The sequence below is a fragment of the Protomyctophum parallelum genome (assembly GCF_964188405.1).
Source record: "Protomyctophum parallelum genome assembly, chromosome: 2".
Taxonomy (NCBI): domain Eukaryota; kingdom Metazoa; phylum Chordata; class Actinopteri; order Myctophiformes; family Myctophidae; genus Protomyctophum; species Protomyctophum parallelum.
This window is the reverse complement of record NC_139699.1, coordinates 53,181,202-53,325,380: the sequence shown is the minus strand read 5'-3', so window position 1 is coordinate 53,325,380 and position 144,179 is coordinate 53,181,202. Positions and strand designations below refer to the sequence as shown.

The following is a 144,179-nucleotide window of genomic DNA, read 5'->3' as shown; positions in this document are numbered from 1 at the left end:
AGTTGGACGGCGTCACAGCTCAGACCCTGTGGGGTCCCGCCCTGGCGGCTAGTTAAGTACATGACCAAACACTGTTGTATTATGTCACTATGTGTACATGTAAATAGGCTGGTATTTTATAGAGTGGTTTTATCATTAAGTGCTGTGCATATATGAAATGTCCTGTTATAGTTTATTACCTTTTTGCCTCATTCTATTATTGTTGTGCTATAACCCACTGAGTATTACCTTTAATAAAGATTGCTCTGTTATATATTTAAATCCCTTGTCTGTGGTCCATCCAGGTTCTGACATAGCTACAATTTATAGCAAACATAGGAAACCCACTTTTATTACAAGCACACATGTGCACACATGTGTGCTATATATGTTATAGCTGTGCTGTGATATAAATCAGTCGGCAAATGATGATTGAGTAACGTTAGCTCTGACTCGCACATTATGTGAGATCACATATAAAAGGCCTTTAATATAGCCACAGATCATATAGGAATACGAATAGGCTTGGGCACTACCCTACCATCTCTCTATAGTGGGGCACCGACGATCTGCAAGCTCACAACGCGCTGCATGTGGACGCAACACTTGGAGCTTGTAGATGCGCACCACAGATCATACAGGGCGTGTGTTCCAGCTAACCCTATAGCATAACACACACACACAAGCAACAGTATAGACATCTATTCATCATTATTTATTTCAAATCAAAATACAATGTAATGCTGCACCACTGTCATGAAGTTCGCACACACACACACACACACACACACACACACACACACACACACACACACCCCCACACACACACCCCCCCCCACACACACACACACACACACACACACACACACACACACACACACACACACATGTTTGCTTTCATTCGCTGTATGATACATTAGGCGATATAGACCCGCTGCGGCCCAGCGATAATCAACCGCTGTCCGCTGCGATGCGTGAGCTTGTAGATCAGATGCCGACAGACAGACAGACAGACAGACAGACAGACAGACAGACAGACAGACAGACATGAAATGGTTCAATAATAACACACACGAGATTCTGACAGAATGCGGCGGCATGCTTAAAATAAACAGATCTACAAGCTTATAGTGTACCATAGCGTACATACCAGCGTACTTACCGTTCAATAATAATTATCATGTATTATTATTAACGAAAAACATAAATACTAGCCTACTATTTTATTGGTAGTTCAGTTGATTGAAACAAAAGTATAATGGAATTCAATTGCCTACATTCAGTATAGGCCTGGTTTTGATATAATGATGCAGGGAGATTTTCTGAGCCAGTCCGTGCCATGTCATTTTTTCAGATTAATATTTAAATCTTTAGTTGGAAGAATGCAATAGCATATCATAAGTGTTGACCATAATGGGACGGTTGGAACCAAATGAACCCCCGACGGCCGGCGCTATTCAGCTATAAGGCCTATAAATGATATGGCCATACACATATGGTTATGTGGTGGTCTGTGACATGTCTGCGTGCGTGCGTGCGTGAAAGACAGACAGAATACGACGCAATGACTTGTCAAATTGTCAATTGTAGATCAGCTGCTTGTTATTAAAGTAGGCTAATATGAAGGCAGCGTCTCCGCAAACGTGGACACCCGTGGCCCCCCTTGATCCCCAAGGGTCCACGGGGACCCGTACCGCCCGGGGGTCCCCGGACCCGTTTGGGCGCCCCGTCAGGTGGTTTTCGAGCTTGTGGATTTGTATTTTTAATATTGCTTGTCAAACGTTTAAGGCATATAGCCTATTTAATCTGATTGGTATAGCTCTGCATGGTTGCTGCTTCTGATATAGGCTACTAACTAACTAACTGTTTTTCGTTAATAATAATTTATTATTTATTTCAAATCAAAATACAATGTAATGCACCACTGTCACGAAGTTCGCACGCACGCATGCGACACACACACACACACACACACACACACACACACACACACACACACACACACACACACACAGACGGACCCCCGTGGACTACCGTGATCCCCAGGGGTCCACAGACGCGGGTCGGGCCATCCCGTATGTAGGAGCTGGTAGATCTGCTATTTTCGGTGGGCTAAAAAAGGTGACAGCTCTGGAACGCAGGGTCGCCTGGGGACGGCGAAGGCAGGGCTCCACGGAACCGGACCGGCAAGGTGCACGCGCTGGTGCCATGCAGAAACGGGCGCATGGGCCGTTCCCCGGGCACGATGCGCGCGGAAAAAGGCCTGCTGGAACCCCAGAGAACCACCCAGGCTCGCTTGGAGACGGCGGAGAGGCGCACGTGCCGGGCGCATATACCCGGCGCCCCGGGCATATAACAAAGTCAACCTATTACGTCGCAAACGGGTAGATATAGCCGCGACGAGTCACGTTCTGCAGCGACGAGTCCAGCTCACGCCACAACGGATTCTTTACGTTGCGACGGGAAATAACAGTCAACATATTACGTCGCAAACGGGTAGATATAGCCGCGACGAGTCCGTTCTGACGGGACGAATTGATATTTACGCCAGGACGTACTCGAAAATACGTTGCGACGCAAAAAAATAGGGCGCGACGCAAAAAAATCAGTCACAACGTACGTCGTACGTCGCGTTTGGATTTCGCTGTCTCTCCCCACAACACCAAAGGGAGTTCAACAAACCATGTGCAACCCAGATTCGGCACAAACAAGGGACTAAATTCATTTCGCTCCTATGCCACCAAAATTTGGAACGCCCTACCAACAGTCATTAAGACATGCGAAACCCTTGACTCCTTCAAAACTGCTCTCAAAGAGCACCTACGGACGGCTGCAATTCGAAACTGGCCTCCGTAAAATCTGAATCCCCACCCACCCCCTTTCCCCCTCACTGTATATGTTTCTTTTCCCTTTTTACCTCCTCTATGATGATTTCCTGTGTTGACTATATTTGTGTATATTCGTACGTCTCTAAATGTTTTGATGAATTGAAAATGTTGGGCCCATATTGTAAACAAGTGTAATGCTTTATGGTGTCGTCCATTCACAGGTTTTGTATTAAGTTGTAGTTGAAATGTACTGTAATTCTTCTTCCACTTGTGTTCTTTAATTCTAAATTAAAGGTCAAGGTGGTGTAATGATATGTCTTCTGTTATAAGAAATACAAAGTATATGTCCTGTAAATTGGGATTGATTTTGATTGGCTGTCAGTATCTCTATCGCTCATCAATGGCTGAAAGTGTTTTTTGAATCATCATGTTATAGTTGTACATGTAGACAGCCCTGTACTCTGGGGCTTGGACAATAGTATGGAAAGATCAGGACAGTCTCACAGTCCCATATATGGGGAACTTTATGAGTTTGTAACGACAGGTCTTTAAAGCAAGTTGTTGTGTGATGGAAGTCTCTACCTTTGCTGTCTTGTTTTGTTTGGATTTATGATTGAGAAATAGTCTCCTGTGTGGTACGTCCTTCCTCTCCAGTGTCAACAACACAGATTTGAAGTTGTTCCAAATAGACCAATCCATCCATCAGCCACAGAGGTCATCTTCAGGCCTGTGTTGTCTTTCTCTCCGCAGTGGCGTCTCGGAGGAGGTTAAGCCATGCTCTGAGACTGAAACATCCTGTTCTTTACTCTCTCCCGTCGTCTCTGCCTCATCTCTCTCTCCCAGGTCTCCCTATTCCTCATATCTCTCTCCCTCAATATCTCTCTCTCTCTCTCTCTCTCTCTCTCTCTCTCTCTCAATACCCCCCCCCCCCCCCCTCTCTTCATTGAGACAGGATACTCCTTCAACATTAAAAGTTGCATCTGTTTAGACTCCAGCTGTGTGCGTGGAAGTTCACTCTGACAAGTATTTATGTAAAACATTTTCAACATTCAGGCACGGAACCGTTTGAGGTTGAAAGTAAACAATAATATGCCAGAAAAATGCTCCCACTGTAAAAGTGTGTGCATGTTACTCCACTGCAATTATTTCACCTTTAGTTACTAAAGTTACTTTGAAGATTTTTAATATTTTAATATTATTATATATTATTACTTTTAACTATTTTTGTAAAGATTTTTTGTGTGTGCATATTAATGAGTAGGCCTATGCTTATTATTCTTTTGATTGATTGAATACTTTATTAGCAAGTATATGTGACCGTTTCTGACCGAGCTCGGCTAAGTCATTGAACTTGAACTTGAATTTTAGTTTTTCATGTCACGTGATTTGTGAAAGCAGGGAATCATAGCTTCAAATTGACATATTGGTTGTTCAGTTTGACCCACCAGTTTTGGAGATATGGCTTATAGAGTAATATCTTATACAGAAAACAGCGAGTTGAGAAAACAGGCTTGAAAGGTTCAATTCTGTGGTCTCTAACATTACACCTAGCTACATGTTTAAGCATTTATTTCATATTTACATGTCGATTTCAGCTCTGACATTTATTTCAGACATATGTATGTGAAGAGTCTGCCTGTGCTTAGTGCTATTCTCATTTTGCATATAAAAAACAAAAGTCTTGCATGACTGTCTCCGTATAAAAAATAGTCACATATTATGATGCCAATAGCTTTGGTACTTTTTCACAAGTAAAATGTTTAATACAGGACTGTAATTGTAACAAAGAGTTTCTAGTTTCATAGTATTTCTCTGATTTGGTGTGGTCTTCACTTCGCATCAGAACATATGCGGTATCATGAACAGACACTGACACAAATAAATGGTTCCCCTAAGGTTTAGGGCAGAGAGTTCCCGGTCAAGCCACCCACCCATATACGCTTAGGGCCTAAGCGTATATGGGTGGGTGGCTTGACCGGGAACTCTCTAAACTTCTGCTAAAGATCTTGTTCAAACCAGAACAGTTTATTCCGCCGCTGAAGGAAGGGAGGACAGGCTGATTCCAGCAAAAACATCCTCCTCGTCAATTAGAAAACTTCCCACAAGACAAAAACTATATTTAATTAAAAGCAATGAATTACAGTCAGGGAGACAAAGTGATGAAGTGACACATTCTCCCTTGACACTTAATTAAACCAGTAACAGCTGAGACATGGGATATATATTATTATTTTCAAACTAGGGGGTCTAGTCTGAAAATAATGCACAGTATGCTATTTATAAGATTATCCCCCCTGGCTTCATATTCAAGTTGATTGCTCTGATTGCTCTTTTCAGCCCAATCCAAGCCCCAATTAAGATTTAGATTTAGCCTACTGGTAGTGTGCACAAGAAACGTGGTGCTGGTCAGACGTGTGGTTTGTTTTTGATTAGCTCCGGACAAACGCACAGACACACAGACTGACCCTATTGAGGGTGCAGTGGTGGAAGAAGTACTCAGATTTGTGAGTGGTGCAAACACTCCAATAGACAGCTATGTGTGTCCCTGCATGGGTCTGTCCCATGGGTTCCTGGGAGCACGAAAATAGCTTTATAGCGTTTGTTCACCACCAAGTGTCACTGTTCCACAGTCTAAGGTCACATTCCCACCTAATACTTTGGTAGACTCGATGCGAATGGGCGGGATTGGGATTCTTGCATATTTAATTTGCTGTGGTTTTCCTTCACACTGTCATCCGCAGCAATTGGAGGGGAATCAAGCAGGGGGGACCTTTATCAATGTGTTCCATTCATAAACTAGCCTACACAGTGAAATCTAATCTAATAGGGTATCTCTCACTATACACACGCAGCCACGCACTGTTATTTCGGGCATGGAGCGCAAAATGTTTACAAGTTTATTGAGATGAAAGTCCCTACTCCCCAGTCCCCACACAGTGACAGCACTCCATGTTTACGGCACGCACAGACAGACAGACAGACAGAATATTCTGTAGGCTATAATACACTGCAGTGTTTTTATGTGTTTTCTTCATTTCGATCAGGGCTTCAGTCTCCTCATTCGAACACGTCTATCGACGGTAACGGGACATCTTTGCGCTGCGTAAAATATGCCTTCTCCGTCTCCAACTGTGTTCAGCTCCTCACCCGCCACATTGTTTGCTTCATTTCCTTTATTTACTGCGGATTGCATTTACACCTGCACCGAAACGTAATCAAGTGCAATTGGAAGCGAAGCGAAACCCCCGTTTTTGCTCGGAGTAGAATGCGGTTCTTTGATACGCATTAGGAGCAGGATTCGTTTTAATCGCAGCAAAGCTCTCTGGTGTGAATGTCACCTAACACACAGACACAGACACACGCAGGCCAGGGAGGAGCGCTTGTACAGTACGCAAGTTTTTTATTCCTAGGATAGCTCAGGAAAGGAACGCTCGTTTTACCACACCCTACTACTAGTAGGGCGGGCGGAACCTCACCTTCTAATATAAACACAAACCCTCATTCTGCCAGCTGCCTCGCTAGCCTAGTGGACTACTATGCAGACTTGTAATACATGCTTTGCCCGTTCGCGCCCCACTGCCGTCACTATTTTTACAACCGCAGACTTTTTACTAGTTTTTGGATTAAGGTTGGTGCAGGGGTACGTTAATAGTTTTTGGATTAAGGTTGGTGAGGGGTACGTTAAAAAGACTGGATTAAGGTTGGTGAGGGATGCGTTGCTCCCCTGCTTGCGGTTATGTTTAGGTTAGAGTTAGAGATATTGTTAGTAGGCCTACTAGTCATAGAGTACTAGTAGGCATAAACACTTGTGTGCGGTCCAAAACACAGCCCAGCGCTTCCTACTCCACTGACAACCAATCACAGCGCTCCAAATTCCTCGAATCCCGCAGCCATCCTAGGAAAAAAAAACTCAGTACAGTACAGTACCACTCACTTCAGACGGGTCTGAATTTTTACTTACATGAAAGTCAAATACCTCAATGTAGAAATACTCTGTTACAAAAAGAAGTCCTGTATTCAGCACAGGTGCGCTGAATTCCAGTTGGTCTAGCAGGTGATTAGGTATGTATCTTCCTTCTAGGACCCGTCCAAGGGTCTGACGTCTCCAGGTAGCTCTCTGCCTCCCTCTCTCTCCAGAGCGGCGCTTGTTTGTTGGGCGGCGTTTAACCAGCGAGTGTACATATACTACATACAGTTACAACAATTTGATACATTAACAGTTTTATTGGTCATCTTAATAGACATTCCTTTCCTTGAGCTTCCTATAGGTAGTGGGTACTGTGCTTACATGTGTTAAATGTTGTCCTGTATTTGTTGGTACTTCAGAGCTGTGTAAAATTATTTGGCTCTTGGCCAGTTCACACATGTAAAAGAGACGTTAGTCTCAATGTGTTTTTTTACTGGTTAAGTAAAGTAATAAAAATAATAATAACACAGCTCCTTATACCGTGTACACTACATCTGACGTGTGTGTGTGTGTGTGTGTGTGTGTGTATATTTTTTTCTTTATTGGGGACAGCCAAACAGTCCCCAATAATCAGGAAATTCTTTGCACATAGTCACCCATTTTTTTCTTTTTAAAATCATCACAAACATCAACAAACAACGTACACCCTTCCCCCCAACGAAACAAGGACAAACAGGACAAAAGAAAATAAATACAAATAAAAGTAAAAACACAGGTCACATCATGGGTCACAGTCAAGAGTATTGTACACTTGTAAGAGAGGCACTGTTTGTTCATTCTGAAATCCACAGTCCGCTATATTTGGGTCACACCGAGCAGTCTAATCCAGAGGTACGATTATTGAAGTATTCTATAAAGGGTCTCCATGCCTTAGTGAAGCCTTCGACGGTTCCTCTGAGAGAGAATTGTATTTTTTCTAAGCTTAAGAAGTACATCACATCATTGAGTGAGAGGGTGGATTTGGCGACTTCCAAGATAGTAATATTCTTCTTCTAGCTAGCAGTGTTGCAAATTAAAGGCAATAATCTCTAACTTCTGATTCGTGTACTGTAAGGGGTTTAACGGTGTGCCGAATATAACGATCAATGGACAGGGTTGTAGTGGAATTTCTAGCATGTCTGACAGTGTGACAAATACAAGTGACCAGAATCGCTGTAGCTGGGGACGAGACCAATACATGTGTGTGAGATGTGCTTGTGTCTGGGAACAGCGATCACACTTCGAGTCTGCCTCAGGATACATTTCAGCCACCCTGGCTTTACTAAGATGAGCTCTATGTACTACTTTCAGTTGAATTAGGCTGAGGCGTGCACATGAGGTGGTGGAGTTGACTCTGTATAGTGTGCGTCTGCCCACCACTCGTCTGTCAATACAGTACTTAATTCTCTTTCCCATTTGTTTTTTAACCCTTGTGTATTGGTATCAGTAAGAGATGAGATAAAGTGTGTATAGTGTGTATATAATGAAAAACTCAAGTATAGCAACAGTACCTCACAATTGTACTCAAGTGCAGTACTTGAGAACATATTGTTGCAGTTACTTTCCTATATTAGCACTATAGTGCTAACTAACTTGTCCTCTGCACAGTATCAGGTGTGTTATCTGGTTGTCAGCTAGAAGGAGAAGGTGTGTTATCTGGTTGTCAGCTGGAAGGAGAAAAACAATGAATTTTGCAAACTGGACAGTTCTAGCATTTCTCTGAATTCACAGCATCCCCCGGCCCTTCTCTATGACAGCTCACCTTGACAGAATGATTAATATCACACTGGCTGGTGTAAGCGTTATTAAGTCATTTTGTCTAATGTCTATACACGCAGAGGCACAAATTAACTACACTGATGTAACTCTTGATTGATTTCAAAGCAATGCCGATCTCAAAGTCCTTGTAGGACTGTAAAGTCAATTCACAGTCTGAGGAAAGTGACACTGCAGAATGCAAAATATTAGCTCCTCTAAACAAACATTAAAAGTCCATAGACTTGGCTGCCATATGACATAATTCCAAAAGCCTAGCCCTTAAAAAGATACATAAAAAGGCACATATAAACATTACTAAAAGGGTATAAACAGAAGAGGAAAAACAACTGTAAAAAAGGCCAAGTATTGACCTATACTCCTATAGTGTCTCATTGCATGGGCGGAGGGAGACAGACAGGTGTCTCACTGCATAGACAGAGGGAGACAGACAGACAGACAGGTGTCTCACTGCATGGACAGAGGGAGAAAGACAGGTGTCTCACTGCATGGGCAGAGGGAGACAGACAGGTGTCTCACTGCATGGACAGAGGGAGACAGACAGGTGTCTCACTGCATGGACAGAGGGAGACCGACATGTTTGTACCTTTTCTGTATGACCTCAAATGAAACCTCCTTCAGCTGTTAGGAACCCAGAACAGAACAGCCTGTGTGTGTGGCAGGAGAGAGAGAGAGAGAGAGGAGGAGGCGGGCTGTCCGCACCGTTGTCGTGGCAACAGGGAACAGTACAGTGGCATGGTGGTTGATAGCACCACAGAGCACCTTCTGAAAGGCCTGAAAGGACAAGTACATGCTGTTTCTAAAGCTGCAATCCAGGACTTAGAAAGAGAAGTTCTCTCTCTTGTTTAGATGAAATTGGCATGCATATAAACTGAAAATGTATTTTCTGTTTACTAAAGAGCTGCAGAGACAGGGAGACTCCTGTTACTGAACAAACACAAACACTCCTTGGAAATGATTACTGTTGATCAGAATATAGAGCATTTATTTAACACACAATAATGTCACAATAATGACTTTGTATTACACGCACACAGACACAGACACACAGACAGACACACACACACACTATGGAATCAGAACATTGCCAAATTACACATCGGACGCACGCACACACACACACACACACACACACACACACACACACACACACACACACACACACACACACACACACACACACGCGCGCGCACACACACACGCACGCACGCACGCACGCACGCACGCACGCACGCACACACACACACACACACACACACACACACACACACACACACACACACACACACACACACACACACACACACACACGTCAGATGTAGTGTACACGGTAGAAGCAGCTGTGTTATTTTTTTTATTTAACCTTTACTTAACCAGTAAAAAAACACATTGAGACTAACGTCTCTTTTACAAGTGTGAACTGGCAAAGAGCCAAATAATGTTACACAGCTCTGAAGTACCAACAAATACAGGACAACATGTAGTAACACAACATTTGTAAGCACAGTACCCACTATCTATAGGAAGCTCAAGGAAAGGAATGTCTATTAACACTAGGAAGTCTGAGCAGCCGTTCTGACCGAATTTGAGATTTCAATGTTTATTTTCTCAGCCCATGGAGTCCAGAGAAAGTTCCCCTTGCATGACTTTGTCTAAATATTCGATTGAAATCATCTCTGTTTTTTTCCCCATTTGAAACGTTTTGTAAATATGATTTTAGGCATATATCTCTTACTCAGTCTGACTATATCGGCCCATTCGACCGCTCTCCCCCTTTATCCCTCCACCCCCGCACCACTCGTTCACACCTCTGGAGCTGGAGACGTCATTGTTGCCTACACGCACTCACTTTTATTTTTTATTTTCTTCCCTCTCTTATGAATACATTATTATACACCCAATGAAAATGTACACTTCACGGATTATATATTTGGAATTAGGACAATCGGTAGAAAATTGGCCGAGAATAGCACAATAGCACATTAATTGTTGCCTAAATGTATACGCACTTTTCTGAAAATGGTTAATCTGCAAGCTGCCCCATTTCCTTTTCAACTTGATATGTTTCGTAGAGAGGGCATACACAAGCCAGAATTCCGTGGTTTACATGAGCAAAAAATAAGCGAGTTATGTAAAGAGGGGTGGAGGGAAAAAGGCGATTATTTGGCACAATCAATCAAATATATATTAATTACATCGCGTAGCCTATAATGTTTCCCCCTCTATATAATAGAGGGGGACAATATATAACTCTAATGTCGTATTTCGTCATGTATGTGAACTATATGCTGCTTGTAATACTGTTGGTCAAAGTAACTAGTAGTTGGACAGGCTAAATATAATAGTAGGCTATAAGCCCGTTTTCAGCTAAATGCTTTTTGTTCTCTTTTCTCCAGGCTCATATACCCGCATCGAGATGAGCTAGCTCTGCGACAGCCGTGCTGTTTTCAATTAAATTACTTGCAGTATAATATTAATAAATACTACATCCTATATATATTGTTTGTCTGTCTAATCATTCAAATGTTTTTCTGCATGCATATTGCATAGTTTATGTAAGCCTGAATTAAAGTCTGATTACGGAGGCTTTTTCCCCGTCTCACAAACAACGAAGCCTATAAATATTGTCTGAGAAGTTGAGAATTGGTGTCATGCACATATATATGCACCACACATTCCTGCTGTTGTCACCACGCGGTAAATAATGAATACTTTGTGTTAATTCAACCATGTTTATTTTTTCTTATTGTTCACAATATCAGAAAGCATGAAAGAAAGCAAATATAAAGCGGAATAAAATCAGGGAAAACACAAATCCTACGCATTAGTTTCTGTTGCTATACTTAGAGACACTTGACACATGTCATTGTAAATGTTCCCGTACATGTACCACATTGGCCATGTATTGCGTAAATCCACATCTTGCCTTGGATGGGAAGAGTTGCTCATCGACCGTGATGTTTCCTCCAGGCACATAGCAAGATATGCAGTTATCTGTGAACTGATTCCAAATGTCCGTTATTGCAGCAAACTTGTCTGTTTCTTTGCGTGCTTCTCTGGTGTCCTTGTCGTCAAATCGCAGGTATCGCATTATGGATTTGAAACGGTCACGAGACATTGTTTCTCTCACCGTCTCATTCCCCCATGCCCCTTTCGCCCACAGTTGATTCAATGGATAACCAGATGTCGACATCGCACGAATGAAAAACACGCTGATGAATGCTTTCAGTTCAGTAACAGACAGATCCCATTCTTGATTCTGTCCATCACTGCGGGCAAACTTCACTGTGCAGTCTTTGACGTTTTCCAACATGTCGGGGTCAAACATACACAAAAAACTGCTCAACTCGTCGTGGATTCTGACTTTGGCAAAAGCAGTAGGACCTGGCCTGGCATTTCCCCTCACTAGTGTTGCTCGTCGACTCGGGAAATGGGGTGGGGGGGGGGGATTCAGGTTTTACAGAGGCCACTTCGAATTGCAGCCATCCGTATAGGTGCCACACATCAGGGGTTGGGGGGGTTGGGCAGGCGCACACTGACACAAAGGGCACCTACGGATGGCTGCAATTCCGAGTCGACTAACACTGGTCACACACACACACAAAAAACTGCTTAGGCCCGTTCAAAAACATACTATATTAACCCAATGAAGCATTACACTTGTTTACAACAGGGTCCACATTGTTCAATTCATCAAAACATTTAGAGACATACCAATAGACAAATAGGGAAATATATATATATATATATATATATATATAGCTTGTCCCATGTAGGCCTAAATGTTTTTATGATCGAATGTGACCAAATAGTGCCCATTGAGAGTGCAGGTTTTCTTTCTTTATTTTATTTTTCGTTTATAGATTCGTTTTAGGCTTACGTTATAAGTTATATACTATGCATAGTCAATACTAATAGACTGCATTTAATGTTAAGTTATGTTCTGTAAAATATAGGCAAATATTGAGAAGTTGAGAATTATGCATCCTGCATGCTGTTGGAATTAAGTTCTGGATTGCTGCCGACCTGGACAGCAAATACTTCCTGAATGGATTTCCATACCTTGGAAAGGGCCAGTACCGCAGCAGGTGATTTATTTTCCTTTTCTAATAATCAATAATCATTTAAAATGTCTTTACATCAAAGCCTATTATGTATATATTTTTGCGTTGTAATAACCATTACACCTTCTCCCTGTCATTTGTATATATAGTGATGGCGTGCCGCTGTGCCGTGCGAGACAGGATTATTTTAAATAAATATGTCTCTGCTCTGACAGAATGCGGCGGCATGCTTAAAATAAACAGATATACAAGGCCCTATACAAGACATAGGCTACCAGCCAGTAGAACAGGAATTCATCATATAGGAAGCAAAAAGGGAAAAGAATAAAGATACATATACAGTGAGGGGAAATGCCAGGCCAGGTCCTACTGCTTTTGCCAAAGTCAGAATCCACGACGAGTTGAGCAGTTTTTTGTGTATGTTTGACCCCGACATGTTGGAAAACGTCAAAGACTGCACAGTGAAGTTTGCCCGCAGTGATGGACAGAATCAAGAATGGGATCTGTCTGTTACTGAACTGAAAGCATTCATCAGCGTGTTTTTCATTCGTGCGATGTCGACATCTGGTTATCCATTGAATCAACTGTGGGCGAAAGGGGCATGGGGGAATGAGACGGTGAGAGAAACAATGTCTCGTGACCGTTTCAAATCCATAATGCGATACCTGCGATTTGACGACAAGGACACCAGAGAAGCACGCAAAGAAACAGACAAGTTTGCTGCAATAACGGACATTTGGAATCAGTTCACAGATAACTGCATATCTTGCTATGTGCCTGGAGGAAACATCACGGTCGATGAGCAACTCTTCCCATCCAAGGCAAGATGTGGATTTACGCAATACATGGCCAATGTGGTACATGTACGGGAACATTTACAATGACATGTGTCAAGTGTCTCTAAGTATAGCAACAGAAACTAATGCGTAGGATTTGTGTTTTCCCTGATTTTATTCCGCTTTATATTTGCTTTCTTTCATGCTTTCTGATATTGTGAACAATAAGAAAAAATAAACATGGTTGAATTAACACAAAGTATTCATTATTTACCGCGTGGTGACAACAGCAGGAATGTGTGGTGCATATATATGTGCATGACACCAATTCTCAACTTCTCAGACAATATTTATAGGCTTCGTTGTTTGTGAGACGGGGAAAAAGCCTCCGTAATCAGACTTTAATTCAGGCTTACATAAACTATGCAATATGCATGCAGAAAAACATTTGAATGATTAGACAGACAAACAATATATATAGGATGTAGTATTTATTAATATTATACTGCAAGTAATTTAATTGAAAACAGCACGGCTGTCGCAGAGCTAGCTCATCTCGATGCGGGTATATGAGCCTGGAGAAAAGAGAACAAAAAGCATTTAGCTGAAAACGGGCTTATAGCCTACTATTATATTTAGCCTGTCCAACTACTAGTTACTTTGACCAACAGTATTACAAGCAGCATATAGTTCACATACATGACGAAATACGACATTAGAGTTATATATTGTCCCCCTCTATTATATAGAGGGGGAAACATTATAGGCTACGCGATGTAATTAATATATATTTGATTGATTGTGCCAAATAATCGCCTTTTTCCCTCCACCCCTCTTTACATAACTCGCTTATTTTTTGCTCATGTAAACCACGGAATTCTGGCTTGTGTATGCCCTCTCTACGAAACATATCAAGTTGAAAAGGAAATGGGGCAGCTTGCAGATTAACCATTTTCAGAAAAGTGCGTATACATTTAGGCAACAATTAATGTGCTATTGTGCTATTCTCGGCCAATTTTCTACCGATTGTCCTAATTCCAAATATATAATCCGTGAAGTGTACATTTTCATTGGGTGTATAATAATGTATTCATAAGAGAGGGAAGAAAATAAAAAATAAAAGTGAGTGCGTGTAGGCAACAATGACGTCTCCAGCTCCAGAGGTGTGAACGAGTGGTGCGGGGGTGGGGGGGATAAAGGGGGAGAGCGGTCGAATGGGCCGATATAGTCAGACTGAGTAGGAGTGATTTTTTTTCAGCCTTGCTAGTGTTAAGATGACCAATAAAACTGTTAATGTATCAAATCAGTTATTGTTGCTCTCCAGCAGAAACCTCGTATCTCCATATTTATTTTTATTTCTATCAATGCCCCATTTTGTCATACTGCATTACACAAAGTAGCACAAATAGCAGATCTGCAACCTCACAACGTGCCACTGTGATGCGTAGTGAGCTTGTAGATCTGCTTTTTTTTTAGTAGTTCCTCTATTTTCTGAAAAGTAACCGTTAATTGTTGGTGTGTCACTGCAGAGATTAGAATCTGCTCGTCTTGTTTCTGACTGCAACATCCAATATCCAACCGTTATGAATGCCATTTTCTTACCTGTTTTAACTCAAGGATCCTGTTTGTATAATTGGCTGAGACCCTGGTCTAGCCACCGCCCTCCATGGGCATACATTCATTCTGCTACTCTGCCACCATAATGTGGAATGCCCTGACATCATCCATTAAACCATGTGAATCACTGACTTCTTTCAAAACTGGGCTGGCCTGAAAAACCATGCCATTTTCCCCTTTTCTCCTCTGCAAGTATATAGCTATTTGTATTTGTTGATGTATTAATGTGTTAATTTTCTATGCTCCGTTGATGAATTGAACACATCAGGACCACAATGGAAACAAGTCCCCAGGACGTTTTGTTTTTGAATGATAAAAATTTCAATCAAAACAAAAACGCTCAATCTGCTTTTTATGCCTCAGTCGGTGATAGGTGGGGGGGCTCTAGGGATATAACATCTACAGTAGCAGTAGTGGAATGTAACTGAGTGCATTTACTCACTCTGGAACGTATATAGGCCTTTCTATTTTTAAAACAATTTATACTTCAGCCCCACGCCTAGGTTCCCTACCCACTACCCTACATTTGGTCATATAGCTACTTGTGTCTGAAAAATATAACTTATAGATCTTAATCACATGACCCCAGAGCATATAGACTGTAAAAAATATGGACAAAGCGTTCCCCGGGTCTAACATGAACGTAAAATGAAGCCTGAAATCCCTTGCATTCTAATGCATTGTAAGTCGCCATCTTTCAAGATCCGTTTTGGCCCAGCTGGCCATTGGCTGGCTCCGTTTAGGCCCAGCTGGCCATTGGCTGGCCCAGACAACGAGGCGGGACTTCCCCCCTTCTTCTCCGTTGGTTTTTATTTTGACTTGAGTGGGAGGGGAATCCCGATCATAGACTGTAACGGTAGCCACGCCCCTCAGAACATACGCGACTTTATGGTCATTTATTTTATAAATGGGACCATAATTTTCCAAAAAGAATATTATGACATTAGAAATGAGACTTTAAACTAGTGACTGGAAGTAGAAAGTATTCATGACCATGTTTATTAAGGTAATACAGTCTAGGTGAAGTTGGGCCAAAATACCTCTATGGAGCTATGGGGCTTTTTGGGTCCAGTCCAGCGCCACAACAGGCCATTATATGAACTACCGATTTAAAATGAGGCTTCACGAAATATCTGGCTGACTGCCTCCCTGCCCCAGAGCTAATCTGGGAACCCATGGGCAAAAAGGAAAAAACAGCGCCCTCTACCGTTTGTTTCCTTTGCATTTGCCTCTGGAGCAGCACCCAATAGAATGTGCATGGATAACAGGATGTTGGCCTTTTTGGTCCGCCTTCAGCCCTCCTCTTCCGGTGGGGGGGCCTATAGGTTTTCATTCCCACTAACAAGAAATATAAACGTTATGAATGCCTCTGCCGACAGATTCAGTAGCGCAGCGTACTGATTCGGGTGAGATTTGGGTGTTCTTTTGAAGAAAATGTAATCTGGCACAGACAGTTGCATCATTATGATCTATGGAATCTGGGAAAAGAAGATTGTACGAGCTACGGTTCAAGAGTTATATGCCAAAACGTGAAGTGAGCGTATAATGAGAATTACTGAGAAGCAGGTTGAAAACAGGTGAAGTTCTCCTTTAAGTCTGTCTGTGAGTTGTATAAATATTGAACCAATGAAAATTATTAAAGGACTTAACAACATTTGGGAACACATGTGGTTCTTTCATCGTTATTCTTATTTATTTATTTATTTGATTCATTTATTTATGTTACATTTCCTTAAAAACAAAGTTTTTTGACATGGAAGGTTTCCGCCCAACATCTGCAATATAAATGCCCATAAATAAAGTGATTGCTGCAGGCCTCACTGCAGCCTACCGTATCTGTTTCAGCACATTGGGTCAGTCCACCCGGCTCACGTCAGTGGGCTAATTGCCTCCTGATTTCCAGAGCCTGGGAACCCAGCCCACAGTGTTGACATTAGATATGACCTCTTCCGACCGGGCTAGCAGTCTGTTTTCACACAGGAAGGAAGAAAATGGGCCAGAATGCAGCCCGAATGCAGCCAACGCATTACAAACACTGGACCCAAATGCACCAGTACTGTACTTTAATGTACTGTACTGTACTGCACTGCAGGGGTTCTCAAAGTGCGGTCCGGGGACCCCCAGGTGTCCTTAGTTGAGGGGAGTTCCAGGAGGTGCCCATGCAAAATATGTTCATATAGTATAAAAAGAAATCACACACGTGTGAGGTGAGGGGCGCTCTTATCATTATACATCATCATACATCATCTAATTTCGGTCAATCAGAATTTGCGTCCTCACCTTCGTCTTCAATGTTTGTGTTATGCAATGTTTGTGTTTATACAAACACTCAAAATTGTCCATTCATTGTCAATGGGATTTTATGTTTGTGTAGGACAAAGTTTGTGCACACTGCACATACACCGAAAGCTAGGGCTAGGGCCTATCGCCCCTCAAAAAATTCAGATGGTGGTCTGTGGCCAATGGGACCCCCAAATGACATGGAAAGGTTTGAGAACTACTGCCTATTACAAATCAATTGATGTACTGTACTGTACTGTACTGTACTGTACTGTACTGTACTGTACTGTACTGTACTGTACTGTACTGTACTGTACTGTACTGTACTGTACTGTACTGTACTGTACTGTACTGTACTGTACTGTACTGTACTGTACTCACGTTAGCCCATACAGCAAGAATTCATCATCATCATAATTTTTCGAGATCATGGATTCCACAATGCTACACCAGACTTCCCGGTCCTTCATTGCCACCCCCAGTTCCTGCCTACTGAAGCATGTGTCCCGACTCCCTAGCGATGACATCAGGGAACGACAGCTTTCTACCTCTGGTCCGCCCTGAGGCAGGACTCCAGAGAAGAAGGGAAGATGTAAGTAACCTCATTGTCAGCTCTGTAGCAGTGGCCGGCAAACTGCCCTCTTCTGGATCGGACCAGTGAAGAAACACGGGGAAGGTTGCCGTATATTAGATTAGTCGATGGGTGGCTCTTCCAAGACAGAGTTATCAAAAACGTAGAGAGAATTATTGGATGGGATCTCCCTGCCATGGATATAATCTACACACAGCACTGGAGGAGGAGAGTACAGAGCATCCTGTAAGGATAATCCTGCTCTCCCTTTGTTCATGCAGAGGGACTCAGTCAGGACTTGACCTGAGACACCACAGGCCAGAGAGCATCTCTACCCACGTGACATGACACGCTTTTTTAACCAATTTATTTTCCTGCCAGTTGCCACTGTACGCTTAGTAGCCAAGGACTATTCTAATAATGAACATTTGCAAACCAAAGTTTTCAAATACTTTTAGTGGAATAAAAAGAACAATATGAATATTTGCCTATGAGCATTGAAAAAATTAAGTACTTGAGTAAATGTACTTAGTTAATTCCACCATTTCCACCTCTGTTTATACAGATTGTTAATAAGGAATCATGACAACCTTGACTAAAATGATAAATTTGTAATCTGCATATTTCATTAATCTTAATATTGGCATTAAATCCATGAGGTATTAGCATAAACCAACAAACATATTGTTCATGTTATGCTTCATTGTCTATTCTGTGCTTTAATTCTCAGCAAATGTATTGCCACATTTGTCTTCTTGAGCCTTTTATTTATATTTATATATTTATCATTTATCATATTTATCATCAATGACATGAAAACAAAGGTAATGACAGTCAACACCGAGGACAAAAACATTGCCACTGCAGATGGGACGGTGCTCGGGCGAGTCGAGGACTTCAAGTACCTCGGGGCCTGGACTGGAAAGCCTTGCACAGGATGAGGAGAGTGTGGAAATCAGATATGGGAGAAGACCTTAAGAGGCGGCTGTTCATAGCTACTGTAGAGTCAATACTGCTGTATGGGGCCGAGACATGGACCCTCACAGTACAACAGGAAAAAGCCCTGGATGGAGTCTACACAAGAATGCTACAAATGGCACTAGGTGTCACATGGACGGACCACATCAGAAATGTGGACCTCTATGGGGACCTACGACGGGTCACGGACAAAGTCAGAGAGAGAAGGATGAGGCTGGCAGGGCACTGCGTCAGGCACCCAGAATTTGAGGCAAGTAAATTGACCCTATGGGAGCCAACCCAGGGCCAGGAGGGCAAAGAAGCGTACCACCTATGTAGACGTGCTGCGGCACGACAGCTTGGCTGACAACACTGCAGAGCTCAAGAACCTGATGTTGGATAGGAAATTGTGGAGGGCAGTGATCCAGGAATGCCGAGTTGGTGTTGGCTAGACCTCACTCTCGCAGCAACTAACTTGTTGCTCATAGGTGTTGCATGCTAAAAAATAGACAATCCATAAACTTGTGAGTTTGTAGATCAGCTATTGTTCATCACATCCCGGTCTGTTGTTGTCATTGCTTCTGCAGCAGCAACATTAAACCTAAGGCCAATCATAATGTCTTAGTTCTAACAGTTGTCTGAAAAAACGTATAATGTTGCTACTGTATATCAGTGGTTCTCAAACCTTTTCATGTCAAGGACCCCCACAATTGTATGTATTTGGCTTAATTGTATTTTTTCACTTAAATGTTTTAATATATTCAAAGCTCATAGCGTGGCACGAAGCTAAAGTATAAATGACACAGATGCTTTCCCGGTTTTAATGGGTTAATTACTTAATTTATTACTAATTACAATTCAATGATATGATTGTGACCATTCTGCTAACCAGTACTTTACGTTTGGTACTCTGGTAGCAGGGGGTATAACTAGCGTGACCCCCGTGCCGTCGTTAAAATAAAATGATAAATGCATACAGATGCAATGACAGGGCTGAGCAGGGCGGAGCCCAGTGGTGGCTGCTGCTAGCACACACGTGCTCTGATGGAGTGTAGGCTAATAACGTGGAGGAAGTCAGAATAGGCGAAGGTGCAGTGGGCTCCCCGACTGCAGCTGCTGCTGCTCTGTTCATGATCTGCTGTACAGTGCCCCGCTGTTTAAAAACTAATGGGATGTCGGACTAATTCACAGTCCCCTGGTACTCAGTGTATATGTAAGTGTATATATTGATGCCAATACTTTGGACTTTTACTCGATAAAATGTTGCATACAGGACTTTTTATTGTAACAAAGTATTTCTACATTGTGCTGTATGGCTAATTGTACTGGACAAACTCAGACTATACTTCTTCCAGCAGTAAGCTGTGTGTGTGTGTGTGTGTGTGTGTGTGTGTGTGTGTGTGTGTGTGTGTGTGTGTGTGTGTGTGTCTGTCTGTGTGTGTGTGTGTGTGTGTGTGTGTGTGTGTGTGTGTGTGTGTGTGTGTGTGTGTGTGTGTGTGTGTGTGTGTGTGTGTTGTAATGAAGCCCAGATGTACAGATATATCTGGGCGTCACGCCCACCATTATTACACAAACCTCATGATGTCACTTCCTGTTAGAGTTTACGCCCCCAAATTAAGAACCAGAGACGTTGTGAAAGTGGCTGCTACTGCCCGTCTATCTGCCTGTCTATCTGCTACTGCCCGTCTATCTGCCTGTCTATCTGCTACTGCCCGTCTATCTGCCCGTCTATCTGCCTGTCAATCTTCCTACGTATTGCCATGTCGAGCGTGTTTGTAATGCTTCAAGCACTCTGTCAATGACCTGTCAGCAAATGTTCAGGTCAAACAATTACACTTTTACAATTAAACCAAGAGAGGTTTTAGTGTACAATTTTGACAGATCAACTGTCATAGTGGAATAATATATTTGACCAGGAGTAGGCTACTTATATACTTTGACTCGAGTACTGGAGTACTTGAGTCATAGTACTCTACTGGAGTAGAGTACTATGTCCGCCACTACGTGTGACAGCTCCAGCATGCTGTTGGATTCAGTGAGCTGACTCAGCGTCTCTCTCACTCCAGCAGAGGAACAAGCAGATAAGTAGAATACATTCTTTAGTCTGTCACTCATTATGTCTGTGATCAACCTTCACACAAAAAACAACAAGACATCATTGGCTCAAAGCACATCTACAAACATTCACTATCGCAAACGAAAACAACAAAAACTACACAACATTGGCAGGAGAAAGCGCAAGTGGCAGCGCTTCTGAAACGCACACACAACAGCAGAACCTGCCAATAACGGTACGAGGTCATCAATCATTCCTATTGGTTAAATCCTCTTACTGTTGTTTCTCCCCCACCCCCCATGTTGTTTTGAAGTAGCATGATGAATGCATTCGCCTCACTGGAAGTCATGGACACAGGTTTGTGTCTGATATCATTCAAACACAGCCTGGCTGATGATGTGTACTATACAAAGTACAATACGCAGAGATTAAAATAGGGTGCATTTTGCATCCCAAAACGCAGTTTATAGTTAAGGGACGCAATAAAACAACGACCTCTGCATCCACGGGATGCACTACTGTACTACTGTACTGTTTTTTATTCTAGTTTATTTTGCTAGCTTTAGTTATAATAATAATTTCTTCTTCTGTTTTCTACATTAATATAACCACATTATAACCATATAAAATGAAATGGGAGTTAAATGCTGCAATTTGCAAAAGGGGTGCATACTGGCAAAAGGGGTGCATACTAAGTTTAGACTAGTCATTGGTTAGACATGGGTTAAGGTTAGGTTTAGGTTGTCTGCCCCGTGGGAGGTTAGGGTTAGGGTGAGGGTTTGAGATAGGTTGTAGTTGTAGGACTAATGACTGGTCTAACCAATGACTAGTCTAAACCAAATACTGTCTAAATAAATATGACTCCTAACGTCGTTGAAGTGGGACTCATAAAATGTCCCTGAGTAGCACAGCTCCCAGTATGCTGGCACACTGCCAGACTCGGACTACCGGCCAAGGTGCCTGGACCGCTGAGCCACGGCCCAGGCCTGGAGCTGATGGTGTTGCACTCCAACTCAGCAGTCCATCTCCCAAGGGGTCTAACGATTCTTTACTTACATCTGACAAGCCTGAGACGCCCCACATGGATGTGCACACAAGCATTCACACATTCACACTAACACTAATACTTATTTTACAATGACTAGACCTGTACGTGCCCGCCGGCCACCGGCCTACTTGAGAACCTATTAATACCGTTGTCTTAGCACCCCTTTTAACTATCTGTCGGTGTCCCTTTTGTGCCCATACTGTATATGGAGATCTCTGTATCTGCCTGTCTGCCTGTGTGTGAGGGAAAACTGACAAACGGATCAATTGTCAGGTGTGGGGTTGCCATGGCAATCAATTGGCTGAGGCAGAGGCTGGAAATTGCACAGGTGAGGGTACTTGGCCTCATTAGGCCCACTGGCAGAGCCTGACCAGAGCCTTTTGTGGTGGTTCTGGAGAACCACATGGGTCCGACCGACTCGATACCCTCCCTGTGGGGGTGTGGAACGTTTGTGTCGAATTTGACGTCGGTGATGCAAACGGTTCTCGAGTTACGTGCATTACAACCGTACACGCACACACGCACGCACACAGAGATGTGGCGCATTTATAGTAGGATAGCAAAAATATCAGATTGTGAGCTTATATAATCTATCTGCTATTTTTGTTTAAAATGTTGGCCTAACATTTGGCTAACAACCGGGTCCTAAAGACAGGTGATTGTTAGTGCGTTTGCAGGTGTGGTGTGTCCAAGCCGGTCTGAACCTGCGACGTCATCGGCTCCCTGACAGGGTGTTTGACAGCTGCTTGCGTCAAACCACACAAAAACAGTTAGTCACGACCCATCTAAAATGGAAATTTGTTTGCTTGCAGTGTCACGCACGCACGCACGCACACACACACACACACACAATCCTAGGTGGCTATGACGACACTGCTTGCAGCATCACTGTGTCAAAATCTTGTCTGCAGCAGTGAAGAGGAAAAATACACTGGTTGCACGCACGCACGCACACGCACACACACACACACACACACACACACACACACACACACACACACACACACACACACACACACACACACACACACTGCTGTACTTGTAAGGACATACACATTTTAGGACAGCTTTCAGAATAGCTGAAACAGCTTTTTAAAATCAGAAGAATTGCAGACAAGCTCTGCTACAGAAACTCTAACCCTAACCCCTATATCATAACCTCTTAAATGAAATGTCTAATCCTAATGTCAACCATTCCTCACTGTAAGCCTAACCTGACATCTTTTATTTTATTTATTTATTACTATTTATCTTGTGAGGAACAGAAACATTGTCCTCACACTGTCTAGTTATCAATATTATATAAAGTACAGTAATACTAGTTCACACACACACACACACACACACACACACACACACACACACACACACACACACACACACACACACACACACACACACCCTGCAGACCCTGCCGTTTCCCCATGATGTAATGCTCCCAGCCTCTTGCTATAGACCCTCCTCTTCTCACACACTCCTCTCTCCTCTCATTCTATTGGTGGCTCCTGTCTGCATCTGCTAGATCAGCTCCCCCTCCACACACACACACACACACACACACACACACACACACACACACACACACACACACACACACATACCTCCCAGCCCTCCCCTCCCAACTTACACACAGCCACACACATACACACACGCTCCATCCATCTGCCTCTCACACACTCTTACACACACTACACACCACGCCATTGAGGGGGGATTCCTCCAGTGCTGCGGATGCATCTCTTCCACCTGCACTCGGCTCTCCGTTGACGGGGGGAAAATTGGGGTGAGTCCCTCCTGATGATCCACACAAAAGGAAGCTTGTTCTGCTTCGTTCCTGCAGGGTGTGTGTGTGTGTGTGTGTGTGTGTGTGTGTGTGTGTGCGTGTGTGTGTGTGGATGCTGAGCGGTGTGGTCTAACGCGTCTCTGCTCCGGGCTCCATCGTAGATTCCCATCACCTAGGCGCCGGGTACCATGGCGACAGATTGTGTCAGCTTCCTCCTCATCTCGCATGGTTTTTGTGTAAAGTGTACTGTATGTGTGCGCTTGTGTGTGTGTGTGTGTGTGTGTGTGTGTGTGTGTGTGTGTGTGTGTGTGTGTGTCTGCACGCATGTGCGTGCATGTGTGCATATGTGTGTGCATGTGTGCGTGTGTGTGTGTGTGTGTGTGTGTGTGTGTGTGTGTGTGTGTGTGTAGACATTCAGAAGTTGCGTTTTAATTGCTATCAATAGCTTTACAGCAACTTTAATTTCCAAACCTGCAAAATGCACCAAGATTAGAATTAAAAAAAATATATATATAACATTGTGGTTTAAAAAGTTGAAACCCTATAGCCTGAGTTGGCTCTGTACGTGGACCGCTTTTTCCATCTGCACCAAATCCCTTTGCCAAAAATGCCTAATGTTTCCCCCAGAATATGGATGCTGAGTTTTGAGAATCGTTACACCCCTACGTTTGAGTGACTCGGGGTAGCTGTATGAACTGAACATACAGGCTCCCAGCAGCTGTGACAGTATAATTATGTGGCTATAGATTGTTCCTAGTGTGTCAGGGAGTGTGTGTGTGTGTGTGTGTGTGTGTGTGTGTGTGTGTGTGTGTGTGTGACTGTGTGTGTGTGTGTGTGTGTGTGTGTGTGTGTGTGTGTGTGTGTGTGTGTGTGTGTGTGTGTGTGTGTGTGTGTGTGTGTGTGTGTGTGTGTGTGTGTGTGTGTGTGTGTGTGTGTGTGTGTGTTCTGTCTGTGCATTCATGTGACACTTGCAGAGTGCCTTTTCTGTCCACCAGCCAGATCATTGCTCTCGGGCAGAAACTGTATACTGTATACCTCCATCCAAATGAATACCTTTACTTTGTCATAATAATAATAATAAGCTTGTAGTTTGGCTGTTTTTGAAGAAAATACAAACCCCCCCCATGTTCTGAAAAGTAAGTTACAAGGTTTCCACCCGACAGCGACGTTATGTTCACTGGAGCCTTCTCTTTGCAAGGCTCGAGGATATTGACTCTAACATGGAAAGGTAATTCTATTATTTCCATGGCATTTTGACTGCTAAATGACACATTAACCACACAGTGGAACTGGGGAATAGACTCACTGGTCCTTTTTTATTATTATTATTTTTCTCAGTCTGGCCAGAATGTATTTTGAGTGGCATGCAGTGCACCACATAAATAGCCTTTTAAAAACTGCTGTGTTGAAATGTTAATATTTTATTATGTTTAGTCGAGCTCACACATGTTTCATAACTAATTCATCCAGATGTTTTAGTTATAGAACATGCATGTGGGATAAAAATAAGCAATGACTATAGAAAAAACAGTGACCTTCAAGCGTTTTGCCCCCTTAGACCTGAAGGTCCATTTACCCACATGCCCCACACCTGTAACATCCGTGGCTTTGGGGTAAGCACTTTATATTTTATATTTGTACATTCTACATTTATGGAGATGTACAGGCCTTAAACACTCTAAACAGAAACACTATTTGGGAAATGTCCAAGACTGTCATAGACACACAAATATCAGAATGAATAAAATAAATCTATGACAGTCTTGATCCTAAATCTGTCATAAAGAATGCTTTTCTTGTGCAAAGTGTACACATTATATGCAGGGGGGGAAAGTATAGCCGGTTCAAAGCCCAGACGTAAGAGCGTTTCTTTTTTGTGCCAAGTTTCGAAGCAGTTGGACAACTGGTCAGCTGTAGAAACGCAGACAGACACAAACACAACCCACAGCCTCCTGTTTTAAGTAGTGAGATTAAATCTTCATGACAGCTTTAAACAAAAATATAACTTTTATATACCCAGTGTCAATTATCTAATCTGGCCACTACACTTCCTCTGCCAACCTGGGGGGGGGGGGGGTGGACTGGCCTCATGCTTCCTTCTATGCATGAGTAGTCCAAGCTGCTTCTTTTTTACCTGACAGGGGAGAGTTTCCCCGGCCGGACATAGTGCGTAGTGCGTGGAAGGAACACGTTATTCCGACCAGTATATTGGATTGATGTTGGATTGATATTGGTCTTGTGGACCATGTGAGTGACAAATAAAGCCTCTTGATTCTTGCGATGCGAGACAATCTGTATACCAGTATTCAATTACGCCTATTTGATGTAAAAGAAGAAGAAAAAACTAAACGGCTTTGCCATGCCTTTGAATTGGCTTATTTTTTTATCAGTAATCAGTCTGTCTGTGATTTTCATTCTAGAAGAATAAACTTGCCATGATTCGTCATTTGTTAGTTGGCTTTTCTCGCATTTCTTTGCTGTGCTCCACAAAAACTGAATATGTAGATGATGTTAATAAATACAAGATAAAACTCAGGGGTTCATGGACAGATTATAGACCAGGCCAATGGGGTCAGTGTTGACAACTAGGGGGTGGGGCTCTAAAAGATAATTGGCCCAAGGGCCTGCTTGAGTCTTAACCCGCCCCTGTAGGGCTCGGTAAAAGACATACTAATGGGGATAACTGGCCCAGACGCAACCAATAGGTCAACATGCAATGAGGAAGTACGATTCAAGGTTCCAATTGGCTGTCAGACATCACATGGCTCCTTGAAAGGTTAAACCGTGGTCATCTTGAGGTGATTATTGATTTTAAATTATATTCAAACCAAAGTTTCCCATTGAAGTCCATTAAATCCTCAGTGATCATTTATCCATTTGTAAGCTGTGCTTTAGCTGTGCTAAATGAGGAGAGTCTGAGGTCTGTGTTAACTAGTTAACATGCTAGAACATTGTTATTGTTGCTTCAAAGAAGATAATTTAAATGTTAGTTTTGCTTATTTATAGGCTATTTGAGCTGTAACAAGTACAATTTAGAATCTAAATATCAACATACTGTATGGTATATTAACCTAAATGTGTATCCACTGTTAATAGCCTACTCTACATCAACCTGTGATTAGTTTGGAAATTCTGGAATCTCTTGATTTTCCCATTTTATCGCATACAGACATATGTAGATAAAAAAAACAGTATTGGCAATTAAAAGCGCCAAAATGGATTAATCACTATAGGGCCAATTAAAGCTTGTTTCCATTGTGGTCCATTGTAAAACTACAAACTCACGGTGTGTGTGTGTCATCAGCATAGCAATGGAAAGACATTCCATGCCTGCTCATGACATGGCCAAGGGGGACCATATACAGGGTGATCAGAGTGTGGCTTGGGGGACACCACAGGTGACGGGTTGGTTCAAAGATTTAGCACCGCATTCGGTTCTTCCAGACATTTAGAACCGGAAGCAGTCCAGGGTAGTCACAGAGGCAGGTTTAGTCACTAGCAGTTTAGGAGGATGGTGTGATCAACTGTTTTTTTAATGTTTTCTGTTGTGGCTTTTGCCTTTATTTTATATATATTTTTTATGGAGGGATAGACAGTATAGGCGTCAACTGTTTTGAAGGCTGCAGTGAAATCCAGGAGGATGAGGAGGGAGAGGAGCCAGCATCAGCTGCCATGAGAATGTTGTTTGTGAGCTGTTTCACTGCTGTGGGCGGCGCGGAAAGCAGACGGGGTTATCGGAGGAGTTATTGCTGTTGAGATGGCCTTGCAGTTGGGCGGCATTGAAAGTAACTTTCTCCATCACCATGGGGAGGAACGGGATGTTGGAGATGGGCTTTTAGTTGCCATGGACATCCGGGACTTGGGTGGGTTAATTGAGAAGGAAAAAGTCCGTAGGGAGTGGTTTATTGCTTTGGTGATCAAGGGGCGTGTGGCTTGGATGTGCCTGTGGGTGCAGGTGGAAGGCTTTATCTGGCTGATGGATGGTGTCCTCAACCTCTTGCTCTGTGGTGGGGGAAGAAGCAGCAGAGAGGCTGGCAGGCCCCAGGTTGTGGGACGACAATTGGGGTGGATTGAGTGAGGGGTTGATGTTCCCTATAGTATAGGCCATATAGGTATCTTGTATTAACATGCTATACACATACTGTAGGTTAAATCTATAAATGCACCAAGTCTCTGTACGTACGTCTGTACGTGTGTAATCCACGTAACTCGAGAACCGTTCGCCCCACCGACTTCAAATCCGACACACGTGTTCCACACAACCACAGGAAGTGCAGTGCCCGGTGTCGAGGCGGTCGGACCCACGGTTGTCCAGAACCGCCCCAGAAAGTCCTCTGCCCGGGCTCTGGACAGGGCCCCTGCCCAGGGTCCATATATGGAGCTGGACTGTTCTGACATCACAACGCTCCATATTTGGGCACGCCTGACATAGAACTCCATAAGCTGGCCTGTTCCGACATCATAACACTCCATATTTGGGCATGCCTGACACTCCATATACAGTATAGGAATAAAGTGACACAGAGAGACACATACAGAAATCTCCATATACTGGGCATAAAAGAGACACAAAAACCTCTGCCCGGACTCTGGACCTGATCACCCCTATATCTCCATATATGGATCTGGCCTGTTCTGACATCACAACATGATATCATCACATCACATACACATACGTGTATGACTAGCTCAAATGGCGGAACAGCTGTCACGGTTCTTGGACCAAAGTGACCACAGAATACCGCTAATCAAGTTACAACTACACACTGTATACAGTATAGAGTATAGAGTATATATGTATACATATATAGTATATGCCTATATACTATATATATACTATATATATTTCTTACGTCATCATTTAGAGCTAGTCATACACATACACACCACGTACTCTGGTCCCAGCAGATCAGGCACAATTTGCTATTTTATTTTTACTGATTATGTATATAGTATGATGACGTAAGAAATATGGTCATTTCGTCATCATTGGTCCAGCAACACAGGCACAGATTTGATGTTTTTCTGCGTAAGCCTCAAATGGCGAAACAGCTGTCACGGTTTTTGACGCAAAGTAACCACAGTATACCGCTAATCAACTTACAACTACACACTTTATACAGTATAGAGTATAGAGTATATAGGTATACGTATATAGTATATGCCTATATACGTATATAGATATTGTATAACTGCTCTCAATAATGACGTATGTAATACAACATTATGATTCTGGAATGTATAAAAGTCACAAAGTGTCAAAAATTTAACCATAAATGTTAATGTTAGTGTAGTGTGCAAAATTAAATATATATCTAAGTATATAATTATATATGCAAAAACTAAGTTAAAATTTCGAAAGAGTCTCAGTCATTGCAACAGGCCTTGGCCTCAATTGAAGATTGGATTGGAGTATCATACTTAATACTAAATGTTTACATGTATAGTAGGTAGCAAATAATTACATCTAAACATTAATCATTTCAAACGTTCGTTCACAGAGATACTGAGATTTGACAGTTTACAGCGGGCGAAAACATTACATGCGCGCTCTGCTTGCGCACTAGTTGGCCATTTATGGCCTACTAGTGTGCAACAAGCAAGTATGCACTCGACAGAGTGCAGTTCTAGTTAAAATATAGGTTCAGAATTGCTGCTTTAATGGCTATTATGTTCACTGTTCACTGATCACTGCCCAATTGAATTAAATATTCAATCCACAAAGTCACCTTCCCATTCATAGAAGTGGAGCAGCCCCAGGTTCTATGTTCATATTAGAACCTCTTTGCTTGCTATAGAGCCATGTTGATAATGACAAAATGTGTGAGTTCCTTAAGCCCTATAATTATGTACTTTCTTGTATGATCAATGCAATGCAAATCACAATGTGTCACATTATTGTTAGCTTGTAGATCGGCTGTTTTGGAAACGTTGGAAATTGTTCGAATATTTTTGTTTTACTTCATTTATTTCATTTTAAAAATATATATTATTCTTTGTTTAATGATGTACACAAAACAAGGATATGACAGGTTGAAAACGCGTTTCTTATGAGCGGCATTGCCCTTTAGTTCTGGACCATACCTCAAGTCATATCGTTAATAATCAACGACTCATTATTATTTCACTCTCACAGTGCCTGGAGGCAGTCAGAAATGTATAACACACCGCCACCGCCACCCAACCAACCCCCCACACTCCTTCTCAGGACCTTCACCTCTGCCCTGTTCTTGCTGGATGTTGTTGCCATCGGGCAGAAATCTCGTATCTCCATATCATTATTTTCATGCTTTTTATTCCGTAAATGAATGCCCCACTCAACTGCATCATACGAGAGTAGTTCACAAAAGCAGTGAAAATAGCAGATCTACAAGCTTGTACTGTAGATCTATTTTCACAGTTTAAAATAGATTTAAAACAATAATATGGGGAGAGAAAAAGGAATGATTTTGGACATACAAGGTAGGTTTCCACCCAACAACATCGATGTAGACTAGAAGCCCAGCTGCTTCCTTCAGAGGAGAATAAATCCATGCATTGAACCGACACACAGTAACACATCCACACATCCACCGTCACCAGTGGTGGACAAAGTACTCAACCACAGTACTTGTGTCAAAGTACAGATATAGGTTACTCCTGGTCAAATAGGCTATTACTCCACTACAAAGTTGTGCTTGGGTTAAAGTACTTGAGTACCTGCTTTAAGAAATATACTTGAAGTAATCAAAAGTACATGCTTTTAAATAGGGGTTATATTATTATTATGACCAATATCCGATCTCCGATTATTTGCAGGGTCATATCTGCCGATACCGATTCTGACCGATTCCGATATTATACAGAGGACCACAATGGAAACAAGCCTAGGCCCTATAGGGGCTTGGCCCAAAGCAAGTATTCAATCAATCAATAAATACCATAATACTTTTCCAAGTGTCTGTTTTCACAACTGAATGACTACTGAATGAGATGAGTACACAAATTAAATGTAGATTTTAAATTGTATTTATTTTTTGCTGTTGAAAACCGATTAAATAATCTGTATTATTTTGAGACCATTCCGATACGGATAGGGCATTTTTATGGCCGATTCCGATTATGCTACCTATTAATCGTGCGTCCCTACTTTTAAATGCTTAAGAAATTAAACTGTGCCTTTTAAAATTTAAGGCACAGTTTAATTTTTAAAATTTAAAGGCACATTTTCTTATTTTTATGTGAATGCAATTTAGACCCCCTACCCCACAAAAAATTAGAAAATACATGAAAATTCCAAAAGTAGAGAAAATAGCCGATCTACAAACTCACAACGTGTCGCACTCGACGCACAGATACAAAACAAATAGTACTTGTAGCCTACTGTAGCTGCTACAGTATATGTAATATGTTACCACTGAATATAAAGCCAGCTGTATTGAACACAGACACACAGTAACATCCACACATAATAAACTGCAGCCATCTACCATCAGTGCTATCATCTGTGTTCCGCTAGAGACTCTCCAGGGAATGTCTTCTTACACCCACATAACATTAGACTATAATGTTCTACAGAGTTCCACGTTAAGCACTATATATATTGTGTGTGTGTGTGTGTGTGTGTGTGTGTGTGTGTGTGTGTGTGTGTGTGTGTGTGTGCGTGCGTGCGTGCTGCGTGCGTGCGTGCGTGCGTGCAGGGTACATGATGTGGGGTGGGGTGCGGTGGGCTGTTAAGGGTGGAGAGGAACTCTGCTTTTTTTTTTTTTTTTTTTTAAGATATTTTTTTTGCGGCTTACGCCTTTTATTGATTTTTGAAGGGACAGACAGTAGGCTGACAGGAAACGGGAGAGAGATGGGGGGATGACATGCAGTAAAGGCCGTGTCGGGTCCGGGAGTCGAACCCGCGGCACACTGCGACTGGATTACCAGTCCGGTGCCCAGACCGTTACGCTACGGCCTGGGCCGGAACTCTGCTTTTGAAATCACCTATATATGATCATTCATATCCAGTGGAGACTGTCTGACATGTTTTATATTTATTTTCTTCATAATATCACAAGTTAAAACTTTAATTTAACCATTTTTCATTTATTTTATATTTAAAAAGGCCATAAAAAAGAAAAGGAAAATAAATACAGCCCTGTCACTCTTTAGAAGGACAATATCAGTCACCAGAAGCACAAGACGTGTGTTATCACTTATCAATGAGTCTAAGATGGTTAACTTGGACTTGCCGTGTATGATAAAATGAATATCAAATATCTAAATATTGAATCAAGCAATAACGGTCTGGTCTGGGGTGCACACAAAAGCCAGAGTAGATGTTAAAATGTCCCCAGAAGTGTTGTAAAGTAAATTACCGGTACCCCTTTAAGTAAATGCTCATGGTTTTGTGGTGCCACATGTGTCTGGTCACGACCTTGTAGGACTACTGTACACCCTACCTCACCCTACCTCAGCCAGATGTTCTTTCTTTCTTTCTTTTTCTTGCTTGTTTTTCTTTCCAGTCCTAGTGTTTATTCTGAGCAGCACAACAGAAATGCCAAAAACTAAACATTATTATCGTGTTACCTCCCTCCCACAATGTCTCTTTCTTTCTTTCTTTCTTTCTTTCTTTCTTTCTTTCTTTCTTTCTTTCTTTCTTTCTTTCTTTCTTTCTTTCTTTCTTTCTTTCTGTAGGACCAATCATGAATTAATTAATTAATGAATACTGTACTTCAGTACATCTTCTATAGGTCTACTTTACTTGAGTATTTGTATTTTTGGATAGGGCCTACATGACATTCTAGGAGGGAAAACGGTACAATGAATGAAGTATACTGTAATAAATTAGATTAAAACACATTTTATTAGCTAGAGTTTCGGGAAAATATACAGCAATGCATTGATTCTATTTAAACGACGGCAATCTTCTAAACCTTGACTCCATTGTTTTTTTTTAGTATAAGAAAAAAAGAACCAATCACATTCAGATGACAACATGTCAGAACTGAAAGTGAGAGAGCTAATTAGAGCTGATGACATGCTCTGTATTGCCTGCCTAATTATTTTCCCTGTCACCTCAACTACACACACAAATCTGTTGGTGCGTGTGTGCGTGCGTGTCAGGTATAGCTGGGGAGTGGGGACAGTCAGGATTTGGAAGTGGGGGGTCTGTGATAAGGACATGAAGTGCCATCTGTGGTGACACACTGTACTGTATACTCATCGTCACTGTTGCTGTGTTATCGTCGCTGTCGGGCGGAAACCTTGTATGTCCAAATGGCATTACTTTTCAGGTAATCTCAGGGGGAAAGAGCCACACTTGTTCATACTTTTCGTTGGTTTCATCACTTCCAATTTCACTCGTTTATCCTATCCTCCTGTATCCTGTAAGTGTTCTCAGCCCAGACGGAATGGCATTGGTATCCAGACCTGAAAATGTATTTTTGGTTTATTAATGAGCTGGAGAGACGGGGAGAACCCTGTTACTGAACAAACACTCTACAATGAATGCTACCAGAACATAGAGCACTTTAACACATATTCTAACAAAGACATCAAGTAACAACCTTTAAATTAACCCTGTTTATCCCCCAGTATGAATATATAAATAACAATAAGACTTCATCATGTTCCACTGTAAAGCCCGCCCTCCCCGCACACACGCACGCATGCACGCACGCACACACCACACACACACACACACACACACACACACACACACACACACACACACACACACACACACACACACACACACACACACACACACACACACACACACCTGTGTTAGAGAGAAGGTGAGGTCTGAATGAGACGTGAGGAAATTTTTTTGGGACTGCCTGGCCGCTGGGACAAGACGATGACGCAGGATGAGTCATGCAGACTTTTATAGAACGTTGTGTTTTGTTACGCAGTAGGACTCAGGAGGCACAGGGCCCAGTCTGCTCTGTCATTGTCACAGCCATGCCTGGGGTGCAGCTCAACGCATTTAGAGCTGGAGGCTGTGGGTGCTAACTAAGGCCCCCGCCAGGCCGCCACACACATAAGCCTGACGTTAGCCTTGATCGATAAGCGTATATGGCTTAAAATCTCTTATAGCAGCGTCCGTCCGTCCGTCCGTCCGTCCGTCCGTCCGTCCGTCTGTCTGTATGTTTGGGGTACGAACAGCTGCAATGCTGCTTGGTGACCTAAAGTGTTGAGCAGCCTAAAAGGGCTCATTGACTGGTCCTGTCTTATCGCTGCTTGCAACTATATTTGTTTTATTATAATTCATAGATAGTTTTAATACATTATAGTAATTATTTAATGCATTTTAATCACTCTTATAATGCATATAATAATGTAATTATAAGTTGAGGGTTTAACTATTCAAAACGTAAGTAAAAAGAAAGTACATTTTAATCCTGGTAATCCACAGCTGGCCATGGATTGGATCTGGGAGCTGTTAAAGTCTGTTAAAATACTTCACCCCAATAAGAGCACCACATCAGACCCTAATAGAATACTAATGGCTGGTGTACAGTACATGCACACATGTCTGGAGTGGTCTTCACTGGGGACTTTGTGCTTCACTTCATCATTTTGTTCTGGATAGGGAGAGCTGCAGTGTTTCTGTTGTAGTGCGTGCGTCCGAACCACTTTCACCCTGGTTGTCCACCTTGTCCCTGCTTTGGGCATTTCAAAAACGTCAAAGATCCCTCTCAAAATGTGCAGATCTACATCATTGTGACACATTGTGGGATTATAGATTGCCTGTTCATGAGAGAGAGAGAGAGAGAGAGACGCTGTGTTTCTGTCGTTGTGTCTTAAACAGAATACATTAATTCCTTATCCAATTAAAAAGAACACACACATCTCCTCACCCCCACATGAGACCACTTAATGTTGATCAAAGTGCTTCTTCCACCAAACCTCCGCTGCTTCATGGATCTGTGTCGTTGAACATCTTCATGTCTGCAGATTACCAACCGCACTCTTTGATTTGATGCCACATTTCCCCCCAGCATTTGGTGGTGGGGTTAGCTAATTTGCACTGATAGCAAGCTGTGAAACTACAAGGTGGACTGTTTCTGGGAGGTATGGAAGATTGTAGTCAGTAGCAGACCTATACCGCCTACAGTGAGCCCGTGATTCAACATTGTGCCCAATACAATGGTGGAAGAGGTACTCAGATTTTGTATACTTAAATAAAAGTAGCAATACACCACAATGTAGAAATGCTTGTCAAAAATAAAAGTGATAACTCATAAAGTATACAGGATGAACAAATTAAATAGAAAGTGATAGGAAAATAGAGCAGAGAAATTTGGAACTGGAACACTATAGGCTATAATCGAAGCGGATATATGATATTTAATTGTGGGGTTCACTCTCCTGGTTGGATAAAACAATTCTGTTTACTAAAGAATTGGAGAGACGGGGAGACGGTCCCCTGTTACTGAACAACACTAATAATTACAATCAAAATGTAGACTACACAGTCTGTAGTTGTTAATTCGCTTGAAGGACACTTGCTCCCCGTTGTTCTGAGCCTGACTTTTTCAGAAGTTGGACGATTATAATCTTCTCCCCAAAGTAATCTATGATTCAAGAGCCTCAGCAGATTAAAGGAGAGAGCCTTTGATTTGGTCGCTCCTCTGTTTGGTTTGGAAGAGTGACAATCTTCTCAGAATAAAACAACATTCTGTCTGGGCCTGGCTCTCAAATGGCCTCAAGCAAGGTCATGGTCTGTGGTGTACTCAAGCATATAGTCAGAATACCATTTCAATGTACTTTTACATTACTTCAGCATTTCCATGTCTTCATAACTTTATATTTCTACCTTAAATATGGTACTTTTCACTCCACTATATTTATTTGACACTTTTTATTAGTTTAATCAAATTGATAAAACAAGCTTTTAGATATTTTCAAATATCTGAAGTATAAAATAGGGCTTTCGTGGTTAATGATGAATAATTTTATTGTATTGTATGAATAACTGTAGATGATTCTGAAATGAGGCATTCTGCATAATGAGTACTTAAGAAAAATAACGAAAAACACAAACAACAACAAGAATATTATGATAATACCTTTGTACTTTGAATGCAGGACTTGTAACCAACTATTTTTACACTGTGGTATTGCACCTTTTACTTAAGTCCGAAACGTATTCTCCCTCGTGGTCAAGGTAAACTTTGTTCTCCCACAAGGGGACATTCTGGGTAAGCCTTGATTATCGTCTTTGATTGATTACCGTTATCGTGTCTCTCTGAGGTCACTGCAAAATTATTGCCAATGTTTCACTTCACAGAAAACAAGGGACTTTAAGCCTATACTTTGCTGTTATCTTCTCCCCCTCTGGTTGTGATAGATGGTTTTGTGAGAGGCTACAAAAAACATGATAATGACGATAATTTGAGTTGTGGGTTCAGCGGTGAAAGAAGTACTCAGATTGTTTACTTAAAGCAGCACTATGTAACTTCCCTCTTCTTCCACGGATTTGAACCTGGTTTAAGTGCTGAATTTGTTTTTACCATTGAGTTAAATGAGCCTGCCTGCTTACATTAATTAAATTGAATCTTGACCATCAGGTCAAACTTTGTGTCTAGGGGAGGCCTGACCTTGCTTTGACAAATAAATGACACAATCTAAATGTCTCAATAGAAGAGCAGGGAAACAATATTTAACCACCCCAATTGTATAAGTTATATTGTATTAACATAGCCTACCCTACCATAAAGATTAGACAAAAACACATTTTATTCATTAAAATAAATTACATAATGAGGCTTTACGTAAAGGTAGCGATATCACAATGCAGAATTACTCTGTTAAGTATTGGCAGTTGGCACTGTATAAAATAGCTATACAGATAAAAATATATATTTTGGTTTAAACTAAGGTTGCTTATTGTAGGTTTTATAATAATAATCAGATTATTCAATATAACTTAAAATAATTGTAGTGGAGTAGAAGTAAAAAGAAATCACACCCGTGTGAAGTGAGTGGTGCAACTTCGCGTGGGGGTCCCCGGAAGTCGAGCCGCCCCGCGTCCTAAACGGTCGAGAAATGACAGAGTTACTGTGTGGGGGTCCCCGGGGGGTCCCCGGAACATCCAGAACCCCAGGAACTCGCCCAGGGGGCTGGCCCGGTTCCGGCGAGTCGCCCCGTATCCGAAATGGTTGAGAAATGACAGAGTTACCGTGTGGGGATCCCCAGGGGGTTTTACTGTACTGTACTGTCACACCTGAAATGTGTGTGTGTGTGTGTGTGTGTGTGTGTGTGTTAGGCTGCGCAACACTGACACTTTGTGGTGAAAACCAACGCTATTTTCATGCTCGGACACAGCCAGCCATAGACCCAGGGACCGAGAGACAGACAGAACAGAGGGGTCAGACTGACAGACGATCCTTTTTGTTCTTGAGACTTAAAGAAGAACTTGTCGTCTAGACTCAACCATTCTTTTCATGTCTTTGGGACACAAAGAGGTGACATGAATGACTGAGTCGGGTTGTGTTCAGCTCTTTATATCTTTGTTAATAATCTCTTGTAATTTTCATTGTGGTGGACCTTCTCAGTTCCCCTCCATTGTACAGCTTACGTCTGATAAATAAGACGCAGTGACAGTGGGACGCCCCGCGTTGACAGAGAGGGCTTATCACTGTGAAGACAGAACAAATGTGAAGACGGAACAAATGGATTTCCTCTATGCGGAAATCTATGAGCAGGTTAGGTGCGCTCTGTAGACTCTATAGAGCGCACCTATAGTAGAGTACCCAAAACATGCAATTCCAGTTTGGCCATGGATGTTGCTTTCATGATACATGGTGTTTCTTTGGTAAAAAGATAAATACAAATAGGCCGCACCCACAAATTGTGAAGGCAATTCCAGGCAAGCATCAAAACCCTGATTGACTGTCATTGTCACATGACTAGGGATGGGTATCGTTAGGATTTTTGTGAGTCCGGTACCGATTCTGGTTCTTCTTATCGATTCCGGTTCGGTTCCCTATTTCGGTTCCAAAATGGTATAACTTAAGAGTTGTTTAAATGTTAAATGTTTATTTAACAAAAAGCTTTACTTTATTTCAGGAGTTTTCCATTGATTGTGAACGAGAGACCACCACCCTGACTAAGAACCACAGTTGTGTTGGAATGTGATATGAGCTAAGATTAGTGTTTTCTATGCAATGTATCCCATGTCTATACACCACTGTTTCTCAACCGACGATTTCCATTCTACAGTTTAATGTACAGTAGGCTACTGATAGAGCAGACACATAATGACATGATTATATGGGCACATTTCCTAATAATGATGGCTCAATCAGGCAAGCTGGTACACTTACCTATCTTGAGATTCTATCTCCCTTTTCCTTGGAATTTCTTAACCTCAGACTTCCCAGTAATTCTGATAACATTGACGCACTTCCATGGAACAGTGCAGAAAAGTTTAGTGCACTGTTCCATGGAAGAAAATATTTTGCTACATTACTAAATGCATGGTCAGGGACCACATACCTTACGGACCACCTGTTGAAAACCCCTGCTTTATTTCTTTAAGCCTTAGTCAATTTAAGACATGTAATGAATAGAGTAACATCCTCTCCTTTATTCAACAGTTGATAGCATTCTAGTTTACTCTGCTTTTGTGTTGCTTCTTTCCAATGTGTCAGATAGATTTTCGTTTGCTGTGTTTTAATTTGGCTTAATAGTCCAGCTGGCTGAGGAGGCAGTTTCACTGTGATCCCTTTTCCACCGGTTTTTAGTCCATGAGCCAGATCTCCAAAATTGGAACGTTAATTCCTATGAGTGGGCAAAACCATACCTAGATTATGTCGTTTTTTCATATTTTCCTACATAATGCCTAATTTGCAAATGTGTAATTTCAGAAAATGTGTAAAACAATAATTCATTGTCTTCGTGTAAAGTAATCAACTGTGGAAGTTTCATGGTGATAACAAAATGTGTGATGAATATGAATAAGCTACTCCTGTGGAAGTGTTATCATATTAATTTACTTATATTGATCCTAAAAATATCGGTATTGTTTTGCCAACTCAATTCATAAATTCTTTTAAGATATATATTTTGCGGCTTACGCCTTTTATTGGTTTTTTGAAGGGACAGACAGTAGGCTGACAGGAAATGGGAGAGAGATGGGGGAAGACATGCAGTAAAGGCCGTGTCGGGTCCGGGAGTCGAACCCGCGGCACACTGCGACTGGATCACCAGTCGGGTGCCCAGACGGTTACGCCACCGCCTGGGCACTCAATTCATAATTAACGTTCCAAATTTGGAGTTCTGACTCATGGACTAAAAACTGGTTCTGAACTGAACCGGTTCCCAACCGGTGGAAAAGGTGCGCGAGTGCCTTGTTATGGAGTGCATCTGGGTCACTTTCTTTTAGGTGGTGGTAGAATTAAATTGCTCTCTTTTGGAGGGGCTCTAGCCCCTCCTATGTCCCGCTTTGAAGGTTTGTGTAAACGCAAACATTGAAAATGAAGGTGAGGACGCAAATTGTGATTGGCCGGAATGAGATGATGTATGATGTATGATGATAAGAGCGCCCTTCACTTCACACAGGTGTGATTTTTGTGAGGGCTCCAATATTCAGCTATTTAGTGTAGAATTTACGTCATATGTGTCGGCTATTTTCGTCCTACACAAAATTCCCATTGACAATGAATGGAGAAAGAATGGAGAATTTATGTCATAATATAATAATTATGTGTCTGAGCAAATCGACATGTTACGTCATGATGATGTACTATGATAAGAGTGCCCCTCACTTCACACGGGTGTGATTTTTGAGGGGCGCTAGCCCCTCCAATATTCAGCTATTAGTGTAGATTTTCATCTTACACAAACATTACATTTTCCATTGACAATGAATGGAGTATTTACGTCATATGTGGACGAGCAAATCGGCTATTTGAGTTTGCTGTTTACACAAATCCTGCTGTAATTATTTGGGTAATATTTGTCTCCACTTTTGTGGAGTGGTGTTATCAGCCCTTGATTCCATGTGCTGGGGAAAATCCCAGAGCTGAGCACAATATTTAGGAGTTTTAATATGGCCAGTTGGAATTTGAGGTCTGTGAATTTCATTTAGAATACCATCCGCCCCACTGTCTTATAGTTCTTTTAGGGTGATCTCATCTGGGAACCTCAATACAAAGAATCTGAATACAAATACAAATACAATATAATACAACACATATAGCCTAAGCCTACATGTGGGGGTCCTTGACATTAAAAAGTTTGATATACTGATTCATAATAAACAAATAAAGCCTACATGTGAGTGAGTAGCTGACTAAGCAGGAGGGGGAGGGGCTGAGCCTGAGTTGTTCCAGTCTCCACCATCAAAGAGGCAACGTGTGTGCGTGTGTCGTGCGTGCGTGCGTGTGTTGGAGGAGGAGGAGGAGGAGGAGGGGCTTTTTTAAGTTGTACACCCCAAAGCGCTCAAACATTTAGTAGTAGCAGAAGCAATTGAAAGCACACGTATACACACACAAGCGCACACGCATAAGAAAAACACGCACACGCGTTGTGGCGGTGGACGGGCAGACAAGGTGAATTCATTGCATGGAAAAGGAATACTGCGGGTTTGTGGATTTAAAGCCATTTATGGACGACTGACGACACAGCAGCAGCGATGCACATGCAGCTGAACTGAAACGGCTTTATTTATTTCACCCTGGACTCCTGGAGATAGATGTCTTTTCTTCCCAGTGTTTGGACTACGGTAACTCGGTAAGACAGCAGTTTGACTTTTTGTTTTTCATTGCGCCGGTTCGTTCGTTTGCTTTCAAATGGCATTTAGATGGATGAAGTTTGTGCCGCATTTGACTATAGTTTGTGAATGTGCCATGTATAGTTACGGACGGTGATGTTCCCTCAGCCCCCACAGTGACAGGCATGTGGGATGGGTCTCGTGTTCGTTTGACTTTTGAGGGAACATAGGTATGGCTACCAGTACCAGTTCTTCTCTAACTAAATTACATTTAAATATCAACGTGGAATGCCTAGTTGTGTTTGTCAGTGGAGTGTGGAACAGTGGAAGTATTAATAGAACCATTGGAACAGCAAATAGGCTACAAGTTCAGTTTTATATCTGTTGTGATGAACTGCATTGATATACCGGGTATAGGCTAGATTTGTTGGACAGTCTAAAATACGTCTAGCTTATATCACTGCACCCGTACATTGTGAAGGTAGAGAACAGAACCAGATGGAATGGATGTCTACCATGTCTATACTGTTTACATGTTTGATCTGCTCTGACCAGGGGGATCATCTGTGTAAAGCAGCGGTGAACTGTTAAATACTTTTACTACTTGATTTGGTCCACTGACTATAGGCTACTTTATTTGTAGTATTTATTTACTTGTTTTTGTTTTGGAAACGTAGGCCTATGACTTTCACTAATTTCAGTGATGAATATTGTACTTTTGTCTCATCTGTCCTGGAACAGTTACAGTGAATAAAACGTGTACGAATGAATGAACCATTATCTTTATTATATCTAACTCATGTGAGCTTGTAGATCTGTTATTTTCACAATAAAAAAGTCTGAATTTTGTTTAGATTTTAGTGTTTAACTTCTTGTAAATCTCAATACAGCAATGCAGCAAAATCAGACCCGTCTGAACTGAGTGATGCTGTACTACAAGCCCCCCTCCCTGGGTGTGTTTGTGTTCGTGCACAGTTAACCCGGCCGATGCCAAACTTTGCACACACACTCCCTGGATGCCAACAATGAACCTCTGCTCTGCCCCAAATTTTCCAGAAGTGCCTGTTATAGCGCCACCATGAGGCAGCTTTTTACCTATGACTGCACCGATCTGTGTGAATTTGTGAAACATTACATGCACACTCCCTAGAAGCCAAGGACAAACCTTTGACCTGCATCACATAGATGCCATAGCACCATCAGGAGGCTGACTTTTGTAAAAAAAATAATAATAATAATAATTAGCTACTCCTCCAGGGGCCTATTTCACGAAACTTGGATTAGAGATTAAGCCGGGCTTTAACACATATCCTGGTTTAATATATCCTGGATCAGTGCTTAACCGGTTTCATGAAAGCTTGTTGATCTTGCCAGATTAATTTAACCAGTTAACCTGGATATGTTGAGGCTTGATTCGGTTTCATGAAAGTGATGCTACATAAGTTACCATGGAAACTAATGCTTTGGACTTAGCCTGCTCCGGACCAGGCTAACAGCCAGGTTTAACCTAATCCTGATGTCTTTACTGTTCATTACATTAAGCAGTCAAACTGATCACAAACCAATGATGTTTTCCAGATTCATTCAATTATTATGGTTTTATGTTGCCTTATTTGTATCGGTCTGCATTAAAGGACTAATTTAAGCACTATATAAAATCAAATAACCAAAATATATAGGCTGCACAACATCATGACAGCTTGTGAGCTTGTAGATCAGCTGCTTTTGGTGAATGTTCCCCATGAATAGGTTTGCTGTCGTGCAAGTGCACGGTTAAGAAGAATTATTATATTATATTATATTATTATTATTTTTTTTGTAAAAGTGAAAACCACTAAATATTACCATTACTCATTGTTTTACAACATATTACCATTGTAACGTTTCACCCACTACTAGTCCTACATACTTACACCTAGAAACCCCATTCAAACCTATTTAGGTTCATCCTACGGTGGACATGTGTGCCTGAAAAGGAATCTTTGAAATGTTTCATAGTTTTAGAAATATAGTGCTTTCAAATTTGAGACATTTATAGGCAGATAGTGGCACTTAAAAAAATCACTTTCACCTAGAAACTCCATTCACACTTTGTAAAATTCAGCTTACTGTAGAGACACATGCTGGAACTTTTTACTTTGAAATGTTTTGTAGTTTCTGAGTTATTTAACTTAAACGCCCAATGCATTCTCATTGGCAACAGCACAAACTTTGGCATGCTACATGAACCATGACCCGGCCCTGTCTGGACCACAACCCCCTTCTCCAAAGGTAGCTCCCTCAGAGGAGGGAGTTATGGCCAAATATCACAATGCGACAATATCATTATGCTTACAATATTAAGAATTCTGTTTTAAGTTAATAGTAGTGGTAAAATGTAAACTATATTTTTGGGGTAGTTAATCATTCAGTCTATCCACTATTGAGAGTATGTTCTCTCTTTAATTACAGCAGCAGTATTTATTTTAGAAGCTTAAGTCCTTGTATCAGTAAGTCTTGAATAGATTAGTAAAGATAATGAGATATACAGAAGGGGGCTGTAATGCAACTATTAAGGATGCAAACTGCCTTAATACCCCATGAAGAAGAAGGATCAGTAAATCTGTGATCCACATAAGGAGTCTAGAGACAAAAAGCCAGACTGTCTATTAAGCCTGGCTTGCTGATCCCGGCTCGCCAAATCCACCAATTCTGAGCCTCGCTTGGCTTTAGTGGAACGGAATAAACCAGGCTATAAAGATCAGGATTTAAAAAGCCTGGCTTTGGCCTAAATCCTGGATTAGTTAATCCAAGTTTCGTGAAATAGGCCCCAGATTCTGTCCAAAAATCCAGCAAATTGTTTCACAGTAATTCTATAGTCATGTGCTCAAGACTGATCTGTCCGATATTTCATTTTCCATCCTAATTGGCTAACATTGGCTTTCAAAGTTTGCAGGATTGGCCCGTTTTGAACAAAAAGCCTCAAATCATGAACGCAGCGTACAAGACAGAGTGGTCAAAGTTGAGCGAAACTTTATTTTTAATGCAAGGCCTGCAGACCCCCACCAACTGAGCGGAACTATCTACTTAATATTAACCAAAACAAGACCAGAACTCCCACCACGGGACTCAGGCAATCAATTAATACCTTTGCAACCACTATATTCATGGCAAGTATTTATGAATGGCATGTATTTCCTACTTCCTACAGCTTTACGTACAAAAATCTGAACTAACCCTTTAACTCAAATACAATTTTTCATCTCACACAATTTTGACTCGAGTAGCCTACTGAAGAGTCGTGCTTTGTCCACCAATGCTTTAAAGCGCTATAGATGACTTGTTTGTGTGGTGATTATTTGTTATTTTTGTCCTAAAGCAACATGGGCAAAGTTATTGCTGCTAGCCATTTAGTGTTTATAAAACTCAGTGACTGCAGCGAGCAGGATGTGTGGTGCGGACGCATGATTGCAATGAAAAACGTTGTTCCTAACTTCTCCCTTCTTGTGTCAAATGATGATGACACTTGTGTTAGTGTAACAGTATTATATAATTACACAAAATATGACACAAATAAGTGCTTCACAGCCCCTTTAAGTCTCCCCCTTTTGCCCCCTGTATAAATGTCCTGCGACACCTCCACCTCTTCCTTCTTTACTTCCGTCTTGGAACGAGGTGGGTGTCTTTGTTGACTTCTCTGTATAACATAATAAGAATTGTACTTGCAAATCGATTTATACAGTGTTTGTTTCACTCTGTTTAGAGAGCCATTGCACTACTAAGAACTAACGTGGAGACGTGTCTGTTGTTATTCCTTGTCAGAATAAAACGTGGTTTCCAAAGACAGTTCTGGGTCCGTCTGTCCATACTCCATTCAACACAACGCAGAGAGAGACAGATTACACCGGTTACACTAGTTCCACTAACATTCTTGTCATATCTCCTGGTGTTGCGTTGAATTGTGCCTCATTATTCATTTATTATTCATGCAGGGCTCAATAACTGAAGTTGAAAAGCTTACTGTACATAAAAACATCAGCAGCATTTGGCATGCAATAAACCGACATTGCATGCACATGAATGTGCTGGAACCAGCTTCAGAGATACAGTATCTATATTAACAGGCTATCATTGGTGTTTTTCTATCCCTCTTTTGACTGATTTCATATGTTAACAATTTATTCAGATAAAGCATGTTGGCCTAGGCCTAGGGTCTCCTCTCTAACACACACACACACGTGCGTGCCCACCAACGCCCACCCAAAACAAACACACTCCACCTTGAAACGTCACACCCACTTTAACAACTGATTCCTGGTCAGTGTGGGGGAGGGGCTGGGGGTGGTCACTCATAACCCCCAGAATGTTATTATAGTCACTGGTGGGAGGCAACTAAGTACTTTTACTCAAGTAGTTACTAGTAGTAAGTAAAAATTTGAGGGACCTTTATCCTTCTCCAGTCTCCACTACACCTCAGAGGCAAATATTGTACTTTTTACTCCACTACAACTATTTGCAAACTTAAATTATTAATAGTTTAATTTAGATTATTATTACAAAACATACTGGTGGTATAGCTCATGTGTGTATTTAGACAGCGGGCAAAAGAAGGGGGAAAAAATCTGATGGGAATGCAGTGAACTGCAGGGTCTTCAGAGGCCCAGAGGCCCTTTGTCGTTCCTTCCCCTCCACTGGCAAAATGTGGGAAAACTGTCCTCTCTCTGCACCCAGGAGGAGGCTAGATTCGACCCTTTATGAGGCCAGACTGTACCCTTTAGGGGGCCAGATTGTACCCTTTTAGCTCACGGCACGCACGGCCACGGGGACACCATGAACTGTTATGTAAATGCTTTGCCACCAGCACATCATCATCGTTTTAACTTCTCATGCTCTAGCTTAATTATGTGGTCACTGACGGGCAGAAACCGGTGTCTCCACATTTCAACTTTCTGTATTCATAAATTAATGCTGTACTTCGTTGTGCAAGAGTGTTGCACAAAAGTAGCCTGGAACGCATTGAAAAAGTGGGCTGTGGGCTTTATACATATTGAACCAACTAAAAGTATTTTCCCATTTCCAGAAAAGTAATGGTTTTGGACATACAAGGTTTCCACCTCAGAGCGACGATGTGAAAATGTAAGGTTTGCCAATGTTTTCCATATAATGATGTGGAAAACTTCTTTTTAGCCCTCATTAAGTCTTCACACATAAACATAACATATGTGAAGGGTGTAAACATCATCCCACATCACAGTTTTCTCTGAGTATAATTTGACCAGAGCAGCAGCGTTGCTTCCAAGAATCCTCCATCAGTGCAGTTGTAACATGTCACACCTCACAGTGACACATGCCGGCTGAACAGTTAAGGCATACCATGCAACTTTGCCCTGTGTGTGTGTTGTTTTTTTGAGTGGTGCAACCACTCCAAGGAACAGCAATGTCCGTGTTCACCCGCCTATGTGACGTTCACCCACCCACCCACCCATGCATGCGCCTATGTGACTGTGAGCACGAGTATGACAATTAGTACCAGTAGGGGGGGGGGGGGGGGGGTAGGAGGAGGAGGAGGAGGAGGAGGAGGAGGAGGAGGAGGAGGAGGAGGAGGAGGAGGAGGAGGAGGAGGAGGAGGAGGAGGAGGAGGAGGGAGAGGGAGAGAGAGGTTGCACCACTCAGTTCACACGGGTGTGATGTTTTACCAATCATTTACCTTTTATACCAGCAGTATACTCAGCCACTGGAGTATAGTGTAGACGTTTTTGGGCTGCCAAAACAAACAAAGTTAAAACAAAAAACAGTGAGAGGACATTGTATTTCTGCAGGTAAATATCAGCACACTATTCCAGTGATGATGACTGCTGGTATAGGGAAATGGTGGTTAAAACAAACATTTATTGTTTTGTTAAGTAAACACAGGGCAATCTTACATACTATAGTACCTTTTTAATGATGACGTTTATTTGTTTTCATTGGCTATCTCTGTGTTTGCACCCATTGCTTTTGTCTGGGGCAGTAGTGACTCAGGAGGTCTGGGGCAGTAGTGACTCAGGAGGTAGAGCAGCGGCTTGTGAATCGGACGTTCCTGGTTCAATACCCCATCTGGGTTAAAGTCTGCTCCTGATGAGCTGCTTGGTGCCTTCCCTTGCATCGCTGCCTCTGCCGTCAGTGTGTGAACTGTGAATGTAAACGGAGAAAGTCACTATATAAATGCATCATTTGCCATTATGCCACCATGACTCTGGAGTGGTGTAGAAAGACTGGTACTTGCCTGCAGGGCTTTAGAAACAACAGTACTGGGGTGGTGGAATATACGCTTGCTTTGGCAATTTAAATGTGTGTTTTCTCATGCCAAAGGAGATTGAATTGAATTGAATACAGCAGGTAAAGTACTTTTGGCTCTATGCTAATGAAAGGCATTGGTGTCCGTCTAATCTGACCTCTATCTGTGTCCCTGCTGCTCACCAGTGGTTCCCTGTTGGTTTGAAGGAAGGACCATGTGCATTGACTTCTGTCTGTCTTTGGCTGATAGGATGAAGGTCTGGGCGATATGACTTCAAATCAATATCACCATTATGTCAAATGTTTGCCTCGATTACGATTAATGACAAGTCTTTCTTTATAGTGAAAATGGCTGATCTAGATTAGGAGATGGACATAGAGAGGGTATAATGTGTGTGACATCATCATACCCGGAAGTTATGCGTGAACGCTTAAGTAAGTAAAAGTAAGTAGCCTTGCCATCTATGGGGCCCATAGGGCAGGAGCCTATCTCCTGTTTCTGTAGCATGAGGCAGCTTGATGTACAAGTACACCCCCTGGACATGACGCTAGTATGCCGCAGGGACTTACCCCCAATACAACCCTTGATGCTGAGTGACAAGCAGGGAGGCACTGGGTCCCATTTCTAGAGTTTTTGGTATGACCCGGCCAGAGATTGAACCCCAACCTCCCAGTCTCAGGGCGGACACTCTAACCACAAGGCCACTGAGCGAGAACGCCTACTGAGTAGCAAATCTACTTTTTGCCCTTCCTTGACAGCCCAAAATTCCAAACGGAGATTAGTCCTGTCTGATTGCATTAAATGACGTTAAACTCACTTTGCCACTCACTTAATGCATGAGCTCATTGCGCTGCATATAAACCTCTATTGGGGACGCATGGCGCATGCCGTCCAGTTATGCAACACCGGTTGTATCTGAGCAGTGAGCACGCGTTGCCCATTGTATCCGTTTTACACATTCACATGTTGTAGACCTGTTGTCGTAGTAGTTGTAGTACTTAATGCAGTATTCATTATGTGGTCGTATTGATATGGATATTATTTGCGTATGTGGACGTGAGATACACACACCGAGTTTGAAGTTGATCCGTCTGATGGTTCTTGAGATATGAGAAGGACAGCTACACCGGTACACCCACGTGCACACGTGAGAGATCTCACACATTTAGAGTTGGATATTATGTAATGTGTCCCCTCCCTGTCCAATATGAAATCCCAGATGATAAACAAATGTACTCTCAATTTCCCCTCTCTTGTTTTGAAAGAAACAACAAGGGGAAAGAAATACATGCACGCACACAGTGAGAGATAGAGCCAGGGGTCTAGTAGACCTAAATGAAAACCAGACATGTTGCATTTCTGGAATGTTTTTCCTTGTGAATCTGATGATAAGCACATCTGATATTTCAGTTTCAGTGATATGAAAGTCTAGATTGTGTTTTGTGGCCCCTGGCTTTTTGGACATTGAGTATTAGGACAGGAAATAAAGAAATGTATACGATGTCTAAACAAAGCTGTAGTACGTTGTTGCTGTCGGGCAGAAGCCTCATATCTCCATGTGTCAACTTTTGGTGTTTTTTGTAAATGAATGCCCTACTTCGTCGTATGATAGTGTCACACAAAGGTAGCAAAAATAGCAGATCTACAAGCTCACGACAATTAAAAAGTGTATGTTTTATTTTAAACCAATGGAAAGTATGAACAAGATCTTGTGACTAAATATTACCTGGATCCATTGGAACAGTAGTGAAGTATTAGTGAACAAATGTGAAAAGTGGTCTGGTTTGCACCCTTGCATGCTAAGCTGTCTGTCATTTCCATTTAGCCCCCAGCAGCATGTCCAGAAGGAGGCGACTGTTGACATGTTTATTACATATTTATTACATGTCTTATTGTCTCTAACAAAGACACAGCCTGAGTCTCCCATCTGTACAAAAACACTGGAGGCCCTGCACTTTGTTCCTTTGAAGTAGACACCAGTTTGAGTGACAACAAACACCCCTCCACTCACACAACCCCACACAGCTCCAACACAATCACGTTTCCCCTCGGGATAATATAATAGGCAATGTGAAGAGTTCTGTTGTTGTCTCCACCAGGCCGAAGGCATGGGGGGAGAGTATGTTTTGCACTCCGTCCGTCCGTGTGTGTGTCCGTGTGTGTGTCCGTGAGCAGCTAATCTCGGCCACCGTTAACCCGGTCGATGCCAAATTTTGCACACACACTCCCTGGATGCCAACGATGAAACTTTCCAGAACGGCCTGTTATAGCGCCACCAGGAGGCCGCTTTGTGCAAAACAAGTTTTTGCACAGTACACCTACAGATTTTGTCCAAACATCACGCAAATTGGTACACAGTCTCTCTAGAGCCATTCAACGAAACCGGTCTTTCAGATTTCTCAGACTCCATCCTGATTGGTTAAGATTGGCTTCCAAAGTTCACAGGAGTGCTCAGTTTCAAACAAAATGCTGCAAATCATGAACACATCGCGTGATTTCCGTGAAATTGTGCACCCACATTCCCACTAGGCCGAGGACGAAATGCCACATGAACAATTTCAACTCAGCCTCAAGGTGGCGCTATAACTGGCCGAAATGTGTTTTACCCATAACTGCACGGATCTGTGGATAACTTTGTATGCCAACTCCCTAGAGGCCAAGGAAAAACCTTTGCCTGGAATTTTTCACATCTGCTCTTTATAGCGACCCCAGGAGGCCCACATATGTAAAACACATTTTCTATTATTACTCCTTCAGATTTTATCCAAATTTCACGCAAATCGGTACACATGATCTCCATAGTCATGTGATCAAGACAGGTTGATTTCTCATATTCCATCCTGATTGGCCACGATTGGCTCCTACAGTTTTCAGGAGTAGCCCGCTTTGTACAAATCTCCACAACTCCTCAACGCAGTGTCCGATTGCGATGAAACTGTGCACGCATATTCCCACGAGGAAGAAATCCTGGTGGAGACCTGTGCCCAGAAGGGCACTTTTTCTAGTTGCTGTTTTTTTTATAGCTGGGTTCATTGATATTAATTTGGTAACATCATCACATTGTACCTAATATTGGTGGAGTGCTCAGGTATTTTAGTGAGTAAGCAATGCCACAATGTAGAAATACTCTACTCAAAGTCAAATTAAAAATGCCAAAACCTTTTCAGAAATGGCAGATACAAGCTCACAACGCATCACAGTATTTGTACTTGCATGACATTGCTTACATACAGTACAAAAAATGTTCTGCCACTGGTAACAACTAGGGTTGGGATCCTGAACTGGATCCAACATTGAGGAAGCAGAATAACATTTGGAACTGTTTCCGGAACCAGTTTTGTCACACTGCCAAGAGCTGCTATGTGGACTTCCATTACAATAGGTTCTCAAACTTTAATTTCAAGGACCACCATAACTCTTGAGAGGGTACAAATGGAACAGATGGATTTGGTTTCATTTGTACACTCTTTTTACAGGGTTACAGGCTTCTACGGGTCCATTTGGAACCCCCTAGGAACCTTTAAATGGGTCCATTAAGGGATTGGAACGTTTAAGAGGGAATCGTTAAAATCCTAAAAGATCCCAACCCTATAGTAATGACGTCACATTGTATCTGAACACGTTGATGAACTTGCAGTGAACAGTTGTGTCGGAGGTGAAGCGAGGGCCACAGTAACCGAACACAGTCATCTGATACGACCCCCACCTCTTAATCCCTCTCGCCCTGCTTGTCTTGTCGCGTAAAGAAATGAGTCCTCAAAACGCTTTAAGCTCGTAGGGATTAATTGCGCTGTCACAACGCCCATGTATAATTCATGAGAACAATTTAGCCCACTTGTGGCGGGCCAAGACTTGGGGTTTCAACGGCGTAATTAGGCGAAGGAACGGCGATGCTATAGCGTGCAGTGATCCCCACCTCATGAAGGCCACCATTGTTGCGATTACGTGTCGGTTCTCAGATGTCGCGTTGTTTACTGCACAGAGTAGACTGGAGATGAGTGGGATGTTGGCACACATCATGACCGTTGACTATTTCTAGGAATTAGAAAGTCATGAGTTAAACAATACCAGGTAAAGAACACGCATGCAGTGGTGGACGGTAACCATATATTACAATTGTTTGAGTCTTTACTTGAGACTGTTTTTATTTATATTATTTATTTTTGTTTCATGAATTTAACTCCAGTTCATTGCAAAGACAAATATTGTACTTTCGACTCCACTATAGTTATAGGAAGGGGCCCCTGGGAGGCTGGGACCCAAACGTACATACTGTAACTCTATAAAAAAAAAAACTGTCGGGCAGAATCCTTGTACCTCGGACCTCCATATTTAAACTTTTCATATTCTTTTGTAAATTAATGCCATACTTTGTGATACTACAGTGCCGCATAAAGGTAGCAAAAATAGCCGATCTACAAGCTCACAACGCCTCGCAATGCAAAGTGTTGTGAGCTTGTAGATCTGACATGTTTGCAACGTTGTTGAAAGTGAAAGTGGTTAAATGTGTCTGTGGGTTTTATAAATATCGAACCAATGAAAAGTAAGAGCTTGCGACTATATAATAGCTACATTGGATCTATTGGATCTATTGGTTATTTTTTCCATTTCCTGAAAAGTAACAGTTTGGGGCATATGAGGGTTCCTCCCGACGGCGACCATTTGAAACAATGTTTGGCTCTAATCATGAGGGTTTTCCAGTTGATGAATGCACATCTTTATTCCAAAATGAGCCATTGGGTTAATAGCCCTGTGTGCTGCTCCCTGACCCGTGAAGAACAATACCGGATTAGTGCCATCTTTTTGTTCCGTCTTTTTCAATTTGTCGCTGTCGGGTGGAAACCTTGTATGTCCAAAAATGAAGCTTTTCAGAAAATGGAAAAAAGAATAACCTATGTTCCCATGGATCCGTTGTCATTATTATTTAGGCTTAACATAATTTTACTCCATTTTCTCCCAATTTAGTCGTCATGCCAATTCATTCTTGCTTGGCACCGCTGTTGTAGCCTACTGGCTCATCTGTCAGTGAGGAGCCCCCGCCGGGAGGACACAGCAATTCCATCCTACACACTCACGCTGACTGGCTATGCCTCAGCCTGAAGGAGTAAGTGTAGTGACACAAATCTACCTCCCCTGAACACTGTTCAGTGTTCATATGTCGGAACCTTCCCTAAAACATCCGAGACAACGCTCCACACGTCCCAGACTTCTCCCTTCTTGCTCCCAAACTGTGGAACAAACTCCCCAAATGCAGTCAGAACTGCAGATTCACTCTCAATTTTCTGCCGTAATCTGTAGACTATCGGATTCCAGTCACTTCATCTCTTCAGACTTAGCCTGTCGCACTTGACCTAGCCTTCACGACCATGCAGTCTCATGCAAAGGTTAAAATGTAATTTAGATTGCATGTTATTTAGATACTGTAGGTGCTATAGGTTCTAGATCTCTTTACCTGGCATCAAATAGTTTTAATGTGCAGAATATAATGTTTTTGATATTATATTATTTAGACTGATGCTGAGGCACTAGCTGTCTCTGCCTCTGCATTTGATGTATGTGTCTACCAAATTACCTTGCTTATACTGTAATCTCTCTAGATAAAGACTATCGGCCAAGCCGTTTTGAGTGCCCCTAGACTCCACGATGGTGGACAACTTAGTGCTCATTATTGACGCTCTGCAAGCTTTCCAAGAAACGATTCCCCACTGTTCGTCACCAGCCTTGAATAATTCGAGGCAAAGGCAAAGGAGGCGACCCCATCTCTCTTTATAAGCACTCATCTCCTCTCCTAGTCGAGCTTCACTCACTCTTATCTGTTTGAAATGACACTTTGCTCCTGACTGCATTAGTACGTACACTACAGGAAAAAGCATCCATCCATGAATCTTCAACCGCTTATCCGTAGTCGGGTCACGGGGGCAACGGCTCCACCAGAGTGCTCCAGACTTCCTTCTCCAGAGCAACATTAGTGACTTCCTCCTGGGGGATCCCGAGACGTTCCAAGGCCAGTGAGTTGATGTGTCTACAACTGCGCCTTGGTCTGCCCCGGGGTCTCCTCCCAGTGGGACGTGCCTCGAGGACCTCCCTAGGGAGACGCCTGAGAGGCATCCTAACCAGAAGCCCGAACCACCTAAGCTGGCTACTTTCCAGGTGAAGAAGCAGCGAGTAAAGGATACTCTGCTCAGCCACAGAGTGCTTCTATAGGCACAACACTCACTCTGTGGCTGAGCAGAGTATCCTGCCGTGTGCACTCTATGCTGCTCTATGGGGCGCAGTGATACTGAACACACAAAAAAATTGTCCCTTGTGACAGAGGGGTCAAATTTGAACAAATTGCTCTATATAGTACAAATAGGTCAACAATACAAATGGTGCTATAGTTTTGTAGATTGATTTATTATTAATGAGTGGCCCCCAGTGCCCCTCGGAACTACTTGATATTCCCCAAAATCAGACCAGAACTCTCACCACGGGACTCAATCGGCAATCAATTAAAACCTTCCAACGCCAACCACTATATTAATGGCAAGTATTTCATACAGCTTTATGTCCAATAATCCGAATTAAGAGGCTGGTAAAGTGTGTGTGTGTGTGTGTGTGTGTGTGTGTGCACAGATAGACACTCTGTACAAAAAACAAACTTTCAAAAGGGCACATTGCTTTCCAGTTTGTTAATTTAATTTTAGTTTTGTACAGTATGTGGCCCATGCCGGTGACACAAGCTTCTAATATATAATTTTTGCCCTAAAATCTATAAATCTCACATTATTAATGCAACCAGTGGTTCCATGCGCTGCACAAAGTGCCCTTTTTTCACTTGAGCGCCTGCCCCTCTAAATGTCTGCACGCCACTGTGAGTGTGTGCACGCGCGTCACACGTTTGTGGGGTTGTAGATGTGATATATTTGCCATTTTTCACCTATATAAAGACATGACGCCCAACGTAGGGAGGCCAGGTTGAAAGTGTTTAAAGCAATTCAAATGATTCAAAGATGCTGATATACAGTATTCATTTGAGTGCAGAAGCGAGGGACACAACACGGCAGGATCCATTCCAGCCGCTGCTGATCAATGCTTACAGGATGCTATGAATAATGAATAAGAGCTCACTAGCTTCATATCATCTCTGTGGTATATCACACACCTGCACATCAATAATGCACTCATGACGGGTCCCCTGGGAAGCAACTATCATCCAAAGAGTTGAGGAATAACGCGTCACTTGTGGAAACTGGCTTATGATGATTTCCCCAAGCAATCTTTTTCTTGTTGCTGTTTTAGTGTGGCGTGATGTGTCTCTTAGAGGCTGGGCTACAATGTTTCCCAAACATAGGGTGTTTTATAGATCGCGAGTACATATCCCATATAACCTCCCGATTTTCCCTCAAATTTAAAAAAAATTGTGAAAATGGCAATTTGATATACGTTAATTTGATTGAAAACATGATAGCCAATCTACAAGCTCGCAACACGACTCATTGTGAGTTGTGACAGACATATTGATCAAAACGATATATTGGTCTACCACACTGTACACAAAGTTGTCCAATGCATTTACTCATCCATCGATTAGGATCAGGACTTTAGTGTTTTCTGTCTCTTCTTCCCTTCAGTTTTGTGTTGCTCATAGTCTCAATGATTAATTGATGTAGAATGCAGTTACTCTCGTCCAAGTCATAATGGTGATTGTGTGTCAGCCACTTAGCATCATCAAAAGCTAATGTTTTGTTAACCTGGAAGTGGAGTATGTTCAATGAATGGGCCCTAGTTAACGATGCATGCTTTCAAACTCACCATTTCCCTCCAGGGAGGCAGTGGTAGAAGAAGTGCAATAACACAATGTAGACATACACTGTTACAATAAAAGTCCTGTATTCAAAACCTTTCCAAAACATATTATTCCGCAAGTCAGATTTTCCAAATTTTGTCAATGTGCTTGAAGCTCAAATAGCCAACGTTTACTCGTTAAGACCTGAGGCTGATTCTACACATTCCTTCTAAATCAATTGTTCTCATATCCTGACATGGCCATACTAATATCATTGCGTAGATAATAGTCTGGAACTTCCGTGTGGAAGATTTATTTTTAAAGAGCGGTTATTACAAAGAGATTAACGTCACAGTAAAAAAAGTCTCACTTTGAAATTCACCCACAACTCTGGGGTGAGCGAAATGTAATTCAAACTGAGGAGTGCCAGACCAATCTCCCCAAGGAATTTGTTTTCCCTGTGGACTGGTTTCCAGGCTAGAGTTCTCACACTTTCAAGTTTTTAAAAAAATTACAAAAAAAAAGAAATGGCAATCAATGAGCTTGTATATCTGCTATTTTTGATTGGCCAATGCAAAAAATGAAAAGATAAGACAAAGACGCTTTCCCGATCTTAAATTAACTAATTCCAGTGGAGTAAAACGTACAATACTTCTCTGAGATGTGGTGGAGTAGAAGTATTAAGTATAGAAAAATAGTCATACTCAAGTACAGTGCTTGAGTAAATGTATTGAGTTGTTTTCCAACACTGGCCTCCAGGCATCTATAGTACCATATGTTGTGTGTTAGAGACCAGAAGCTGCTTGTGTCGTGTTCTGACATCCAGACGGTTAACTTATGGACAGAGCAATGGACCCTGCAGGGTACAAAATGATATTGGAGCAGAGGAATATGATTTCTTTTTTACCGGGGTTTTGAGTGTGTTTTTCTGTCATATCTCAGTAACCTGGAAAGATAAAGCAAGATATTATTTTTTTTGCACTGGCTTCTACTCAAGTTTTAAGCCCGACATGGATAGATCCCATCTTGAAATAAAAAATGATTGTTCAATAGGTTATGTTGTGAGCCTGTAGATCGACTATTTCCAAACGATAGCGGAGAACTCTGCAGTTTACCAAGTCGCCATGGCGAAAATTCTTCATCAATGTCTTCATCGTTACGCTAACATGCTGTCTTCATCAGTGTATTTCTAAAGTGATCAAATTATTTTGTGCAATTAAATGGTCAGCTAGATGATTATACAAAGTTGAGTATGTGAATACCAATGATAAGTAGGCCTACCATTAAAGGATATTGTTTACTAATTAATTACATTGTTTCGGTACTTTGGTGTTTAAAGTTTTCAATGCAATTTAAATGAAGGTGAAGTAAAACTAAAATGCACTAAATTGTGGCGAGTTGGTAAACTGGTTCTCCGGATACCTTTCCAAATAGAAGTATAAACTAGGGCTTAAGCGGTTAATTGTTCTGATTCTTTTTTTGTTTTAATTCGCTCTTCATTAATCAACATTTCAGTCCCACTTTCAAATGTAATTTCCTTTAGAAAATATAATGGCGTCACGTCTGCTAAACGTGGTTTATTGATGGAACGACAGGGCAGCTTGTTGAGTTATGAGGTGGTGTTGTACACTATAGAAAGTGTAAGTATCAGTACAGAGGATATCCTGCTGATTGTATTCTGATGGTATTATTATTGCCAAACATAACGTAAGTCAGTTTATAAGAAAACATTGACCCATTTACCTACGCCTGTAGGAATAATCAGGTCTGCCATATCTTAATAGCTTTTCACTTCCTGCACTAAAGTTCTGGTGACTCGTTAACTTCTTGCCTGTGCCCGCTGAAAGCTTCCTTGGAAAGTTTCACAACTTGAAACTATAGAGGGTATGCGCGTGACATGTTATACAGGAACACCTACTGAGTGTCAAGAAAATCTCAGTTTCTGGTCTCGATAGCCCATTCATCCAAACAGAAAAGTCCTATCCGATTGCATTAAACAATGTTAAACTCACTTTGCCACTCGATTTGCCACTCACTATGTCACATATGCCTGCTATTGCTGTGTTCACACTCACAGTATGGCTGGCTAATTTACTGAAGAGATATCAAACCCAATTACCGACTGATAAAATGTAGGATAAAAATGCATCACATTACAACACAAGACATGAGCTTGTCACAGAATCTACAAAACTGCCAACACAAAACTAATGCTGCGTCCATGCGAGCAGCAACAAAAGCTACAAAACAGCCATGTGTAGTCAACACAGCAAACTACTTGTGCCCTGTATTGCCTGTACGTGAGCCTGTATTGTGATGCTTTGTGAGCTTGCAGATCTGCTATGTATACATGTTGTGAGCTTGTAGGTTTGCTATTCCTTACTGCATGCTAGTCAAGACACACTTTCACTGGTGCTGCTGACTCATGGCTTGGTGTCTGGTGATGGCTTAGTGATGTCACTGATTCACACTGAGAAGGAATTTACTACGAGCAACACATGGTGCTGTCACATGATGCTGCTGTCACCACTGCTGCAGCAGGCAGCTTCACACTTTATTTTTAACACAACAACCCTGAATCACTCTGCTCTCCTGGTGCCCAGAGCAGCCTGCTGGGATGTTGAAACCGGCCTGGTCTGTGTGTCCCCTTCCCTGAGTAGTAGTAGTCTCTCAAGCCAACTATTCTACAAGCTACATAGAGTCTGTAACTTTGCGCCGTGAAGTACATAAACAAAATTTAAAACATATTTTTGAATTTCCCATTTCTGCTGTGCACCGAGCTAGATTGTTTTGTATTACAGTTGTACAAGGACTGTAAATTGGTAGGGGGGAGGTGGGACATCTGCTGTAGTGTCTTTGCATTTTCAGCCCTTCTGCTTTTTTGAAAAATGTGTGAGTCAACAGTCTTTCTGGAGAGACCACATTCCCAGGTGACATAGGAGACAGGACTGTACATACTGTATATGTACTGTAAGACACTGCATGAATGCCTCCCCTTTTTGTACGTTTTATGGGGAATCCAATATGTTGACCCTCTGCTGTCCCCATATAAAATAAAATCATGTACTGTCCCTACCTTGTAAGGGAGACTGGAAACGGACTCACATTTAACCCCTTCCTGCTCTGTTTTCCCAGAGGAGATTTCTTTTTTTGTCCTGTTTTTTTGGTGGGAAAGCCATGACGGAATTTCTTCACATTTGGCAAAATACTTGGACTCAGTTGTACTGATTAGAAGTTGGTGGCCAAAGGCCAAGGTCACTGTGACCTCACATTAATTCCTTCAAAGTCTCAATTCACTACATGTACTACTATATGAGCATGGACAGACGCAGATGTGAATGGCAACTGGTTGGCATAGTTCTGTGGTGCAGTATTTCTGTTTACAGTACTTTGCTATAATTAGATATTTGTTACAACAAATTACTTGCCTGAAAAACTGCTGTATATTGCTGCATCCTTTCTATATACATTATAGTAATGTAATTCCCATTTATCATGGTTGAATTGAAGCAACACACTGGCCGTTGGTATTATTCAGATCATATTACACACTCTGAGGCAGATCATATTACACACAGAGGCTGATCACATTACACTGCTTCAGTCTCTGTTGGCGTCTTTTTGTAATTGATATCAGTGTGAACGAAGGGTTTAGTTTGCTGCCTTGGTGTTGTATGTGTACGTTACCTTGCTTTGTTTTATTTAACTGTTGCTTATTCCCCGGGCCCCACTGTCCAATCAGATTAATTATGAATTGAAAGGCAAACAAGGAGATTGATCTAGAGACTCCACCCCAGATCAATCTCCTTGAGTGGTCTGTCTCTAGATTCTAGAGACGGACAACTCCTGTGTGATCGGGCAGGATTGACAGACCGGCTGTCTGTGTGATGATTTGCAGACAGTTGCACACTGAACAGAAATTGGAGAATGGCAGTTCCAGAAAAAAGGCAGAGCGCACAGCCTGCATTTTTCAGCCTGCAAACGGTGTCTTTAGTGGGTAGTTTCTGTCATGTCACTCACATACGGTTGACAACAACACAACAGCTCCATGCATTGTTCTGGAGAAAGGTGCCGACCCCCAACGGCACCCAGCTGTAGTGTCTGTACACGTCACACACATACTATATACACTGTTTTTACACTGTCACACACATACTGTCTGTTACACTGTCACACACATACTGTCTGTTACACTGTCACACACTGTCACACACATACTGTCTGTTACACTGTCACACACATACTGTCTGTTACACTGTCACACACATACTGTCTGTTACACTGTCACACACTGTCACACACATACTGTCTGTTACACTGTCACACACTGTCACACACATACTGTCTGTTACACTGTCACACACTGTCACACACATACTGTCTGTTACACTGTCACACACATACTGTCTGTTACACTGTCACACACATACTGTCTGTTACACTGTCACACACTGTCACACACATACTGTCTGTTACACTGTCACACACATACTGTCTGTTACACTGTCACACACATACTGTCTGTTACACTGTCACACACTGTCACACACATACTGTCTGTTACACTGTCACACACATACTGTCTGTTACACTGTCACACACATACTGTCTGTTACACTGTCACACACTGTCACACACATACTGTCTGTTACACTGTCACACACTGTCACACACATACTGTCTGTTACACTGTCACACACTGTCACACACATACTGTCTGTTACACTGTCACACACTGTCACACACATACTGTCTGTTACACTGTCACACACTGTCACACACATACTGTCTGTTACACTGTCACACACATACTGTCTGTTACACTGTCACACACATACTGTCTGTTACACTGTCACACACTGTCACACACATACTGTCTGTTACACTGTCACACACATACTGTCTGTTACACTGTCACACACATACTGTCTTTACACTGTCACACACATACTAAATACACTGTATTTACACACACACACACACACACACACACACACACACACACACACACACACACACACACACACACACACACACACACACACACACACACACACACACACATTAAATAGCACACATACACTCACTGTCACACACATACTAAATACACTAACTGTCACACACAGCATACTAAATGCACTTGTCTTAGTTTAAAAAGTAAGTAGCCTTGCAGCCGAGCCATGGGGCCCATAGGGCAGGAGCCTATCTCCTGTTTCTGTAGTGTGAGGCAGCTTGATGTACAAGTACACTCCCTGGACATGACGCTAGTATGTCGCAGGGACTTACCCCCAAACCAACCCTTGATGCTGAGTGTCAAGCAGGGAGGCACTGGGTCCCATTTTTAGAGTCTTTGGTATGACCCGGCCCGGGGATTGAACCCCAACCTCCCAGTCTCAGGGCGGACACTCTAACCACAAGGCCACTGAGCTGGTATTGTCTTAGTTTACACGGACACAAATACTGACATGTCAGTCACAGCTATGCTGCTAGACGAGGACAGTTATTTGTCACCATGTTAAACAAATATACCTTTCTGTTTAAACCTTATTTTTGGGAGCAGCTGTAGCTGCATCATCAACTATTTCCATTTTATCAAAAATCTAATACCAAACGGCTATCAATTATTTTGTTTGTTTTGTAATGTCTGTGCTCGATACTGCATAATGTATGTCCATTTTTATTGCAGTCTCACTTAAACATAATAGCTTAGTTCTCCTGTGCTTTAGACTTTAAGTTTGATTGGCTCATCATGAAGCTAAAGGATTGGATGACCGGTGACCGCCCTGATCCAGCCTCATCTCCACCTCTAGTGACATAACTCCTCTCAGCAGGCCTGGCCCAGTGGCCCATTATCTCTTGAAGTGCCTCAGTCCAAGCCAAAGACTAAACAGATGAGTCATTTTATAAGATGATATGCCAGCCAGCCAGCCAATAGACAAACACAAAGCCAATGTACTGTATCCACAATATATGGAGTAGGGCGGCTGCAACTCTAGACTATTTTTGTAGCCATTTTTTATTAAATTCTTTATTTAGGGACATCCACAATCCACAGTTGTTTTTTTTTTTTAAGACAGGAACAGAATTAATTTTTTAAATAAAATAAAACATATGGGAGAGATGGATGATGTGTACAGAAATAATAAAGTACAATATAATACTCATAGGAAGACATAAGAGGGTATTTGAAGTTGTGAGCAGTAATTAAAATAAAAACCAAACCAAAAAAGAGAGACATGAGTAAGACAGAATAATTCAATCCTTGCCGCTACAAAATCTGGTCTCAAAGGTATAACATATTCCACCCAGTTAGACCAAAACTTTATACATTTCTCCTTCTGTAGTCTGAGAGAGAAAGTGATCAGTTCCATATTATAAATATTATTTACTATATCTCAAAACATATTCTAATAGATATTTTTTATAATTTACTTATGTATTAGTCTTGACCATTTAAGCCATATTTGATACTGGGAGACATCACATTTCTCTTCTGGTTCTCAAGATAAAATGTTTGGAAGTCCACTGAGTTAGCCAGCTGGTCAGCATTCTGGCCAGGACCCTCTACTCGCCGCTGAACTTGCTGTGACCCAATCTCAAGTGTGGTCACGCCCCTCCCTCTGTGCGTCAACATATAAATAGAAAAGGGGAGGTTAAGAGACTAATGAAGCTGTGTCCTCACTGTCCTGCAGCAATATGGCACCAGAGTGACCTTCCATCCATACAAGGAGCAGCAGACCCTGTGTGAGATGAGCAGATGGGTGTCGGGATAGCGGGCACATGTGGAGGGCCATCTGTACAGTAACACTCCGGTCCACTGTCTGGGATGTTATGATGGTGTGTTAACACCCGGGATTCGAACCCGGGTCTCCCGCGCTAGCTTAAAGAGGAATCTCCCTTGGAGATGTTAGGGTTTTGGTGTTTGGACTTTTGGTCACTCACTGTGAGTCTCACCCCTGTTTGACCCGGGGAAAGGACCTACCAGAAAAACAATAAAAAACGTATAAAGCAATGGAATTATGAGTTATAGCACTAGTTCTCTAAGTCGGGTTCGGGGACAAACCGGGTTCCTTGAGAGGGTTCCAAATTGACCCTTACAGATCTGTGCAAATTGAACCGACTGGACCCTTATGGGTCCGTTCGGTTTCATTTGTACAGTGTACACACAGTGTGAGTTACTGTATGGGGTCCTGTAAATGAAAACCACTGAGCTGTAGTGATTGTAACTGACTTGCTCTCTGTGCTCTTTTCTCACATTAAACAGAACTCAGTCTGATTCTGTGTAAAGACAATAAACATTCACAGTAACCCGTCATTCTGTGGTCTGGATTCCCCAGATACCTGCTGGGTGTTTCCCAACCTGTTGCAGTTTTGTTTTTCTCTCCACATTTGCACACATTTTCAGTGTTCCACCCAACTTCCTCTGGCTTGGCAACACAAAGACCTTTTTCAAAGATGCGAGACGTGGGAATATGGAATATGCCGTTTGTTAAACACGTGTGTAACTTATGTATAAAATGCTTAAAACCGATATTTTGAAACACTTGAGCATGCTGGCATTGAAGCCAGGTTTTCTGTTTTGACCCATTCATTCTTATGAAGATAATGGCCCCTGGACAGCATATTGGAAACAAACTGAATCAGCGTTATTGTCTTTGGCAGAGTAAGTAGCTGTGGTGGCCCATAGGTCTGGAGGCTATCTCCTGTTTCTGTAGCGTGAGGCAGCTTGATGTGCAAGTACATCCCCCGGCCATGATGTACAAGTACACCCCCTGGACACAACACTAGTAGTCTAGTACAGTACAGTATGTCACAGGGACTTGCCCCCAATCTAAACCCTCAATGCTGAGTGCCAAGCAGGAATGCATTGGGTACCATTATAGTCTTTGGTATGACTCAGCTGTGTATTGAACTCTGACCTCCCAGTCTCAGGGTAGACACTCTAACCACAAGGCCACTGAGCCGGTGTCTTTGACAAGAGTATGGAAGACAAGTGGTACATGGATTTAGATCTGTATTGTAGGCTGTAGGGCTGGGCAATGTGGACATAACATTTTTAACCAAATACCTCGATTATTATCTTTAAAAGTATATATATAATCAAAGAATAGTAAATATCTAACGAGATGCAATGTGAGCTTATAGATTGGCTATTTCCATTTTCCGCTATTATTGATTTTAATAGATTCTTTATTCATTGATTTGTTTTACAGTTTAAAAATTTGTCTTAAGTGCCATTGTGCCAATATCATCATGGTAATTTGTTACCCAAATACAATATGTACTGTATATCTAGTCTCATGGCACAACACAGATTATATTATTATAATATATACCCTACTAGGCATACACGGCAGACAGCTCTCTGTGTGATTTGATTGAATAGTGTATTTACTGATAGGAGCTATAGAGCAGGCAGCCGCGGAATACATGATTACATTTTGACAGTGTGAATCATGAGACATCTAATTGGTACTTGAACCCCAGCTTTGTTTAGAATAGCATGCCTATTCCGGGGGGAGACATTAGGAATAAATTGTAGATCTTGCGACGTGTTGTGAACTTGTAGATCTGCTATTTTCGGCAAATGGGGGAAAAAAAGCAGTCCAAAACAATTGCAACTCATGTCAACTATATTTTAAGTGGTTATAATGCCAATTTACAACACTACCCCCCCCCCCCCCTCCAATTTTTTTTATGTCTAGTGCACTACAACCCCCCAGAGACGTTCTGTAGCTCGTTAAATGTTAAAAGAATAACTATGCAGTTATATAAGCATCTACCCTGGGAAGGAGATGCAGACGGTGGTGGCGTGACGCACGTGCACGAGCACACACACACACGTGCGCGCGCGAGCACACACACACACACACACACACACACACACACACAGTGTTGCCATGCTGAAAGTTCCAGTCTGCGTAGGCAGAGGAAGAAGCATAATGGAGAGAGTCCATATGTGTCTCTGTTTCGGGGTGCAACAGTTAATCCATCCAATCCACTTAATCGTATAGTTTCAAAACGTACACAAAAAAATATCCAAAATAGTGAAACTAGCGATGCGGTGCGCTGTGAGCTGGTAGATTTTGGACGGCTACGGGCAGATGTTGTGCCACAAACTTAACATGCAGACCTGGCGCACCGTTGCTCGGATCACTGGTCAGGGGTCTCATCAGAATAGACAAATCCATGGAGCAGTGCCCTGTAGGCCAGGTGTAGCTAATGAAGGCAGAGCTGTGAAGCTGCGCTTAATGGTACACCTCCAGTTATGGCTTCGACCATGGCACGCCATATGTGGATTTGTTGTCTATAGCCATACCGGGGACCACGTGCCACATGCGCACCATTGCTAGTGGAATGGGTGCTGCTAGTGCATCGCTGCTCAGCAGCAGTGTTTAACACTTCAGTGACCATTACTCTTATCAGCTCAACATAGGACTAGGTTTGAAGGTCCTTTGGTGGACTGAAAATCTAGTAGTATAAAATAGCACTTGTGGTTAATGGAGTTGACAATCGTACAGAGAATTGGGGTCCCATATTTAGGCAATTGTATCGAATGGGGGTCTGTGGCCAAATGCATATCAAACTTGGGGTCCTTGAAATAAAATAGGTTTGAGAACCACTGTCTTAGGCCGGATCCCACTGGTTCCTAATAAAAGCGAGGCTTTCTGTGGTGTGGAAAAGCCTGATGCCGAGAGGTTAGTGTGACCCGCTGATCCGTAGAGGAGAAGACAGAGATGTAAATGAGAGTGCTGATGTCCCCGTTACCATGGAGACCAAGCTGAATGACACTGTGACAGGACAGCCAGGGAGGCCAGGTGACCATCCCTAGTAGGGAGTCCGTACTCATTTCACCAGAATTGACCTCTGTATCGATGGCCTGTCTGTCTGCCTGTCCCTCTGTCTGTCCCCCTGTCCGTCCCCCTGTCCGTTTGTCCGTCTGCCTGACTGTCTGTCTGTCTGACTGTCTGTCTAGAATAGATGCATGCAGGGACAAGCAGTTGTGGAAGTACTCTCTTTTTTTAAAGTTAAAGTTCTGTATTCAGAAAAGTATTAACATCAACACTATGCAGAATATCCCATTTCAGATTATCTTCTTCAAAATGTGGCATATAAAAAAAAATGCAGATTGTATGCAAGCTTGAATAAAAAAACGTCTTAATGTGCATGTTTTGTACGTTTTTATAATAAGAATTAAATCTGTGTAAAGAAACGGATAACTAATGTTTTCAAACAAGTAAAACATACAATATTATGCTTGCCTTGTAGATATAGTGGAGTAGAAGTAAAGCTACTTTGTTACTTAACACCACTGGGGACAAGCATCCAGCCTCCATTTACTCTAGGTGTGTGTGTGTGTGTGTGTGTGTGTGTGTGTGTGTGTGTGTGTGTGTGTGTGTGTGTGTGTGTGTGTGTGTGTGTGTGTGTACGCGTGCATACCCGTCTATCAGTCTGTCACACTGTCTGCAAGCTACCCAGACGACTGCCATCCTGCCACCCACATAGTGCAACCATGCTGCCCAGTTAGAAAGACATTACATATGAATACCTTCTAGCCACACTGCTATTCACTCAGACAAGCATGTGATTAAACCAACAATGTGTGTGTGTGTAGGTTTGGACATAGCCATACATTCATACTTAGTTGGCTAGCATTCTATGTCCATTTTGAAACTGTCTCTCGCACATACACACATACAGACACACACACACACACACACGCTTTAGCGCAGCGCTCAAATCCTGTTCTTTAGAGAAGATGACAACAGCATAATCAAGCAAGGTTTTTACATTACCCATCCACTCTAGTAGGTCAGGCCTCGCCAATAACTGTGCAGTGGTGTCCAGTAAGGAGCCTACTGAAGTAAATGTACCTCATTACTGTGCACCACTGTGTGTTTGAAGTGGTGTACCTGTTCTCTGATGCGTTCCAGAGCTGCTGTACTCAGATGATCCTGCTTTAGACTATGTTGAGACGTTTATGATAGTTGGAAGACCTATAGAGAAAATGTCTGGCACACACAGTCAGAACTTGAAGCATTTAAATATAAAAAATAAGATCTCTGAACTCAGGTCAGCATATCATTTATACTTCACATCACATTGTGCGCTTGCAGATCGGCTATTTTCACTGCTTAATTTATGAAGGAAAAACATGAAAAGTTGAAGTATGGAGATACAAGGTTTTTGCACAACGGCAACGATATTGATGGCACCTTCGCTGCAGACTCGCATTAAAGCCAATAAAATCAAGGCAGCAGCTGCGTTCGCTGTGCGTCCTCAGATAAATTACAGAGTCGTCTTTAAGTCAGCCTCTCTTTCATTTTGCTTCCCCACGTCGCCACAAAATGGAATCCAAACTCCCATGTCATCTTCGTGGATATCCCCCCCCCCCCCCCCTCTCTCTCTCTCTTGTACGCTGATGACAGCTTAATTAAATGCAGGAGTACAAAATGAAACTGGCTTTTATCTCAAGCAAATTAGATGTGTTCTCTGGTCATAACCCTGCTTGGTTTTACCCTATGATACCGTATGATGTGTGAGTTCGTTGAGTCTGCTCGTTGATGGTCTGAGTGGTCATATTTGTTGTTTGTTTCCATGGCAGAGTGGTGACAGGGTGAACATCAATATTGTTTTTGACTTTTTGTAATGTTTGTCATTTGGACCAGTATTTTGGCAGTAAGAAGCTTAAGAAATGTCAGTATTTGTTGGACTGATGTTGGATTGATCTATGTTCTTTAGATAAGTACTATAGTATGTTGTTTCATCAGATACTATAAGTTTGATGTCTATGCCAGTGCATTTCAAACATTTTGAGGCTAAGGCACTGGGCAAGTGAAAATGTCAAGGCACACCACACCACCGTGGGGTTCTGGGCCGGGGTTCTGGTTTGGCAGATCATCTATACAAACCCAATTTGCTATGCTTGGGGGAGGGAAGCAGTGATATGTGTCACTGCACATCCTACGGGCTGGGATGGAACCTGTTAGTAGTAGGATGGAGGCACTACGTCCTCCCAGTGGGAGCTCCTCACTGGCAGGTGAGCCAGTATAGGTACATCAGCAGTGGCAAACCCACATTTCTAGAGCTGTTCCCGACTCAGGAGTCGGGACTTTCAGTGCTGATTTAGAGCACATTAAATGGTGAAGTGCAACAGAGCCACATGAATAAAAAAAATGTACATCTAAAAGCAATTCATTAGTTTACTACATGACGGCAGACTGCTTATTTTAATTGACAACAATCCTGCGTAGTATATTGTTCGAAGCAAAACACTATTGTATCAAAGAGCTATGTTGCAGATCCAGTAGTCGCTAGACAAAATAAATAATGAAGAGAAAAGGCAGAGATTTTCCTGATAATTGCACAGTCAACTTTTTCTCAGAGCTACAGCTGTGTGGGGACATCTCTCTTCACCACCGCGCTACTTTAGCCAGCATGAGATAATTAACACCACTCGCCTAATTCTGCGGAGGTCCAACAAGTTCAACACACTTCCAAACAGTGGAGATTGTTTAACAGGAGCGTGGTTTTCATATCATAAATATAGTCAACTGGTCTACATACATTACATTTGACTTAGAATCTAGAAGAGAAAACCATAGTTATCATATGATGCTTTGAATGAATCAAATCACAATAACAAACGGAGTGACAGAGTTCCAATTAGTGCTTCTAGGTCATATTTTACATAGCATTTGTCAATGTTTTAACAATAATAAAATCCATTTCATTTATACCACGTGTGGTAGCTCAACATACCCCTATTTGAGAAACACTACAGCAAAGAACATTGGCATCGATGTGTCTTTCAAACATTATTCTTCGATCAAATCAAACCCCGGCTAATCATTCTTTTCTCCTCTCTGCACAGGTCTCCAATGATGGTCGGGGTTCAGTGACGGTCCATTCGTGGAAGATCACCCTGCCCTCGTCTTAAAAGTACTGTAACAGCCTGTAAGGACTGTAGGGGAGAACACCCCCCTTCCCCACAGGAGGACAGGAGCCAAAAGATAAACAAGTGTGTATTGAAAAAGAGCTTGATGAATTCCACGGAGTCTTGAGCGGAACAGTGTGTGCGTGTTCGTGTATGTCCGTGTGACGGCTTCCCACCGCCATGTGGACGTCTGCTACAGCTGTCCGCTGCTCTCTGGGCGCTGTGCTGCTATTGGTCAGCTGCCTCCTCCAATCACTGACGGCCAGTGAGGATGATGTCACGCCTCGTATCAGCTTCCCTTACAGTAAGTCAGACGATGTGGTGTCGTGTTGTATCAACAACAGTACGTCCATGCTCGCTCGGTCTGTTTTCTGAACCGAACAAGGGGAGGGGTCTGCACTGTGTGTGTTATTCACTGGTTCTCAACGTGGGGCCCAGGGAACCCCAGTGGTCCTTGAGGGGGGTTCAAGGGGGTCCCCAGTTACCGATAGGACCATTATGATCATGATCAATCATGATTATACAGTCAACTGTGGTTCAAATACTTTATTAACATGGTCACCAGTACGATGCCTTAGGGCGAGAAGCGAGGTTGCATGCACGCTTCCGCCTGGGTGACAGCAGACTGCTGGGTGAGCGCTGGCGCTTTTGCATGGGGGGTCAGATCAACATATGGAATTAATTATGTACTGGCCATATATGGAGCGTGTCTTGAGTGTACAGGGTTTGATGAGGTCAGATCAACATATGGAATGTCAGAACAGGTCAGCTCCATATATGGGGATCTAAGGGTGGCAGCGGGTGCAGTGTCTTGAGTGTACAGGGTTTGATTTGCGCGGCTGCACAAATAACTTTGGGGCAGGTCCAGAGAATGGACGGGTATCACTCAAAAGAGAAACATCGAAGGAGGATGGATGGGGAAGAATCAACATATGGAATCAGAACAGGTTCTGACATATATCCATATATGGAGATCTAAGGGTTTGAGGTCAGATGTAGAGTTGCTGGCAAATATTGATGACCTGGGCACCATATATGGGGGCTTTGAGTGATACACTGACTGACTGACTGACTGACGGACCAAAAACGTGCAATTTCATAGACTGCACAGGTAGTACACTCAAAGTTAAATAACTCAGAGTTACAGGCCAATGTGAAAAGGGTGGGATATATTCCTCAGCCTATGACACCCAGGGAGTGTGGGCAAAATTTGACATCGACCGGGTTAACGGTGCCGGAGATTAGCTGTACACAGACGGACGGGGACACACACACACACACACACACACACACACACACACACGCAAAACATACTCTCTCCCCATGCCTTCGGCCTGGTGGAGACAAAAAATAATTATTAAATGGGGGTCCGTGACTTGTGGCCTAATGCATATCAAAGGGGATCCTTGAAATTAAATAGTCTGAGAAACATTGTCACATTTTGGTGTAAACAATGTTTACACCAAAATGGTGGATCAACCGGTGTTCAGTTGATCCAGTGTAGCTATTTAGTTTATTTAGCCACAAGCTCTTAAGTTAATAGGCTACTATTATTGGTTGAATATTTATGAAAACCCACAGACGCACTTACTGTAACCACTTTTACTTTCACCTTTGAAATGTTTCCAAATTTGCAGATCTACTGCGTACATGCACAGAAGCACAGTGCGGCCACTATTCATCAATAAGTTGGCATGAATACATGCAATTTTAACGTTGTACCCTGGGGACTTTTAATGACAGAATAATATTCTCGATGCTATGTTGTGGTGGCAGCTGCTAAGCTGTCTAATGAAAGAATTTACAGTGTTTAAAAGTGTTTACAGTGTTCTGCCCTGAGGCTGTTCACAACAAGCTCACAACACAAGCTCACAACACAACGAGCTCACAACACAACGCATCGCCAAGGTGGATTCTGCCAATGGACTTCAATGGGAATGGGGCAGTTTGAATTCCATTGGCACAATCCGCCCACATTGGTAGAATAAAACTGCGGTGTGACCGTGCCCTAAAGGGACTTTAAAACACATTGGGGTCATTTTAACATTACCATGTGGTTTTTGTGTAAAAAAATGAAGTTGCTTTATTCAATAGTTAGATATTTGATTTTATCCACATTTTAATCATCACACATTTATAATATAAACCCATTGAACCTCAAACTCCATGTAAACCATGTTAGATTTTATTTTGAAGACAAGCCTCCTGACCTTCAGCATCTCATTTTCGAGCCACATCATGACTAATATTTATTTTATTTGTATTGTTCTTTTTGAAAAAGAAACAAAAGAACAAAAAGTAATCAAGTTTAAAGTTAAATGGGCTTATTTAGGAGCACTCAATGCAGACTTATACCTGTGTTGTGGTGCATGCACACCAAATGTCCAAAACGCACCCTGGAACCCACAGTAGAGTTGTTGCTGCCTTTTACCACTGAAGAACATAATGCTTGCAATGGGTTGTCAAATAACTTTACCCACTAACTAACTCACTGCCATGGCTGCCAGGGATGTAGACCTTTTTACACCTAATTTTGGCACACACACATACAGACACAGACACACAGACGGACTACTCTATAACCTTGGGTTACGCATTATGACTAATTTAGAAACAAGACACTGGTCTTCCTCTACTTGTTTACGATCAACAGGCTAACATCTTTCACTGATGCATTGTGGGAGTTTGATAAACAAGGCAGCTGTTGAGATGTGGCTTTGCAGAGAAACCTGATTTATAGTCAGACTATGTCAACAAAGACATAACCATGGTTTTAGCATACCATGTTTCAATTATACTATTATACTATTATTTATTTGGACGGCTTTGTACCATGAAATCATTATGCAAATGTGATCATTTAGGCCAGCACTTTTCCAGTCGCCAATTCTCCGTGTTGGGAAATGAGTGCACACAAAGTACAAAAAAAACAAACTCTTTTGTGTATTTATATATAATTCACACGTTTTTATTTAATTTTTTATTGTAATAATGATTGTGTGTTTGTCACACCTGGACTTGTGTCACGGCACACAAGTTTTCCTCCACACATTATCCTTTGAGAACCACTGATTTAGACGACTTGTGTCCATTCCATAGCAACTAGCAAGTACCTGTTTTTGTCTGTTTTACAGTAGGTGAGTGTATTGTATACACAGTGTTTAGTAACTGCAGTATTGTATGTATTTACAGTAGGTGAGCTTGGTATAATCACTACATGTATGAACTTGGCGTTTCTTGCCCAGATTAAAGTGAGTGAAGGATTGTTTTCCTCAGCTTTCAGCCAACACAACACATGGAGTCCATGCATCATGCTCATATCACTTATACCACTGTACACTGTATACCAATCTACACTAATAGCTGAATAGGCACTTGCCTTGACACTTGCCTTGTGTCTGACACCTGACTTGTGTCTGAACACAGCTTTGATGGATGTGTTCTGACCCCCCCCCCCCCCCCCCCCCATCAAACAAATGGCCAATGGCCAACAAGGGCTTATGTGGGCTGCCAAGTGTGGGGCCAATTTGGGCTTGTGTGGGGGGTAAATAAGGGCTTGTGTGGGGGGCCAAGGGCTTATTTGGGGGCCAATAAGGGCTTGTGTGGGAGGCAAATAAGGGCTTGTGTGGGGGGCCAATAAGGGCTTATTTGGGGGCCAATAAGGGCTTGTGTGGGAGGCAAATATGGGCTTATGTGGGGGCCAATAAGTGCCATTGGCCCTTCAAGTCGAACATTTGACAAGTAATGATAATTCCACTATTATAATTATACTTTTAATGTGCTGGCTGCCATCAGTCAGTTTTAGTTCCAGACTATTGCTTATTTTACTGTCCAATGACCTGAAATGGCACAAGGGACAGACCCCACAAAAAGACCACCCCCAAAAATCGGCGTGCACTGCGCGGGCCCACACATGTGCCCTTTTCTGGGGTTTGAGCCCCTGCCCCCTCAGTGCTCTCTGCACAGCCCTATTGGGGTCCTGGTAAAACGTCTAATCTCTCTTTTGAGTTACAGGCTAATACATTTGGGAACCACTGGTCTATATTCTACAGTAGAGGTTCTCAACCTGGTTGTGGTCCCCAGGGGATTTGTATTGTTATATCTAACAACAGTTTCCAATTTAATGCCAGGCGACAGACACACAAACATGCAAAGTGTGGGGACCTCGAGACCCCTGGAAAACTACATGTCGGTTTTTATAGTCAACAAGAACATGAGGGGGGTGGGGACCCACTGAAAACCTTCATGTTGGTTTGTATAGTCCACAGGAACACAAGGTGGGCGTGGACCAATTTTTTGTGTGAGAGAGAGGTCCCTTCTTTCTCCATGACCTTTTTCCTGGAAAGACATCTCTCCCTCTCCCTCTCCCTCTCCCTCTCTCCTCTCCCTAATGAGCAAGTTAATCTACCATGTGTAATGAGTGGAGCTTTTGTGGTCGTTGCAGTGAGGCAGGGCTCTTCACTTCAAGTCTGTTTTTCATTATGGCTCTTACTACAGGCGAGGGATAGAAACGGCCCCAAAAGACGATACAGTGCACGAGGCAGTAGGCAACGTGCACATTGTTCTGTTCTGTCCTACCGTAGCTCAGCTCACATCCGAGTCTAGAACGTTTAACATAGAAGTCAGGCTTCCCATATCAGAACCACCACTGACTGCATCAAATGTCTCTCTGGACATGCAGTACAGCTAATGAAAATCAAAAAATCCTATCTCAACAATTTGAATATTTTACGAGACCACTAAAAAAAGAATGAAACAAAAAATCATCTAGACTGAAACGTATATTAATGTATGCAGTCAATACTTGGTCTGGGCTACTTTTGAATAAAGTATTCATAACTGCCTCAAAGTAGCCTGGGGGTCCACCTATGCTTTCTATGGCATAGGCAGCTCCCGGCAGGATCCACCGGGAGAATCTAGACGCAGCTGCGCGGCATGAGACTCATTTATTAGAGCGACAGAGAGGTGTGTGTGTGTGTGTGTGTGTGTATACCTGTACGTGTGTGCGTCAATTTAACAAAGGTGCAGACAATCAGAAATCAGGAGAGAGTGATCGACGTTTGCGCTACTCTATGCCGAATTGAAGTGGACTCGGCCACAGACTTTTTTTTTTCTCCCTGGAAAGAAAAACGTCTGGGTTTCCGAGGCTAGCCTCAAGCAGACCAGAGGTAGAAAACTTTTGTTCCCTGATGTCATCGCTAGGGACACATGCATCAGTAAACAGGAACTGCGGATGGCAATGAAGGACCGGGAAGTCTGGCGTGGCATTGTGAAATCCATTATCTCGACCACGGTTGAAAAATGATGATGATAAAAATCACCTTTTATTCAATCAAATAAGTTCCTGTTTGCAGGTTTAAAGCTGCATTATGTAGGTTTTTGTAGTGAATAACATGGTTGTATCTCTCCCTGCTCTTCTATTGAGACCTTTAGATCCTGTACCTTGGTTAGACATGACCTTTGAGTTTGACACAAATTCCATTTCTCCTCAAAGTGAGCAGCCATCAGTCAGATCAGTGGTAAACATTTCAGCAGTTTGTGCAGGAGACCCTGGGTTCAACAGAAAACTTACGTAGTGCAACCGTAAGGCTGTAATGAATTTAAAGCTTCTTCAGATATACACTACTGAAAATGCCAAAGGAAGGGTATGGCCTGCAATGATTTGCCAAACAATAACATGGAATTTAAATGCTATGTAGTGTGACACCTCATCATATAAGTATCTGTGGTAAAACCTGGTCAACAGGACAGAATGTTTTCAATCTCACTGCATTCACACTAATAAATCAAACACTCCTTGGAGCGAGACCAGCAAACCGAGCGTGGCCAGTGCCCACTATGCGTGCGTGCACACACACACACACACACACACACACACACACACACACACACACTCTCTCTCTTTCAGGAGACATTGTGCGCTTTCTTTCATGCATGCTAATCCACTGACCTTGGCACTTTGTAGATTGTAGAGCAGAAAGGTGTGTGTGTGATGATTTTTTGTTAGGACAGTTTTCCTGGTCCTCTCAATATAAACGTGTGTTTCATGGTTAACACTGATAAACTATTGTTATTATTTTAAGATTGAGGGTGGGGTCAAATTATGAGTTATTTGAGTTATCAGGCATTTGAGTTATGCCTGATTTACTACTTAAAGGACAACTTTAGTTTTTTTTCAACCAAGGTTCATGTTTTAGGTTGTTATTAGAGAAAGTAAAAGATGAGTGTTCTTTTCATTTGCTGCTTTCTTTCGTTTTAGGGATTTTAGCTCTTTTTGACAGGGGGGCGGGGCATTCGAGCATGGGGCTAAATATGTATTTTTTACAAAATCTTATGGTGATTTATCTTTGTATTATTTACTATAGTCCCAATAAACCCCAGGAAATTACATCTGGCCACAGAAGATCACAGGATCTACTGAATGTGAAGGTAGCCTACTGGGGGAAGGCTTATACTGTGTGTGTATAGGCTCAATATGTCAGTTTGTCACATTCAGTAGATCCTGTGATCTTTTGTGGTCAGATGTAATTTCTTGGGGTTTATTAGGACTATAGTAAATAATAAAAAAATAAATCACCATAATATTTTGTAAGAAAATACATATTTAGCCCCATGCTCGAATGTCCCCGCCCCCTGTCAAAAACTGCTAAAATCCCAAAAACAAAAAGCAGCAAATGAAAGAAAATTAACACTCACCTTTTAGTTTCTCTAATAACAACCTAAAACATGAACCTTAGTTGAAAAAAACTAAAGTTGTCCTTTAAGTTGCATGCTGGTGTCTCACACAAGTGGTGTCTCTACAAGTTCACAACGTGTGCATGTGTGCACGTGCGTGCGTGTGCGTGTCAGGTCAAATGCTGGTGAGGTTTTAGCCACAGTGTATGCTCTGGTACCTACATAAAGACAGGCAAGGACAAGCCTGCAGCTCCTAAAAGAAAAACAAAACCATCTCTGCTGGCTTCCAGCTGAGGAGTCACAAGTGCCTCAATATAGCAGCGTAACCGCAGCAACAATGGCACATAATTGCTGCGCCTAAGCACCGTGCATCTCAGACAAATGGCTTCATCGCCTCCTCCGCGCTTCAGGGAAGGTATATGAAGGTATATGAACACACAGAGAATGCCTCGCTTCAGGGAACATACAGTATAGTATGCACAGACACGGACTGCAGGCGTTGCAGATTTAGATAAATGTAATGCTTGATTAGATGAGAATGGGACTCATTGGGGAGAGTTGATAGTTGCTGAAGACTGCCATGAAGGAATGTGAGTTAATAATAAATAATTAGACCTATTTCATCCCGCGGCGGAAATTCACTTTTCAGCGTCACCCAGCTGAGTGCTTCTGAAGTGGGAGGTGGGAGGGGGGAGGGGGGGGGCAGTAGATAGGGGTTGAGTTTCAAACTGAATTTGAGTGTCTTGCTCAGGGACTCCTTGCCATAGCTGGGAATCGAACCTTGGACCTTCTCTTTCCCAGGCAGCCTCTCAACCCAGTACCCATTCAGATACAGTATGATGACCACCTAAGTTCAGGAAATAGCCAAAAATAGATAATTGCAAATCGAGCCTGTAGATCCATTTTCGGCATGGGGCAATAATTTTACAATATACTAAGTACCGGTAGTAATAAGTATTTTAGTTAATCGGATGATTCGCATTGCGTAATCATGATCGTCATAATGTTTTAATGTTGATACATTTTCAAACATTTTCAAAAACGTGGAAATAGAGCTATTTGTAAACGGTATTTGACTATAATAAAATGATTAAATATGACCTATTTTGAGAGAGTACATTTTAAGTATTGCTATCGGTCAACATTGTGAGCTTGTAGATATTTCAAGACCTGCCAACATACATTGTAGTCGATCTTATGACATTTAGTTTAGACACCAAAACATTTCAGATTACTAAAATATGACTAAAATTCAATTATTTTCAAAAGACTGACTAAACAGTGTTGGAACTAGGAACCCTGCCAGACCTGTGTCATTATCATGCTCCAGTCCTTATTTATCCTCCTCACGCTTATCTTTGTGCTGACTTGAGTTCACAGTAAAGCACGGATAACCCCTGTTCCCTTTTGAACCTGTCTAGAGGCAGGCACACACACACAAACACACACACACACACACACACACACTCGAGGGTGAAAGAACAGTGTTTGTATGCTTTGTAGTAAGGTTGGGCGATATGCCAATTTTTTTCAACCGCCCATCGTCTGACAAATATTCGCCGATTAACGATGTATTCGTGTCATGAAAGTAAAGTGAGAACAGGTCGCAAAAAAGCCAGATCTACAAGCTCTCAAGGCGCCGCGTCCTGCCTGTTTTTGCAGCTCCGTTCGCTAGGCGTTGAGAGCTTGTAGATCAGCTGCGCAGCCAGGGTAACTTGCTCCCTTGCCTCCCCGCACCGGTCAGTCGGAGGCTCGCTCGGAGCGGAGCAGCGGAGCCCACAAGCTGCTGATCTACAAGCTCTCAAGGCATCGCGTCCTGCCTGTTTTTGCAGTGCCGTTCGCTACGCGTTGAGAGCTTGTAGATCTGTCTATTGTTGCAGCGCTGGTGTCGGTGTTCGTTCACGTTGTCAATAAAAATAACTTAGATTACAGGCGGATATGAAGTTCAATCAGTGGGTTGCAGCACCAGTAGGGGCTACACGCTAACATAATGCTAAGCTAAGCGCTATTATGATCCCCGAGCCTATAGTATACACTAATACTAGTAGACAGTTTTTTATTTCCCCCCCCCCGACTTCACGGGTGAGGCATTGGGATTGTGATGAGACACGAGACAGCAGTGTGCATTCTGTTGTATATTATTAAACTGCATGGGTCTGGACTCCGGAGCTTAAACAACATGTAGTCTACAGCCTTCCTCAGCTCCCAGGCTCCCAGCCTTTACTTTGGCTGGCGGCTGCCGTAAGTGCCGTGCCCCGGTGCCCGATGCTGCTGAGTGCGGGGACTGTGGGAGCATACATTATAACGGAGGAGGTGATTTCCACCCGGCCGCTGTTACTACTTTGCTGGGCCAAATTGATTCACATGTTGCTCACACTTTACAGGTTAATTGGGCTAAATCGTCCCGAGAAATCGCCTAATAAAAATATTCGGCGATTGGATTCGTATATTCGCGATTGACGATGTATTTGTATCGTCACCCAACCCTACTTTGTAGACTTTGAATCGAATCCAATGTGAGCATACTGTACTGTAGGCCTATAGTAGAATTGTTTTTTTGACTTTTTACCGTTTGTCTTTGCCATTTATATCCCTGGCAAAAAATAGCAGACCTACAAGCTCATGCTGCGTCGAAAACTTGAACATCTACCGGCGTGTATTTAAGTGTAATTCAGACATAACTTGAACCTCAGCCCCTAAACCTAACCGCTAAATGTGTAATGCTAACCCTATCAACAACCTGAATATTTTCCTAATTGTAAATCTCTAAAAGTAACTTTTGACCATAAAGCAAGCGTGCGCACAAGAGTAAATGATGGGGCATTGCCAGGTGGTTCAGCATGATTCCAGCCATCAGAAAATCCCTGTGCAAGCCCTGTGTAAAAGGAGTGGATTTAGACATGGTTGTGTGGACAAACACATGCACGTGTGTACACACACACACACACACACACACACACCCCTTAGGTTAAGTCCACCTGGCAGCACCATGTGATCCAGCCAGTCCTGGCGTGATGTGTGGTTGAGTGATCTAGATATCCAACTGAATAAAATAAACACTCAGCCGGATTTAGAACTATTGAGGGGAATTCCCTGAGCCATCCTCATTCGGCTACTGTACCACCAATGTCAATAAATCCACAATAGTTTGTTTTAACTACATCGATTAGTCTTTTCTTGTAGAATCAGATAGTTTTAAAAAGAATAAGCTATATTCCAGTTTCTTTCCACCATCATAGTTAATTTTTCAAAAAATAATAATCTAAAGTTTAATGTTTGGAGGGTGACCGACGGACAGACAGAAGCACTCTAGTTTAGTGCACTGAACGGGTGGGCGGGCGCCGCCAACCCAAGTGCATGCTGGGATGTCACTGTAAGAGCTGATAATTACAGACCAGCACAGCACGGCTGTCTCTGCTCATAGTGCCATGGGTCGCTCTGAGTGTCTGCCGTGCGCGCGCGCACTCGCGTGCACACACACACACTATTCAAAACATGAGGTAAGTACATCACATACTGGATACAGTACAATGAAGGCTTTTAGGAGACACTCAGTGTGTGTGTGTGTGTGTGTGTGTGTGTGTGTCAGTCAAAAACAGGATTTACGTACATATGTAGTGAAATATTCATGTTGGGGTTAGGATTAGGCATCTATAGGGTTTAGGCCGGGGTAAGGTGAAAATTCGATTTGTGGTGCAAATGAAGCAGCTGTTTCATTGGAGCACTCGGTGTGCGAGCGTTTTCTTATTCTGTAAGGTGAAAAATGGCACACACACAAATGGTACAAATTGCTTGTGAAAACCCCAAGGGGATATACTGTAAAGTACAAGTGTGTGTGTGTGTGTGTGTGTGTGTGTGTGTGTGTGTGTGTGTGTGTGTGTGTGTGTGTGTGTGTGTGTGTGTGTGTGTGTGTGTGTGTGTGTGTGTGTGTGTGTCAGGTTGTGTACGTGTGTCATCATTAACTCCTCTCTGCTGCATAATCCCAACACAGCAAACACTGACATATAGACTGTCAATCATCATCGCTTCTTATCTGCAAGGTGCAGCTGTCACATGCACACACACACACACACACACGCAGCTCCATCAGGCTATACATATTGTCGCTGTCGGAACAGAGACCTTGTATGCTCATAACCGTTACTATTCAGGAAATGTAAAAACTTATCTTTGTTCCAGTGTAGGTATTATTTAGTCACAAGCTCTTGTTAATACTCAATATCACGGTCAGGCCTTAAAAACTCTAGTTTTCGCCGGCTGCCATGCAGCCGAGAAATCCACTCTGTCGGGCTGCCAACTTATCTCTCACCACTACAATGGGTTCTAAATATTTTAAGTTTCCTTTGTTTGAAACTCAAATTGGTTACGTCATCCATATGTCGGTGTTGTCCCTCTGAACCACCGTTTTTACATAAACATACATAGTTACGTGATATCATCAGCCAATCAATGTATGGCTATCCAGGGTTTGATGAGGTCAGTGTCATGATCTTCATATAATTATGGAGACAGCCATATAGCGTGTCATGTGGTGTGACGGACTGACAACCATATATGGAGGTGTGACGGATCGACGGACAGGTTTTGCAGGTTTTCATAGTAACTATATGGCTGTATAAATGAAGCCTGCTTTGTTAAGTGAATGTAAAAAGCCCTAGGCGTTTGTTGATGGCTCATTTATTTTTCCTCTACACCAAATCCCTCCACTGGAAAAAGCTATTCTACAAGGTCACCTTGTAGTTGGGATATTTTTACTAAATGTTTGCCCCAGAATATGGAGACTAGGGTTCATGTGGTTAAGTCTGAGTTATTGTATGACAGAGTATACCATTTTGTTAAACCTTTATAGTATAAAATGTAAAAGTGACCTTGCATGTGAAACTGTGAGCCTTGGAGCGTGTCTGTGTGTGTGTTGTTTGGTGTGTGTGTATGCTTGTACTGGACAGAGCTACAGAGAGTTTGGATCAATGATGTTCTTGTGTTTGTATGATTTAGTGATTTGAAATTAATATCAGCTGTGCTGCCTATGCAATGTCTCCTCTCCTCTCTGTCCCCTTTTTTATCCCACGATTTTTGTAACCCAATTCTTCACCCAGTGTGAATTCTCTAATGTAATCCTGGGCGCTACACTCCTCTCTGTCCCGAGTGCCCCCATGTCTTGTGACTTGGCTTGTCCTGCATTCAGTTAATCTGGGGCCTTTTAAAGCCTGGGAGGCCGGTACACACTCTCAGCCCTCCCTCCCTCCCTGGCTCACTCTTCGACTGCCAAACTAGACTGGCATGCATGTTGGCGTGTGTGTAAGTTGGCACCCTTGTTGGTTTTCAAACTCATTCATGTCAAGGATCCACAAAGTTAATGAATGTATTTGGCCACTGACCCTCATCTGAAAATATTTTGTGGCATTAGGGACACCTGGGTGACCTGGCACAGGGACGTATAGTTAAAGTCGTTAAACTTATTTTAATGCTATATTAAAGCGCAAATAACATGCATTTAAAAACTGCTTTTAATATTTAATAATCATATTGTCTATGTCCCTCAAAGTTATTTCTAATGGTTTGAGCCTCAATCACCACTCTGATATAACAAGGCCTTGTCAATTCTTTCTGGACTTTGAAAGCAGTTTTAGCTGCAGTACCACACTGTCCTGAGGTGGAGAGGGTGCTGATATGCAGATTATTTAATATTTGAGTCATTATAATACTCATGCTAGATAAAACCAGGCTTGTTTCCATTCCATGCCAGCTTGGAAAATCAACTATGGTGGACATTGTAAACAAAGTGGAAATGCAAATTTGCAACTGAAGACTGAAGAAGAGGAGGAATTATACAAAGTAGGGTGACATTGATGACATCACGATGAGGCCAAAATCAGTCGAGCTGTTTCTGAGAGCAATTTCCATTAAAACACCCATATGACATGAAGGCCTGCTTGTTCAAAATTGGTTATTTGTGGGGATAGAAAACACACATGGGAGCCCCAAAAACACAAAATAAATTGAAAAAGTTGAATTTTATGTTATAGGTCCTTTACTTTAACACATTTTGCTGGGGACCTCCTGGAACCCCCTCAACGACCCGTGGAAGTCCCCGAACCCCACTTTGAGAAGCACTGCTCTAATGATGTCTCGCTCATACATACTGTGGTGTGTATGCACGTGCACGTCACAGTACGCTACGTGCACATCACAGTGGCGGCACTTCAGGATGACTCTGATTAATGCCACTTCGGCAGTCTCAGCAGTATTCTGAGTCATTTATTTAACATGCATAAGTTTGTTAACATATCGTCTCTGTCGGTTGGAAACCTCAGATGTTACTTTTCGCTCCACGTTTCAAGCTACTTTTGATGCTTTACGAAAAAACACAAAGTTTAAATATGGAGATGGGAGGTTTCTGACTGACAGCAGCGATATTATTCTGTGCCAATCGCTCTGCATCGTTCTAAAACCTTTTTCATGGGGGAGAGAGAGACGATTTGCACGTGTTCAGGGCTTTGCCTGATTTCCCAAAACGTCTCAACAAAATGCTTTGCGCTCAACGTGCGGCTGGTCTCATGTTTCTTATTTCCTAGTTGCTTTGTTTTACAACCTCAGCTGTGTTGGTGTCACAGAGAACCACCTGAACAGCATCTTTTAAATCCCTCTAATTGGTTGCTGAGTGGGTATCATTTGCCGTTGACTTTACTCCATTGTTAATGCAACTATAACATGAATGTTATAGTTATAATGTACAGACCTTAGTTAACCCCACAGGGAAAATGGAGTTTCAGCTCCTTCAGTGTCTTGCTCAGGGACACTCTGAGACGTAGACGGGGGCCAGGAACCGGTGACCTTCTGATATCAGACTGCCCCTCTCTCTCCATTAAGCGAAATTGCAGGTATACAAGCTCACAAATGAGACTTATCACGACACATTTGTATAGCGTGTAGATGGATTGTCTGTTTTCGCTACCCGATACACACATTGTACTGCAAAGTATTTGAGAATGTACAAATGTTTCTCAGAGTTGTGGTACCACTCCTTGTTTTACAATGTGCAAAGTTTAGAAGGTGGTGCAGTTGTCAGGTTTTTCCTCAAAGCATTGCAGTGTTTTGTTTGTTTTTGTCTGAATTGTGTTTCATATAAACCACAGTTTGGGATCTAAAGTGGGCCATGGATGTGTTTTCTGTGCATGTACATAACAAATGGACTATGGATGGATTCCAGGGCAAAACACTGTCACCTAGATCAGCTCCCAGAAAAGGTTCAAGGACATTTTGTTGTAAATCGTGTGTGTGTGTGTGTGTGTGTGTGTGTGTGTGTGTGTGTGTGTGTGTGTGTGTGTGTGTGTGTGTGTGTGTGTGTGTGTGTGTGTGTGTGTGTGTGTGTGTGTGTGTGTGTGTGTGTGTGTGTGTGTGTGTGTGTGTGTGTGTGTGTGTGTGTGTGTGTGTGTGTGTGTGTGTGCGTGTGCGTGTGTGCGTGTGCGATGGGTATTTCATTTAATCACTTTAAAACACTTCTGGGGTTATTTTAATGTCTACCCTGGCTTTTGTGTGCACCCCAATGTTTAAGTTGCTTAATTAAATTATTTAGATCAATTTTATCAGACACACCCCCCTCCTACAAGCCCAGTCAAATTCAAACCATATTAGATTTATTGAAAACACCCATCCTTGGCTCTGGTGACTGATCTGTAATGTAATTGTATCAGGGAGTCCTGTAAGTGGGAATTAACTACCGGTAATCAAAAATGAAGGTGTCCCAATTCATTAGGACAATATTACTGACTTATGGCCTGTCTGTCTGATCAAATTAATATCAAATATCTCTATACTGTCTTGGGTGCACACAAATGCCAGAGTAGACGTAAGAGTATACTTCTCTATGAAAGGTAGAATAGATCAGTTCCACCTGAAGTGGGATAGATTCCTTCTTTATTGCGAACGCAGTGAGCCACTTACTATGACAGCAAGGGCTGAATGTCTGTGTGTGTGTGTGTGTGTGTGTGTGTGTCACGCTGTTACACCACCCGCCCGCCACCAGAGGGCGCAGCTGTAGCACACACACACACAACCACACACACACGAGCTGCGTTCGCTTCCCGCGTTTGCGCGTCTTACTTGTGATAATACTTCGTAATGACAGACTACTGTCCCCCCCTTACGGTAGATCCTTGCCTGCTCACATGTCTTCATCGTGTATAACACAGCCTCCCTCCCTCTCGCTCCCTTTTTCCATTCTGTTTATTTTTATTGCACCACTTTGATTATAATGAGTTGTTACATAGAACTGCTCTTTTTTGGTTGTTACTGTCTATTTGTATTGAACTGTTCCTTTTTTGTTGTTACTGTATTGTGGAAATACGAAAATCCAATAAAATACTAATCACAAAAATGAAGTGAAATACCCCTTTAACATCGGTAAGTAGGTTCACTTTACTTTACCTTAAGTTTACCTTTCAATAGTGCTACAATACAAAATAGGAATAGGAAGCCATGAAGTTAAAACAAAGCAACATAATAGCAATAAAACATTAAACTTACATAAATAAACAACAAGAAACATTATAAAATGGTTGTGAAGTTGCCATATTGAATTGATAGGTGTGATATAGGAGGCTTTTAGCCGCAGCTTGACTTTGTTTTAGCTGTGGCTTGGCTTGACTTTAGCCTCAGCTTGGGGGACAGCAGCAGATGAAATGAGGAGTTGATGAATAGATCTCAGGCCTGGACTATAATTGCTGCAGCTCCAATTAGAAGCCCAGCATTATGCGCAGAAAAAACATGCGCGTGCGCGCACACACACTCATTTTGAAAATGCTGCTAGTTGCCCTCGAACAGTGTTTCTTAAACCTTTTCATATCATGTACTGTACATTTCATTAAACGTGCCAGAAGGATTGAATGTGCGGTAAATAGTGTATCTACAAAATGTGGCCTGAGTTATGCTCATTTTGTTTTATAGTTTGGCCATGGACAACCACACAATGTTTATATATAGCATCACATTTTTCACATTTTTTTGAAATCTTTTGAAAATAGCAGATCTACAAGCTCACAGTGTGTGTGTGTGTGTGTGTGTGTGTGTGTGTGTGTGTGTCCCTCCCCTCAAGGACCCCACTTTGAGTAGCCGTGGTTTATAGTGAAGTCCCCCAGGGGGGATGTGTGTTGACAGTCCTGTTGAGAGCACAGACAGAGAGCTTTTGTCTGCCAATGACAACCTCCGCTGGGACAAAGTGTAGCTCTCTTTATAAGCTGAATTAAACCTGAACCTCTCCACAGCATTTAAGGTGATTTTAGCAGACATAATTTGCCTCAAAACGAAATCGCACTGACATTTCACCCTCCATACAGGAAAAACGTTCTCTCTCTCTCTCTCTCTCTCTCTCTCTCTCTCTCTCTCTCTCTCTCTCTCTCTCTCCTTCTCAGTTTGTTTTTTCTATGATGACCTCAGAATGACAATAGGAAGTTTTGTATCCAGTCTCTCCTCGGCCTGTGATTTTAATGACAGACCTCGTCTTCATGGCCTCCAGATGTCACAACGATTTTTCACACACACACACACACACACACACACACACACACACACACACACACACACCCTCACACACACACATACACATACACATACACATACTGTACACACACACACACACACACACACACACACACACACACACACACACACACACACACACACACACCGAGGGCAAGAGAGAGATGAAACAGTCTTAAACTACTGGTGAAAGAAGTACTCAGATGTTGGACTTAAGTAAAAGTATCAATTCCACAGTGTAGTTCCCAGTAAAAGCCTTGCCTTCCAAATCTTTCTTATAAATACATCAAACTTAAAGACATTGATTCAAAGTATTAGTCCTTAAGGTGGTCGTATTCCAATCCTTCTCCTGTCATAAATCTTGCTGCTGTGTATTATCAAGAAACTTTAATTGCAAAAAGTAAAAGTACTTGGACATTTTACTTAAGTACAGTGGTTCAATAGTTCTCAAAGTTTGGTCCAGGAGGTCCCATTTTAACGACCGTCTCCATTTTCATGTTGGCTATTCAAAAATGGCAGATTTAAAATATCATACACAACAAAAAAAATCTTTTCTGGGGGGTCCCTGGCACAAAACCTTTTCAGGTGGGTGTCCGCGGCGAAATACATAGTTTGGGGGTCCTTGACATGAACAAGTTTCGGAGCCACTGCTGTAGTTGAGTAGATGTACTCAGTTACTTAACACCACTGCAGTCCTACGATGTGATTTTGGACTAGATAGTGTTGTGTACTGCAGTGCAGCTGTCCTGGCCTCCTATAAGAGGAAGATAACATCAGCCTAAGTACCTCTAGTGTTCCATGAAGCGTTTCGTTGCTGTTGGGCAAACCTCGTATCTCCATATTTCAACTTTTTATGTTTTAAAATGTCTTCATAAAAAATGAACGCCCAACTTCATCGATGAACAAGAGTGTTGTGCGAAAGTAGTGAAAATAGCCGAACACGTTGTGATTTATTTTCTGGAACGGTTTTGGACATACAAGGTTTCCACCTGACAGCAACGATTTGTTTGTGAGCATGTTGAAGAGTTTAAGTCCTGAGTTGTAAACATTTACTGCTCTTTATTGGCTCCATTTATATTACGATCCAATCCACCACCTGGAGCGCCCATGGTAAACCTATCGTCTCTTTACAATCACGTCTTGGAATTTGAATTCAATTTGGTGACCCGGGGCAGTAGACACATTTACTTTTACTTGACTGTTACTTCAATTATATGAAAACCTTAGGTACTCCTTAGGCAGATTTTGATTATTATTACAAAACATACCTTCACCAATTCATCCCGGTGTTATACTTTGGCTCAATATTTAAGATTTTGACAACTTGACTTTTGAAATAGGCCATTTTGCATAATGACTTTTCAATGGAGAAGTGGTGCCATGTTATATTCCGTTCCTCAAGCTGTTACTCAAGTAAAATTGTGAATGCAGGACTTTTACTTATCGTCTTTCATATGTCAAAGTCAAACAATATTATTTTTCACGATTCAAATTCGTGGATCTGCTACTTTTGATGCTTTTATGCCGTATGATCAAGAACATTTACGAAAAAAACACAAAGTTAGAATATGGATACAAGAGGCTTCTGCCCGACAGCAACGTTATACCATGTATTTCTGCATTTTAGCATTACTCCTTTTTTATTAATTAAATAAATACTTTAATACGAACTTCTTCCACCACTGACAGACAGTAAAGTAAGCCAATATTGGTGTTTACGACCACAGATACTGTACAAGCCAGGAATGTTATTTGGACAGCGAATGGAGTGTGTGTCCCATGGCATGTAGATTGGTAAGCACGTAGACTCACTGTGTTTTAATATGTTTGGAATAGCAGCGAGTAGATAAACATTTACAGAGATGTACAAAAATGCAATGGGCATAGTGGTGTGTGTGTGTGTGTGTGTGTACACAAACTGTCAGTGGCTGCAGTTTTTAGCTTCTTTTCATCTCTAGTCAGCATGTAGACCTCAATTCGATGTAGTGCTGCAATTTTTGTTGTATCAGTAAATCAACAAACTAAGCATTATTGTATACTTTATCACACAACAAATTTGTGCAAGAACTGTAAAAAGCTCTGTTAGCTTGCAGATCGAAGTTCACCATTTCTGAATTTCTTTAAATGTTTTGAAACTTTTCGCCTAAAATAGTCAATTAGGGCTTGATATTTGTATTGATAATTTTTGATTAGTTTGATTAACTCTTACCTCTGACCTACTCTCACCACTAGAAAGACCGCATGAACAATCACTTGTCTGCACTAGCCTCCATAATAGTGGGGAAAACATCTATTTCCAGCAAAGATATGTAATGTAAAGTCACTAGTATAGAGCCCTGAGGGACTCCGGTCAACCAAGTACAGGCTTTAAGTGATTAACACAGGACTCCAGTTCATCTTCACCATGGATGGATGGATGCCGATGCCACTGTAGACAGGTTTCTGGATTATTTATAAAGCTATGTAAAGTGCTAATAGGAAAACTAGATGTATAATAAATCCCATCTCATCAAGCAGGGCTGTTGAAGCGATTGGGAGTAGAGGACGGGTGCAAGGGTTTGACTTATAGCCAGTAGCACCAGCCAGGACAGGGAAGTGTTTACATGGCTCGGTGACATGGAAATGATGCTAGCTAGTGGCTGCCTCAGTGCAAGATACAGGGGCATGACTTGATTCAACAATTTTATCCTATGTCACTCATACTGCACCAACAATCTTAAAACTGTAATCATTAAATAGACTAACAACTTAAGCCTTATATAGAGCGTATGCGCATGCATAAAGTGCGTGGCACATCGAGTGGCAAAGTGAATTTAATGTAGTTTAAAGGACCACTTCACCACTTTTCAAGTTATCTTCATATAATAGGTCCTCACTAATGTTCATGATAAAATGTCACAATATTTTCCTGCTCAGTCTGTGTCTCGTAGAACAGCGGATGTGGGCAGTTCAGAAACCAGTGACATCATCATTAGGAAGATTTCTTTTAAACAAGATTTTTTTTAAACAATATTTAGATATGTATTATCGATACGATAATTAACGATGGCTTCCATTTTCGCATTGCAACTTTTCAGGAATAGGAAGCCTGCTGTTTCTATTAGCTTGGATTCCCCATCGATGATGTCACTGGTGGACGGGTTTCTGAACTTCCCACTGCCCTCCTATGAGACACAGACAGAGTAGAAAGAATTATTGCATTTTATCATGAACATTAGTGACTCACTAATGTTATAATAATATAATAACCAATCTTCATATAATTGGTCCTCACTAATAGTGAGGACCAATTATATGAAGATTGGTTGAAAAGTGGTGAAGTGGTCCTTTAATGCAATCAGATAGGACTTTTCTGTTTGGATGTATATGGGCTGTCAAGGCCAGAAAGTAGTTTTTTGACACTCCGTAGGCATTCCCGCATTACTCCAGGTATGATGATGATGTCACGCACATACCCTCTATACTACTTCATATGACAAATTGTAACAATGGACAATCTACAAGCTTGTTAATCTGCAATAATAATAATGATAATGATAAAATAAATAAGGTTGAATGGTGAACATTCTGTGAAAATAGCCACTCTACAAGGCTACAAGCTCACAAGTGACACATTTTGAGCTTGTAGATAAGATATTTTCTGCAAAGGAGATGGCCCTGTATTGACCCCTGGGGGACTCTGGCCAACAAGGATATACATTTTAATACATTTTCATATCTGGATTTGTAGCAGCTACTAATGTAATTACAGGAAAAAATGTAATAACTCGACTGGCAATAACCTTATAGCCTTAAGTTATACTTTTTTTCATTTGTTAATGCAAAAATAGTTAATCATTTTATAATAAATCAGAATTTGGGAACCAACATAATTTGCTTTGCATAATGCAATAATATTGGCCATTATTATTTCTGGGTGTGCGCGTGCGTGTGTAAATGGTAAATGGTGCATTCATATAGCGCCTTTATCCAAAGCGCTTTACATAGATTGTGCATTACATTCACCCATTCACACACACATTCATACACCGATTGCGGCGGAAGCCATGCAAGGTACCAACCAGCACATCGGGAGCAATTTGGGGTTCAGTGTCTTGCCCAAGGACACTTCGACATGTAGACAGGAGGAGCTGGGATTCGAACCGCCGACCCATGGATCATTGGACGACCTGCTCTACCTCTTGAGCCACAGTCGTGTGTGTGTGTGTGTGTGTGTGTGTGTGTGTGTGTGTGTGTGTGTGTGTGTGTGTGTGTGTGTGTGTGTGTGTGTGTGTGTGTGTGTGTGTGTGTGTGTGTGTGTGTGTGTGTGTGTGTGTGTGTGTGTGTGTGTGTGTGTGTGTGTGTGTGTGTGTGTGTGTGTACACTTGTAGCTTGGAGCAAGTGTTCCGTTCCACTTCCATTCTGTTCTTTAACATCTTGTTCTGATGTAATATTAGAGCAGCACTGTAACCTTCTACCAGGTATTGGAACCCTGGTTCCCTGCTCATGTGCTGAATGTACTACCACTGAGCCAAAAGATAGACTGCCTACTTGCTCAGGGGAGAACATTATTTTCTTTTACCTTCCGGCAGTACCTCTTGTTAACCAGTGGTGGTCCTACTCCTACCATACCACAGGGTCTAAATGTCTCAATAGAAGACCTAATACAAACACCACAGTTGTGTTAGTTACTGTATATTCTATTAACGTACTCTACCATACAGGTTGGACAGAATAAAAATGTATTCACCAAAGGAAAAGTGACGTGGTGTGGTTTTAAACACCATGTGTTTGTGTTGCAGATGCGAGGGACAGGACAGCGAAGAGGTTCTCGGTGAGAGGAGTGTTGAACTACACGTCTCTGCTGCTCAGTCAGGACGACGACATGCTGTATGTGGGCGCCCGGGAGGCACTGTTCGCCCTCAGTCTGTCTGACATCAGCAAGACCAAGCTGCAGAAGAACGTGAGTGCCGTGCTCCACTTGTGCTCTCTCGTATGATGGTGCCGCGCGCCCGGAAACGGCAGACCTTCAAACACTTTGACTGCCACGGTTAAGTTAATTCATAGTCCTTTTCAACGCCAAGCTTTTCAGCCACAGTGTCTTATTTTGAAGACCCCAAAAGCTGATCCGCTGAACCGGCAGTAATAAGCAGTCATTTCCGGGGCGGCCGCTAGTTACTTCTCTTGTCAGAAATGCTAATATAATAAGCGCGAGGTCGCGGGGATTCTTTATTGAGCTCCTAAAACATTGACTGTATATAAATACAGTACTGTATGTGGACGTCACAGAACCTGGTGGTATGTTACCACTTGTCCACTGCATGCTACCTACTCGACTAATACTAACCGTACACTCTAAGCCAAATCTTCAACTTTACCTTATTATATTATTTACCTTGTTGCGCATCACCTAGAGTTCATGCTTACTCTGCTTATTCCGATCTCTGCACATGTAAGTCGCTCTGGACTCCTAAATGCCGAAATTGTAAATTGTAATGAGTTTGACTCTTTCATCTTCAGCTCACATGGGGGACTCCTGCTGGGAAGAGAGAGGAGTGCAGCTTCAAAGGAAAGAACCTACAGGTAGGAGATTCTGTAATGTTTATTATCAGTGAGGTGAGGTAGTGAGTTGAGGGTAGTGAGGTGAGGTGAGGTGGGTGAGGTGAGGTGAGGTGAGTGAGGTGAGTGAGGTGAGGTGGTGAGGTAAGGTAGTGAGTGAGTTGAGTGAGGGAGGTGAGGTGAATGAGTGAGTTAGTGAGTGCGATTTGTGACTGTCTTCCCATGGAAGTCTTCAGCGATTTGTGGAAAATGCATCTAAAGTGAAAAACATGCTAGGCTGATCCAGCTACTTATGTAATGGGTGTGTTAGAGTTAGGTTTGCCAATGAGCAAGCACTGACTCTATTGTCACTACTTGCACTTTATTATTCATTTTATTAGATGCAGCTGTTCCCTTCTCTGGGAATATTCGTCCTCATTTACAGAGTTAAAGGAAATTACCAAATTCAATCACTGATATCATCTTCATGCTATTTGATTTTGAGTAGTCTATATCATCACCGTCAGGTCGAAACCTTGTATGTCTGAAATTGTTCAATTTTTTAATTATAAAAACAAGTGTGTGCAAATTGCTGATCTAAGCTAACAACAATTCGCATCGCAGCGTGTTGTAAGCTTGTAAATCTGCTATTTTCACTACTTTTGTGTGACACTTGGGCATGAGGAAGTAGGGCATTCATTCACATTTGAAACATGGATATATGAAGTTTCAGCCCGACAGCTATAACGCATGGCCAATCTACAGTATGTCATAGCCAATCTAACTCTTTCTTGTGCAATGAAGTGTGTAGGGCTTAAGTGGCTAAGACCTGTGACAGATCTATTCCACTGGCATTTCCCCATTAATACTTCTGTGTTGACAAACCTTTGAACAAGTGAAAACCAGGTTCATTGCGTGTATACTTTCCAGGGGAATTGCACTTTTCTTTTTGTTTGCGCAACAGTGACTTTCTTCCCCCTGACTGATTTGTTACATTGTTGTTATGCCAGCGGTGTATCCAAAGGCAACAAAAGCTGCTAACTGTACTTACAGTCACAGTGCAACAAAGACAAGACACTCTGCATTTGTTGTCGTGTGATGCTCCAACTTCTCCCCAGCAGCACTTTATATTTGACCGGACAAGTTATACCGTGTAACTTTCAATTAAAAACGAAACTAAAAACCTCTTATCCCATTTTGGGTGGGAACCCCTTTTGGTGTTTCAAGCAAAAATAGCAGATCTACAAGCTCATATGAACTTGTAGGTCTGCTATTTTTTTTAAATCGTAAAAATGGGGCACAAATCTTTGAATAGGTATATATTCTTAACGTTTTATTTTATTTCGACGTCAGGCCTAAATGGGGTAAACACTTAAATGACACAGGCACCATAACGTTACAGACCATTTATTTATTCATGTATTTTAAAGTTAATACTGCGGTCACTTTCCAATATAGCGTCAGTGATCATAGGACCCTGCAGCATTCAGAGTTGTTGCCAGAAAGACTACTGAAATGAATGTCCTGGGCTTTATTGATCTAAAACAGTGGTTCTCAAAGTGTGGTATATATAAAATCCTTTGTCCCTATTCCCTAATAGCACCAATATTTTCAGTTCGGGATCCACAGCTAAATGCATATTCATTTCGGAGACCTTGACCTGAAAAAGAACCACTGGTCAAAAAGACCAGTATTTCATGAGACATTGATCTCGAGGAGAAGATGAACAGTACAGCTCTCAAGATGTCTAATAGTTTCTTTCACTTCTATTGTGACGAATTTCTCATACAGAACTCTCATTCACTTGCTTTCTTTGCAGACGGATTGCTTCAATTACATCAAGATTCTTCTGCGGTTAAACAGCACTCATCTTTATGTGTGTGGAACCTATGCTTTCAGCCCCATCTGTGCCTACATAGTAAGTCAATATTTTTCATCTTTTTATCTTTTGATCTTGTAACTATTAACCCCCGAAAACATGGCCTATCTTGGGGGATGCAACAGTAAATCAAACTAGTCTATTTAACCTAGAACAATAATAATACTTTTGTAAAATAATCTAGTAATGATCCATCTCGAGTTTGGGCATGCCATTATAGGTGAAAAGTAAAAACAAAAACAAAAAAAAGTATATAGTGAAAATAGCCCATCTATAGACTCACAAGGCATTGTAATTCAACACATTGTGAGAACAAACTCACAGATCTGTGTGACTGCAATCTGTGTTATATATTCGCCTGACCGAATACCGTGTTGTTCTCAGTGAAAAGCAGCAGATCCTGGGTGTGTTTGGTCTAATGGAAGCTCATCCTTTAGGAGTGTTGGTAGTGCAGCCAGCATCCAAACGGAGTGACACTGTGATAGCAGGGCGAGTGCACTTGGAGAGAGATGCCGGGAATGAAGCTCTCTCCCTAATGACGTCACGTCCAAAGAATAATATCTCTCTACTGGGAAGGAGACAGGCCTGGCAGCACTCTGGGTCCTGAACTGAGATTCCAGGCATTTCTTAGCTCACTGTTTCTCAATATCACGTCCGGGGTCCAAATGGACCCTTCTGGGTCTGTAACTCTGAGAGTGTTGTGCAGTTAAATGAACTCTGAATATTTTATAGTGGAGATTGGGGCTCCCTGAGCTCAAAAAATAAAATAGAAATACTGGTATTTACTGGTTGAGAATCGCCTACCGTAACTAAACTATACTAGAACCAAATAGACCCAGACCCATTTGTACGCTCTGAGTTACAGATTCTTAGGGTTCCATTTGGGACCCCTGGTGGTCAGTGTCTTCGTTTTGTTGCTTGGTGGTGTTTGTCTTAGTTCCCACTTATCATGTTTGACGGACTCCAGAACACAAGACTGTCTGTCTCTTCTCTGGACATTCCTACCAGCTACAGTATACATGGAGGATTGCTAAATAATAATAATAAGCAGTGTTTTCATGTGCCTTACAAGGCGCCTGAAAGGGCTTCATGGACAAGCTTGCAACAATAAACACAAGACAAGAGGGTTAAACAATAAACATCCAGACATGACTTTAAAAGGGGAGTAAAAGAATAATTTAATGAGGAAAATACAACCATGATCATGAAAAGATTGAAAATCAATATAGGCAAATGGTGCACAGCACACCGGTCCCTGTGAGGTGCCAGCCAAAGGGCTGAAAATTAAACCTCTTAAATTATGATTTAGATCGAAATGACAGATTTTCTAGACAGACTAAAGCCAAAGTCTTAACTCCATAATCACTTAAACCCTATACATTTACAGTAGTTGACCGGGGTCCCCCAGGGACTGTGGTCTATACTAGCCTATAGGGCCATTCCCCCAACTGTTGGTATTTGTGTGATATGAGGACAGGGGAATTAAATACTTTATCAGTGGTCATTTCAGGAGGCTTGCTCTTCAGTTCCAAAAGTACTTTACTACAGGAGAAGAGAATCGTCTCATTAGGACAGACTCTGTGAAACACAGTTCCTTGTGAATTTCTGGTTTTGTTAAGTATTCGTTCACGAAATACTTCACTCTATGGGATGTTTCCCTTTGCGGAGCAAAAGGGCAGAAACTTCATTCATGAACTCCCACAGCCATATGCTCCTAAAATATGGCCTGTGGGTTTAAGAGCGATGACGTAGATGCCCTGCTTCTCGAAGCATCTAGGCTGCCTCTACGTCACAGCGCGCTCATTCGCTTTTCTTCTGCCGAGCTGAAAGGACAGACTTCTGTTACTAAGTCAAGTGTTTAGGGCAATTAATACCTTATAAATCGGACAAGAGTGCAACTCGAGTACCGTGAGGTTCCCTGATACTTGGACTTTTCTTCCGACAGAATCTTTCGCAAAAACTCTGCAGAAACAAAGCTCCTAAACGGTTCGTAAGTTCTATTATCAGAACATTTCGAAAAGACCGCCAAAAGTAGAAGGGTAACAACTAGCTTACAGCTAGCGCCGCTTAGCGGTTAGCTTAGCAAGGCGCTACCTTCTATTGTGCTATCTTTCTCGTCTCGGGGCTAACAAGCCCGCTACGGTTAGCATAGCCTCAGTCTCAACGAAGGTTCAAGGTGCTATCTTTTCTAGCGAGCTAGCTCGCTCTCGTAGCCTGTTACTCACTAGCTTAGCGCTAGCATAGCACCTTCAACGTTAAACTAGCCGGTGTTTTACGGGGCCTGTAAGCCAGTTTTCGCTAGTCTAGTTTTTCACCTAGAGACTATACGATAAGCTACCTGGTGTTTTACGAGGCCGGTAAGCCCGTTTCTCGCTAGTCTAGCTTTCACCTAAGCTACACGGCCTGGAAGCCCGTAGCAAATTAGCTTTCTTCACGTTCGTGGCCACGAAGCCCTTTCACAAAGTTAGCTAATTCCTGGTCCCCCTCTCGACGGAAAACTACGAGCTACAAGCATGTATTCCCCGGTGAGAGAGACCGCCGCCGCAGCTAGACGCCGCCGAAGAGGCATCACTCCCGAGCCACAGAAGAGGTGCACTGTGGCGGGATGCGGCAACAAGATGTCCGGCACCGACAGACACGAAGTATGTCTGTACTGCCTCGGCGTGGATCATGCACGCAACGCCCTTCTCGATTTCGACGACCTATTTGGTTGCGAAAAATGCAGAAGGATGGACTTCGAGGCACGTCGATGAGTTCTACAAAAAGTACACACTCGACGAGCACGAGCACTATGGACCGAGGCAGAAGTTGGACTATACCCCAGCTTCGCCTCGCACAGCCAGAGGCTCCACTCAAGAGCGAGAGCGGCCTATACCGGCCCCTCGTAGCCGTGCTACAGCTACGGTCTCCTCCCAGGCAGCGGCAGACAGGGCCACCGCAGCCCGCTACGAAGCTGACGGAGCTAGACCTAAGAGCGGCTCTCGCCCTCTGATACCTCGTCAAGTGAGTACACCAGCAACCGGGCCTCGCGGCCGCGAGATCCCGGCTACCATGGAGGAGCGCTCCGCCAGACCGATAGCAAAGCCTCGTCTTCGCACTGCGGTCTCTACTACCATGGCAGCCCGCCTAGAAGCCTCTCCACCACGCAGCAAGGCCCCCACTAAGGACTGGGCTGACGCTGAAGAGGGGGAAATCGACTACGACGAACTCCCCTCCTTCCAGGAGAGAGACTGCGAGCGCTATGAAGTCGTAGACGAGGGCAACTACCAGAACGACTCGTCAGAGGCAGACGAGTACACTCGCCGCCCTTTCCAGGACAGTGAAGACGACGAGGTAGAGGAATTTCCTCCCCCCGTCGACAGACAGGTAACACCCCCACCTCAGCCTCGCGCTGCTCTCCCCAAGGATAATTCAACCTTGATGGAGATCTACAAAAGGGCTGCTATCCGCTGTGACCACGCCTGGGAGGAGATCCCCAGCGAGAAGGTGAAGTGGGATGGACGCAGCGATGAGTACGTCCCCCCTCCTGTACCAAAGAAGCAGGCCATTCCTCAGGCCTCAGGCTTTGAGACCTTGCTCAGCAAAGCCTGGACCAACCCTATAGTCAAGGTAGAGGCCATCCACCGCCGTGGCAAAAGGGCGGCCACTGAAATGAAGGACATGGAGAAGCTGAACCTTCTCAAGATGCCCTCCATGGACAGAGCCATGGCCTCGTACCTGGCTAACCCCCAAGCCCCAACTGTGATCCCACAGGACAAAGAACCAGTCTTCTCCAGTGTGGCCGACAAAGAAGGGTCTAACTTTGTCGCCAGGGGACTCAACGCAGGAAGCCTCCTGCATGGATCCATGAAGGCTCTCCTGCTGAAAATGGGCAACATATCCACCCCAGAAAATCTGGCTGAGATGCGCCGCCTGGTACACGAGCTGGCCCAGCTCCAATATGATGTCACCAAGCACACTGGAGCAGCTCTGGTGTCCTCCATCCTCCAGGAGCGGATGAGGTGGGTGAACCTCGCCCCTCTCCCCGATTCTGTGAAGAGGGACATGGTGGGGAGGGACATATCACACGAGAGCCTCTTCCATGGGGTTCTCGAAGACATGTCGGTCTCCATCCAGCAGGCAGAGACCTCCACCAAGACGATGAAGGCTCTTCAGCCACTGGCTGCCAAGGCTCCACCGGGCCGCGGCAGGGGCAAGCGTGCCCCATGGAAGCCCAGGACGTCCAGCAAGGACCCACCCGGGCCCCCGAGGGACTACTCCGGAGACAGACAGCGTCAACCGCAGGGTCCACGCACCGACCGTCGCCGCTCCCCCCCGCCCTACAAGCCCAGAGGAGGAGCGTCCAGGGGCCGAGGCGCTGGGAAGCGGAAGTGACCCGCATGGCAGGTCCCAGAGGGGGGTCCTAGCCTCACCCCCCCGATTTCTCCCACAGAGTTCGAGGCCGGAGGCAGTGGTCACGGACCTCGCCTCCGAGCCGGCGTCAAAGCGCTTGAGGACGAGTGTGCAGACTGCCACGGGCAGCAGTGTACACACGTACCAAAATGTTGTTATGTGCAATTCACAAAGTGTCAATGTTTTTGCTTTAATAAAGTGTCAAAAAAACAAAAAAACACAAAAAACAACACAACGAACTCTGAAGGGCACAAGCCCAGCCATGGGAGAGATAACCCATACTGTAACAGCACAAGCTGTTACAGGCCGGGACCACCACGCCAAAATATTTCTTCACTACCCGAAGAATCCACTAGAGGGAGACATTCCACACAAGGTGAGTTTTCCCCTAGGCAAACCGTCTCAAGGTACCCACAGGCCACAGAGAGACACCACTATACAGGCGGGTTTCCCCCCACACACGGGGAACCCCCTGTCACGTCATCTGTCAAAGTGGCGAGAGTGCGGAGCATCATCATGGATCATGCGCACTATAGCGACCGGATACAGGCTCCAGTTCGTGTCGAAACCGCCCACCTTCGAGAGGATCTTATTCTCTCAAGCGAGGGGACAGGAAGCAGGCATTTTACAAGAGGAAATCAGATCCCTCCTGCAAAAAGGTGCCATCACGGAGGTTTCTCACAACCAGGCAATGAACGGGTTTTACTCCCGTTACTTCCTGGTGAAAAAGAAGGGGGGGGGGGCTCCGACCCATATTGGATCTCAGAGCTCTCAACCGCTATCTGAAAACCTTCCGCTTCAAAATGTTGACGCCACCAGTCCTACTGCGATCAATCCGCAGAGGGGACTGGTTCACGTCAATAGACTTACAGGACGCATACTTTCACGTTCCAATATACCCACCGCACAGAAAATTTCTGCGCTTCGGGTTCGAGGGGAAAGTATACGAATACACGGTACTTCCCTTCGGAATGTCCCTGAGTCCGAGAGTCTTTGTGAAATGTACAGCAGCGGCGATAGCCCCACTGCGACAACAGGGTCTTCGTCTAGCAACATACATAGACGATTGGATCCTATCCGCAGACTCTCAACAAGAGGCGCTGTCACACACACACACAGTGCTCAGCCACCTCCGCTCTCTTGGATTTCAAATCAATTACGAGAAGAGCATGTTAACGCCGACACAGTCAATAGACTTCATCGGTATAACGCTAGACTCAGTCTCTTACAGAGCTCGCCTGAGTCGAGAGAGATTAGACGCGATGATACAATCGGCAACGTCTTTCAAGAAAGGACGCTCGATTCCTTTCCACATATGTCTCAGGATGGCGGGGCTAATGGCTTCCTCAATCCATTTAATCCGCCTGGCCAGGCTACACATGAGACCATTCCAGCTATGGATGAACTCTCTGCGTGTACCTATGTACCGTCGCCACCAACGGGTAGAAGTGACGTCACACTGCATACTAGCCCTACAATGGTGGATAAACAGACGGATCCTTTCAGAAGGAGTCCCCATGGGGAGACCTCTGATCAGGAAAGTGGTCACCACAGACGCAAGCATGACAGGCTGGGGAGCCACGCTGGAGGGTGCCACAACCAGGGGGGTGTGGTCAGAGCACCTACGCTCCTCCCACATCAACTATTTGGAACTGATGGCGGTTTTCCTCGCTCTGAGGCAATTCGAACCGCTCATACAGGGTTGTCACGTGCTGGTGAGAACAGACAACACAACGACGATGTGTTACATAAACAAACAAGGCGGTCTCAGGTCCCCCCGTCTTCATCAGTTAGCTCGAGAGCTCATTCTATGGAGCGACTCTCGGCTTCTGTCCATCACAGCATGTCACGTCCCCGGTATTCTGAACACAGGAGCAGACCTGTTGTCCAGAGGACCTCTCCGCTACTCAGACTGGTCTCTACACCCACAGGTGGTCACACAGATCTGGAGCAAGTACGGGACACCCGAAGCGGACCTATTCGCCACAGAAGGGAACACGACGTGCCCCCTCTTCTTCTCGATAGAGGGGCCATCGACGCTGGGACTAGACGCCCTGTCACACCGATGGCCCAAAGGCCTACTCTACGCATTTCCCCCACTGACCCTCATTCCCCCCACTCTGGACAGAGTGAGGACTCAGGGTCTGACAATGCTACTAGTAGCCCCAGCCTGGGGGGTCTGGAGGTCGGAGATAACTCACCTCCTCTACGACCAACCGTGGCAACTCCCTCTACGAGTGGATCTCCTCACTCAAGCAGGTCGGGAGATTTTTCACCCTCGCCCCCAGGACCTAGACCTATGGGTTTGGCCCGTGAGAGGGTGATGTTGTCCGACGTAGGCCTCCCTCCGAATGTCATAGCCACAATTCAGAGGGCAAGGGCTCCATCAACAAGGGCCCGCTATGACACGGCATGGCACGTCTTTGAGCAGTGGTGCTCAACACGGCCTACCCAAGTGGTCCCCTACCAAGCGTCAGTAGTGGACATTTTGACCTTCCTACAAGAGTTCCTAGACAGGGGACTAGGTCTCTCCTCGGTCAAAAACAACTTGGCAGCAATCTCAGTCTGCCATGTGGGGTTCGAAAACGAGACGGTATGGAAACACCCTCTAGTTAGGCAGTTCGTTAAGGGCGTACGAAGGGAACACAGGGTCAACAGATCCCTGGTCCCCTCCTGGGATCTAACCCTAGTCCTGGAGGCCTTAACCAAGGATCCCTTCGAACCACTGACGACAGTTAGTTTGAAGAACCTGACACTGAAGGTAGCCCTCCTAGTTGCCTTGACAACTGCTAAAAGGGTCAGCGACCTACACGCCCTCTCGACCTCGCCAGAGTGCATGAGGTTCGATGACAGGTCAACCAAGGTCACTATCAAACCCAACCCAGCCTTCATCCCCAAGAACGCTCTCTCCGTGTGCGTTCCAGTGGACCTACAGGCTTTCCACCCCCCTCCTTTTGCTTCTAACGAAGACAGGAGGTTAAACTGTCTCTGTCCAGTGAGAGCTTTACGAGCATACGTGGACAGGACGGCCCCCTTCAGGATAGGGAATCAACTATTCGTATCCTGGGGTACCAGGACCAAAGGAAAGCCTGTCACAACGGTCAGCATCTCCAATTGGATAGTGCAGACCATCCGCCTGGCTTATACTAGTCAGGGAGTGGAGCCCCCACAAGCGCTGAGGGCTCACTCCACAAGAGGCATGGCAGCATCCTGGGCACTCTGTAAGGGTGTCCCAATCCAAGAGGTCTGTACCGCAGCGAGCTGGTCCTCTCCCTCAACATTTGCCACATACTATAACCTAGACGTGGCAGCGCCCTCTGTGGCGCACGCAGTGTTGGGGGCTGCCGCACCATAATGGACCTATTAGGCCATTAAACCATGTGTAATCACATAAGTCTAGATGCCCTGGATATACCAGGCCTACATGAAGCATCTACACTGAGAATGTATATCAGCCCGAGGCTACTACCATTCTCCACCGGGACCGGGCTATCAACCAGAGGTTGCCCAGCCCTCATTAGGTTACCTTATATAGCCCTGAACACACTTGACTAATTTCAAGACACGGGAGTTCATAAGGTCCCATAGAGTGAAGTATTTTGTGAACGAATACTTAACAAAACGAAGAGGTTTCTTTAGAAACCAAGGTTTTGTAAGTAGAGTGAGCGAAATACTTCACTCGAAACACCCTTCTGTCTTGGCCCGGCAGAAGGAAAAGTGTTCGAATGAGCGCGCTGTGACGTAGAGGCAGCCTAGATGCTTCGAGAAGCAGGGCATCTACGTCATCGCTCTTAAACCCACAGGCCATATTTTAGGAGCATATGGCTGTGGGAGTTCATGAATGAAGTTTCTGCCCTTTTGCTCCGCAAAGGGAAACATCCCATAGAGTGAAGTATTTCGCTCACTCTACTTACAAAACCTTGGTTTCTAAAGAAACCTCTTCGATTTTTGTTGTTTATAGTTTTTTTCCCCCACACTGACATACCTGAACAATAAGTACAGTGCTAAGTTGGAGCCAGAAAATGACATGACTCTGTCCCTGGCCTGTCCACCACTAGGCTTTTACACAGACTATGAAACCCAACAAAAACAAAAACAAAACAACACCACTAGCCTATATGCCCACCCAACCACAGCAGTGGTCCCCAGGTTGATTCTTATTGTCAGGATGGTGCTTTCTGGTTCACAATCGAATCACTGAAAACTCTCTCTAGGTACTGTAACACTTACTATGCATTCCATGTTCTACAGCAAATGTCTGCATCCCAGAATAGGAAAGCTAGGGTTCAAGTGGTGAAAGTCAGGTTGTTAAGTAATGTTACAGTATATTGTCGCAGTAGCGGAGGGATTTGACCGCCTCTGACTGCAATTTAATTGGTGATGATTTGGTCTCTGTACGTTTTTGCAGAACACGTCAACGTTCACTCTGGAGAGAGATGAGACGGGGGAGGTGCTGATGGAGGACGGACGCAGCCGCTGTCCCTTCAACCCAGAGTACAAATCCACCGCTATCATAGTTGGTACGTACTATGTAGTACCTTAAGAGTACAAATCCACTGCCATCATAGTTGGTATTTACTATGTAGTACCTTAAGAGTAACTTTGACAGAAAAAGACTCTCTCACCGTATAGAAAATAGAAGTAAAACTCCTTAGACTGAGACTTAAGAAAATATATTTTATTTTATTTTATCATGCTCATAAAGTGCTTTGTGCTCAAAGTGCAATTAAAAAGAAAACGTTTCGGTCCTAAGACCTTCGTCAGTGCTATATAGCACTGACGAAGGTCTTAGGACCGAAACCTTTGCTTTTTACGGTGAGCAAGTCTTTTTCTGTCAAAGTTTCCCTTATGTTTTTGAGACCACTGCTACCCAGTTTTCTCACCTTAAGAGTACAAATCTACCGCCATCATAGTTGGTAATATGTACTATGTTACTATGTAGTACCTTAAGTATACAAATCCACCGCCATCATAGTTGGTACGTACTATGTAGTACCTTAAGAGTACAAATCCACCGCCATCATAGTAGGTATGTACCTTAATACCACATGAGACCTAGGGCACGAATGGCACGACACAACAACTTGTATTCATTAAAACAAGTGCATCTTTAATGCTTCCCCTGACCATATCCAGCAGTTAGTCGTGTTACTGCTGAACTTCGTGGCTGTCTGCCGGGACGGGGCCAGACAAGAGCATTGAAACAATGTTACTTTCCATGTGTCTTTGATGTGGCCAGCATGGGTTCACGTAATGAGGAGTTCATGTTTGGTTTGTTGACCATGTTCAGCTCTATGTGTCCTCATTAGGACAACTGCTCCTGTACAGCCTCTGTTTGAACTCATCTGATTACTTTACAAACCAGTCCACGTACGGCTCAAACACTGACCACTGGCCAGTGGTGGAAAGTAACTGTACTTATTTTTACTCCACTACAGTTGATGTAGTTTATTATTGCAAAAAAATACAGTAACCAATTAAGCCCTATTTTAGACGTCTTCTATTCGAAGATAGCTGATCTGCAAGCTCACAATGCATCGCATTGTGGTATTGCTATTACTTTTACTCAAATCTCAATACTTCTCCCACCGCTGTCAAACACTGAGCGAGATAATAGTTGAAGATGGACGATGCAAGTTAAACCCCTGTGAGACCTCAGCATGAGGGTGGTCTTTACTCAACCCATAAACTCACTAACTCCTCTTTAGTGCACTTCAGAGAGACCTAAATAGAACTCGTGTTTATTATGCCTTCGCTTAAGATCGCGTGTGTGTGTGTGTGTGTGTGTGTGTGTGTGTGTGTGTGTGTGTGTGTGTGTGTGTGTGTGTGTGTGTGTGTGTGTGTGTGTGTGTGTGTGTGTGTGTGTGTGTGTGTGTGTGTGTGTGTGTGTGTGTGTGTGTGTGTGTGTGTGTGTGTGTGTGTGTGTGTGTGTGTCTGTGTGTGCGCGCGCACTAGTGTGCGTGCATGCTCATTTATGTCACTTGTTTTCATTTAATCATTTATTAGTCAAAACTATAAACAGTACAGAGGTACAGTGAAACACAAAAGGTCCTGGGGACTGGTTTCCATTGTGGTCTTATACCTGTAAGAACTGTGCCCAACGCGGGGCCGAACCCATGACCCTGAGATTATTAAGAGTCTCCGCTCTACCGACTGATACACCGTGCAGCAATATCAGAAACAGTAGTTTGCAGAGAACAATAAAACGTTTTACCATTTAATAACCCATTTAGACCTGAGGCCGAGTGTAAAAGCCTGAGAGCCTTCTAAATCCTGACAAACGGTTTCAGAAAAACTCAAATATATATTCAGAAATTACAAACATGTATGTTGCTATATAGTATATACTGTACATAGCAAAAACGCCAGGAATTGACAGGTACAGTTTCCTGGTCTAAATGGGGGGCACCCAAATCCTATTTCAATGACATAATAAACATCATATTGGAGTGTGTTTTGTATATTTACTTCCCCACGTTGTACTACTACGGTGTCTTCAAGTAAATATGCTTTGTTTGTTACCGTTCACCACTGGCTGTTATATACTCTCTGGTACATGTTATTGTTTTCTCTGCAGACGGTGAGCTGTACAGCGGCACGGTCAGCAACTTTCAGGGCAACGAGCCGGTCATTTATAAGAGCCTGGGCCAGAGCACCGCCCTGAAGACGGAGAACTCTCTCAACTGGCTGCAAGGTGAACATACTCCTGTTGCACTGAACTCTGTGACCCGTTTCACTTCGTTTCTCCCCCTCCTGTGCCTGTCTGCTCCACACGCCATCTACTGTACTCCACACATCTACTGTACAAGCTTACAACGCGTCACATTCTTTTGTAGAGCTAATTTTGAACATTTAACACATTTGGAGAAAAGAAAATGGGGTTGTCCGAGGCTAAATATATATCAATTTGGGGGTCCTTGGTATGAAAACGTTTGGGAACCACGGGTCTCCTCCACAGCGCAGATAAGCTCCAATTTCGTGGTGATCATTAGTGATGCCAGCTGGTGCTGTGATGCATGCAGACAGCCTGGCTTTAGATGGCGGGGAGCTCTGGGTCCTATCAGTGGCAGCACATGCACTTCAAAAACAGCCCCGTTCGCAGTGGTGGAAAGTCACTTAAGTACATTTACTCAAGTACTGTAGTACAGTAAGTACAATGTTTAGGTACTATGGGCCTGATTCTTCAACGTGTTTCCGCTGATATATTGCCGTGACGCTGGCGGAAAGGCATTTACGTGGATTTCCCACATTAATTTGGAATTCATGGAAATGGCCGTGAACTTGACGCTGACTTTGGTTCGTCGGTAACTCCGCTAAATCCTCCGCCACCTCTTTAGGTGGCGGAGAAATTTGCGGAAGCATACACTTGCAAATAGATTTATTCAGAAGGCTTTAGTCTTCATGCTGAATCAATAAATAGTCCCCAAATCTCAGATAAAATATGTAGGCATGTGCCCCCAACATATTGGTCGATCAGCACAAAAAATCAGCACAAAAAACGATATATATATATATATAAAAGCCGAGTGCACTTGTATGCCTAAATGCATGCATTATAGGCAAGTTAGCCTATAGAGTCCCATATACAGAAACTGCCCCGCAAGCCGACACCTTTTTATTTATTTATTAGGATATTTATATCATGCGCGATTGGGGATGCTCACTCGGCAGCCTTCTACTCGAAGTGCAACGGTTGTGAGCTTGTAGATCGGATCTCGCGGACTCGCGCTGCATGTTAAAAAACAAATTCACAGTTATAATAAGAACATAGGCTTATCTGCATTCTGCACTGTACGAATCCAACATAGTTTAGTGTAGACAGTAATGCCTGCAGTAGGCGGCGGCAGGCCTAATGAAATTGTTTTGTTACGGAGACTGTGTGTGTGTGTGTGTGTGTGTGTGTGTGTGTGTGGGGGGGGGTGCGTGTGTGTGTGTGTGTGTGTGTGTGTGTGTGTGTGTGTGTGTGTGTGTGGCGGAGGGCAGACAGCAGCGTACTGCCGATCCGATTCACATTGGAAAATGAATAGGGCTAATTAGCCCTATATAAAAAAATAGAAGACCAATATTAGCCTAATGAATGCAGCGTGTTTGAAAGTCGGCCAGTCATATCAGTTTTAAACCAGCTCACCTCCACTCGTGAACATGACGGACACACAGACAGAATTTATAATAATGTATATTTATATTGATCACATATGGATGCCACACACAGAATAGTTTAACTCACTGGATAAACTCACTGGATTATAATTTCTTCAGACAAGAGGATCCCAGGCCTACGAGGTAGGCCTATAATATATTTACTTATGAATGTATGGGCTACTGTTCTTTATCGCGCAACAGTGTCGAGGGCCCATGCAGCCCCCCTCCCTCTCTCGTCTCTCTCTCTCTCTCGCTCTCTCTGAAAATACGACTTTTGCATTGACATATCCGATATTTTAAATATCGGATATGTTTTACCTCTGCAAAGGTGTGAGTGAACACCCGCCTTGGTCCCGAACTTAATTAAATAAATTATAATTATATTGCTTCAGCGGAGCACGCACCATTGTAAGCTTGGATATAGCAGTGACCGCGGCTGTGATCTCAGACAAACTGCTGTCTGCTGAGTCATGCTTGAAGCCTTTTATGGTACGATATGGGGCGTGGATCAATGCAGATGAGGTTGTCGGTTGCTTTTCCGATCACTTTGCACCCGCTGCTTTCAGTATGACATACACCTGCGATACGCCAGCGCACCTGTGGTACACACCACTCTCTGAATAACACGTCATCTCAACGTAGCTTGATCGGACGGATAAATACGATATCTGTTTCCGTCACCGTTACACTCTGGCGCATTTCGTTTTTGAAGAATCAGGACCTATACTTTTACTTTAGTTCAGTCAGATAACTGGGATGCACACGCAGATTAGACACACCAACGGACCGACATGCGGACACAACGGTCGGACATGCAGTCAAGCATGCGCTGCAGAGCCCACAGGTGGTGCTGGGGTGGTGGTGAGAGAAAACAGTGCATAACAACACCAGGGATGTGTGTTGTGTAATTAGTTACTTTACACCATTGATTGATTGCCTTGGGTCTTATCAGTACAGTAGCAGTACATGCACTTCAAAACCATCCCTGTCCGGCAGGCTGGCTGGCAGTGCGTTCTGCCTCAGTTAGCTGCACTTCGCTCACAAAACATCGCTGTTGTCTTTTGATCTGTTGGGGTAAATCGATCAACGGAAGCTTCCTAGTAAAATTATACAGTGGTGGAAGAGGTAAAAGTAGAATTACACTAAGAAAAGGCCTGTATTCATAATTGTACTTGGGAGCAACAGTCGTGTGTGAAGAGTGTGTAGAGAAGTGGGCTAAGCACGCAACCCTGGGGGGCCCCGGTGCTAATGGGCAGGGTGGGGGAGATGTGCTTGTTAGAAAGTCCAAAACCCAATTACAGTACATAGTTTGCTGTGGAGTTTACTAGGCAGGATAGTGTTGAAAGCCGAACTAAAGTCAATAAAAAGGAGTCTCCCATATGTGTTCTTATGCTCTAGGTGTTCTATGGCATCCTCTGTTGACCTGTTCCTCCTGTAGACAAACTGATAGTGATCTAATGATGGCAGTATATATGGCCGTTTTGATGTGTTTCATAACCTGTCTCTCAAAACATTTAGCGACAATAGGGGTGAGTGCCACAGGCCTGTAGTCATTCAGGCCTGTGATATTCGGTTTCTTGGGAACCGTGACTATTGTCGCTGCCTTGAGACGTGCAGCATGAGCCTTGAGGCCGAGTGCCGCGCTACGAGCTTGTAGATCTGATATTTTTTGAAAAGTCGTGAAAATGTGTCGCAAATCTTTGAATATATATATTCCTTCAAAGCGAACGTTTTTAACTCATATCTTTGCTTCTGGGGGGGGGGGGGTCCCTGGAACAACATATTTTCAGATGGGGGTCGCCGGCCAATTACATATATTTTTGGGCGTCCTTGACATGAAATTGTTTGAGAACGACTGACATGGAAACACGGGTTTTTCAGAAAACTGTCAGGATTTAGAAGGCATTTGTAGAATCCCTCCTCGATGTTGTAAGATGATAAGAGCGCCCCTCACTTCACACGGGTGTGATTTTTTAATTGTAAATAGTACAAGTAAAATTACCTGAAATGTGTACTTGTTTAATGTGTAGTAAATGTAACGATACTTTCCATCACTGTAATGACATGGGGGGAGGGAGGAGATGCTGTTCATATCAAGCTATTCCTTCTCAGCGAAACCTCAGTAAAAGCCGTTAAATTGCCTCCTCTTACATGAAATGCGATGCACAATGTATTAATAGTCTCTCTTTCTCTCCTGACACCAACGTGTGTGTCGGTGTTTTTTGTACAGACCCGTCCTTTGTGGGATCAGCTTACATCGAGGAAAGCCAGCCAGTAGGGAACTCTGTGGGTGACGATGACAAGATCTACTTCTTCTTCAGCGAGGCTGGGAAGGAGTTTGACTTCTTTGACAACACCATTGTGTCGAGGATCGCTCGCGTGTGTAAGGTAAGAGCTGCGGGGGAGGGGGCGCGGTTGCGACACATAACGGCAAGACAACATTGAAGTACAGTAGAGCTCTGTTTGACTTATCCTCTAATCCAACGATGTATCAAGGCACACTGGTGTGCCGTGAGACAAGTTCAGGTGTGCCTGGGGACTTTGAGACAACCACACATTATTATTGCAATATTGTAATATATGTAAATGGTGCAATAAAGTATTTTACAATGTGCATTACACCCTGCTTCTATCGGGAGCAGTAGTATTCTGATTCCTACCTCCTGAGCCACTGCCACCACAATATATGCAGTTGCCGTATACAAAAGTGTATGACTTTTGTATTGCTTTTGCTCATTTCCCAATACAGAATCAAATTCTATTCCCTAAAAAAAAAATACTTTAACCACTTTGAATCTGGCGTCCCTATGTTGGGCATTAAACTCATTTGGACCTGGGACACCTATACGTCGCTATACGTATACTGTATCCTTCAATCTGGGAACAATTCTGTTGTTGCTATATACAGTATAGCAACACCTCTGTTGTTGCTATATACAGTATAGCAACACCTCTGTTGTTGCTATATACAGTATATATATACAGTATAGCAACATATAAAAGGCCATGATTTAGAAGGTCTAGATGTGGTTTCCTTTCACAAATGATCAAAAACAACAAAGAAAAGCTTGTCAGCTTGTTGCTATAAATACAGGCCAGCTGTTTTCAACCACATGGTTCAATCATCTGGGTCTTCGTATCTAAGCAGGAGGTTGAAACATTACTTTTCCTCTTCCCCGACCCCCCTGTCTGTCCGTCCGTCCGTCTCGGGCGCCTTCCTCCTCAGTGTCATGTGTACATCTCCTTCAATCTGCCTCACAATGTCAGCTGCGTCTGTCCCGTCTGCACCCATCCTACTGGCAGCGTGTTAAGACAGCAAGCGCTCTGCAGGCTTCATTGGTATTCTAGGGTGCTTCTACTGGCTGTAGGAAATGCTTTTCCCCTCGCTGTTTATGTGCAGGCAAAGCATGTCAACCCAGCCTCTGAAAACAGCAGATCTACTCTAGAAGCTCATTACGCGTTGCAATGCTACGAGACGTTTCATCTGCATTATTGGCACAAATAGCCTAGCTGAGCCTGAAACGACAGTAAACATGGACTTCTCATGGTTCTCACCATTCAAAGTCAGGTCGTATATGACTGTGTAGCACAGAGCAGGAATCCTGCACCCACCGCTACCTCTGTACCAGGCCATAGCAAAAAGGAAAAAAAGTTTGAATTTGGTTGCAAATTATTTGAAAAGTTTGACGTGTGCTTGATTTATGTGACCAAAGTCACATACATTTCAGAGCATGACTTGTATCGGTATCTTGATAGTGACATCGTTGCTGTCGGGTGGAAACCCTGTATGTTCAAATCCGTAGCTTTTCAGGAAATGGGGGGGGGGGGGGGGGGATTACCTGTGTTCCTGTGTAGTCATTATTTAGTCACAAGCTCTTGTTAACTAGTCATTGGTTCAGTATTTATAAAGACAACAGACACACTTAATCACTTTCACTTTCCAAATGCTTGCTAAAATATTGCTGATATCCCTAGTTCGTATCCCCGGACCGGCACGTTAAAATGACCACTGCTGAAGTGCCCTTGGACAAGGCATTGAACCCCTACCATGAAATGTTCTATGAGCAGGGCCTGGCTGTAAACAAGTTCTTGAGCTTAGTCCAGTTACCCTGGGTAAACATAGTACCTTTTGTGTGTGTGTGTGTGTGTGTGTGTGTGTGTGTGTGTGTGTGTGTGTGTGTGTGTGTGTGTGTGTGTGTGTGTGTGTGTGTGTGTGTGTGTGTGTGTGTGTGTGTGTGTGTGTGTGTGTGTGTGTGTGTGTGTGTGTGTGTGTGTGTGTGTGTGTAAATGTATATACGACAATGCATTGATTCCCTTTATAGGAATGTACCTGGTAATATTTTTAAAAGCAAATAACCCAGTACTTTAACTCAAGTACAAATTTGACAAAACAACTTTCACTTAGTTGTTGTAATTGAGTAATATTTGACCAGGAGTATCCAATCTTAATTACTTTAAGTAAGATTTAAGTAAGTACTTTGTTCTCACCTCAAATATGTTTCTTTTCATGGTGTTCTAACTACTGTTTTGGGTTAGATTTGCCAAGTAACTCCACAAGTTGTTTTTGTCTCTCCTCCCTGGCTCTCGCTGTCCCCCTCCCTTCCACTCCCCTCGTCTGTTTATTCAGGTGTGTGGGGGTGGGGGGCACATACGGAAGACTGTGAACCGTTCCAACAATAAGTGGCACATCATGGTTTCCCCCTAGCTTTTTCAGGGGCTTGAATTGTTTGCCACTTCTTTTCAGGTCGACAGTAGAAATTTCAAATTGTGAATAATCTGAACCGTGTCATTTTGGGTCTCATGCAGGCTAGTATGTTCTGGAGCACTGGTTCTCAAAGTGGGATCCAGGGACCACCCTAAGATTTTTCTTTTGCAACTGAAAGACTGGAAAATAGAAATGAAGAGTTTACATATAGTACACATATACTGTACAACTTCCCTAATGGTTATCTGGTTTCAGTATTTATTTATGGTGTATTGTCTCTATTATTAAGGTTATTGTAGCAATCAATTTATATTGGGGGTCGGGAGGGGGCGGGGCGGGGGTCCCGAGCCAAAAACGTTGAGAACCCCTGCCTTAGATGGGGTTGGCGAAAAGGGCCTTTATGTGTGGAGTTTGCATGTTCTCCCCGTGTCCCCTAGGGTAGGTACGCTCACAAAAAACATACATACAACATCAATCATCATTGAACATCATCATCTCTAAACTGCCTCCCCCTGGCCAGCCTGATGGAGGGGAAAGGAAATGGCTGGAATAACGTGTTCCATCCACGCGCTACGTCCAGCCGTTGGATTCCTCATGCGCAGGGGCGAATAGTTCTTATAACTGTAGGGGGTGCCTACAGTTATAAGAACCCCCCACCCCACATGGAAATAAAAATTGCATAAGCTATATAGAGACATATTTCCTATACAGTATATCCACATGTATGCACATTATATGAACCTGAATATGGGATATACTGTATATGCAGCATAGGCTATATTCTGCATACTTGCCATAATTGGCATAATATGTTAATAATATATTTTATTTAAAATAAAACCATAGCACCAACATTCGCTTTTTCATGCCACGCACCCTTAAGAAGGTGCTCGCGCACCACAAGGGGTGCACGCACCACAGTTTGGGAACCACTGGGTTAGGGCATGGGGGCTGATTGAGTACACAAGTCCAAGAGTGCAGCAACAATGGCGACATGCAGACAGCTGAGAGAGCAGGAATGTGCTACTACTACTGTAGCCTGCTAATTGGCTGGCAGGGCCTGCTATTCTCCCATGTGCTTTCACCTCTCCTCTCTGGTCAACAAGATGATTGTTTGGGTTTAATAGTGACCCCCGGAGGACAAAGTCAGAATAGAATAGCTGTGCATTGAATTATCCACTGAAAAGGCAAGGCAATTTATTTGTATAGCACGTTTCAACAAGGAGGCAAGTAAACATGCTTTACATGCAACCTCAAATATCAAGAAAGCAGTATAAAGGCAGCATAAATAAACCCATTATGAAAGGACATTTGAATAAAAATAAGTGAAACTGAAAGATGTGAGAAATTACAGTGCAGAAGTGTGATAGAAAGAAATCTCAATAAAAGGCAGCCGAAAACAGAAATGTTTTCGTTTGTGTGTCCCAGATATTTGGTGCATAAAAACTGAACACTGCTTCTCCACGTTTTAATTCAGATTCTGGAGACAGAATCACACTGGTGATTCACTGTGTGTGTGCGTGCGTGCGTGCGTGCATGCGTGTGTGTTGTTTGGGTGCTGTGGGATGGTGTTAGCACTGAGGTGTGTCCTGGAGGTCCGGGGCGAGGCGCTCTGTGGTTCGGCGAGTCCCGTTGTTGTTGTTTAATCCTCCTCTTGTTTTTCATTGTTCCGGACAGTTTTTCATCATAACGGAGGAATGTCCTACAGTGTTTGCCAGCACTTAACATTGGTGTTTTGTACAATGGTGGAAAATGACTCAGATTTTGTTTTGCGAGCTCACAACCTGTTTGTGCTTGTAGTGCACTGGTGCACTTATCTACAAAGTGATTTGTAACAAGTTTTCAAATAAATGTAGTCTAAAAGCATTTTTTTTGTTTGTTTTTCTGCCCCTGCAGTTTTACATTTTTAAGGCCACAACAGCCTCTGGTGTTCAGTACAATTGCATATTACATGAATTAACTTCTCCTGGTTAAAAGAGGTATTTATGTTGGGCGCCCGCTGGCCAAGTGGTCCAGGCGGCTGCCACATATAGTTTCTGGCCTATGTTCGCGACCCATTCATGACGACCTTTGCTGCATGTCTCTCCCATTTTCTCCCTCCCACTTAAATGTCTGTCTTCACTAATAGCTATCAATAAAGGCAAAAAGCCTAAAACACATCTTTAAAAAGGGGACAAAAAAAGAGATATTTATGTTACTATTGTGTTCTCAGTTCATATGTCTGGGCACCCTGGACAACGTTTTATTTCTAAACTTTAAACTTTAGACATAATGTCTGTGACAGTCATATTTCAGTTTTCTTTAAGCAGAAGTTAAATCAATAATGAGGCTTTTACAGTGCAGATAACACATCGTATCAAATTAGGGTCTGTGGCCCAATGTATATCAAACTGGTGTTCCTTGAAATGTAATAGATAGAGAAACACAGTGCTACTGTATATAATCTTATGCACGTTTTGGACGACTGAACATTTGAAGTTCCCCGAACGTCCTTCATTCTCGCTGGGGTTCAGATAAACAGGGTTCTGCTGTAAACATGACGGTTCCAGTTGAGATATTTTATCAGGGGTTCAGACATTCCCTGTGACTCCCCGAAGTCCAGAGATACACATGTTTACGATTTCACAATATTCAGGCATTCAGGCATTCCAACTCCCATTCATTTCCATAGCAGTTTCTTACAATCCGAGATAGATACTTCATTACACCGTAGCCACTTAAAGGAGCACTCATTCAACCTTATCTTCATATAATTGATCCTCATTAATGCTCATTAAGTTCTCATGGTTCTCACCATTCAAAGTCGGGTCGTATATGACTGTGTAGCACAGAGCTACAAGGTCCCCACCCTGTTATGTTTAACACATTTTGAGCTGAGATCATATTCTGAAAATGTCTTCTACATCCTGACAGTTTTGTGCTCACTCTGTGTCTGATTTAGACAATTGAGAAACCTCTGCCCATGAGTGGTAAGTAAAAAAATCGGAGTGAGTTGTACTGTACTGTACTGTACTGTACAAGCCCTCCCGCCTGGCCTCTCTCTTGGTGTGTGTGTGTGTGTGTGTGTGGTGTAATGGCTGCTAAAAACTCCTCATCATGCACCTGTGCACAGTGTGAAGCTCAACAGCGCCACTTTGTCACCTGTTGGTACCACAGACAGACAGACATTGCTGTGCATTGGAGTGGCTGCACCACTTAAAAACATGTGAAAAGGACATTCTTTGGGTGCTGGCTATTTCCTCCTCTATTATATTATTTTGCCATGCACCATAAAGTCTTTCATCTAATCTGGAGTGTTGCAGGCCTTCTGCTTTGCAGTCATTTCTCTCAGTTGAGAAACCTGCCTACCAATGACATCATCGATGGGGATTCCAAGCTGATAGAAGGTCCTAACGTGTTCGGAATCCTTTCTGTAACTCCCGAGCGCCGGTGGTTCTCAAAGCGGGTTTCCCCGGTGGTTCCAGGGGATCCACGGCTAAATGATTTATAGTTGGGAACCAAATGTACATTTACTGGTCTATAATCTAAACAAACTATAGGGCTACTTAAAGTTAAAAGGTTTGAGAATCAGTGTCTGACATATAGCATGTTCCTTGTGTCCGCGCAGGGCGATAAGGGAGGAGAGCGCGTGCTGCAGAAGAAGTGGACCACCTTCCTGAAGGCTCAGCTGCTGTGTTCTCTCCCTGACGACGGCTTTCCCTTCAACATCATCCAGGACATGTTTGTCCTGAAGCCCACCGGAGACAGCTGGGAGAACACTGTGTTCTACGGGGTCTTCACCTCCCAGTGGTAAGCGTTAGGGCTGCACCATATTAGGAATACGGGCCATATGCCATAACATTGTTGAATACCAATAATGATATGTCCCGCGATAAGTAAACACATACTTGTACAGTGTGTACAGTCTTTCTGCCCTACAGTAGTTTGGCTGCTATCATAGAACCCAGACAATGAATAGCCTACTGTATATATGCATTTCACATTGCACACACTGGAAAAAGGTTGACAATGAACACAACTTGACAATACATTTTCAAACTGCTCAGCTGGAGAAAAAAATCATTGAATCTAGATAAGCACATCCTTTATACTTGGATTGTTGAAATGAGTTAAAACGTGAGGTAAAATCATCTCTTTTGCAATGTGCAGGTATAAAGGAACAACGGAAATAAAATAACATTTAAGGGAACATAAATAAAGTGAAATGATTTAAGGAAGTAGGCAAGGCAAACGTTCTTGAGTTGATGGTGCAAAGTTGTCGTTGCATGTGTACCTGAATAAGCTCAATATGTGCAGTCATGCAGATATGAAGCGACACTGATTTTGTGCCTAACTTCTACTAAAAAGAAAAATGAGCTTCGGGCAGTTCAGCAGTGTGTGTCATTGTGTCATAACAGGTATAAAGGAGCGTCGGGCAGTTCAGCAGTGTGTGTCATTGTGTCATAACGGGTATAAAGGAGCATCAGGCAGTTCAGCAGTGTGTGTCATTGTGTCATAACAGGTATAAAGGAGCGTCGGGCAGTTCAGCAGTGTGTGTTATTGTGTCATAACGGGTATGAAGGAGCATCAGGCAGTTCAGCGGTGTGTTATTGTGTCATAACAGGTATAAAGGAGCGTCGGGCAGTTCAGCGGTGTGTGCGTTCACTATGGCCCAGGTGGAGAGAGCGTTCAGTGGACGCTACAGAGAGGTGAACAGAGAGACCCAGCAGTGGTACACCTACAACCACCCTGTACCTGAACCACGACCCGGAGCTGTGAGTCTGTCTGTCTTTCTGTCTGTCCCCTCCATCCCCATCCACTAAATCAACACATGCAAGCATTTATTTAAATTGTTAATGTCGGGCAGAAACACGTTATTTCCATATTTTAACTTTTTGTTTTTTTGTTTAGTTAATTCCCTACTTCATACTACAACGTCACACAAAAGTAGCAGGTCCACAAGCTTTTTTAGATCTGCTACTTTACTAAAAGTAACAGTTTTGGACATACAGTATGAGGTTTCCACCCGACAACTATTTTAGTACGTGTAGTCGTGTATACTGTACTGTGTTGTTTGACCCGTGGATGAGGATCACATGCCTGCTGTTATGCCTGCTGTCAACCACTGGCTTATGAAAGCCAACATCACTGATGCAACACATTCAAAATGTTTTGGTTTCATTAACATGCTTTTGTGATAAGAGCCCTAAATTCTAGCTGTGGTTTTTAAACGTCTAACTGCAGGTCAGATGAGGGGCCAACTTGATCTCTTAATGTTTACTTTGTCTTTTTTGGCCGGGGCACATTAAACAAAATCCAACATAAAGCATAAGAATTTACTACATCTGCCAAGACTATTGTCAAATCAGTTTTGCCTCAACATATACATATGTATATTTTTACAATAACTGGCAATCCTAATCAAAGTTAGGAATTCTTAGTTAGTAGTTAATTAGTAGTTTTTACTGTCAACATAAAATGCATTCTGAAAACATAACGTGCTGATCTACAAATCTCACAAAGCATCACAGCTAATTTAGAAGAATTTCCCTTGCCCACTCCAAATATTGTATCGTTAATGTGTCATGGTTAATGTTTATAATGCTTACACTTTCTCTTGTATTCAGTGGCAGTGTTTGTCCCATTACTAAAGTAAAGTAAGTCGTAGTGTTTACTTGTATAATATTGAGTTTCTTCCCCTTTCATGCAGTGTGTAACCAACCATGCCAGACAGATGGGCATACAGTCGTCCTTACATATGCCTGACAAGGTGCTCAACTTCGTGAAGGACCATTTCCTGATGGACAGCGTGATCCGCAGCGCCCCCCTGCTGCTGAAACGCAGTGTGCGCTACACACAGATCGCCGTGCATAAGATCCAGGGCATGGAGAGAGCCTACGATGTCCTCTTCATTGGAACAGGTACAGTTCATTCTGTGATCGCAAAATATTGTCTCTCTCTTGTGAGAGGAGACCAGACAGTGTCCGCCCTGAAACTGGAAGGTCGGGGGTTCGATCCCCGGCCGGGTCATACCAAAGACTGTAAAAATGGGACCCAATGCCAACCTGCTTGGCACTCAGCATCAATGGGTTGGATTGGGGGTCAAATCAACGAATGATTCCCGAGCGCGGCGCACGCTGCAGCTCACCGCTCCAAGAGATGGGTCAAATGTGGAGAACAGATTTCTATTTATTCTCCCGTGGACTGGCACCACTACAAGGACTTTGGTGTGCGTAGAGAATGCCATTTTTAGATTGTTATAATAATTTATATACAGTACGTAAATGGCATGCCAGTTATTGTTTTGCATGATTTAAAAGGTATATGGTTCCACCTGTTTTCCCAGATGATGGAAAGCTGCATAAGGCCATCAACACCAACGATAAGATGCACATCATAGAAGAAATGATTCTGTTCTCCGAGCCGGAGCCTGTGCAACACATCGAACTGGACCCACAGAGGGTACATCAAAAACGTTTTCTAATATTTCCAAATATATATTGTGGGGGCTGACGAGGAGGGGGGACCCGGGGGCCGGCTGAAGGTGAGCGGGTTAACTTAGGTTCCTTCTGTTCTATAAATCTCATGCAGTCTTTTGCCCACAAGGGGGGGCTGACATCACAGTTACGTGGTATCTCACCGTCCTGGCTTCACCACGGTAGGTTTGTCAATGTTACTTATATTTGCTGTCTAGCCATTGGTGGGGTTTCTCTCCAGCTCCAATGTCCGAGGTCTCCTTGAGCCTCACAGCCATTTGAGCCAGCGTTCCATTTCTCGGCTATTTACAAAGCCTGGAGAGTGGGAAACACACAGTTACTAACAGGTCGGAAATAACGGGGAATTTGAAGGTGTATGTTAACCGCACGCCGAACCAGCCTAGGGGAGAGCTACAGAGCAAGTGAGAGAACAGAGTGTGGCTTTTATAGGTGGGGCGTGGCTATGCAGCTGTCCGTCCATCTGCGTTAATACAGCAGCTGATTAGGCAGGTAGCGCCCTTCCCAAATGACGCCATGACGCCCCTCTGGCTCTCTCTCTCCCCCAGGGGTTCCCCCGGTGGCGAGCGGTCCAGGACCGAGACGCCACAATATGTTATAATTATTATATATACCGGTATGTGTATGTGTGTGTATATATATATATATATATATATATATATATATATATATAGGTTTTTTTATAGATCTGCAAGCTCACAATGGCTCGCATCACAATACATTGTGATCTTGCAGATCATCACAAACAGCTGAAGTATAAATCTGTATGGTTATTAACTTATTTCATGTGTACATCATTCATAGTGCTACAATCTACATAGCTATCATCATAGTTATTAATTTGTCACTAAGGTTATGGAAGTGGGAAGGAAATGTATTAAAGTGGAAAATGGTTCCAGATGTGCTCTGTCCTCCTAGGGAACACTCAATCAAATGCAGTGGTGGAAAGTAACTAATTATCTTTACTCAAGTACTGTACGTAAGTACAATTTGAGATGCTTTTACTTTACTTGAGTATTTAAAATGTTTATACCTTTTACTAATATGCCACTGCATCTCTCCACTGCAATTATATGGAAACTAGTTACAAGTTATAGAAGTTATTAGGTTATTATTACAAAACATGCATTAATTACAAAAGTCTGAGCACTTCTTCCACCACTGTCATTTACCAAAGTGGGGAACCGTTCCAGACGTCCTCTGTTCTCTAGGAAGAATTCCATCAGATGTTCCTGGAAGTTCAATCTCTCTCTCTCTCTCTCTCTCTCTCTCTCTCTCTCTCTCTCTCTCCCCTCTCTCTCTTTCTTACGTAAGCAGAACCTCACCAGGCCAAAAACAATCATACTGCATTCTTATCTACCATTATGTAATACATAACCGCAACATAATCTAAGTTTATGTAACGCTCAATGACTCACAACAGGTAACAGATGACAGTTTATATTACCGCAGTTAGTTTGTATATTTATTGTCATGATTTAAACTTTGGATTACTTTTAACCCACTTATGGCCACCCTTAATAACATCTTATTGTGCCTTAGGCCAGCTTCGGCTGACCTTTTGAATGACAATAGAATAATGTGCGATATGACCACAATGTCACGAAATATCTAATTTTAAAGCTGCACGTCTCTAGTTTACACCGGGGAAAAAATATGTTCCTAGCATGTTCCATCGTTTACTTATAAGCATTTTAGTACACCTTGGTTTGACTTATCACTGAAACCAAGGTCTACTAAAAAGCTTATAAGTAAACGATGGAACAAGCTATAATCATAATTATTTTTTCATTGTAAAGTAGTGACTTGGAGCTATAAAATGAGACATTTCGTGACATTGTGGTCATATCTCACATTTTTCGATTGCCATTCAAAAAGTCGCCAATGCTGGCCAATGCCCCATTTCTTAATTCGTCATTTTAATGCAAATCGCAGATCAGTGATCTAAATAAAATACATCACGTTTTACTTTCACTTTCAAAGTAATACCCAGAATTGCCACCAGATGGCGGGAACGTACCATTATGCTGATTTTGGCTAAAGTGTCAAATCTGGCTAAATCACTTCCTGTCAAACGGAGGTAAACAACCGAGGCTAGTTTGACCCCAAGCACATAGCTTGGCTGTCCGGATTGCTAAGCTAACATTAGCTTTTTCATAACTTAGTCAAATTAAGCTTAAAAACGGCCAGGAACATCCCAAAATATCAAAATTTTTGCCGCGAATCACATAGAGACGGCGCTCGTGCACGATAGTGCACGATCGCGCGGGCTTCGGCCGGTTTTTGGTAGATTACATAAAAATAAATAAAAATAAAGTTATAATAAGACGTACTGACAGGGCAGTACGTCTACTACGTCAATAACGCCATTGGCCACGAGGGATTTGTTGATTTAACACGCAGATAACGTCATTTCTTCATAAAGTGCTTTTTTAAATTATTATTTTGAGGGGCTCTAGCCCCTCCTATGTCCAGTTTTTGGTGTATGTGCACAAACTTTGTCCTACACACTTTACTGATGTGTGTGTGTGTGTGTGTGTGTGTACACACAGGGCTTGCTGTTCGTATCGTCCCACTCTGGCCTGGTGGAGGTGCCTGTAGCTAACTGTTCTAACTATCTGAGCTGTGGGGAGTGTGTGCTGTCCAGAGACCCTTACTGCGCCTGGACAGGGAGGCTGTGCCGCGACGTCAGAATGGCTCCGCCTGACAGGTGAGTTAGGGGGGTTTATTTTATATATTTTATGGAGGGACAGACAGTATGCTGACAGGAAATGTGGAGAGAGATGGCGGGAAGACATGCAGTAAAGGCCGTCGGGCTCGGGAGTCGAACCCGCGACACACTGCCAGACTGGATTACCAGCCAAGGTGCCTGGACCACTGAGCTATGGCCAAGGCCATGGGGGTTGTTTTGTATTTACATTTTTACAGAGTGGCCTCGAAGGCACCAGCCTGTGTGGAACAGGGTTCGGCAACACCCTTAACGCCCGGGGTATTTGGAACCATTAAATCAGCGATTTGCAGCTTCAGAGCCTATTTCAAGGTTGCTCCGTGCCATCTTGGAAGGAGCTAGAAGTAGCTAGATGTAGCCAAAACACCCCCGAGGGGATCGACAGCAACGGGAGGTATGATTACTTCTCTAACGCAACAAGCGACGGGACCGTGATGGGCCGTCAAAAACATAATCTTTGGTTAGAATTGGAAGCATTGATTTAGATCAAGATTTATTCACGTTTTTAAGATTTTTGACGTCCCAAACGCAAATGAAATCGAATGTTGCCCAATCGATGCTCCCAGCCTGTAGACTGGTGCGCTCTGTTATGAAATGATTAATGTTCCGTCTTTTGATTAATTAATCTCCATCCGGGCGTGGAGCGTAACTAACTATTTGATAGGACGGAGACCTCCGTTTTGGCAGGTAAGAGTGTTAATTGAAACATTTCAAATTAGCACTCACTCAAAATAGTGTTTACTTGTACAGTATGCGTTGCAAATTGAAGGTTTGTTGTGAGCATGTTTATTACACGGCTTGTTGAATGCTCAATTCCGATTGGTCAATCTTGGCATTCAGCAGTCCTGTTATTTCTGGATAGCAGAAATGTGAACGGGCATCAATCAATCTTTCAATCATCATTCTGCAGTGCTTGGTTTTTTACCATGTTCAACATGGCAAACACAATGTAATTTTACACCTAAACAGTACACTTAAGAATATCCTTGAAAACAGTAGGCAAACCAGTAACAGAATATTGATTCCTATTTGATCAACACTTCCTACTAGAATATTGCGAGCCGACCGTGTTGCACTGGATGCACCAGGCATCATCTACTTTATTCACCATAAGCAGTTAAATCCTATATAAAAATTATTAAATGTATTAAGACGGGTGATTAAAAACCACTCCACTTTGCGTTGGCATCTACCGGTAATCACCCTGTCAGGGTTAATTTCTCAATAATTACTGGTGACTATTCATTGTCCCTTGCATGTTGACTATCCCTTGCATGTTGAAAGTTCCTTTTATTACAGTTGTTAAATCTGCCGTCTTATTTTTTCTTGATGTTTCAGCCACTGGCAGCAGGATGTAGAAGAAGCCGACACTTCAGCCATATGTAACAGAACCTTTCAAAGCTCCAGATGGAGACCCAAACCCTCCCGTGAGTCAAATTAGACCAGAATATGGACCATTTAACTCTTGGGAAAAGGTTCTCATAGTTGTATGTGTTGTGTGTGTATTTCCTGCAGCTCTGTCTCATTGCCAGCACATCACCATCCCAGCCAGCACCTTCAGAGTCCTGCCCTGCAAGCTGCGCTCCAACCTGGCAACCAGGAGGTGGCACTACAGGGACAACACCAGCCAGTTCATTTACGCCACCGCTGAGGGAAACCTTGTGGTTGTAGCGCCACCGCAGTCTGACACAAGGTACAGTAGTTCACTACGTTTTTATTAGTTTTAGTATTCGTTTTTATTTTGTTTTGAGTTTTGTTTATCAATAAATGTAATTTTGCTAGTTTAGTTTTTACTTTTTATTTTGTGAAAATGCTTAGTTTAAAATGTTATTAGTTTTAGTGTTAGTTTTAGATGATCTTTTTTTCTCTTTTTCTTTAAGATGTTTTTTTTGCGGCTTACGCCTTTTATTGGTTTTTTGAAGGGACAGACAGTAGGCTGACAGGAAACGGGAGAGAGATGGGGGAAGACATGCAGTAAAGGCCGTGTCGGGCTCGGGAGTCGAACCCGCGGCACACTGCGACTGGATTACCAGTCGGGTGCCCAGACGGTTACGCCACCGCCTGGGCTAGATTATCTTTTTTGTATCATAACATGGGGTATTATAATGGTTGGGGGCAGAGCATTCACACACCGTGCCCCCTGTCTCTGGGATGCTCTCCCACAAGCAGTTAGAGATGCCAACTCACTAGACATTTTTAAATCTAGACTTAAACCCCAACTTTTTCCCCTGCATTATGGTTCCCCCTATAGTTTCACTGAAATCACTATATTCACCTTGCTCTGCCCTGTGGTTTTAAAACCCTATGTTATATTAAAGGATCTGTTGATGATCTATAGCTGTGTCCTATCGCATGGTACTTATGTCAGTCATGTGTATTGGCACATTTTATTATGCTTAAGTATTTTTTAAGTATTTTTCTCTATTATTTTAGTTAGTTTTACAAACACCGTATCAATTAGTTATAGTTATTATTAGTTATATTTTTATTTCAGTTAACCAAAATACCGTTTTTGTTTCGATTCTATTTTGAGTTAATTGGTTTTAGTTAACTATATGACAACCCTGGTCCAATAGGCTGGACACATACGAGTGCTGGTCGTCGGAGGAGGGTTTCCGCCAGCTGCTGGCCAATTACTGCGTGAGGGCGGAGCCGCGGCAGGAGAGCACCACTCTGACTGGACACTCCCGGACGCCACACGTGGAGCGGGAGGAGCCCATCATCTTGCCCGGGGAGTCGCGTTCCACGCAGATCCACACCAAGACCTACTGGAACGAGCTGATCGTGGTGTGCGGTCTCCTGGCATTCTCGCTGGTCGTGTTCTCGCTGTTTGTCGTCTACAGGTCAGCTACAACTCTCTGCTCTTTAAAGATGGAGTACCCTAAAACATGATCATCAGGTCTTATTGTTATATAAGGAGGTATACATTTTTCAAAAAAGTGTACAGTATTTGTTAAAATGTTGTTTTTATGTGGGCACGCCCACCAGTTCATTAAGTATGCCTGGTTTGCCTGGTGGGTGGTGATCCACCTGAACTGAAGCCGCACCCACAGCTGTAGTTGTATGATAAAGAGGGAGGGGTTAGGGGAGGGGCTGATAGTGTGATGTCACTATATTACTGTTTATTTCATTGGCCCGTTTGACTGCCAAGGGTTCAGCCTCCAGGAAGAAACCCTAAATACAAAGTTAATACATCATTGCACATAAAAACGACTCCAGGGTGTCTAATGAAGTATACTGTCACCTCATAAACACATAAAAAACTGGAAAAATACAAAAATTGTGGCACTCCCTCTTTAAAATCATAGCTAAACCTTCTGTTTGCCGCTGCCTTTTATTTAGATTTTTTTTAATTATTCTTCTGCACTATATTACAGTACCTTTTTTATTTCAACTTGTCTTTTTGACCTTTTTTTACTGAATTGAAATGTGCTTTTATAATGTTTTTCTTTAGCTTAATGTGAATTATGAAAAGCACATTGAATTGCCTTGTTGTTGTGAGGAAGCATGAGGCCAGTCCCCCCAGGTTGGCAGAGGGACTGTAGCGCCCAGGATGATTTTAGACAATTGACATTAGGTAACAAAAATGGGAACTTGGGTTGAAATAAAATAAATTAAAATGCCTTGTTGAAAACATGCCAGGATTTTCCAAACCTTTTCATCTCGAGATCCAAAAGATGCAAAATGAAAATGTATTTGTTTTGTTTTGTGCACAATCAATAGATTTATTTGCAAGCTTTCGGTCTATATTGACCTTCTGAGAATGTAAATGATATTTACCCATGACCCAAAAATGGTTCCCCAACCCATTATTTGAGAAGCTTTAACATAAACCTGCCTTGCAGAAACCGGGACCGCATGAAGTCTATGCTGAAGCAGGGCGAATGTCCCAGCATGCAACAGAAGAAGCCGCGGCTCGCTGTGGGGGGGAAGCCCGCCGAGAGCCTGCCACTTAACGGGAACACCGTTCCCGTGTCCACCTCGGACCACAAGGGCTACCAGACGCTCAACGACAATTACATCCTTAGCACACCCACACACGAGTCCTCGCCCGACAACAGCAAGAGCTTCTCCGAGACGTCGGAGCGGCGGCCACTGAACCTGAAGGAGAGTCACGTGGAATACTCCCCCACCTGCCCGCGGCCACGCGTCAGGCTGGGCTCCGAGATCAAGGACTCCATCGTATGAACGATGCATTGTTAACCACTTAAACCCTATGTACTTTGTTGACGGGGGTGGTGGAACACTTGGTCCCTCAGGGGTCAGTACTCTGCCCACTCCTTTTTTCACCCCTTTCCCTCTACACCAAATCTCTTCGCCGATCAGCTTTTTTGCCGAATGTTCACCTGTTCTTTTTGCCGACTGTTCCCCCAGAATAGGGACACGATAGTGTTCATGTGGTTAAAAGAATGCTGACACCGAATCTGTACCGGGGACACAGATGTAGAGGAGAGGGGACCCCCCCCCCCCCCACACACACACACACATTACAGCACATCTCCTTAGTTTGTCATCATCTTTTAGTTGTGTGATCGGTGCACGGAGGAGGACTTTTTCTGGAACCGTTCCTGCTCCAACCCAGTGGTGTGTGTGTGGTCGTATGGTGAGGGTGGGAGAAGTTGTGTTGGCATGGAAAAGGATGCAAGAACGGCGATGTGGCTCCTCCCAGCATCACTGAGCCAACAGCAGCTGATTAATTTGCTCGAGTCCTTCTCATAGCCTGTGTGTGTGTGTGTGTGTGTGTGTGTGTGTGTGTGTGTGTGTGTGTGTCAGTGCGTGAGAAGTCCGCTGACAATGTCTACTATTGTTCAGCATACCACTAGAATAACGGAACATCATCTGCTAATCAATGAGACACGGAAGCATCACAATATGCTGACAGTGGGATGGAGTCGGATGCACATTGTGATTGTATGAGTTTGGTGGTCAAACATGAAGCTGAATCAGATCAAGCCACCCAAGAGAAAAAAGCACATATTGGATCGATGGAGCTCTCACCAGTCAGAGACCACCGATTACCAATGTTTTGACCGATATTTTTGGTGAACGAGCCAGTTAAACCTGTTACAACCAGTAAATATAAAATACACATATAAATTGAACTTTTAATTTATTTATTTAGACACTTAAGCCCAATTCAAAGATTTACAAAAATGTATTTTTTTACTTTAAAACCTTTTCGACCCCAGGTTGAAAGTGGTAAAAAAACCAACAACATTCTGTACACATCTGCTTTATAATTGGCGATACCAATGTCAAAAACAGTCAAATGATCGCAGATATCGGTCTGGCTCTACCCGTCGCATGAATACAGGTCAGAGTAGTCAAATCTGCTCAAAGAACGGTGTTCTGAGGCTTCAGGACCTGAATGCACACTGATGATACAAGTCAGACTTTCTCAGATGTCTGTTAACTGTGCCATGGACTTACGGACGGAAATAAAGGATGGTTTGTCTGCAGAGCGCACGTTCACTCATCTGAAACCAGCCACGTTCTTCAGCATTGAGCTGTTGAGGCAATAAGACAATTTGTCATCATGGAATTGAAATGACTGCGGTACCGTCTCTTCAAAGCAAAAAATTAGCCAAGGAAACAACGTTACGTTAACAGTGAAACTGAAAAGACTCATTCCTTTAAACAGGATCTTAGGAGGATATGGGAGACGTACAGACAAGCCAAGACACGACGGAATGCCCACATCTGTTATTATCACACCAAAAGCATTATGCACACTGTGCCAAAAATATCTTTGATTGTCTTACTCTTATCTGACTGAAATAGTGCCATTTCCTCACAACCACTTCACGCCTCGCCTTCTGTTGGCACTGATCACTGGCCAGTTGGCCACCATCAGCACATGTTGGTGTTTGATCAGAACCGGCTTTCACAAAATCATCTTCATAAAGGTCACTCTTCCAAACTTATGGAAATGTGTGGCATGTATGGACATACTGTATCTCTAGTAATTTCATCTGAGGCCTTGTTCAGACTGTAGGCAAATCCAACTAGTTTCTCAAATCTTATCTTTACTTTATGATTGACTGTCCACACTGTTATCAGAGGTTGTTGACCTGTCTGCTTGGTTGCTGTAGTAAGTTACCACAGCAACCAATGTAACAGCGTAACGAAACGACTTAGAAGGAATGATATTCTGTCGCACGTGTCACTCGATGGAAATATCAGACCTACAAGCTCACAACGTGTTTTGCGATGCAACTCTTAACACAATGTGACACATTGAGCTTGTGGATCAACTATTTTCCGCACGTGACATCATCAAGTTTAAATCTGGCATCTTCTTTGAAATCAGATTTGAATCACATTGCAAACCACCCAGGAATGTGGTTCAAATCAGATTAGCGGAAATCGGTTTCAATGTGGTTTTCTGGATTGGTTAAAAGCATGTTGCCAATCTGAACATAGCTTAAGTTTATTTATTTTATTTTTTTGTTTTTTTAAACCCAATCCAGTTCAGATAGAAGGGTAATTTATTCATCTATTTAGCCTAGACTGCTAGTACCTTATGCAGGGGTAGGGGTATAGAATAATACCTTAACACAGGTATTCCTAGTTCTGTTTCATATACATAAATACATGCATCGGCCTACATACCGTACATTCAGCAGAATCATTTAAATTGCCAGGCCATGACAGTAATGCGAAAGCACAAGTGATGATCAGGGGTGTTGAATATATTCAGGTTTGCACATTTCAATAAAATTAACAAGATGAAACACGACTACTGAGGGTTTGACTGATCAAGAAAAAAAAAAAAGGTTACGATCAAATCAATTCTTATGACAGGGACCATTGCAGCCAATATAACACTATTGCAACCACATCGCTCAGATTTTGTAGAGACTTAAAACACAGACTTTCCAAAGATATAGGAAACTGTATTTATAGTATTCTGTAAGGGGGCGTGTCCACAGAACGCTAGTTTGAGTGTAGCAGTGCTTTGGATGTCATGTCCAGAGTGCTTAGTAGCCTACTAAACACAGAACGCTTATTGATGCCCTGCAACGTTCAAACCAATCAACCGTTGCTGTGCTCATCTATTGTCATCTGCATTATTACCACAAATAGCCAAGCTAGCCATGAGGATGAAACGTGATATTGATGAGGGTGCTCCTCTCCAAAAGTTGAACTATGGTATTTCTGCTTGAAGCGGACGCTGAGAACACTTAAATGCATTGCTCGGTGCGAAGAAGAGTGCTCCAGTGTTTCTTTACCATAGGAATGCATAGCAGCTCAAGAAAAAACACTTTCTGTGGATACGGCCCCTACTTCTGATATAACTCACATTTCCAGCGCCATAAAGACAACATGGCAGCATTAATGTTGTGGAATGTATCACCAGTTTAGTGTATTGATTAGATCAATATTTATTCCAGAGTCCAATATAAAATATCAGTATTTTGCTACAGTATATCAAACACTGAGGAGATGACATAACGCTGTGTCTCTGCTACACTTTTGACAAAGTAATTGCACAGAAAGCATACTGCGCAACAGTGGTCAATGTTTATTTGTGTGTGTGTGTATAAATGTGTAGTTAATATTGCGTGTTTTAAGGGACCTTGTGCAAGATGTCTTGTAGAAATAGTTTTGAAACTAGAGAGTGCACACTGCTGATTCTTAATTATTATTTTTTTCATAGTGCTTTATTGCGTACAACACCATACATTACTCCCGTTGCACAAAGCTGCACACTTATCAGTATGTTCTTAAAGGAACACTTTACCCATTTTCAACCTCATCTTCATATAATTGGTCCTCTCTAATGCTAAATATTGTGCCATTTCTGTCTGCTCAGTCTGTATCTCACTCAGAGGGCTGTGGGCATTTCGGAAACCTGCCTACCAGTGACATCGTCGGTAGAAAAGTTTTGATCATTTCAAACGTTGTATTTTATTGTTTTATCAGTGCAAGAACAATAGCTTAAATGTTAGCATGCTAACTTTCCATGAAGAGAGAGGCTGAATTCCCATCGATGATGATACGCCCACAGCCCACAAATGCCATCTTATAATGAGCTTTAGTAAGGACCAATTATATGCAGATATGGTTGAAAATGGGTTAAGTGCCCCTTTATTGATTGTCCAGGTTCAGGTTGCTATTTATCAAGCATTTCAAAGTAGTGCCACCAGCTTTGCCTTTTGTCACAGTGAATAACCTTGTTAACGACAGCCGACAGACTTTTACCACACAACCATTTGCTATTGAAATAATAGAAATGTCCTAGCTGTACCAGAGCACTGGTTCTCAATGTGGGGTCCAGAGACCCCCAGGAGTCCTTGAGGGGATTCCAGGTGATTTAAACACAATTTCCCAAAAATGTTGACATGTCTTATGGAGGTCCCGAACACAAAACCTTTTCAAATGGGGGTCTGCGGCCAAATATATAACTTGGGTGTCCATGGGGAACATGAAAAATGTTTGAGAACCATTATTGTCAGGCAATCTAGTTAAGAGATTGAGAAATGTAGATCCTCCGGTCAGATAGGACATTATACTGGTTGACTAGTGGTATTGCACAAAGCTCCAAACGCAGAAGATCCTCCACCCAACCAGGTTTTCTGTATTATCTCTGCAGTATAAATGTTGTCGTTTGCACGGGGACCCGGATTCAAATCCCGGGTAGGACATAAGAGTTACAGATTTTGGCTTTAGGCAGGATTAATACTTTGTCATATGATGGTGTTGCACACCGAAATGGCAGATCTACAATGCATCACAGACGCATGTGATTTTGTTGTTTGTGACTTTTTTCTTTTTACAATTGTTTGCCCATAATGACATGCCCAAAACGGGGTTAATATGTGTTTGATGCAACTTAACACACCTATTCTGAGATGCTTGATAGATGAGGACCATAACACATTTTCACAATGACTTTTTAGGTGTCATGTTTGCCTTTTGCCATGTGCCACATTGTTCGCTCACCCGCCAGTGTCCACACCAGTGGTGGAAAGTACTCAAAGTACTCAAGCCCAGTACTTCAGTCAAAGTATAGATACTCCCTGTCAAATATTACTCGACAACAAATGAAAGTTGCTCTGTCAAATTTGCATTTCACTTGCTTTAAACATTTATATACTTAAGTATTTTTGCAAGCATGTCTGTTTGAAAACTTTAAGTGCAAGACAACTTTGGTAGGTTTTGGGTTGTGTAGTTACCTTGCCATGATGCAACTTCAAATGTGGACAAGAAATCAAAAGTAATTGCTCCAGTGATTAGAAATTGATAATTCCAAATATGCTCCTCATTGACTTGATTGTATGCTGACTATTGCTGAGACAGCTCTCTCTTAGTACGTAAACAAACACAAAGTTGATAAAGACAATATAGTGAGCATCACCAATGTTAACTTCCTGTTGATTTTACTAAAGATCCGGATCCAGTACAAAACAGTACAGTATAGAAGTCTGAATCAACTTTCTTTGTGTTGTTTACATACTTAAAGAGTGACTTTGACAGCTGTTTCAGCATACAATGTCAATAAGTCAATGAGTAGAAGTTTTTGAATTATCAATTTCTAATCACTGGAGCAATTATTTTTTATTTCTTGTCTACATTTGGAGTTACATCATGGCAAAGTAACTACACAATACAAACCTTTACCAAAGTGCTCTTGTATTCAAAACAAAGATTTTTTTTAATGGGGTTTAAAGGAGAATTCCATACTAAAAGGCTTTCTTACCTTTCTTTGTAGTTGTTACGTCCCCACCAAAGAGGTCCAGGTGTTATTTTGTGCAAAAGCTCCTTATTGGCTGTTTTCCCTACCATAAGCCCTAAATGAATTGCATTGTATTGAATGGGGCTATGGGGTGTTGTGCTAATTCACCTGGACCTCTTTGGTGGGGACGTAACAACTACAAAGAAAGATAAGAAAGCATTTTAGCATGGAATTCTCCTTTAAGTGATTACATTTGTAAGTTTTGGTCCCGGGGGTCCCTTTCTCGAAATAATAGTAGTGAAGTCAAAAGTAAATTTGTCATTGGAATGTAGTGGTGTGAAAGTCACAAGCTTATAAATGTACTTCATTACTGTCCACCACTGAAGCTCAATCACCAGCGGGGGGGCAGTGTGGTAGAAGGCTTGATTGTAGCACTCCATTGGGGCGACACCGGAATGGGTGCGACTTTGCCTGCCAACAAAAACTTAAAATGCTGCTCCAAAATAGTGTCTCATTTCTCAAAAGCGCTCGTGTCAGAAATGTTAATGGCCTTCAGAACAGACAGTGGTTAGTAGATAATTCAACGTTTACCGGCTAGTCTTATTACAAAAACGCTGAAGCTACAACTCTTTGTATTCCAAATGAGTTCTTAGATATGGACTAAAGGTTTAATTTATTATATCTAAGACTTTAATCAAAGACGCATCTGATGAAGACAAAACAATAAAGCTTTGTGTGATGCTATTACATACTTGTGCAGTTCCCACAGCATAATACTGTACTGTTTGTAACGAATGTAGCCAAGTCGGTTACAATATAGATATACTGTATATCACATATTTTGCCTAACATCTGCAAGGATATATGGATATGGCCTATAACGGCTGTATATATTCGTACAAATGCAAAACCAAGAACCATGTTGCAGCAACATTTTAGAAGACTTTCTAGCACTGCACAAGTGAACAACCAATTTGGGTACGGTCGGAAATGCGCTCAGAGAGTGCCGATGTGCTCTCTGGTCTGTTGGAAATTCATGGAGAACTCGGTGTGTACCGATCGTATCCAGAGGTTTTCTGGAAAATACGATGGCTGCAGTTTGTTAGGTACTCTTGTCTGGAGTCTCTGGACAGTATTCAACATGCATCTACGTGTAAGAAAACGTTAATAATCCTGTTTATGCATGGGCTGAATTGAATGAATTCTTAAACACGAAACATGAATTCAGAGCGCTCCATGCTCAAAACCAGAGCACTATGAATTTATCTGTGTATTTCCGAAAATGACTGATTTGTGCAGCACAGCTCTAAAATGTTCCTGATCAGACAAGAGACAGTGTTAGCGTTGTCTCCGCATCATCCTCATCCTAAATCACCATGAGTTTAGTTGACTGAACAGCTATTACAAATGTGGTCTTGTATGCTTGCATGAAAATGTTTTTTTTTTATCAATCGGTTGTGTACAAAAATATGTCGTGAACTGTATTTTTTTGTATCATACATTAATATTGTGACTGTTGTTTTTATTATATTGTACATAAAAGCACTTTATTTTAATTTTTTTATTAAATGAATTACGTGTTTTCAAGTTCGTGTGTGGGTGTTTCATTCAGTGGTGGAACTGAAGTTGCTGCATCATCAATATCGTTGCTGTGGGGTGGAAACCTTGTATGTCCAAAAGCTTAATTTTTCTTTATATTTATATTAATCCAGAGTGATTTACATTAAGCAATAACAAAAAGCATGGCATACATCACATATATAAAAAGTAGTTCTCATGAAACATGCGTAAGCTAAGAACGTAACAGTGGAGTATCTATCATGAAACTATACAGTGCCTTCGGAAAGTATTCACGCCCCTTCACTTTTACCACATTTTGTTTTGTTACAGCCTCATTTCAAAATGGATTAAATTAGTTTTTTTTTCCTCATCAATCTACACACAATACCCCATAATGATGAAGTGAAATAAGTTGTTTCGAATATTTTGTTAATTTATAAAAAATAAGAAACTGGAAAAACACATGTACATAAGTATTCACACTCTTTATTTAGTACTTTGTTGAGGCACCTTTGGAAGCAATTGTAGCCTTAAGCCTTTTTGGGAATGATGCTACAAGCTTGGCACACTTGAATTTGGGGTATTTTTCCCATTCTTCTCTGCAGATCCTCTCAAGCTCTGTCAGGTTAGATGGGGAGCGTCGCTGGCTGCACAGCTATTTTCAAGTCCTTCCAGAGATGCTCAATGGGGTTCAAGTCTGGGCTCTGACTGGGCCACTCAAGGACTTTCACAGAGTTGCCCTTAAACCACTGCTTCGTTATCTTAGCTGTGTGCTTGGGGTCGTTGTCCTGTTGGAAGGTGAATCGTCGACCAAGTCGGAGGTCCCGAGCGCTCTGGAGCAGGTTTCCATCCAGAATGTCTCTATACATGGCCCCATTCATCTTTCCCTCTATCCTGACAAGTCTCCCAGTTCCTGCCGCTGAAAAACATCCCCACAGCATGATGCTGCCACCACCATACTTCACCGTAGGGATGGTATTTGCCAGGTGATGAGCGGTGCCTGGTTTCCTCCAGACGTGACGCTTGGCATTCAGGCCAAAAAGCTCTATTTTGGTTTCATCAGACCAGAGAAACTTGTTAAGCATGGTCTGAGTGTCGTTTAGGTGCCTTTTGGCAAACTCTAAGCGGGCTGTCATGTGCCTTTTACTGAGGAGAGACTTCCGTGTGGCCACTCTACCATAAAGGCCTGATCGGTGGAGTGCTGCAGAGATGGTTGTCCCTCTGGAAGTTTCTCCCATTTCCTCAGAGTGACGCTGGAGCTCTGTCAGAGTGATCATGGGGTTCTTGGTCACCTCCCTGACCGAGGCCCTTCTCCCCCGATTGCTCAGTTTGGACGGGCGGCCAGCTCTAGGAAGAGTCATGGTGGTTCTGAACTTCTTCCATTTACGAATAATGGAGGCTACTGTGCTCTTTGGGACCTTCAATGCTGCAGAAAAATTTTGGTACCCTTCTCCAGCTCTGTGCCGTGATACAATTCTGTCTCGGAGGTCTATAGACCATTCCTTTGACTTCATGGCTTGTTTTTTTTTTGCCAATGCACTGTGAGCTGTGGGGCATTATATAGTCAGGTGTTTGCCTTTCCCAATCAAGTCCAATCAACTGAATTTCACACAGGTGCACTCTAGTCAAGTGGTACGAACATCTTTAGGACAATCAGTGAAAACAGGATGCATTTGAGCTCAGTTTTGAGTGTCATAGCAAAGAGTGTGAATACTTATGTACATGTGATATTTCAGTTTTTTATTTTTTATAAATTCTAGAAATATGCTAGAAAAATAATTCCACTTAGTGATTGTGGGCTATTGTGTGTAGATTGATGAGGGGAAAAACTAATTTAATCCGTTTTGAAATGAGGCTATAACAAAACAAAATGTGGTAAAAGTGAAGGGGTGTGAATACTTTCCGAAGGCACTGTATATGTAAACTATACATACTATAGGCCTACTATATTATACATGTACTATAAAGTGCTATGACTACATAAAATGCAATTCTAGTGCTGTTTACCTAACATGCTATTAGTCTATGTAGACTTAGATAGCATTTTAAACAAAGTGCTACATCTAAGGGGCTATAATATAGGGCAAGTGCTACAGGCCATGGTGGAGTCTGAAAAGGTGGGTTTTCAGACTACGGTGGAAGATTGGGAGTGAGGCTGCAGTTCTGATTGTGATGGGAAGTGCATTCCATAGTTTTGGAGCCAGAAGGGAGAAGAGTTTGGAACGTGTGGAGTGTTGTCCCGGCGTTTTTAGTGAAGGTACTTCCAGCTTCCCTGTGTTGGCTGATCTGAGGGTGCGGGAGCGTTTGTATAGGGTACGATCATACTTGTAAGATATGGGGGAGCCATACCTTTGGTTGCTTTGAATGCCAGCATCAGAGTTTTGTATTCTGTGCGGCCAGCGACCGGGAGCCAATGGAGGGAGCGGAGAAGGGGGGAGACGTGAGAATTTTGGCTGGTTGAAGACCAAGCGAGCTGCGGCATTTTGGATCAGTTGGAGGGGCTTAAGTGCACATGCCGGTAGGCCAGTAAGGAGGGAGTTACAATAGTAAAGTTTATATTATATTAAAATTGTCTTAAAGGGATATTTCACTTTAAAAGAATACTGTACTGTACTCTGGGTCGGGAAGTGATTGGTCATCACTCACCCAACACTGCTGAAGTGCCCCGAACCCTCAACCCCAACTGCTCCAGTGGAGCTGCTTAGTGGGCAACAGTATAAGACTGGTTGTACTGGTCAGCTCCCAGGTTTTAATGTGTGTTTCTGTGTGCAGGGCGTTGCTGAAAATGAGCACTTGTGCTCAGCTACTACCCTGGGTAAAAAATAAAGAAAACTGTGTGCTGTACTACTTTGCACAGTACTGTTCACACGGCCGCACCGTGCTGTCCGTGCTGAAACGGACATGCATGCATGCATTCATGCATACATACATGCATACATACAAACTATACATGTTGAAAAGTATCTTGCCACAAAAACATTAATGTACGAATTCCAATCGGGCTTCAGAACATCCCACTCCACTGACACATGCCTATACTCTATTTGAGCAACCACATCAAACAAGAGGTGGATGCTGGCAAATACTGCGGCATGGTCATGCTGGACCTCCAAAAAGCTTTTGACACTGAACCACTCCATACTGGTAAACAAGCTAAAAGTAATTGGTTTTGATAGCACATTAGTGAGTTGGATGCAATCCTACCTGGAGGGGAGAGAACAGATGGTGGAGGTGAACAGAATACTGCCCCCCCCCCCCTCCCCAGTGAGCTGTGGTGTTCCACAAGGAAGCATACTAGGGCCTATACGGTTCCTGATATATGTTAACGACATGACCGCTTGTGATCAGCTTGTGACTGCAATTTGTTCCTGTTTGCAGATGACTCAGCACTGCTGGTCTCATACAGGAACAAGCTGCAGGTTGAAAAGGCCCTCAGCTCGCTCTGAGCACCTGGCTCGCTGATAACAAACTATCTTTACATCTGGGAAAAACTGAATCCATTCTCTTTGGTTCAAATAGTAATCTCAGCAAGGCTGACGACTTCTTGATTAGAGTGGGTGACAATATTATCACGCGAAAAGATGAAATTACCTACCTAGGTTCCATCCTGGAGGCAAATCTTTCCAGTGATAAAATGGCCGCCAATGTAATAAAAAAAGTCAATCAAAGAACAAGATTCATATACATTAACTTAATGCGGCTAGCAGGCTAATATCCGAATACTGTAATATTAAATGATATGATAAATAATGTATTATTGATTTTTATAAACATTGTCTTTTTTATGTCCAATGTATTTGTATTTGAGTTCATTAAGTTAACATAAGTATATATAACTAAATGCATATCCATCCATCCATCTTCAGCTTATCCGTAGTCGGGTCACGGGGTCAACAGCTCCACCAGAGTGTTCCAGACTTCCCTCTCCAGAGCAACATTAGTGACTTCCTCCTGGGGGATCCCGAGACGTTCCAAGGCCAGTGAGTCGATGTGTTTTTTTCTCCAACTGCGCCTTGGTCTTCCCCGGGGTCTCCTCCCAGTGGGACGTGCCTCGAGGACCTCCCTAGGGAGAAGCCAGAGAGGGATCCTAACCAGATGCCCGAACCACCTAAGCTGGCTCCTTTCCAGGCGAAGAAGCGACTCATCTCTAAGGGAGATGAGGTGAGTGTGGACTGCATGTCCGACCTCCCCTTAGTTCGACCTATACGGTCGGTTAAGACTGAGGTTAGGGTTAGCCATATATATATATATATATATATATATATATATATAAGAAAGCTAGATGGCTCACCCACGCTCTGGCCAATGGAGAGCGACGTTGCTACGTGGCAGCAATCTTACCTCGGGGCAGCATAGCATTGTTTCTATGGGCCATGTGCTTTTAAATAACCATCCTGAGTCATAGCCACGTTGACAACGTTTGTAATAAACCAACCCGTTTGTAAATCCGTCAAGATTTGAGCGAGTTGTACTGTACTGTACTGTACTGTACTGTAGTACTGTAGTGCAGTACTGTACGTAGCCCCGAAGCAAGATGGCCGCCGGGTGAACTACGTCAGAGACTCCGCCTTGAGCCATCTAGCCTTTATGTCTATGGGGTTAGCGACCTACATGTGGGCCGGTTAAAACTGGGGTTAGGGTTTGTTCAGAATTATGGGAGGTCGGAATAATGACATGGCACCGAAATCTGGCCCTATTAATCATCAGTTTCCCTCCCCTTGTAGGTAGCCCTGATGTCATAGTAGCTGATATCCGAGCGACGATTATGCTATGTGGTGAGTGTCACTTTACATGTTGTCCATGTCCACGAGCAAAATGACACGCAAAATGATACTTGTCTCTGCACGTGTAACCGCAGATGTTGCACTGGAACGGGTATTCATATCCATGGCAGCCCATGTGAATGGTATAGAGGATGTTATCACCGAAATCAACATCACAGTGGAGGCATTTCTGAGGTTGGTCTTGGGCGGGCGTGCCAGGCGTGCTGTACTTCCTGTCCTCTGTGTAACAGGAGTCCTCAGCCGGAGGTGTCTGGACCCCCACGGCGAGCGGCGAACCCAAGTCCTGATGCTGTGTGACGATGGGGGGCTTCTCATCCTCAGAGACCCCGTTTGGGCAAGTGATTGTCGACATCTGGGCTGGTGGGCCGTGGCTTGAAACATCGTTGGCGTTGGTGCTTAAACTGCTGTCAAGGGATTTGTGGGCCATGTCCTCATCATTATTCAACGGGTGGTGCAGATCGCTAAAGAGGTCAATCAGGTCATCTGACTTTGGCACTCGCTTCTTCTTTAGAGGTGTAAATTTGACAATGAGCTTGACCTTCCCCTTCCGTTTGGAGGGCAGGGAGCGCTCCCCTCCCGTTTTGGGCAGAAGGTTGTGGCAGCGTTGGTGGTGGCGAGAGATGTTGCGCTCGTATGCCGAGGAGAACGAACACAGGTGGCAGCAGTGGGGTTTTTCTCCTGTGTGGATTCGGATGTGCTCTTTCAGACGAGCCTTCTTGTTGGTGTAACTGCAATACTTACACTTATAGTTTCCATCTAACATCCTTTCCCATTCTTCACCCTTGCGTATCTTTGCTCCCTTCCCCACCCAGGGAAGGTCCGTCTTTGATCCTTCATCCCCCTCTCCTAACAGGCTCTCCTCAGCAGACGAGGGAGCAAGAGAAATCTGTTCACTCTTTGTGGTGTCGGGTTTGAATGATTTTCCCATTCCTTTTTCTCCACAAACAGAGCCGGTGATCATGTTGACATGCTGCGTCTGTTCTGGCAGATAATCTTGGAATTGTGTCACTTCCACCGGTTCTGTCTGAAAGTCGTCCATCTGTAATCCGACACGAGAAACTCGTTCTGAATTTCCCATAAAACACTTAAAGCTGTGAAGTGTGGAGGCTGTTAAATATGGATAAAACGTGACATGCTGTGACATCACCAGCTGTGATGGAGTTGGATCTCATAGCCACGCCAGTTGGGGAAGGAATAGGATATTTGTCCTAAACATATAATAAGTTCAGTGAATTACTATAGTCTGGTTGCCAAGGCAAGTACACTAACAAGTAGGCTACATTTATAAATGCGTGATGACGACATCTAAATAGTCAGTGTGCAAATCTCTTCAACTATTTGACTGATCGACTTCAAACTGTGTGTGTACAGTATTGCCAATTAAGGACACATCGGTTGTATTGGAGTCCGACTGATATGCTCATATATAGGCATAAATGGAGATCCAGTTGACTAGAACTGCCAAACCGACCGATATGCCCATATATGTTCATCTGCATACTGATGACATATATACTGATGACAATGGACATATATGGGCAAAGGGACAAGGACAGATGGACCATACAAAGATCTCCATATATGGCAAAGGTCAGCCATACACACTCATATACACATAATTGATTTTATAGAGTTTATTTGCTCAGAAATGGAGATGACTGACACCATCAACATGTCATAGGAGTGTCAGATGATTGTACTATTTATGTAAGACATGTGAACACATGTGTGGTTGTTGGTAGATCATATGTACACACTGTGGGGTAACTACTAAGTTTGCAACACCATGAGTTTTGGGTTCGGGTCAAATACTGGCTTTCAGCGCCCATCAACAGCAGATGTTGTCCACGAAGTGACTCCACCCCCGACCGACAGCATCAGCTGCCTGGAGTTCAGTCCTGCATCCACGCAAGGGGATTTCCTCATCGGCGGGTCATGGGCCAACGACGTGCGGTGCTGGGAGGTACTGAACAACGGCCAGACCGTCCCCAAAGCCCATCAGATGCACGCTGGCCCCGTGCTGGACGTCTGCTGGAGCGACGACGGGAGCAAAGTGTTCACGGCCTCTTGCGACAAGACGGCTAAGATGTGGGACCTGAACAGCAACACGGCGGTGCAGATTGCACAACACGACGCACCCATCAAATCCATCCACTGGATCAAAGCCCCCAACTACAGCTGTGTCATGACTGGCAGCTGGGACAGAACGCTCAAGTTCTGGGACACCCGCACCTCCAAACCCATGTTATCACTGTCGCTCCCGGAGCGATGCCACTATGCCGACGTGGTTTACCCCATGGCAGTAGTGGCTACGGCCGATAGAGGGCTGTCCATCCTACAGCTACAGCATGAGCCCACTTTATTAAAGTGTAAAATAGACTCTCTTCTCAAGTTCCAGCACCGATGCGTCGCCATCTTCAAGGATAAGCAGAATAATAACCCCTCAGGCTTTGCCCTGGGAAGCATCGAGGGTCGCGTTGCCATCCACTACATGGATACTCAACAGAACCCACAGAAGGAGAACTTCACCTTCAAATGCCACAGGTCTGAGGGAACAAACAACTCTTCCTACCAGGCCATCTATGCTGTAAACGGCATCTCCTTCCACCCCGAACACGGTACGCTAGCCACCGTGGGCTCAGACGGACGCTTCTACTTCTGGGACAAAGACAAGCGCACCAAACTGAAGATGTCGGACCCACTACACCAGCCAATCACCGCCAGCTGTTTCAACAGCAACGGAAAAATATTTGCCTACGCCGCCAGCTATGATTGGTCCAAGGGACACGAGTACTATAAGCCCCAGGACAAGTCCCAGATCTTCCTTCGAAATGCCGCTGAGGAGTTGAAGCCGAAGAAATGAGCTTGTTTGGCCGAGTCAGGTTACATCTCTTGTGAGGCAAAGAATCACACTTGTGTGAAGTGAGGTGCCCCATGGTAAAGTTTGTTTAAAGTGCAGTCTAAACAAACATTAAACGTCTATAGACTTGGCTGCCACTCTAGGTCTGTTTAAAGTGCTTGTGGAGCAATGAACAACACCAAACACGGAGGCAAGTGGGCATTTATTCAATATTTCACACAGTTGGGTTAACGGGCAGGTAAGTAGGTAGGTAGCGCTCCTCAATGACGTGGCCGAGGCGGGGGTGTGGTCTTCTGGGCTGCGTGCGCTCTGTCTCCGCAGCTCCACTGTCTGACCTACCCTGGGCAAGACCTATATGCTGTAGAGGCTATCATTTGTTTGGGCGGAAGTTGTGGGATTTTAGCGGAAGTATCGCCCAAGGAAATTCCGTTGATGCTTTACAAATCAGTTTACATTCTCCGCAAATCAAGTGTTGTGATTGGTCGGGAAAATATCGACGATACATCCGCCGATAGCTTCTCTGCCTTATGTTGTGACCAGGCTTTTCTTTTCGCAGATAAGTAAGGGCCGATTCATACTCCTATTTTACCGCTGTTTCGGCGCTGTAGTGCCGAAATGATTTCGGCTCGTCAGAAATTTTCAGTAGCACCGAAGAGCCGACTTTAGGACGGTACCCGCCCCCCCGAACCTCAAATGACGTCAAATTGTAGGCTCTTCAGCGCCGAACAGACTTTTATTCGGCTCTAAAATAGGAGTATGAATCGGCCCTAAGCCTGAGACCGAGGCTAGCACTGACCTGGCCTGATGTCTAGTGACCCCCACATGCTCTAAACAAACAAAAGTGCCCTTTTAATAAACATTAAAAGTCCATTCAAAGTTTGTTTTAAGTGCTCTAAACAAACATTGCCAGAGAAGAAATGCTCTAAACAAATATTAAAAAGCCATAGACTTGGCTGTTACATGACGTAATAACGAAAGCTAGACATTGGAGGCAAAACACATAAGACAGGCAGGCTGCTGGGGTTTATACGTTCAAGCAGTGTTGGAAGAAGTGCTCAGATTTCGTTAAGTGTAAAAATAATTTGTTTTTTTGAGGAGCGCTAGCCACTCCAACGCCATATTGAAGATAAAAGTGAGGACGCTAATTGTGATTGCCCGGAATGAGATGATTTATGATCATAAGAGTGCCCCTCACGTCACACGGGTGTGATTTATTTTTTATTTTTTTTCTCCAAAACTTTTTCATGTTCTTAAAGTAGGAAATCATGCAGTCATCTATCTACAAGCTCTCACCATGTCATGATGTGAACTTATTAAAGTTCACACAAAGTTAAAAATAGTAGATGTATGTTTTGTAATAATTTAAATCTGTAAACAGGAATTCATTGTCAGTTTTTAGCAAACTTGTTTGAAAAAGCCCTCCAGGATGTTACATATTATTCATTAATCCAATCACAGCTAATGATATGCCATTCTGAACTGAGGTGCTGTGAGAATTCTTCTCAGGCTTTATTTAGTCGATTAGGTGTCCTCAGTGTTTACAAAGTGAACCATCTTCAAATTGGTCTATTTGTTCATGGGCTCACTGGGGAAAACCCTTCCCACCTTTTTCCATAATCTATTTGGGTATAATTATACCCAAATATATATATTTCACAGTACTGTTCACACGGCCAACACAGCTCAAATCACCTCAGACCTCCAAAGGCCCGTACGTCTCAAACTCAGTTTAATAGGCTTCAGAGGGTCTAAAATATGGAACTCCCTACCTTTACATTTATGGCAATTGTCTTCTCATCAATTCAAGAAGGCTCTAAAATCGCTTGTCCTTTTCGCCCCTCTCTGCTCTGTATACTGTATGTGTTCTAATGTTTTAGATCTGCATGTTCAATGTGATGTAGTTTTTATACTATGAATGTACAAACATGCCTGGAGAATGCCACTTCTCAAGCCCCTGGAGGGCTTTTAGGCTATCTCCTTCACATTTTTATTGACCTTGTGTATCATTTTTTTTATATTTTTGCATGTGAAAATAAACAAACGAACAAGAATGGCTTCTAGGCTTAATTGAAACTAAATCATTACATGAGCTATAGTTGTATTCACTTAAGATAAACATGCACAGCACAGTGCCAGTTTTAATTAACACATTTTAATTAATATTCATTCATCATTTAGCTATTGCAGTTCTCATCATGGGCAGTTTGATGTACTGTATGAGCAATACACTCATGTACTCATATAACCAATTGTTTAAAGGAAAAGGAAGAAAATAACAATTCTATCGTATTTGCACCTTTTAATATGAGTAGTAGGCTACACAACCCCTTGGGATACACTGTTTTGCATTCACTTGGTGTAAAACCTGTGCAACAATTAGCAGTAAACGGTAAATGGTGCATTTATATAGCGCCTTTATACAAGGCACTTTACAGAGTGTGCATTCACCCAATCACACACACATTCATACACCGATGGCAGCGCAAACCATGCAAGGCACCAACCAGCACATCGGGAGCAATTAGGGGTTCAGTGTCTTGCTCAAGGACACTTCGACACTAACTCTGGGGGAGCCAGTGTTCGAACTCGCAACCTTATGGTTACCATCCGGCCCCTGACCCCCGCCACCGCCGTGCACAGGTAGTTGCTCTTATTTCTCAGTAGATGGAAAGCCTGGTGACGTGAGGTAGACAGTACATGAAGTGTTTCTCTCACACTCTTGCATTGTGTGTGTGTGTGTGTGTGTGTGTGTGTGTGTGTGTGTGTGTGTGTGTGTGTGTGTGTGTGTGTGTGTGTGTGTGTGTGTGTGTGTGTGTGTGTGTGTGTGTGTGTGTGTGTGCTGACGTAGAGTCATGTGGCAGATATCCCATTACCTTTCTACATCAGCAGCAGCTCATCAGCTGTCACCACCCGGGCCGTCTGATGAAGAGCAGAGAAGCTAATTTGGTATTCATTAACAAATCACTGTGCTGTGAAAGTGTCCTTTGTTTTCTCCACAACTGAAAACAATTAGGCCTACAGTCGACTCTGGCTTCATTCTGGTTGCATATTTCAGGGCATCATGGTTCGCTGGTGGTGAAATTGAAAAAACAGATTTACTTTTTCAGAATCAGTGACAGGAACTGCATTGAACTCGAATAATATTGTATAGTAAAAACTGTTACTTTACTTTTACTTACGTTACTCACAGATATATGTGTCAATCGAAACTCTACACGGCTTGTGCAAGGAAGCTTTGTGATTGTGATTGGCCAGTAGCCACTTTGTATAGCAGTTCCCGCCAGAACATGATTTACTATTCTGTCCCTATCGTCGCCACTCGAACGGCACTGAGTCGGTTCAATCGAACTTTTGCAACGTTCGGCACGGCAACTTGCTCGCAACTTTAGCGACCAAAAAACAGTCTGCAGTTGGAGCTAGGTGAGATGCACTTCCGCGTTGGCCACAGAAGCGTGGCGTGGTTATAACACAAAGATCTTCAAATATGGGCATATCAGACAATTATCCTATATTAAAATTGGCTAAAGGGATGGCTGGCCGGCAGGTGGACCTCAGATCATTTGGGTCTGAATGGCGACTCACTAATTCTCGTACCAGTTGCCGTGGGCTCCCCCTCGCCCACCAGCATTTCATAAGTTACTTAATTTACTCACATTCATAAGCCCTGTACTGATTTTACTTTATTCAATCTTGATGTATGACTCCACCTGGTGGTGAGACCAACAACCAACCAAGTCACCATCCTACTGTATACATTTCATGCAAAGCACTGATATGTTAAACGGCTTAAGTGGTTCATGTAGTAATAATAATCACAATCTGCAAAGTAACTAGTAAACTATTTGCTTAATTTATTATATGCACAATACCACTCATAAAAATGGGTTTGCCTTGTGCATCCATTGTGTGTTGCTATTCACAGTATGAACTGTGGTTTATTGACATAACTCCATATTTGTACAAGATGCCAGCACAATCACAGCCATATTGACTTCCATTGTACAGATTTATGTTAAATATTATAAGACATTGTTAAATACAAATTTGTGGAGGTACCGTGACCTGCACTGGCGGTGTCCATGCATAAGTGTCCTTTAGGATCAGATTATATCTAGTCTAAAATTAAAGTTTTAAAAATATAAATATTTCAAAAAATACAAAACAAACTAAACAAATGTGAAGTGAGGGGCGCCTCACTTCTTTAAACAAACATCATGCTCTAAAATCTAAACAAACATTAAAACTCTATAGACGTGGCTGCCACATGACGTAATTCCCAAAAGCCAGATGTTGAAGGGGCCCCTCAAAAATGCTGGGTGCCCTATAAGGTTAATTGCTTTGAACCAACCTAAAAAAATGTAAATGGAAGAAACACAATGTCAGGCAGTTTTCAGCTCTATTAGACTGCCAGTTACTTCCAGTACTAAATGTAGTCTAAAAAGGTATAACAAAAAAGCCATTTACAATACGTCAACAAAAATTTGTGGAGTACTTCATAGATCGTGGACACACTCAACGTGACTTACAGACAGACTCATACAGACTGTCTTCTACATGTTGACGTTGAGGAACCACAAAACGTATGAAAGGATATAACTTCATATTTCATGTTTCAGTGTTAAACGTCTGTTTCTTTCAACCTTCTTAAACAAAGTAGATAAAGATAAAGTGCTAAAAATGTCAACAAAAACAGCCCATTAAAGGGCAATGTTAAAAAAATTGTAAGATCCTTTTCCAAGTACCATGATTCCTCAACGGTGCTGTTCTCAGCTACCACGTAATCCCTGTACATTTAGATTGCTTTGTTTAATTTGTGCAAAATCACTCCTTCTTTGGCTGCTTGATGGGGTTCCCCAATCTGTAATTTGCAATCTGTCCAATCCCAGTGTAGTAAGGTTTTCCTGTACCTTGGCACCCCGAATTTGTAACATTAGGTCATTGAAGTAGATGTGGGGTTTTATGTTCTGAAGGAGCACTCCCTTGGGGGACCCACCCGTGATGAGAGCCTCGTCGATTTCCACGCCCCAGCTTCGCAGTGTTTTCAGGACACGGTTCCCCGAGCTGGAGGCACTGCAGGCTGTGACCAGGAAGGTGCGGATGGGACTGAATTCACGCTCGTCCTTGACATAGAACCTCTTCTGGAGTTTCCCCAGGACGTCCAGGAAACCCATCAGGGGACTCTGGGCCAGTGGCGTGTGCTCGTTTTCATTCTTGTGCTTAAAGGACTTGTCCAAACCTACTTTTCTCGCAATAATCTCAGAATCATCTGAGAGTAAAGCATCTCCGTCAAAGGCTACTCTCAACTGGATGTCACTCAACTCGAAATCATGGTCATGAGACATGACTGTGGCAGCGGCAATGCCCTCTTTAATAGCCTCAGTGACTTTCTCTGGGTCGTTCGTGAGGTAAAGGTTGGTATTGTAAGCCCTCAGGTAGTCAATATGATCTTGCCCTCCAGTCATGCAGATTCTCTCGATGGCCAAATTGTAATGACTAATGCTGTTGATGAATCGGACTCCCACTTGGGAATAGCTGCTAGACAGGAGGACAATGTCAAACAACTCTTCACTGTCTGGGTAGATCTCCCTCAGCCGTACGTTGACCGACATCAATGCCTTGACAAATGGGAAAGCCTCTCCTGGCAATAAAGGCTCGTCTTCGTGCTCCACCTGGTAATCTAAGTATCTCTCCAGACCTTCCATCTCATAAACTCTGCTCTCTGCCTCCATGTTGAACAGGGTTTGAGGGGAGATGGATATAGTAACAGCATGTTGCGGGTTGGGTGGCAGCGGGAGTTTTGTTTTGAGGGTATCGAAGAAGGCTTTTGCCGCATGCCATTCTTGGTCCTCCTCATCTGTTTGAAGATATTGTAGACCAATTTTTCCAATCTTCGAATCCGTTGAAAGTGCCGTCACCGTGCCAGTCTGGACAATGCTTAGCAAGTGATTGCTAATTGTAACTGTAGAAAGTGCCGTGGCAGATTTGGACAATGCCTGGAAACTCTCATGTGATACGTAATTCTGAGTTGTGTGAATGCAAGTTGAAGGCTCAGGGGCTGTACATATACAGATCATTTGTGATGTATAATGTTACGTCACCAGTAGTGGTGGACAGTTACTGTACAAAGTTTGTAATTTATCAGTATAATGGAGTAGGTCTACCTCTTTGACCACTGGTGATAATATGTTGTACAATGGAAACTCGTAACTCTGTAAAGGTACAGCTGGTGACGTGCCATTGCACGTCACAATTTATCTGTATATAGCCCCCACCCACCCTGCATCAAAGCTAAGTGGAAGGATAACACGAGAAAAGAGTGTCAACTCAGAAGAAGAACTAACTGATAAATGCAATGGAAGTGTACTGGGATTATGCCATCATGACCAGTCAGAACGGCAAAGTCAAAGAGGAACCGGAGTTGGAGAGTAAGATGGAGGAAGAGGAGAAAATCCTAGAGGAGGGGAAGCGACTGACTGCTTGGGGACACAATTTAGATGCACGGGAGATGGCACTGAGGGAGCTGGCAGTGAACCTTGAGGAGAGGGAGGAGACAGCTAAAGCCATGATAACGGAGGTAGATAAGCGGAAGCAGAATTTGGAAGAAAGGGAGAAGAAAATGAGGGAGAAGGACATGCTGGACACCCCTGAATCCAAAACACGGAGAAACCAGAACCCGGGAACTCCACCTGTACATAGAGGACCCAGGCCAGCATGTGAGGACTCGGAAGACATGAAACCCACCTCCCACCAACTGTTTGTGGGAAACATCCCTCACAACGTGGAAAAGGCAGAGCTCATTGAGTTCTTTAATCAATTTGGTAGAGTTCTGGAGGTCATTATCAGGAGTGGTGGGAAGCTCCCCAACTTTGCATTTGTGGTGTTTGACGGCTCTGAACCTGTTCAGCAGATCCTCAGTAATAGGCCCATAAAGTTCCGTGGTAACTGGCGTCTCAACGTGGAGGAGATGAAACCTAGGTCAACAATGAATAGAGTTCTACAGGGTTCATCAACCCATGCTCAGACACCTAGCTGTGACACCAAACAGGGTGCTGGTCAGGAGGAGTTTAATTCTGCGGCGGCTGCCAGTCCTGGATCCTCAGTGGAGGCAGAGAAGGTGACAAAGCCTGCGTCCGTGGAAGAAAAGAGACTGAAGGATTGGGGACACAATCTAGATGAGTGGGAGATGGCGTTGAGGGAGGTGGAAATTATTCTTGCTGATAAAGAGGAGAAAGCTAAAGCCATGGTAATGGAGGTGGAGAAGAGGAATTTGACAGTGCTGGAGAGGGAGAATGTGGTGAGAGAGGACATGCTGGACATCCCTGTTCCCAAAATGCAGAAAGATCAGCGACCTGGAACTCCACCTGTACATAGAGAACCCAGGCTCGTGTGTGAAGGGAAGCAGGGAGAGGCTCAGGTCAGGATACACTCTGACCACCAACTGTTTGTGGGACAAATCCCTCATAACGTAGACAAGGCTGAGCTCACTGAGTTCTTTGAGCAATTCGGTACAGTCCTGGAGCTCATTATCAAGAGTGGTGGGAAGCTCCCTAACTTTGGCTTTGTGGTGTTTGACGACTCAAAACCTATACAGCAGATCCTCAGTAAGAGGCCCATAAAGTTCCGCGTTAACTATCTCAATGTGGAGGTGATGAAAACAAAAAAACTGTTTGTGGGAAACATTCCTCATGACGTGGACAAGGCTGAGCTCACAGAGTTCTTTCAGCAATTTGGTAAGGTCCTGGAGGTCAACATCAGGAGTGGTGGGAAGGTCTCTAACTTTGGCTTTGTGGTGTTTGACGACTCTGAACCGGTACAGCATATACTCAATAATAGGCCCATACTGTTCCGTGGTAACTGGCATCTCAATGTGGAGGAGATGAAAACATCAAGGAAGGAAGTTCGGAAACAAGTTTCAA

General features: G+C 43.0%; 4 protein-coding genes across 5 annotated transcripts; 2 read left to right on the top strand and 2 right to left on the bottom strand.

Moving 5' to 3' along the window:
• The first annotated feature begins 23,611 nt into the window (after positions 1–23,611).
• sema4bb (sema domain, immunoglobulin domain (Ig), transmembrane domain (TM) and short cytoplasmic domain, (semaphorin) 4Bb) lies at positions 23,612–122,374 on the top strand. 2 transcript variants are annotated; one of them, XM_083759779.1, is made up of 17 exons: positions 23,612–23,681; positions 67,270–67,636; positions 88,326–88,486; positions 89,044–89,106; positions 90,881–90,979; positions 99,741–99,852; positions 101,910–102,026; positions 105,705–105,862; positions 111,787–111,968; positions 112,783–112,933; positions 113,869–114,079; positions 114,505–114,620; positions 117,205–117,362; positions 118,719–118,807; positions 118,896–119,073; positions 119,957–120,223; positions 121,226–122,374. In XM_083759779.1, exons 2-17 carry the CDS (start codon positions 67,513–67,515, stop codon positions 121,566–121,568), a joined length of 2,529 nt encoding a protein of 842 aa, XP_083615905.1. In that variant the 5' UTR covers positions 23,612–23,681; positions 67,270–67,512; the 3' UTR covers positions 121,569–122,374. The 2 variants fall into 2 exon arrangements, with proteins under 2 accessions (XP_083615905.1, XP_083615904.1); XM_083759778.1 differs by lacking the exon at positions 23,612–23,681 and adding an exon at positions 40,129–40,391.
• An 11,027-nt stretch (positions 122,375–133,401) lies between these two features.
• On the bottom strand, positions 133,402–134,442 carry LOC310854675 (zinc finger protein Pegasus-like; the record flags this gene model as incomplete). The annotated part of the gene is made up of 1 exon (XM_083759350.1): positions 133,402–134,442. One exon carries the CDS (start codon positions 134,440–134,442, stop codon positions 133,402–133,404), a length of 1,041 nt encoding a protein of 346 aa, XP_083615476.1.
• A 747-nt stretch (positions 134,443–135,189) lies between these two features.
• On the top strand, positions 135,190–136,266 carry LOC310854674 (mRNA export factor-like; the record flags this gene model as incomplete). Its single annotated transcript, XM_083759349.1, has 1 exon — positions 135,190–136,266. One exon carries the CDS (start codon positions 135,190–135,192, stop codon positions 136,264–136,266), a length of 1,077 nt encoding a protein of 358 aa, XP_083615475.1.
• A 2,874-nt stretch (positions 136,267–139,140) lies between these two features.
• On the bottom strand, positions 139,141–142,546 carry LOC310854673 (cytosolic 5'-nucleotidase 1A-like; the record flags this gene model as incomplete). Its single annotated transcript, XM_083759348.1, has 3 exons — positions 139,141–139,182; positions 141,171–142,117; positions 142,540–142,546. 3 exons carry the CDS (start codon positions 142,544–142,546, stop codon positions 139,141–139,143), a joined length of 996 nt encoding a protein of 331 aa, XP_083615474.1.
• Between the last annotated feature and the right edge of the window lie 1,633 nt (positions 142,547–144,179).

Bases quoted from the DNA above. Each gene is read 5' to 3' on its own strand.
- sema4bb (XM_083759779.1), top strand. From the start codon at position 67,513: ATGTGGACGTCTGCTACAGCTGTCCGCTGCTCTCTGGGCGCTGTGCTG. The intron at 88,487-89,043 runs GTGAGTGCCGTG...TTTCATCTTCAG, and splicing joins AGACCAAGCTGCAGAAGAAC to CTCACATGGGGGACTCCTGC. The intron at 114,080-114,504 runs GTACAGTTCATT...CTGTTTTCCCAG, and splicing joins TGTCCTCTTCATTGGAACAG to ATGATGGAAAGCTGCATAAG.